This window comes from Bos grunniens, chromosome 28 (genome assembly GCF_055505025.1).
Source record: "Bos grunniens cultivar Pamir isolate PY7600 chromosome 28, Bosgru_T2T1.0, whole genome shotgun sequence".
NCBI lineage: Eukaryota > Metazoa > Chordata > Mammalia > Artiodactyla > Bovidae > Bos > Bos grunniens.
The window spans coordinates 19,973,449-20,100,945 of NC_141192.1; the positions used below are offsets into that span (position 1 = coordinate 19,973,449).

At 52.0% G+C, this 127,497-nt stretch overlaps 1 protein-coding gene across 1 annotated transcript; it reads right to left on the reverse strand.

The window, feature by feature from the left end:
• Positions 1-2,652: 2,652 nt before the first annotated feature.
• COL13A1 (collagen type XIII alpha 1 chain) lies at positions 2,653-85,908 on the reverse strand. The gene is made up of 36 exons (XM_086381542.1): positions 85,888-85,908; positions 83,280-83,315; positions 80,491-80,517; positions 77,762-77,812; positions 70,560-70,595; positions 69,772-69,798; positions 69,152-69,178; positions 65,616-65,642; positions 64,790-64,816; positions 62,887-62,943; positions 57,842-57,949; positions 54,968-54,994; positions 54,212-54,247; positions 45,189-45,233; positions 43,660-43,686; positions 40,527-40,580; positions 39,449-39,535; positions 38,609-38,662; positions 37,454-37,498; positions 37,011-37,079; positions 35,436-35,459; positions 33,970-34,032; positions 32,840-32,884; positions 32,316-32,468; positions 31,679-31,777; positions 30,314-30,358; positions 26,208-26,249; positions 25,213-25,239; positions 24,211-24,291; positions 20,260-20,295; positions 18,087-18,140; positions 16,734-16,787; positions 14,525-14,560; positions 8,802-8,888; positions 4,801-4,839; positions 2,653-3,105 (listed from the first exon to the last, which is right to left on the reverse strand). Exons 2-36 carry the CDS (start codon positions 83,292-83,294, stop codon positions 3,103-3,105), a joined length of 1,734 nt encoding a protein of 577 aa, XP_086237668.1. The 5' UTR covers positions 83,295-83,315; positions 85,888-85,908; the 3' UTR covers positions 2,653-3,102.
• Positions 85,909-127,497: the final 41,589 nt, after the last annotated feature.

Genomic DNA, 127,497 nt, shown 5'->3' on the forward strand with positions numbered 1-127,497 from the left:
GACCTTGGTGAGAATCCTTCCTTGGACCTAGAGGACCTGTTATACCATCACTCAGGAGGGGGCTGACTCAGTCTTTCGTCTAGCTGGGTGTTTGCAAGTCTCCAGGCAGACAGTGCCAAAGCAAATGGTACCAAATGAAACCAGGCTGATGATTTTTTTTCTCTTACCACCAAGCCCCTGGAGGTGAAACTTGAGAGGTTCTTCCCCGCCTCTCCCGGGCTCTCCTGCCCCCGCCTCTGACTTGTTTTCCTTGACTCTGACTTATAAACTTTTCTTTACACATCTCTCTATTTTATTATCTATATTCTTGCCAGTGACTCTGAATCCTTGGTGATATCAGCTGAGGTGTAAGAAGTAAATGAGGGCTTCCCCGGTGGCTCAGTCAGTAAAGAAACCACCTGCAATGCAGGAGACCTGGGTTTGATCCCTGGGTTGGGAAACCCCCTGGAGAAGGGCATGACAAACCACTCCAGCCTTCTTGCATGGAGAATTCCATTAACAGAGGGGCCTGGCAGGCTACAGACTATGGGGTTGCAAAGAGTCGCACACGACTGGGCGACTAAGCACAGCACAGCACAGCAAGAAGTAAATGAACAAAAGATGAGGATGGAAACAAAGTAAGGTTTGGGTTTGCCCAGAGTTTTTCAGGGTGTTCAGCTAACACAGTATTTCAACTTCCGGAACTTTCCAGGGTATGTTTGACCCTATTTCAAAATCACTAGTGGGTTTTGATTGCTCCAGTGAGACCCTGAAGTGGAATGAGGCAGTGAGTCTGGAAAAGCCAGGTTACACTCTGATTCCTTAGGACCTCGGGTGAGGGGTGAGGAAGCAAAATAAACGGTGAAGAGGGTGGCATTGCAGGAAGCACAAGTCAGGAGAGCCAGGACAAGAGCATGTCTCCAGGAGGAGAGGACGGACAAAGCTGTGCTGTGACTTACAGGCACCTTTGACTGTGCAGACGCTTTCCTTCAGAAAAATACAAAAAATGATCAAGGTGCTACTGTACAGCATAGGGACCTCTGCTCAGTGTTACATGGCGGCCCGGATGGGACGGGAGTTTGGAGGAGAATGGATGCATGTGTACGTACGGCTGAGTCCCCTTGCTGTCCACCTGAAACTGTCACAGCATTGTTAAGCAGCTGTACTCCAAAACAAAACAAAAATTTTTTTAAATTACATTTTATGACTGCTCTGGTAGAAAGATAAATATAATCCTGGCTGGATGCATGGTTATATATTCAGTTTTTTTCTTTTGGATTTAAAAGAAATGAAAATATTAAGATATTGTCTTAACCTCTGAAAGCCCCCCAAAGGCCCAGGCTTGTGTTCACTGTGCCTGGTGGGGCAGCTGGCTCTGGGTGGGGTCTGGGGAGTGGGCTTAGGCATTATCAGGGAAGTGTGGCATCCTGGGACCCCCTCAGTAGGAAAAGTAACTTGTGCCAGCTGGCAGCTGGGGCCTGGGTCCTTCATGCTTCTGCCGCCTGGTGAGGGGCAGATGACCACAGAGAGCAGCTCTAATTCAACAGCTTCACTTTTCAAACAAGGAAGCCAAGACTCGGGGGAGGAAGGTGTCTGACGTCTAAATTATCTGAGTGGACATTTGGTAAGAACACCAGTAAGGAAGGTCCCTGGGGTTTGGACAGCATGTGGTCCCATGCAGACAAGAGAGTCTGTGAGTGCAACCTCACCCCACAACGCGGCAGGGGCCCCGCGAATGTGAAGCTCACTAACTTAGACTTCCTGTGACTACATGTGGACAGGGGCTCTGCTCCAGTGTGCTTTTGTGCTGTCTATGATGAAAGGATATATGTATATAAAGACAAAGTATGAACAAAATGGGGAAGGGTATTTAAATTACTCAAGTACTTTGGTATGTTCAAGCCCTTCAGAAGCACCAATTATGTTGTAATACCTAATAGTAAACCTGTGTGCTACCCCATAGGTAATATTTGCCTAGTCATTAAAATAGGTTTGTTTTATTTATAAGCAGTGAGACCTTTATAAACAGTGTATTAAGAACAGTACAGAAAGCAGTAAAATTCTATTTCTTAAAAAAAAAAAAAAACCAGAATGCCAATATCTTAACCAGATTTGTTTCTGAATGTCCTTTGTTGGAGCAAAAAGATCATTGGGGCAAACTTTTCAGCTGTTAGTTGTGAGTGGACCTTGCAAATTTACAGCAAATGAATGGCCACCATCAACAATAGCTGGTATTAATGATTGCAGCTCAAAAGGAAGGAAAACAAACCAAAAATCAAAAGTACTAGCACTTAGCCCTTTGTAACCCTGGGGGTTTGAAGGGTTTCAGCACAATTGAACCTCACCCTTGTACATGGAGCTGTCAAGAACGTGGGGTGCATTACCAAAGACGTCGCTTAATACAGTCCTGGCCCTTCCTCTGTTGGACTTAAAATGGTTCAAACCATTATATTTCTTTCTTTCTTTTTTTTTTTGGCCACACTGCAAGACGTGTAGAACTTTTTGGACCAGGAATCAAACCCTTGTGCCCTGCAGTGGAAGTGCAGAGTCTTAACCCCTGGGCCACCAGGGAAGTCCTCAAACCATTATATTTGTGAGGACCCCTGCTTCTGGGACTTCCTGATTTAACAAGAAAAGAATGTAATTAATTTAGTGATGAATCAGGATCAAGAATTTCCACGTTTCACTTTTTTTAATAGTGAAAATCCATAAGCGTTTAAAATATTCTGAGACACACCTAGCTTAACAAACACCATGGACCTTCTTGTATCTGTGATGTCACGCACAAACCAGCCAGCACCTGAGTGCTGGTTGGCCCCCTTTGGCACTGGAACACAATAATTTATTAAGCTTCAATACTTAATAAGTGTGCACAAATATCATGCAAACGTACAGCCGTACTCACAAATGAAAAGTGTATTAGAGTCTTAGACGTATGCAAAACATCTTGTAAACAAAAGGGAAGAGGTTGGTATTTTCTGTACAAAATATGCAGGTTTTCCTTTTTTAAAAAATAATCTGTAAGATGCATCATACTTCGGGCATTTTCAAAAAGTGAAAACTGTATAAAAATAAATATTCTATGTACAAACACACACACAGGCCAATCCCAGGTTAGAGGCATCACTGCAAAACAAAAACAAACACAGAACAACACGGGGTTAGTGTCTGTGGGTGTTTATTTCCCTTGTGGGAAGTGAGGTAGGTCTCGTTCTGGGTTGGATGGGAGAGCTTTGGGTAGGGGACGTGGGGGAGCCGGGAACCCCCTCCTCCAAGACCCTGGTGCTGACTGTCAGCATCCAGTGGGAAACTATTTAACACTTTTTCTTTCCAGTCATTCCCCTCATTGGTCACTAGAGGGCACTTTCTCTCTATGCAGCCTTTGGAGGCCTGGCTGTTGAATTAGCAAATCTTCCCAGAATGAATTCATGATGTGAATCAATAGACATCAGGCTCTCTAGCTGCTTCTTGCTTCTCCAGCTGCTTCTTGCTTCTCCCAGACATTGTACCTCTCGAGAGTAGCTTTTCTTCCCCTGCTAAGCTCAATCATTTCTATCTCCTAACCATCCACAGCAACCCTGAAGAAGAAAATCTTTTTCTTAGGGGACACACCTCTTTCCTGCTTCTTGGAGCTTTAACTAGGTCTAGGGGAATTAACCAAGAGGATGAAGTGACAGACAGATTCCTGGGGAGGAATCTCCCTTGAAAGCAGAGCTTTTCCTCTCTCTGGCTAGGGGGTGTTTTAGGTACCTGGGTGAGTAGATGCTCAACCTACAGCTTGGTGTCTTGGTGGTTTCATTGCTTTTACCGAATCTTGTGAGCTAATGAGATGGTGGATACTTAGCCAGAGGAGTGGATTCATCTCACTGTAAGTGAGTGCTGTCACTGGGCAGGACTGGATTAGTTAAGCACAAACTCTTGAACAGGTAAGGATCTCCAGCTCGTTAATGAGAATGAACCAAGATCTCGAGACAGTGGTGGTTGAGGGCTGTTGAAAAGTCTCTGAACAGGAGGAAGGTGAAGGGAAGCCATAGGTGGGACTGCATGGCAGGTGCTGCCTTTTCCAAGACCAAGTTGGGTTTCTGGATTAGGAAACCAATGGCCCTGGTCATGTCGGGGAGCCTTGCACATTGGGGGCCCTGGATGAGTCGGGTGACTATGTTGAGGGCACAGCCCTTTGGTATCAGGTGGCTTTAATGGTGACAAATGCCAAAGGCAAGTGTGAACAAATGAAACCTCCCTGTTGGTAGGAACTGTGGGACTCCAAGAGAGGGTAGGCAGGTCTCAATGTGCAGAAGCATGAAACTCTGACTATTTAAGTTCAAGAGGAAGGGTTGAATGACGAGCTGGCAGGTCTCTGTGAGGAGGTATAGAATCCATATGACTTTATCCTTAAAGCAACTGAGATTTCCTACATCTGGATAAACGTCATCATCTGGCTTAAATGGCCTCTTATGAACACTATGAGACTAGCTAATGATAACTGATTTTGAAACATGGTTTAGAATTCCTTGTAGAAGAAGTATGGTATAAATTAACCTCAAGAAGCATAAAGATGTCATCTGTCCAGGAACATGGAAATTCCATACACTGGGTTTGCTGATGCCCTAAAAACCATTTTTAAATGTTCTCAAATGCATGCAGTGAGTGGAATGTTTAACGGGCACCCTGATTTTGGGACTGTTCCTTTTTGGACCCATGTCTTGCTGCCTCATCTGCAGGAAGGCCTGGAAGGGAAATCGTGCATGCTTTATCCCACGGCAGAAAATGGAGCCCACGTACAACTCTGCCCTGAGGCCCTGGAACCCTGGGAAAGCTTACCTTGTTCCAGCAGCCCTGGACTGGCAAGCCATCTTCACCCTGCAGTGAGGAAGAAAGGCAGACGGCTCAGACTCACCGGGATGGCCCAACAAGCAGCAGGATAAGGGGAACAAGGGCGCGGCCCACCTGATATTGTCTGTTTCTCTTCTCTACCCCAGGGCCTAGCCTCGGAAGGAGGCAGGAAGCAAGCCCGCCTGTCTGCTTGCAGGCCGAGCTCACGTGTAGTGACAGCTCAAAGCTGAGATGGGCTGTCCTATCGCCTGTGGGCCCGTGAGCAGAGGCGACCTGAGCGTGGTGGAGAGGACAGTCCGGAGGCCTGCTGGTCTCCTCTCTGGCTGTACTGGGTGTGCAGTGCCTGTGGGCAAGCCACTCAGCACCTGGAGGCTTCAGTTTCCTCCTCCATAAAACCTGGGGAAGGTGCAGCTCTATGGAACGAACACACCCCACTCTCTCATTCTCTGATTTCTCTCTCTTCCTTAGCAGCTGGGGGCGGACATCCAGGCAGCTCCCATCTGTTGATCAATAAGGAGGAGGAGGGTTGATTTCGCAGGCTTTCACTGTGGGGCTGAGGTGCCTTCAGCAAGGAGGCGGAGCTCCCAGCACAGCCTTTGCTGTCTCTGGGGACTTGGGGGGCTGCGCAGTGGTAGGATGAGAACTCACCAGGGGCCACTTGTCCCCTCTGCTGGTGCACCCGCTGAGCATCTGAAGCCTCAGGACATCCTGAGTCTCCTCCGCCCGGCTGTCCTGGCTGCTCTGGTGCGCCCTGGGGGAAACTAGAAACCCCTGAGGAGCAGGCAGGGAGGATGAGGCTGAACCAGGGCAGCGATCTGGTTCTCAGTCTGAGTCTATTAGAACTGCAGCCCAGGTTCTAGAACTCCAGGTTCCAGGGCAGAGAAGGAGATGCACACAGGGTTTCAGGAGACCCGAGCAAGTGGTCAGCCCCCGAGGGGCTGGAATGGGAGCCCCCTATGCCTGAACCTACTCATCCACCCATGACAGGCGCGGAAACTGCTCACCTGGAGCCCAGCAGACAGCTGGCCCTGCACGGGTGCTGAAGAAGTCTAGTTACCTTGTACTAAAAATCCTGATCAATAGCGCCGCCTCTCCCCCACCCCCGCCCCTGCCGCCCACTGCCCCACGCCCACAGTAACACAATGCAGGAGACGGCAAACAGCAACAACGCCAAACAAGAAAGGGAAGGTACGTAAACTTCCACAGCAAAATTAAGACAAATGATACATTATTGGAGAAAATGCCAATTGCATTAAAGGTCAAATCAAGGTGACTTTCACCATCCCTTCTGGGTTGGGGAGGTTCTGCAGGGGAAGGTGGTGCATCCCAGGGTTCCATGAAGACCTGGGTCCCGTTTCCCAGCCCGCCATCGCGCAACACTTCCCATGGACTCTGGGAGGGACAGGCGCCTCCGCGGGCCACAGCGGCTTCCCATTGGCACGTGGACGGTGGCAGGGGGGACAGAGGAGGGCTGGGCAGGCAGGGAGGGGGTGCAGTGGCAGTGTGTGGGTGAAGAGCAGGGTGAGGAGCCAGGGCTGCAGCCGGCAGAACTCAGATTTCGGGATCCTGGAAAAGGCTGTGGTAGAAGGGATGACTGGTTGATGATCAGTGGAGGTGCCGTGGAGGGCGTGGGAGATTCCATGGCTGAGAAAGGTGCCTGTGAGGTGCATGCTGCATGCTGAGGATTCAGGAGACCGGGCGGGGGACAGGAAGCAGCCACTCTATCAGCTTAATCTGCCTCTCCTGGTCCCTGAAAGTCCCTTCAAGGGGCTCTGTGGTCACCTGTCAGGGTCACATAGCATCTCTTCTTACAGCTTTTTCTCCTCTGTCCCAAGATAATTCCTGTGTGACCCTGGAGTGGGGATGTGAGGCTGGGAATTCTCATCTGACAATTACTGGTATGAAAATAGCTCCACGAGCTCCAAACCTCCTCGGGAAATTTAGGGGGGGCAGGAAGCTTGTGAGCAAACTGCCGTGGAGTGAAGGGCCATCTTCTGCTTCCCCCATAGTGCGCTGAAAGGATTGCTGTAGAAGCCTAGAAGGTCCCTTCCTGGAGAGGGACTGGACCTTGGGGAACCAGAACTGTAGCCACTTAGGCAGGTCTTATGCTTGGGAGTGGGTCCCCGATGTCTCCCTTCCTCCCTGTCTCCTCCCTTCCCTTCCTTAACCACATTCTCAACCTTTCCATGTTCTTTTAGACTTTTTGGTGGCAAACCACTGAAAGATAGGGGAAAAAAAGAGGAAACCAAGGGAGGGTCTTGCAGCATCTTCTGGGATTCAAGCAGAAAAGGATGAACCCTCTAGGATCTAGAATCCTGATTTTGGACTATCCTTTCGTACTGGGGTGTCACCTGGACAGTGATCCCAGGTCTGTGCTGGAAGGTCAGGCAGAGTACCCCCTCCTCTAACTTTGGTTCTAGAACTCCTCATTCTTCCCTGTGTTTATAAGGGTGTCCATCTGTCCTCTGCTAAATAGTGAGATGTTGGTGTGGAGAGGGACATGGGGCCAACTTGGGCATCTCATTCAAATGTTCATCCAACTAACTGCAGTGTGTGAAGGCAGAGAAGTCACAGTCCTGAGAGCTAATGCAGAGACTCTACTTCCCTGGCTTCCTTTCTGGTGGCAGTTTTGTCTAGAAGCTGTTCTGAAAGGAGGGTCCGATGCAGCTAAAGCTGGCATTGGGTGGGCAGGACCAGCTCACATTAAGGTGATGGGCTTTTGAAGCAGCTGCAAGAGGAAGAAAAAGAAGCTTCCTGGCAGACTTTGCATGCAAGAGGGGGCTGTGCAGGAGCCCCTGAGGGCCAGCCAAGGCAGGGTGACCCTTGGTGTCCACAGAGTGAAGAGGTGGGAAGCGGAGGCCAGATGGAGGGAGCAGGAGTGTGGAGGGCAGTTGGAGAGGCACACAGGCACAAACCACACACGTGGGGAAGGCCATACTGGCCATGCAGGCAAGGGAGGGTGATGCCATACCAATGGGCACGGGGCATCCAGTCCGTCCAGCCCTGGTAACCCCGGCTCCCCTTTCTCTCCTTTAAAACCTCGGTGTCCCTGTTCACAAAACCAACCACGATGATTATTTCGGTCAAGGCTGGCCAGCTCCGCCTGTGGCGTGGAGAGGCCCAGTCTTATCCTGGCCAGGATGCAGGACCCTTAGGGCATCTACAGGTAAACCTCAAACCCCAGTTGATTCCCGCCTTCCCAATTCAGCCTTTGTGCTCTCTCTGGATCCAGGAATGTTGAGCTTGGCGACGTGTCCTTCCAGCCCCCTCTCTATTTAGAGACGCACTTGGCGTCAACACACACGAGCTTCAACTTAATGCATCATAATTTCAGGACCTTCCAATGGGTTGAGGGACACTTGAGAAGCCCAGCAGATGTGCCATGAATCATTCCTCATTGGCTGTTTTGGGAAGGCTTCCTGGGGGTGTGTGTCTACTGACCTTGGTCTGCAGTTTTGCAGGTTTTGGCCGGATGGCTGGTGGGCATTGAGAGGCTGTATATAAAAGCCCCTCTCTGGCCTCGTTCTGCCCCGTTTGGGGCAAAGGTGACCCTCAGGAGATGCTAGCCCTGGCGTCCTGCATCCTGACCAAGTGGGAATTCAGATGACTTGGACTGCTGGCCACAGAGGTGGCCCCAAAACAAAGAAGGCAAACAGGGGTGGTTCACAAATGCTACCCTGGCTTCCAAAGCCATCCCGGAGCTAAGAGCCGAGGCCTGCTCCCAAATCCCTTTCCATGTGGTGTCTCCATTTCCACACATCAATTGTTCAGCATCTTCAAAGGGAAGGGATTTAGTGGGAATTGCTTGCAGCTGTGGTTTTAAGGCAACACCAACAGCAGGCAGAATTTCATCGGCCACATGAACAGACCAGTTTTGGTGGTGTCAATGGAGTCATTCGGTTTTCATCTTAGTTTATTTGCCTTCTTTGTTTCCAGCTTGCAAACCTCCAGGAAAAACCAGAAAAACCAAGTGATAGATGGAAACATACCAATGGACAGGGGGCATCTAATCCAGGCGCTCCTTGGTCTCCCTTATCCCCCTTAGGCCCTCTAGAGCCTTTCTTCCCCCTCTCCCCCTGTAAATAATGGTTTAGTCCAAGAAAAAAAAAAAACATCAAAACTTTAGGATCATTCATGTGTTAAGGTTAGAGACAGAATAAAAAAAAAGAGGGGAAAATAGATTCTCTCAATTAGGATAGTCTCCTCAACAGGATTAGGGATCAGTGTCCACCCCACCCCACAAAGAACCTGAGTATTTGGCTAAGGCAGGTGTGTGTGGGTCAGTAGGGCTGAGAGCCAGAGGTGGGAGGAAGTGCAGATGGGTGATACTAATTCTGAGCCCGGAATGCATCTATATAATGGACAGGGGGACCCATTTCCTTCTCTTTGAGGGTTCATTTTTTTAAGGGATCTGGAACTTCCCTGGAGGTCGAGTGGTTAAGACTCCCATCTTCCAATGCAAGGGGTGTGGGTTTGATTCCTGGTCGGGGAACTAAGATCCAATGTGCCACACAGCCAAAAATAAATAAAGATCATCATAGATCACTCATATTAGAGAAAAAGGGTCTGCCCTAACAGCTTTTGTCCCAGTTGGGTCCATCCCTTTGACATTCTCTTAGGAGGCAGGGTGATTTTGTTCAGAGCCCTGGTGTGTGTGTGTGTGTGTGTGTGTGTGTGAACCTGGCATGCAGGCACGTGCGACACACATGGTAGTACATGAGCTTGTGTGTGTGTACAAGTGCATGTGTGTATGTTGTGTGTCTAGGTTCTCAGCTGGGTCCTCCCGTTCTCTGGCCCATCCTGGTCTGAGGTCATGGGCAGCTACTTGTATACGGATATGTTGACTCAAGGAATTCATTTGTTTCTGAAAAGCTTCAGCAAACATCATCTTTCTAAACTGAACCCTATTTTACATGTGTCAAGGTCACTCTACATTTAAAGAAGGGCTGTGGGAAACTCTGTGTAATGAATTTGAGTTGGGGTTTTATATGTGGGATTTCCTTATGAGGGACCAAGCATGCCCCTGGGAAGTCTCCCTGGAGCTCTCCTCTATTGAAGGCCGGTTGTCTCAGGCTTGGGGGCTTCCACTGTGTCTCGGGGTGGGTAGCCTAATGGTCAGAGAGAAGGCTTGCAGCTGAACGGGATTTGCCTCTTCTCAGCCGCGAGACTTTGGGAGCTTACTTAACCTCTCTGAGCCTCAGTTTCTTCATCTGTAAAGTGTGGATAATAGCACCTCCCTCAGAACATTGTTGCGAGGTCTTTGTGCACATTTAGTGCTTAATACTGGCATATAGGGATAAAGGGCTTCCCTCATAGCTCAGTTGGTAAAGAATCTGCCTGCAATGCAGGAGACCCAGGTTTGATCCCTGTGTTAGGATGTTCCCCTGGAGGAGGAAATGGCAACCCACTCCAGTAGTCTTGCCTAGAGAATCCCATAGACAGAGGAGCCTGGCAGGCTACAGTCAATGGGGTCGCAAGAATCCAAGAGTTGGACACGACTTAGTGACTAAACCACCATAGCAATAAAGAACTCGCCTGCCAATGCAGGAGGCGTAAGAGATGCAGGCTCAATCCCTGGGTCGGGAAGTTCCCCTGGAGGAGGAAATGGCAACCCACTCCAGTATTCTTGCCTGGAGAATCCCATGGACAGAGGAGCATGGCAGACTATAGTCCATGGGGTTGCAAAGAGTTGGACACAACTGAGGCGACTTAGCACACACGCATGCACTGGCCTATAGTATGTGCTCAGTCATGACAGCAGCTTCATAATAAGAGCAGTAACAGTCGTCACTTCTTGTCAGCCACTGTAGGAGCCAAGGCTGCCGTCGGAGGCTGGGCCTCCTGTCTACAGCGTTCCAGCAGTGGAAGGCTACAGGGTTCCTTAGAGGGAGGCAATGGATAAGAATACTTAAGATGTTTCTCCAGGCCTTTGAAAATTACCCACATTTCTTGATTTCAGAGGTTACCTGCAATTGCCAACACATCCTTCTAAGTGAGTTTTCTAAAATGCAAATGCCTACTTAGTGTGTTTAAGAGGAAATGTGTCTATGCATCTTAGGTGTCATGGCATTGGCTCTAAGATATGCCCACCGATGAGGAAATCATGGGACAGTTAACCTGCAGACAGTGGACAAGCGAAACCACTTGCTATTTGGATGAAGAAGCCCTGTGGGAAACTTTCTCGGGAAGGTGCCCCTTATACTCTGGGTGAGGCCAGCACAAAAGTGAGCACAGTTCCTTAAGTTCAGAGGGTGAGCACAGCTCCAGGGAGTGGGACTCTGCAGGTCCTGATGATGGGCCTGTGGGGGGCAGAGGGTTAGCCGAGGTCCCTTCAGGATGGGAAACTTGCACTCTGGGCTGTCAGGTTCTAAGGGCACAGGAAGTGGTCTTATTGGGTCATCAGAGTTGTAACTTCACCTACATCCTCGCTGCTCCCTTTCCCCAAAGAGGACCCCTCTGCTTTGGTGCAGAGGGGTGTCAAATTGGTATGGGAGGGGGGCAGGCAGAATCAAGTAGCAGGGTGTTCTTAAAAAATGAACAACACTGCTTTTAGAGGAAATAAACTGAAGCTGGAGGACTGGAAGGGAAAGGATGAGGCTATGGGATTATTATAATGGGTGAACCTATCTAGAGGGAGAAATATTCAGGGAGGAAAGGGAGGAAGAAGCAGGCCCAGGCCAAGAGAGAGCAGATGGGGGAGAGGAAGGAGGCAAGGGGACCTGGGGAAGCAAGATGCAAAAACGCATGTGCACCCACATGCATGCACGCAAGCATGTACATACATGCACACACATGCACTCTCCCATACACACACACCTGCACACACACACACACACACACACACATTGCAGACGGCACCTCTCGGAGAGTGACAGAAGCTGCATGAATGCTCCCAGACCTTTCAGTTGGCTGGTTTGCAGGAAGCTCCACAGTGAAACCCAATTTTCCTGATGCCCTGATTGCCAAATTCACACCACCCTTTACCCTGTGATGAATTTTTTCATCCTAAACGTGGCTCTCGGGCTAAATTCACAGAGCTGTTAAGGGACAAGGAGAATGCCCCTGGTGACAAGGACAGACTCTTTCCCCTGGCATGTGTGTCCCCTAAGAAAACCGCCTGTCTTGGCCTCTGGGCCTTGCCCACCACCATGAGGACCGTCCTCCTTCCATGAGCAGGAAGGAGGCCCCAAGACCATTCTCTGGTGGGACTTGGAGTAGCTTGTTCTTAAGGCTGTGTCTTGGGTCACTCGGAGATAGGATAACAGACCTGGGGCACCCATCCGAGCCTCTCTGATGGGGTGCCCCAGGTGTGACGTGAAGCAGAGTTTGGGAGCCCCCTTCCATAGCCAGTGGGCATGAAGGACTTTGAACATCTCCAGCTTCACCTCCACAAGCAGTAATGAAACTTCCAACCTGAGCATCACCTAAGCACTTCTGGCCTTTTCCCTAGACCAAAGTGTCAGCCTTCTGAGTTTCCAGGTGCCAGAAAAAACTGGTCATGGCACAGAGCTGACTCTGCTTGGACCTTTCTTCATTTTGGAGGCTTTTATCACCAAGCACTCATCTCTCCCCTCAAAAGCCCCATTAAGGCCAGTGGTGTGAAGAGGTCTGAAAGAGGAGGCAAGCTGTCGGGGGTACTCTTCTAGGACATTCTGGCTCCTGAGAGTCAGATCTCTTGGACGGAAGAATTATCTGGCCCTTGATTTGGAGACCTGCCCTTTGGAAGAAGTCTACTGGTTTTTTATGAGGCACTCCAAGGAAGGTTCGTGTAACTTGCCTGTTTTCTGGACTTGATTTTTACTAAGTGACATATTGCTAATTTATATGTGGGACAGGGGAGAAGTATATAAAACCTTAGAATAGGATCTGGAGAAGAAATATTTTCCCACTGAATCATGGGGCCTCAGTGGCTCATTCAATGACCTCGGTTCTTTAAGCATCAGAGCCACCAGCCTCCCACCTTCTCTCCATCTGTGACAAGGGCATTGAAAAATTTTATTTATCGGCTTCACTGCATGATGTGTGGAATCTTAGCTCCCCAACTCGAGCTCCCTGCATTGGAAGGGCAGAGTTTTAACCACTGGACTCCCAGGGAAGTCCTGACAAGGGCATTTTCTTGCCTCGCTTCTGCCTCTAGAGCCACACAGTCACCACCACTGGAAAGATTGGTTTTGTAGCTTTCAAATGGCCCAGTGCCTCAAGCCAACTGAAAAGTCTTAAGAAAGAGGCTTAACAAGTATTAATTGAACATAACAAAGAAAACCAGAACACTCCAGAAATAAATTAGAAAGGAGGTTAGTATGCCAACTGAGAGGTGGAATGATCAATTATTTTAGTGGCCTGAACTCTCGGATGCCAGTGTTGGAGGTGGGCTTTCCAGGCCGCCGTAACTGGCTGGCCCATTTCTGGAAGTGGGTCTGTTTATTCCAGTGGTTTATTCTGAGCCTCTCTGATGGGGTGTCCCAGGTGTGATGTGAGGCAAAGTTTAGGAGCCCCCTTGCATAGCCAGTGGGCGTGAGGGGCTTTGAACATCTCCAGCTTCACCTCCACAAGCAACAGCGAAGCAACGATGGGCTTTTCATGGACAGTCTGACAGGGTAGTTTTGCCTTTCCTTTCCTGTTCATAGAATACATGGGATAAATGGATTGCTTCTGACCAGCTGTCAGAAAGGAAACTTTAGGAATATGGAACTGTTCAGTAAATCCATCTTAAATGGAAGAGACTGGTGCTGATGCCAGATATAAATGTACCGATTCTGGCATGTTCTATTCATGAACGCTCTATTATCAGTGTTCAAAGACGAGGCAGAAGACCAGGCTTCTGCAAGTCCCGTGCTCTGTGTCTAACTCTTGTGGGGACTCAGAACGTCTTATCATAGTTTGGAGCATGTTTCTCTTGTTCTTCCTACTCTTCTTCTACCTCTAAGATCCTGGAATATTATTCCCACTAGAAGATGCTCTTGGCCTTCTAGGGGATGTGCACCCCACTGAGAACCACCGTGACGAGGCAGCCAACAAGACGTTCTAGAAAGGAAGCAAAGGCCAGCCCTTGGTGAGATGTTGTGCGATGACTGCTCCTGGGCACCAGTGTGCCATGAGGCTGTCAGGTGGCTGTGGGTGCCGCGGACACTCAGGACTGTGTCCTGGTGAAGATGGCAGAAACCAAAGGAGGAGCAGGGTCCTGAAAGCCGTGACTCATGTCATAGTCCTGCCGACTCTTTCCAAGAGAAACAATGGCTGGGATCCTTTTAAAAGGCTTGCCTGTGTACAACAGTTGTCTGCTTGTTCTTGGAGCTGGGATTTATTTTCTCTCTCACCAGTGACCTGGGATGCCTGGTAAAACTGGGTGTCAGAAGACGAGGACTCGGCAATGATGGATGTAAAAATCTCGTTTAGGGGCCCATTATCAGGGCAACCTAGAGAGAGCTGGGCTTGTGACTCCTGTCACTGAATGGCAATGCTAATCTGATGGCCGCCCTGGGACTCAGCCTCCCCTTTCCTCGTGGAAAAATACGTGCTACAATTTCAGGATTAGGTCCCTAGGCTCCCTGAGTGCCACGGATTAAGCCCCTCACTAGAAAGTCTTTTAATTTAGAATGATTTATCAGGAAAAACTGTATTTCCACATTGAGTCAGGAATCCCCAGTTGGTCATTCCACCTCGCCATGAAGACATTAGTGATCAGAGCCAAAGTGTGAGGACTCAGACTGACCCGGTTTCCTTTGTCCCCGGGTGGTCCGTGTAAACCCTGCAATAAATCAGAGAAACAAAAACATGTTAAGGAGAAAACACAGGATGGCCACACAGTCCTTCCTTCCAGGCTTAAAAACCTCTTTGCTGCTGCTGCTAAGTCGCTTCAGTCATGTCCAACTCTGTGTGACCCCATGGACTGCAGCCCACCAGGCTCCCCGTCCCTGGGATTCTCCAGGCAATAGTACTGGAGTGGGTTGCCATCGCCTTCTCCAATGCATGAAAGTGAAAAGTGAAAGTGAAGTCACTCAGTCGTGTCCGACTCTTCGCGACCCCACGGACTGCAGCCTACCAGGCTCCTCCGCCCGTGGGATTTTCCAGGCAAGAGTACTGGAGTGGGTTGCCATTGCCTTCTCCACATAAAGCTCTTTACTTTATGTGCCTAATTCATCAGAGACAGGTTTCATGAGCCCCATTTTAAGGAAGGGGGACAAAGGAGAATACCTGCTCAAGGAACTTGACCTAGAGACAGATAATGAGTTATGGGTAAAGTCAGACACAGTTCTGGTTTCTCACTCTGCAGCCAACACCCTGGCCTGGGGTCGGGTTCTTCTAGATGGGAGCAAAGACTGCTCCTGGATAGGCAGGTGTTTGCATGGCTTTCCCACCTGCCTCTTCTTTTTTTTTTTTAATTGGAGGATAATTACTTAACAATAATTGTGTTTGTTTCTGCCATCCATTAACATGAATCAGCCATAGATATATATGTGTCCCCTCCCTCTTGAACCTCCCTTCCACCTCCTACCCCATCCCATCCCTCTGGGTTGTCAGAGTACTGACCAGATTTGAGTTCCTAGATCCCACTTGCCTCTTGCTATAAAAATGACTCCAAAACTCCTGAGCCCCTCTTTTCAAGGTGCAAGTTGTTCTCTATTATTTTTTCCTTCAATTTTTTTTATTGTGGTAAAATATGGCCCTACTGTTAAAGAACCTGGCTTTCAATGCAGGATACATAAGAGATGTAGGTTCGATTCCTGGGTCAGGAAGATCCCCTGGAGGAGGGCATGGTAGCCCACTCCAGTATTCATGCCTGGAGAATCCCACGGACAGAGGAGCCTGGCAGGCTACAGTCCATGGGGTCGCACAGAGTTGGACATGACTGAAGCGACTTAGCACACAGCACAAAATTTCCCTTCTTAACCATTTTCAGCATTCAGTTCAGTGGTATTAAGTACACTCATATTTTTGTGTAACTGCCACTACTTTCCATCTTCAAAACTCTTTTTACCTTGCAAAACTAAAACTCTATATCATTAGACAGTAACTACTCATTCCACCTTTCACTCAGCGCTCTACTTTCTGTCACTATGGTTTTGACTACTATAAATACCTCATATAAGTGAAGTCATACAGTATTTGTCTTTCTGTGACTGGCTTATCTCACTTAAATGTCCCCAGGGTTCACCGTAGTGTAGAATGTCAGAGTTTCCTTCCTAAGACTGGAAAATACGCTACTGCACACATATACCACGTTTTGATTATTCATTCATGTATCTACAGACACTTTGGTTGCTTCACATTTTTAGCTATTGCAAACAATGTTGCTGTGACTAAACCTCTCTACAAGACTGCTTTCAATTCTTTTCCTCCTTGTCTTCTGCTGGAGAGGGATGTAAAGCAAAGACTGGCTGGAGGTGTCGAAGCACTGCCGAGTATGGAACCCAATTAGTGTACGACCTTCAAGTGGGTGGGAAACCAAAGTCCTGCCCCTCCCAGGCAGCCGACTTCTATAACCCAGCAAGGAGAAGTCCATTGCAAATGGGAAGCTGCCTGTCTTGGGAGATGTCTCCCTGCCGTCTAGTGATCTGGACGTGGCTCTGTCCCTGCATGAGGGCAGGGGCCATGGCACAGTCACCTGTGAGACCCTCACTGCATCGAACACAGAGGCCTTCAGGGAAGGGGCTCAGCCATGTGTGCCAGATGGTCCGCACTGGTGAGGACCTGGTTCCCTATCAGGGGCCATGGGCCCCGGGGTTTGCCTGGAGCAGAGCCCAGCAGGGGAGTGCTAGAGAGTGGGCTGGTGGCAGTTGGCTGTTTCATCTGTCACAGAGATGAGAATTCTCCTCGCTTGGCCCTGGATTTTTTGCTCCAGGCCCTGGGTATTCTGTTTTGACAGTGCTTCTGTGGTGGGGGACCCGGGCGGGTGGAGCCTCTGACCCCACGAGACTTACAGGAAGCCCAGCTGCTCCCGTTGGTCCTGTCATCCCAGGGTCACCTTTGCTGCCCTGAAACCAGAGAAAGAACACATGAGCCTTCCCTGACACGGTAACCTTCCGACAGCCACTTTCTGTTTTCATACGAAACCTGGGCAACCTCTCCAGTCTCCTCAAAGAGCCTCCCAGGAAGTAAGGGCTGGTTGGAAGGTGGGGTGACTGCATGGACTACACGCCCTGAGGAGGGGGCTTGGGAGCTCCTCTCACCCTTCTTCCACAGATCCTGGCCTCTGTGGACCGTGTGTTTGTTAGGGCAGGGGTACTGGCTGGCCAGAGGCAGAAGCAGGGAAGGACAGCAAGGAGCAGGAAATGGGCATGGGCAAGGCAGACAGGGAGAGAGAGGGAGAGGGGCAATGGGGAGAGAAAGAGAGCTCTGATTTCTCTCCGAAGCTGCAGGTGTCACCCCTCAGAGCAGCCACCCTGGTTCTCCAAGTGGCTGCAGAGCTCGGGGAAGCCCACATCTGTCTCCAGAAGCTCGCTCCCCCACCCCACCCTCCCCACGTTGTGTGGTCTGAGAACCAAAGAGACAAAGCCTCTCCTGTGGGGAGAGTCAGCAGGGTGGGCTTTCTGCTCTTACAGGTGTAAAGCCCAGCAGATGCCCACTCACAGGTCCAGTGCCCATGCCAGCCCTCCAGTGATGCCAGGCCCTGAGAGTGTGGAAACCAGGCCTGGTTGGGAGGAGTGGGGAGCTTTCCTCCCCCAACCCCTGCACAAGCCCACTGCACTGGTTGCAGGAGAGTGACCCACGAGAGCCGGTCTGATGCGCAGGTCTCCTGGCTTCTTGACATCCCCAGGATTTCTAACACCACCTGGCACCATGTTCTGTGCTGTTTCCCTAAGTTACTGCAGAGTTCAGGCATGTCTGGTGACAGCAGGGTCTGGGGCCTCGCCAGTCACCTGTGACCGAAGCCAGGTGACCAGAAACTGAGGGGAGGAAGCTCTCCAAGTCTCTGTTCACTTGTAGTTACAAAATGAGCACCCCAGGACCTCCCTGGCAGGGGTAGTAGTTAGGACTCAGAGCTTCTACTGTAGAGGGCATGGGTTCGATCCCTGGTTGGGGAACTAAGAACCCACAAGCTGAGTGGCACGGCCAGAAAATAAATGAGCACCCCAGGCCTGCTGCACCCCCACAGGCTGGGAGGATCATCAAGAGAAGACATGCATGAGGCGCTGGCTGGGTCTAGGAGGAACAGATGGGGGCTGAGACGGCTGGGCTGACACGGTGGCCCTGTGGGTCGCAGGAACCAGGACTGAGGGCCTGAGGCAGAGGAGGGGCTGAGGGGCCCCTGGTCTACCTCGCTGGGCACTCACCCTCTCTCCCTTTGGTCCCGCTGGGCCTGGAACTCCGATTGGTCCTGGAGTACCCTGGGGAGGTGAGAAAATGTGGAGGTGAGGGCCCTGATGCTAAGGGGAGCCCAGGATCCCCGCCCGATGCCTGGAGATGAGCAAGGTCCAGAGGCCCAGTTTTCAGGGTTGGCGAGGCCCGGCTCGTGCAGGGTGGTCATTGGACTGGGCCGCGTTCCTGTTTGGTTTTGGGGGCCTCGGGGAGAGAGCTCTCCCCCCTGCCTCAGAGCCAGATTTGAGGAAGGAAACCCTTTCGCTTCACAGCCAAGCTTGCCAAGGCTGAAAACGGCAGGAGAACGGTTGCTTAGTTTGCTCCCAGAAGCGCTCGGGAGGGAGTTGACGCCATCCCAGGGGTGGGGAGGCTGGGGGCTGGCACGCCTTTGCTGACGCAGCTCCACATGCAGCGGGAGGGTCTTCATGCCACAGAGACCGATGCAGATGCACACACAGAGGCAGGCGTGGGAGGGTCATTCAGCCATCGTCCACCCCCACCCCGCCCCCACTGCGGGCCCTGGCCTTCAGCCTCTGGCCGGGCCTTCTGTCCCCATCCCAGGCCCTGAGGGACAGGCTGGATTGGAGAGTAGATTAGTGGATGTCTGCTGACGCTGGCCTGCCGTGGAGGTGTGACCTACGTGCCCCTGACTTGGGGCTGACTTGAGGTGTGCCCCACAGGGCAGTGGGGGTGATCAGAGCTGTGTTGCTTAGAAACAGAGTGGGGCTTGCTAGGGCATAATTAAACATCTCCAGGTTCCTGATTTACAGCACTGCTAGGCGAAACCTATAATTCAGAGCTTCCTATTGCTCAGCCTCAGTGATTGTATTTCTTGCTCAGGACATGAGGACTGGGCCTGGGCCTATGGGCGGTTCCTGGTGGTGCTGGGATGTAGCTGTGACAGGTTGGGTGGGAGCAAGTGGGCAAAGGCTGATTTACTTTAAGTGGAAAAAAGAGACATATGATATTCGCGGTGGCCCCTTTGAGGGAGGAGGGAAAGATGTGGATGTCTGTGGCAGAGTGTCAGAATAGCACTCTGAAGTCACTGGTCAGCTTCAACTCCTCCCTCAAAGGCCTATAAACTGCGATATTGGAGAAGTTTCTTGGTTTCCCTAAGAGTCCGTTTTCCCACCTGTAAAATGGGAATGAGAACGGGAGTGTCTGCCTCCCAGGCTGCTGCCAGGTTAGAATGGATGAAAACGTGGCATGCGTTTGGTTCTGGGCCTGACACCTAGGAAGTGCCCAATAAATGTTAGTATTGGCAAGACAGGATCACTCTTCCTGTAAACATTTTCCTTTAACTTTCTGTTATTGATTTGATGAGAAAAAAACCTTCAGGTTCAAAGGGGACAGAAAATATAAATGTATACATTGCACTGCTCCCCTCTGTCCAATATGAATGGACTAGGTAGTTGAGAGGAAGTCATGGTTTCTCTGATTTCTGCCACAGATAATCCCTCTAGCTCAGACTGGCCACCTGGGAAAGGTGTGCTGGGTGCAAGGAGGACAGAGAGAGAGGGACTGTGGTGTGAGGCAGATGTGGTGAAGGAATGGATGTCAAAGGCTCTCAGAACACTAAGCTGGGACTTGCCTATGGCTCATCTATGCCCCACCCGCCCTCGCCCGTCAGTGCTGGCCTCACCCACATACATGTGGCTGCACAGGACTAGAAAGCCCTTGTGGGCAGACAGGAGATGGACAGAGCTCACAGGATGAAGACAACACAGCATGACGGGCACATACAGACACTGTTGTGTTTGGTGGGGATGAGTCACGGCCCAAACCCCTAGGGCTTGAGTCCCAGGCTGAACTCAGCATTCCTTTAGGAACAGATTCTTTGCTACTGGAGCAGCCTCCCACCCCACATCCAGTGGTCTTGAAACTCAGATGTGAGGACCCTGTGTGCATATATGAACAGGGAAATGGAGATGAAGGCCTATGGTCTTTGGTCAAGAGGCCTAAATAAGCACTTGTGAACTGAGCACAGATGTCACTTTTTGGTGTCGGTGGTGGGATAAGCCATGATTTATTGAAAAAAAAAAAAAAAAAACAAACACGAGGCCACAGCAAGACAGATGAAAGGGCTTATAGGCCAGGAGTGGGGTGGGGTGGGGGTGGGTGGAGGGGTAATGGAGAAGTGACACTCACCGGTGGCCCAGGCCTGCCGTCCAAACCTGAAGCTCCCTGGACAAAGGGAACAGTTTGACCAGAAGAAGGGGAAGGGAGGAATGGGAGGGAGAAAAAGGGACCAGGGAGGGGAGAGGTGAGTGAAGCAGTGACTCTGGACAGACATAAATGCTGGTCATCAAACAAAATGGGAGAAATAAGCTTGGGAGGACAGGTAATGTATTCACATGAAAACCAACAAAAACATGGAGACACTGAGTGCAGTGTGGCCAACTGCTGAGCAAGCCGGATGGAGATCAGTGCCGACGGCCATCCCAATCCTCTGTGCCCCCTGCTCCCCTTTCTCCTTTCACCCTCTCTCAGAAACCTCTCTCCCAAGAGGCTGCAGTGTTCCAGGGAAAGAGATACAGAAAGTACAATCATGGAGAGGTGTCTGAACCAGAGCGAGTGCATCCTGCTATGGCCAGTCTTACTTGGGGAAGACATGGCAGGTGGGGCCCCGGTAAGGATGGTCTTCCTAGCCTCCTCTGCACACCTGCTGATGTGAGTCCACACTAGGGGACCCAGGCGGCTCAGCTTTGGATTACGACATCCAGTAGATGCTGGCCTACTTCAGCTTCAACTAGGTGGGAGGAATTGGGCCTTGAATGATAATACTCATGCTGCCTGACATTTCCCTGGCACTTTACAGTTGGCAAAGCTTAACACAAACTCAATCCATTCATGTTATCCCAGACAGGGCCTCTTTTATGGGAAAGAGGCTTTAGGAGCAGCTGATTGCTCGTAGGACAGAGGTCTAAGGCCATTTACCCCTTGGAATTAAACTGGCTGGCAGGGGGGATGCTATTAAGACCCACTCACTAGGCAGCATCCAGTGATATGACAGTGGGAATTAGAGCTCTCGCTCCTGCGCTGGGCTATGATGCTGCTCCTTCAACCACCTAGGAGAGCTGATGACGCCGACATGACAGCCAGGGAGAGAGTAGCTAGGACACTCTAGGCTAGTGAAGACTGAGTTCTTGAGAATGGCTTCCAACTGAGCCTCAGAAATGAGCCTAGGCCTCAGGATTTTAAAGGTGGGGGAATACCCCCAGGAAAGAGGGGGGAAGGGAGCTTTTCATCCTGGATGAAGGATATCAGGTGGTAGGATCCTTCAGGGCCTCGCTTCTCAGTCAGGGGGCTTCCCTGGTGGCTTAGATGGTAAAGAATCTGCCTGCAGAGTGGGAGACCGGGTTCAATCCCTGGGTTGGGAAGATCCCCTGGAGAAACAAATGGCTACCCACTCCAGCATTCTTGCCTGAAGAATTCCATGGACAGAAGAGCCTGGTGGGCTATAGTCCATGGGGTTGCAGAGTTGGACATGACCGAGCAACTAACACTTTCACTTTTTCACAGGGCCTTGCTTCTCAGTCCTAGGACCACATAATCCTGGGACTGATCTTGCTTATGGCCTAGAAAGTTGTGGTTCTTAACCCTAGCTACCACGTCAGAATCTCCTGGGGGTGATGTTAAACAATACAGATGCCTGGGCCCACCCCAGCCCAATTCAAACAGAGTCTCCAAGAGGGAGTCCTGGGGAATAGCACACTTGAAATCTCCACGTGATTCCAGTGTACAGCCCGCATGGAGAATCTCTTCTGCAGGGTAAATAGGAAGAACTCAGTAGGATGTGCCTGGAAACACAGGTTGCTGCTGTATGAACTAAAACACGGAGGTGAAGCCTAAAAATAGAACTTGAGCTAAGCATCCATATACCTTGTCTATGCAGTGTGTATATATATATGTATGTAATTTATTTATTTATTTATTTTTTGCTGCATGTGAGCCTTCTCTAATTGTGGTGAGCAGGGGTTATTCTTCATTATGCAGAATGAAGAACATGGTGCATGGGCTTCTCGTTGTGGTGGCTTCTTGTTGCAGAGCATGGGCTCTAAGCTCACAGGCTTCAGTAGTCAAGGCATGTGGGCTCCGCAGTTGCAGTTCCCAAGCTCTAGAGCACAGGCTCAATAGTTGTGGTACATGCTCCAGGGCATGTGGAAGCTTCTGAGACCAGGGATTGAACCTGTGTCCCCTGCACTGGCAGGCGGATTCTTACCCACTATAAGACCAGGGAAATCCCTCTATGCAGGATTAATACTGAGTTATCTTGAGCGGTCTGGAGCAGAGGGCATGAACTGGAGGTTTTGGGGCCGTATGTGGACCACTAACATATTCTATATGTGTTGTAGTATTGCAAATAATTTTGACTTAATATTAGAAAATGAGATATTCCATCAAATGCCAGATGTCTGGCTTCCTTAGAAAAGTTAGAGTATGCAGAAATTCTGGACCCTCACTCCCCTAAGGCAAGTCAGCTGAACTGAGCAGGGATTGGGCCTTTTAAGAAGAGACACACGGTTTCCAGGAACCATAATCCCCACTGCTCCTTACTGTCCCTCTGAAGTCCATGTTAATTGTCTTTTATGAATATTGTTTGCTCTGCTGTTTTCCTAAGCCAGCAAAAGTACTTCTCTGTTCCCTTGTCTCTATCAAAAGCTGAAAAATTAAAGACAGTTGGATCCTTTGTCTTCCCTCTGGCGCTTTCTTTGTTTATATTACCTGTTTGGTCTTCATGTCAACCTCTGACTGAATTCCCCAATGTTTACTAGGGTCGTTGGGGCCAGGAAAGTGAACAAGGAGAGGTTTGTGGTTGAGTAGGGGACTGGAAGTCTCTCTAATAGTAAAAAACACTTAATCATTCTGGACACAGCTTAAGACATGGGAAAAGTGTCTGCTAAAGTCATCAGTTACTGTAGTCTGTCAGGCGAAATCAGCTCCTTAAATATTCCCACATTTGATGCAGTAATGAGGTGTAATCATACCTTTTGCTCTTGCTGTTTGGTCACTGTGATTACATTAACCAGACCTTTTAGCCCTGCCAAGCTGGGGCAACTGGGCTTCCTATCGTTCCCCTGCTTTTTTACGGTTTCCTGGAGTGGGAGCTGGCCTTGTGCTCGGGAGAGAGGAAGCCCCAGTAGCTGGGAAAAGCTCTCTTTGCAAGGCTGTGGCCTCAGTAGAGGCTCAGCTTCTGGCCCAGCTGGGCCATTGACTTCATCTGTGAATTCAAGTGACTCACTTTTTTCTCCAGACCCATTAATAAAATGATTACAGGGAATCCTAAAGTTTCCTTCCAGATCTTGAAAAACAAACAATGTGTGCCAACCTCACTGGGGTGTGAGGGAGGGTGGAGCCCAGGGCTCTGGGGAGGGTGGTGACGTGTGCTTCCCTGGAGACAGGTAAGGCAGTGACCAGGCCAGTGGGGTTCCCACTGGAGCTTGGGGCACAGGAATTCACTGAGCCCAGGCCCCACATCTGGAGATGCAGAGGCCTGCCGAGCAGCCCCCACCCTGACCTGGGGCCTTTAGCTGAGATTAGAGAGCTCAGAGAACCGAGACGTGAGTGATCTTAGCCTGCTGGGACAGGAAGATCTGACTTTTTGCAAGCTTTTTGCTGTGGCCAGTGCTTAAGAGCAGAGAGCAGGGGCTCTTTGGAGTCTGCCTGGGAAAGCAGGAGAGAGATGGAGAACACTCCACTGTCCCAGCACTCTCAAGTCCTCTAAGCTCGGCCCCGGTAAAGGGAGATTTTTATTGCCTCAAACGAGCATAATTAGGACTGAGCACAATAAGGCTGTTCTTGGGCTCCCTCTGGTTCTCCAGCTGGGTACTCCTTGGGGTGGGGGTGGGGACTTATCTTATTCAAATCCACAATCCTCCAGAACCTAGGCCAGGCCCAGCCCAGAGGAGGCCCTCAGCAAGAGAATTCGAGCCCACAGTCTAGTCCAGGTGGGAAAGCAAAACCCCATGGAGCTCCGGGATGCTCACAACTTTTGAACCTCGAGTTTTCCAGTGGTCTTTCCAGGGGCCCTGCTCAGCACCTCCTCAGGACCACCAGGCTGGGCTCCTCACACCAGTGCGTAGGGTCCACGATACTTACGGGTAATCCCAGAGGACCTCGGTCTCCTTTTTCTCCCTGGACGCCCTTTTCTCCTTTTGCTCCATCTAGTCCTGCTTCCCCCTGCAGGGAAGGGAGATGGGCGAGATCACAGAAGAGCATGGCCCAGACAACTCACCCTCGCATTCTAGGGTTCTGGAGACAGGGGTGGATGGTGGGGAGGGGGACAGACAGAGGAGGGAGGAGGTGGAGGTGGCTGATCCAGGGGTGGCTGGCTGGGGACTCCAGGAATCACTGAATTCTTAGCCTGGCTCCGCTCATGTTAGAATCCCTTGTGTCTCTGTAGTAACTTTGAGGTCCCCAAAGGGAAAGGGGATGGCAAGAGAGGAGACAAACCCACATCAGCTCCAGGTCAGGCATTGGCATAGATGACTATTTGCATAACAGAAAAACTGGGACGCTGGGGATCCTGGCTGGCAAATGCCTGAAATGCCGCCACTGGATCCCTGAGTCTCCCAGACTAATCAGGGAAAGAAACTGTCCCCCGAAGAATGTCAGTGCAGGAGACACAGGCTTCCCCATGCCAGCAGTTTGCAGCCTCTTGTATCCATTTGCGATGTTGGGGGAGGGGGTTGGGAGAATCCCAGGCCAGAGTCCAATGGGCTTGGTTCCAGGAAGGGGTCCCATGTTCTGCCGCCCTGTCTCCCACCTATACTTCAGGGTGAGTGAAGGGTCTTGGGTAGGTTACATGGAAAAAGGATCTCATCATTTGCTAAGAATCTAACCTGTCACTCTATAGGGTGGATTGATGGATGGGAAAATTCTAAATCCAAAGCCTGTCCAGCATCAGTGATGGATGTTAATGGGACCGCAGGACTTTATTCTGTCCTAATTCTATCCCATTGGCTAAAGTGTCACATAATTCTATCTAGGGAAGGGGTCAGCTGGTCTGCCTCTGAAGCACTTCCTCGCTTTTCTGTCTTTACCGACAGGGCTCCTTCCTCCACCCCCTCACCCAGCACCTGCCATGTGACATCATCTTACCTTTGGTCCAGGAACGCCTTGGAGCCCCTGCATTTGGAATCAAAACAAGGCACCTCAGAACTGCATTTCTGGTTAAGTCAATCTCGTTGTCCACAAGTTGGACCGCAAAAGGGCAAGGGCATAGGGTATAAAGCCTGGCCTGGGATCCCCACTTCGGGGAGATAGAAGGGAATGCTAAAGGGGATCTGCTGGGGCTTTCTGGAGTGAGGCCTGAGCCAGGCTTCCCCAGCCAGGTACTAACTGAGAATCGCTCCGTGGCCCCCACAGCTGACTCCTGAGAAAATACTCAGTGTCATGAAAGGAAGATTCAGAGGGAAACAAGTAAAAGTGAAATAAATTGATATGTGCAAAATGCTTAGCATTGTATCAGGCACATCGTAAGTTTCAATAAATGTTGGTGACTGCCATTATTGCTACTGCTACTACTTGTACCAGTGGCAATGGGGTGACCCATCCTCATGGGGACTGTGAACCCCACAGAGGCAGGGACCAGCATCTATTGGTCCGGGGGGAGGCTTAGGGATCCTCTAGGTATAATGCAGAGGGGTCCCTTTAAAGGTGCCTTATCATCTGTAACTATGGAAGGGCCAACCTAGTGGAGTCAGTTTTAAATGGGTCACTTTCTATTTTAATCCTGCTGGCTGGTTAGTCAGAATAGAAGGAGAAGAACAGAAGTCCGATAGCAAAGGAACGGAGTGACTCTGACTTCTGCAAGGAAGGACCAGACCCCATGACCAGACCTCGGGGCTGTCAAGCCCGTCAACTCTTTCCAGGAAGCCAGGCAACACCCAGGCTCCTTGGTGTCACAGAGATGATGCCTGTTTAAGGTGGGAGGGAAGAGGAGCATGGAGGGGACACGTGGATGTGAAAATCCCTCCGTGGAAATAGACCATGGTTGACCTAAGGCTGAGGCTAAGCCCAGTGACTGCCATGGAGAGGGGACGTTAGGGGCCTAGTCACAGTGAACTGAAACACAGACAAGCCTTCCAACTCACCGGAGGTCCAGGAGGCCCCTCTGGCCCTGGTGGCCCAGGAACCTGGAAGCCAAAGGGAAACGATTAGCCCACCCCCTGTTATACTCTCAGTGGCCCTGCCTTTGCCATAGTCTGGGGTGTGGCTGGAGTTGCAAGGGGGAAGACAGAACCACCAGCACACAGCCTCCCAAACGAAGGCTTAGAACAGGTCAGAAACTCACAACAACTCATTTCCCTACACACAAAAAAACCTAATGCCTCAAAATGTCTATTCTTCTAGACATTTTTGAAAAACCAGAAAATCTGGCAGCCCCAGGCTCTTGTTCTTCAGTTCAGTTCAGTTCAGTCACTCAGTCATGTCCAATTCTTTGCTACCCCATGGACTGCAGCACACCAGGTCTCCCTGTCCATCACCAACTCCTGAAGCTTACTCAAACTCACGTCCTTTGAGTCAGTGATGCCATCCAGCCATCTTATCCTCTGCTGTCCCCTTCTCCTCCTGCCTTCAATCTTTCCCAGCATCAGGGTCTTTTCAAATGAGTCAGTTTTTCGCATCAGGTGGCCAAAGTATTGGAGTTTCAGCTTTAGCATCAGTCCTTCCAATGAATATTCAGGACTGATTTCCTTTAGGATGAACTGGTTGGATCTTCTTGCAGTCCAAGGGACTCTCAGTCTTCTCCAACACCACAGTTCAAAAGCACCAATTCTTCGGTGCTCAGCTTTCTTTATAGTCCAACTCTCAGATCCATACATGACCACTAGAAAAACCATAGCCTTGACTAGACAGACCTTTGTTGACAAAGTAATGTCTCTGCTTTTTAATATGCTAGGTTGGTCATCAGAGAAGGCAATGGCACCCCACTCCAGTACTCTTGCCTGGAAAATCCCATGGATGGAGGAGCCTGGTGGGCTCCAGTCCATGGGGTCGCCAAGAGTCGGACACGACTGAGCGACTTCACTTTCACTTTTCACTTTCATGCATTGGAAAAGGAAATGGCAACCCACTCCAGTGTTCTTGCCTGGAGAATCCCAGGGACAGTGGAGCCTGATGGGCTGCCGTCATGGGGTCGCACAGAGTTGGACACGACTGAAGCGACTTAGCAGCAGGTTGGTCATAACTTTTCTTCCGAGAAGTAAGCATCTTTTAATTTTATGGCTGCAGTCACCATCTGCAGTGATTTTGCAGCCCCCCAAAATAAAGTCTGACACTGTTTCCCCATCCATCTGTCATGAAGTGATGGGACTGGATGCCATGATCTTAGTTTTCTGAATGTTGAGCTTTAAGCCAACTCTTTCATTTCCCTCTTTTACTTTCGTCAAGAGGCTCTTTATCCTCTGCCATAAGGATGGTGTCATCTGCATATCTGAGATTATTGATATTTCTCCCGGCAATCTTGATTCCAGCTTGTGCTTCATCCAGGCCAGCGTTTCTCATGATGTACTCTGCATATAAGTTAAATAAACAGGGTGACATCATACAGCCTTGATGTACTTCTTTCCTTATTTGGAAGCAGTCTGTTGTTTCATGTCCAGTTCTAACTGTTGCTTCCTGACCTGCATACAGATTTCTCAAGAGGCAGGTCAGGTGCTTTGGTATTCCCATCTCTTGAAGAATTTTCCACAGTTTGTGGTGATCCACACAATCAAAGGCTTTGGCAGAGTCAATAAAGCAGAAATAGATGTTTTTCTGGAGCTCTCTTGTTTTTTCAATAATCTAACGGATGTTGGCAATTTGATCTCTGGTTCCTCTGCCTTTTCTAAAACTAGCTTGAACATCTGGAAGTTCACGGTTCACATACCATTGAACCTGTTCTTGTTCTCGCATGGCAACAATTACCTGAAGCTCAAGGAGAGCTTTCCCCACTGGGTGGGGCTTCAGTTCTTTGGTTTACCCTAGTCCTCACCACTCCCTACTGGATTTTGCTATTGTTTTTTTTTTTTTTTTGGCTGTGCCACGCAGCATGTGCGATCTCCCTGACTAGGGAGTATACCTCTGTCTGCCTCCCGCACTGCAAGTGCAGAGTCTTAACCACTGCACCACCAGGGAAGTCCCTCTCTATTGTTTTGAACCCAGACCTTTTGTATTCATTTGTTCATGCTTGGTCCTGGCTGGGGTTTGAGTTTGAGACCTTTAGCTTAAAGAAACAGAGATTGGTTATCTGGAATGGAAGGAGACTGAGATGCTTCTCAAGAATATTCCTAAAGCTCCCCAGGTTGGTAACAGACAGCAGGGGGAATATGGGTCTCTATTTCCTTTGAAGGTAGGTTAAAGTAGAAGAGATTTGGACTGGAGAGTGAAGATGAAGGAACCCTGGGAGGTCTTCCTCTCAGAGGAGGATGCTGTGACCGGTAGGTTCTGTCTCCGGTGAAGATGGACATCCATTTGTCCATGGTCAGTTACCCAAGAGGCTGGGAGGAGACCTGCCTGCTCTTTTCTGAGTGGGTCCCCCACTTCAGCTTCTGGACTCTCCTTGGACACCTCACCTTTCCAGGGACAGAATCCCCTGGAGTGTGGCCAGGATGGGGACTCCCTGCCAGGTGACCACAAAGGGAGCCCCTGCACTTGGCAGACAGGGAACTCCTGTTGTCCCTTGGCCATGTGGAGCTTTTAGCTTCACAATACTATAGTCACCTTGTAGGGAATGCAATCTTTGCAAACTCTACCTTCTTAAAAAAAAAATGTTTACTACTTTTTTTTCTTAGTATAAACAAGTAAATCATATATCCTGATGGGAGTACAGTTTATACAAATCATGCATATACTAAAATTCATAGACCTGTACACACATCCCTGAAAAGTCAATTTTACTATGTGATAATTTAAAGTATTAAAAATTTTAAAGGAATACAAATTCATTAACATAGTAAATTAAAAAGAATGTATACTTATGGCTGATTCATGTTGAAGTTTGACAGAAAACAACAAAATTCTGTAAAGCAATTATCTTTCAGTTAAAAAATAAATTAAAAAAATAAATTAATTGAAAAAGAGAATTGAAAGAAGGAAAAAGCATAAATATCTCTGAGTAATGCTAATATTTTGCTTTATTTTCTTCTACACTCTCTTGATAAATAAAATGTATTTAAATGTGTATCTATACTTATGATGATATTATATATATATATATATATATGTATATATTCAGCTCTTCACTGAATGGAATAAAAATGAGTTCCTACTAGCCGGGGCTTGGAGCAGGACTTGGCATAAGAAAAACTCTCCAACATGGGGACTATTATTACCATTAGTATTGTTGCGGTAAGTTATTTAATCATTTCCTCCTTGTTAGAAATGCAGGCTGTTTCCAATTTGTACTTTAAATACATCTGGAAGGAACATTTTTGCATATTATGTGTTTCCTGAATTTCAGAGCATTTCCTTAGGAGGCTATCCAAATAAATAACACACGTGTTCTATAATCAAGTCTGGGTTACTAAATGCTGGTGGGGCTTGGTGACACTGAAGGGTGACTGAGGCGACTTCTCTGGGGACTGAGAAGGTTTGGGGGTCTCTGCAGTGGTGTTGGGGTGGCGCAGGTTCTCCCAACAAATAGCCTCTCCCTCACGCATCCTTGATTTCTCTTGCTTTCCTGGCTCTTTCCTTGAGCCTGATCCCTTCCTGTCTTATGAGAAGGTGGCTTCCATCCTACCTCTCACTCCACAGCTCTCTCCTTTCCCCTTCACCACCACACTTCTCATACGAATACTGTCTCTCTCTGGAAACCCTACCTCTGGAGCTTCTGGGCAAACTCCTACAGACGCTGCTCCAAAGACCCATCCTCCGGGGTGCTCACCCGACTCTCTGAGCTGCTGCCATTCTAGTGCCCATAAATGGAGATTGTTTGCTGCACAGGGGCGGTCTGTTTACTTCCTGTCTCCAGGCTCTAGCACTGGGAATGGAGCCTGGCAGGTGCCATGTGAATGCCACTGAGGGACTTGACCAGTGGAGCGAACTTCACAAGGATCCTGAAGTGCTCAGGAAATCTTGTTTCCTGCCCTCTTCCTGTGCCAGGCAGTCGTGAGTTTCATTCTAGAGCACGGCAATGCTGTGCCCACTGGAGGCTGTGGTGTGATGAGGTTCCTGTCACAAGCCCCGTGACACAAGCTGCAGAGCAGGCACAACCTACCTCCATTCCTGGGTCACCCTTCTCCCCTGGTTCTCCTTTCTCTCCCTGTGGACACAAAACAACACGGCGTGGATGCCAGCACTCGGGGAGTCCGGGATAGTCACCCTCAAATCTGTGACGAACCAGACTGGGACTAGGCTGTGTCCAGGTGTCTGCAAGGATCACCTGGGAAGCTATGGCGGGTAACGGGCCTGAGGATAAATACCGGGACCGGGGGCCTGTGACCACCGGCTTCCTGAATCTGAGGTTCTATTAACAGCACGTGGGAGGAGAGGCTGATATTCTGCATGGATCCGACAGGGTAGAGACACTAGCATAGACCTGGGACTTGTTTCTAACCAACAGAATACGGCCTGTGGCAAAGGCGATGGTCTGTCTCTCTTGTGATTATGTTATAAGCTTAGGTACAAATTATACAGATGTTATACAACTGATAGGTTAAGACTGTGTTACAGGTATGTCTCACACACACACACACACACCCCTCTGTCTTGCTTGCGTGCACTGACACACTCCTGCTGGCCTTGGCCTTGAAGAAGCAAGCTATTGTAATGTGATCTGCCTGCTATGAGAAAGGCTGTGTGGTCGGGACATGTAGGTGACCTGTAGGAGCTGGGGGACTCAGTCCTACTATAGAAAGGACTGAATTATGCCAACAGCAGTGAGCTCAGAAGAGGACCCCAGCGCTAAATGGGAATGCAGCTGATGGCAACCTGACTGCAGCCTTGAGAAGCGCTGGGCGGAGGCCCTGTGCCTGGACTCCTGACCCATGGAAACTGCCTTAACACATGTGTGTTGTTTTAAGCCACTGAGTTTGTGGGGACTTGCTATGCAGCTACCGAAAGCAAACATGGCTCCAGAAGCAGAGCCAGGCCCACAGCGTGTTGATGGGGGACGCTCACACCACATAGGGAGCACTCCCTCCAGTTTGGAAGGGACATGGCAGGAGGCCACCAGCTGCCTGCCTGTCCCAGTTGAGTGGGCAGTCAGTGGCCTCTGAGGGCCCCTGCACTGGGTCAGAGGTGGGACTGGTTGACCTCCGAGATTCTTTCTACTTCTAAGAGGAGAATTCCTCCAAGTCCAAGGTTCTGGCACCTTTGAACTCTGTTGGCCCCTGGAGAGGGAGGCCATCATGTTGTGAGCAGAGGGAGCTGGAACCCCTGTTGACACCCATCTGCCCCTCAGGGAGCAGCTGCTCATCCAGTGGACCCTCCCGTCCCCAGGCTGGGATGGCAGATGAGGTCAGTGCAGCCTCATCACACCAGGCACCTGCTGGGCAGGTGACCGCAGTCAGGACACCCCACTTGCTTGCCCTCGTCAGCAGAGGTCTGCTGACAACCGTGATGCTCAGTCCCTTCGCCTTACTATAAATCCTGGGAGCCCGATTGGGCCAGGAAGTCCAGTCGCTCCGGGTCTCCCTTGGTCACCTGGTTCTCCTTTCTCCCCAGTTGGGCCGTCTAGACCCTATGGATTGACAAAGATCTCTGTTAATCAAGGGCCAGGTTGTCACACTGAGGTCTGCGGACAAGCTGCGGCCTGCACGTGGGACCCCCTTCCCCCGAGAGCCTATGTCTAGGGTGCCGTCCATTTCTCAGAAGGAAGCTGTGAGGCCCAAAGAAGGTTCCTAGGTCAAACCTAGCTGGCCTGGGCAAGGTTCCTTGTTTGTACCTCTCCTGGGTCTAGGGCTTCTGTATGCTGTCCCAAGAGACAGTTTTACACCCACAACTTTATCTTCCCAACAACCCAGGGAGGTATCCAGGGATGGCATTATCATCCCCATTTTACAGATGAGGAAACTGAGGCTCTGCCAGGCTCAGTGACTTTCCTGCAAATGGGAGGTGACAGAGCAGGACCCAGGTCTCTTGAGGCAGGAAACTAGCTTTCATAAAGTAAGGCTGGAGGAGAAAGCAGGTGAGCCCCTGTGCCCGGCTCCCAACCCTGTTTCCAGCTGCACCTGGCACAGTACACAGCTGTATCATGCTAGATGGGCCCTGGCGCTCACCGGTGGTCCCGGCTGCCCCGTCTCCCCTTTCTCCCCCTTCTCTCCTGGGCTCCCCGGGAGGCCGTCTTCTCCCTTCATTCCTGCAGGCCCAGGCTTTCCTGGGGGGCCTTGGGGACCAGGAGGGCCCACATCTCCTGGTTTGCCTCGAGGTCCCTCGAGAAAAGATCAACAACACATATTAGATACACTCATGGAGGATCGAGGGGAAGAACATGAAAGAAAGGGGTGCTGGGGCCCCAGAGGACTTGGCTCTTTGGTGCTTTATGGGACCAGGCAGAGAGTCTGTGCAGTTGCCTGTGGCAATCTGAGGGGCCTTGGCCACCAGCCCTGGCCCATCCCAGCGTGGGTCTGCCTGGCTCCTCCTGGGGCCAGTAGTGGGCATCGGGGGGCTTCTGCAGGCGGGTCCCCCCTCCTCTCTCCTCCCTTCCTCACAAGGTGTACACCCGGGCTCCCTCCAGAGCCTTCTGTACCCTCACCACCAGGGCAAAGACTATCTTTAGAGGTTTGTCTGGGCGTGTCCTTACCTTTTCCCCATCGAGTCCGGGAGGGCCTGGCAGTCCAATCTCCCCCTGCAGCCAGAACAACCCAAGGTCACTCTCGGACCAGAGGAGAACAGTATCTCTTATTAACATAGCACTTGCTGCATCAGGTGTCCTCAGCACAGGTGGAAGGTATGTACTTTTATTGACTCTGTTTTACAGGCGAGGACCCCAGTGCAGAGTTGTGAGCCCAAGGCCTGTGGTTAATACACAGTGGATCCCGGTTTGATTCCTAGGTAGGGAAGATCCCCTGGAGAAGGATAGTTTACCCACTCCAGTATTCTTGGGCTTCCCTCATGGCTCAGATGGTAAAGAATCCACCTGCTATGTGGGAGACCTGGGTTCAATCCCTGGGTTGGGAAGATCCCCTGGAGAAGGGCGTGGCAACCCACTCCAGGATTCTTGCCTGGAGAATCCCCATGGACAGAGGAGCCTGGCCGGCTATAGTCCATGGGGTCGCAAAGAGTCGGACATGACTGAGTGACTAAGCACAGCACAGCAAATAACCAGCTGCACCACCAAAGCAAGCTGAGAGGAAAGAGCAGCAAATTCCTCCTGGTAGATCAGGTAAGGCTTCAGGGAGGAGGTGGCAGCCTTCGAGGTGGGATTGAAATATGAGGACTTTGAAAGGTACGGGAGACAAGAAGGGACTTTAGGGCAGAAGGCCTCATGAGTAGAAGACAGAAGGACAAATGAGCATGACTTTCTGAGAAAAGCCACAGGGATGAGGGCAGAGGATAAAAGGACGCAGGAATGGAGGGAGGCATGAGGCTGGAGAGGGGCTCAAGTGCTACGTGCTCTGATGGTGGGTTGGGTCCCTGCTGTGGGTCCAGCTAGGGCAGGAGCTTGTCTGGACCCAGGCCTCGCCGAAACAGAGGGGCCTGTGAATTACAGGAGCCTGAGACAGACATTGAGGGGAGAATTGCAGAGTTGAGGGTGTGGGAGGGATGGTGGGCAGGCGGCGCCTTGGAGCTTGGGGAGAATTACAGGCTGGAGTGGCGTGGTGGCCCTGGGAACATGAGAAAGACACAGATAGGGGCAGCCGGGGGTCCCGTGCTCAGAGATGCACGCGGGGCTTCTGCAGGGTCTCATCTGCCTTGTCAAGACAGTGTTACCTTCTCGCCTGGGATCCCTGGAGCTCCGGGTGGGCCGATCTGCCCAGGAAGACCAGGGGGCCCCTAGGAAAGGAAAGAGAGACCCGTGGGAGAATGTTACGACTGAGGAGGGATGGCCTATCTCCAGGGAGGTGTATGTGGAGTCTGATTATTTCCAAACATTTCATCAGCAGTAGGAAGACTTTTTTTTTTTGCAAAGAAAATAACAAGGAGACTCCACAGTGTAAGGCAGGTAAGCTCTGAGTGTGTTTAGGCTAAAGACAGGGGTGGGGATCCTAAAGCCACACCTATCAGCCTCTTCTTCCCCTTCCCACTACACCCTGGGGGATCCTTGGGTTCCTAGAAGACAAATCTGATCTTCCCTGACAGTGATTTTAAAATGTCTCTGGGAAACAACCCAAATGTCCATCAGCAGGTGAATGTCTGGTACATTCACACAGTGGAATACTATACGGCAGTGAAAAAGAACCAAGCACTGCCCAGGCCATGCCAGAAAAGAAACTCTGACACGTGATGCGGAGCAAAAGAAGCCAGATGCAGATGCTGACATACTGTTTGACTCCATTCACAAGAAACTCCAGAACTGAAGACAGATCTAAGCTGTGGTGACAGAAAGCAGATCAGTGGGGTAAGTGTGAGATTGACTCTTGAGTCTCATGAAGGAATTTTCTGGAGTGATTGAGGTGGTGGATACAAGGCTATATACATTTATCAAAACTCAACAAATTCTATACCTAAAGTGGGTACATTTTATTGTATGTACAGTTAATTCAAGGTTGATTTTAAAAATTAAAAAAAATTTTTCCATGAAAGTTTTGTTTCAAATAGCTATTTCAAATAATATATTTTAATGTTTGCAAATGAAGCTCACTGATTCCAGAACCATTTGGTTAATACCAATCTCTGGGATTGAGGCATCGTATGACTGGTGCTTAATTCTGGATTTGTATCATCTCTAAATGTGTTCTCTGGCATATGGCCACTAAAAAATATTGAATGACATAAAATGTGAGTAGTTTAAGAATTTCTTGATCTCTCCTCTTTTCTCTGACCTGGAAGTTAAAGCAGGTGGTGATCATTTTAACTGCAGATATTCACTGAGGGCCTATCACTGGTGGTCACCCATGCAGGATCCAGGCTTAGAATACACTGGTTTTCCAGATGCAAATAATGAAATTGATTTCCAGGAAAGGTGGAGGATTGCTGCTGATTTTTTAGGATTATACTTTATTAGTGAAAGGTTGGGTAAAAGGAGAAACATAGAAATATCTTCCTCCATACCACTATTTTTTCGATGCCGCTGCAGAGAGAACCCAGCATTTATCTTTTGACAAGAGCACCCTGCTGAGTTGGTGAAGAGCCACTCCCTAAACTTCTGGAGGGGAGACCTCCAGGCTTGTCTTTCATGTTGCCCACTCCCAGCCCTCAGCCCAGCACCCGGTGGGAATCAAGGGACGAGGACTCACCATCAAGGCCAGTGTCCGGATCTCCTAAAAATCAACCACATGATCAGTTGAAGAGCAAATCAAGAGCCATCTGGAAGGTCCCTCAAAACAGTCCTTGAAGTGTGGGCGCTGGGCCCCTTGAAGGAGCACCACAGAGGTAGACCCTCTCGAGGACTCTGTGCCTCCCATACTCACCCCACCCTCACCTCTCCCAGAGGGTCATAATCACTGGACAGAGAGCACCCCACGAGCACCAAATGCTGTCCACAACAGAGTCAGACATGCCTTAAAGGGGACTGCAAGCTGTCCCTTTACCAGAGAGGGAAGAAAGAAGCATGTCTTCTTTCAAATTACTGACCGGGACCCTCCCTTCATCTCCCCTCTTCTTCTAAGACCCAGATTTAAGGCTCTGATGTACCTCCCTTTAAAAAGATGTACCTCCCTTTAAACACAGTAGAGAAAAACACGGAGCTACTTGAAAATAAATTAGAGGGACAATTCTTGGCATTAAAAAAAATCTGTATACCTTGAAAATGGATTCACATAGATACAAGGATTCCTTCAAAGGAGCGGTTCTCAATCTGGGGTGATTTTGTCCCCCTGGGGACATTCGGCAGTGTGCAGAGACATACTTTGTTTTTTTATAGCTGGGAGGCAATGACATAGGTGCCATCTATTGGAATCTAGCGGGTTGAAACCCGGAATGCTGCTGAACATCCTCTGGCACACGGGACAGCCTTCCCACAACCAAGATTGCTGCTGCTACTAAGTCGCTTCAGTCGTGTCCGACTCTGTGCGACCCCGTAGACGGCAGCCCACCAGGCTTCCCCATCCCTGGGATTCTCCAGGCAAGAACACTGGAGTGGGTTGCCATTTCCTTCTCCAATGCATGAAAGGGAAAAGTGAAAGTGAAGTTGCTTAGTCGTGTCTGACTCTTCATGACCTCATGGACTGCAGCCTACCAGGCTACTCCGCCCATGAGATTTTCCAGGCAAGAGTACTGGAGTGGGGTGCCATTGCCATTGCCTTGCCAACCAAGATTAACCAGCCCCAAATGTCAGTAATGCCCCACTTAAAAAAAAACATTTATGGCATGAGGGATCTTAGTTCCCCAACCAAGGACTGAACCCAGGCTCCCTACAGCAGAAGCATGGAGTCTCAACCACTGGACCACCAGGGAAGCCCCAAGAACCCCACTTTTAAAGGAGGGCACCGTATGAATCTGAACTATTACATTGACACAAAGGTAGATGGGTTCCAGGAAGACAAGTACTGCCAAGTGAAGGGGGGAGTTTGTGTGCCAAAGAAATGGGAGTCCCAGAACCCCAAGTGGGCCAGCACCCCACAGGTGCCAGGATGCTCCACTTACGACTCTCAGTGACCCAGAGCTGGGCCACTTGGATTTCAAATGAAGGGGCTGTGTGTCTGGGGGATAATGGGGGGTGCCAAAGGAGAGAAGACAAGGGAGCTCCCTGGAAGCTCTGCCTAGTGGCCAGGCCTTGGAGTGTTAGAGCTCAGATCGCCCAGCAGGCCTGGGGCCCAGCATCAAGGCCCACAGGTAACCCCAGATCTCTGTCTCTGGGTGGCCCCACTTACCTGGAGAGCCTCGTTGATGTTGCTGTTGTAGTCCACCATCTCTCCTTTCCCAGTTTCGCCCTTGGAGCCCTAGGAGACAAATGACACCTGTACCCAGAGCCTGGACCAGCGGGGACCTCAGGACAGGCACCTCCTCTTCCTGCCAAATGGGATCAGAGCTGACACTGGCTGCACAGGTGGATCCAGAGCTGCTGGCGGTGGCTCCTGGGGCTCCAGACACGCCCAGAGGATGCTCCGGGAATCCAGAACTAGTGGAGAACCCTAGACTAGACAGACCTGGGGGACGCTGAGTCTGATTGTGGCTGCAATGTCAGACATCCTAGCCAGACAACCCAGCCGACCAGACTGCTCTTCCCGGAGAGCCCCAGACAAGCCACTTCACACCATGACCCCAGGGAGCTGGGATGGGGTGCCCTGATTCTCTGGGTGAGAGATGCACGTACCTTGGGGCCAGTAGGTCCCTGTTCTCCAGCTGGTCCAGGCTCCCCCTGTTGCAGGACAAAATTGAAGTGAAATAGGCATAAAGTGGGCACAGAGAATCTGATGTCCCCAGATGGTCTGTGTGTTGAGGCCCTGGAGGGGCCAGGAGGCTCAGCTCAGCCCAGGCCAGAAGGGCGCAGGGCTCCAGCTCATGCAGGGTCCTCCCTTTGGGAAGTGCTTCCACCAGCCAGCATGCCTCTCTCCCTCTGAGCTCCCTTCAGCTTCACGCTGGAAGGTCTTATTTCTGTCCTGCGTTAGCTGTTGGTGATTCTATCCTTGTTTTTCTGGGCACCTCTCTTTAGCCCCCTAAGTCAGCCACCTCCTTGGGTACAGAGACCAGACTCTCTGCCCCTCTGTTCCCATCCCGCTCAAGGAGCAAGGGTTCAAACTTTGTGCCGATTGCCTGGGTGGTCGCCAATCGCCGTGGAGAGCCCCAGCGGTTCCTGTCTGCTGGTGGAAGACCCAAACTGTGGGAGGAAACGTGGGGGGCCAGGGTGAGGGATTAGAAACAGCCTGCCTCCTGGAGCAGGTTGGGTGGGGGAGGATTTGTACTTGTTGGAAACAGGACAGAACCGTGGGGAATAAATGAAAGGTGGTGTAAGTTGTGAAAAGCGAAGCACAGTTCCATACTTGAGCTGGGAAAATGTGAACACTGAACACAGCTTTAAAAAGGAAGACAGAAAGTAAAAACAAAGGGAAAACAAACCCTTTAATATAATTCAACTTCTGCTGACCCTTCAGTTGGTCAGCTCAGGGAGCGTCACCTCCAGATAGCAGCCGGCACCTCCCCGCACCCACAGTCTTGCAGTGCCCACAACAACACCATGCTGACCTGTGCCCAGAAGGAGCTGGAGAGAATGGAGCCCGCCTTTACCAGCGGTTGGAAAATAGTAGATGCGGGGACTCTGGGTCACTGCATTCCCCAGGCCTCCCTGTGCCTGGCCGCCATCTCAGAGGAAGTTCCCCAAAGCCCAAGGTGACCACAAGAGATGGCAGGCAGGAGTCATGGCTGTCAGCCCTGTGTCTGGGGACTCAGTGGCAGGGACGGCCAAGACTCTCTCTCCCTCTGAGCTCCCAAGCTGACCCTCATCCTGCTCTTAGATCGAGGCCCTCTGTACCTTGTCTCCTTGCTCTCCTGGGGGGCCTGGCTGGCCATCTGCTCCAGCTTCCCCCTGGGCAACAGGAGAGAGATGGGATGAGGACACACAGGGGGCAAGATATGGTCCAGCCATTCATGTTGTAGCAAGTGTCTCTGGGCTCTGTCTCTTTGCTCGTATCTACTAACTCCCCCTATTCCACCTGTCTGACTTCCCCACCCTTGGGCCCTGCCCAGGCCCACCTCCTCCAAGCAGCCCTCCTGATCTATTCCTTTCTCCCTCTGAGTTCTGTGCTGCCAGGCCCTCCTCGGTTCTTAGTCAACACACGTGTCCAGCTTGTTGAGGCTCCTAACTATGGACCCTCATGAACTTCCGGCTGTAGGAGGCAGGTCATTTTGGAGCCTGGAACACTTACTCACCTCACCAGGTTCTGCCTGGGAGGCAGAGGCGAGTGGGAAGGGCCTAGGTATGTGGGGAGGGGTCCCCAGGAGGCCTAGGACCGGAGGAGCAGGGAGAGGCAGGAGTCTCTGTGGCCGATTCAGTGTCCAGGCTACGGGCCTTTCTGATTATCCAAAGACCTGGCAGCCACTGGTCCTTGACTCAGTTACATCACAGCCATTTGAGTCAATGGCTCCTACTTCCATCTGCCCCAGAGAGGGTATCTCTTTTGGAGGGTCAAGGTCACTGCTTGGAAGTAGGAGCTCAGTCCCAGGAGCTCGGACCTTCTAGAATCCACTGGAACAACCACACATTTAGGGGAGGAGAGAAGGCAAGGTGCCCGGGATACAGAGTGCCCCAAATGGACTAGGGATAAGGACCACAGGCACTTGGATTGAGCACTGATCCCAGGGAAATACTCACCTTTGGCCCTGGGGGTCCAGGAGGCCCTGGGAGACCGGGCTCCCCTCTGCCTCCTTCAATGGAGTTGCCAGCATCGCCTTTTTCTCCCTGGGGGTGGAAGGTAGAGTTACCATCACTAACTTCGAGGGAGGTGGTTGGTCTCTGTCTTTTCTCCCCTCATAGTTCAAAGGACTGAAGACAGCAGCCTGCCCCTTGGTCTGTGCTGAATGTTGGGGAACTGTGGGCTCCAGCATGGCTGGGGACCAGAGGCTTTCAGAAGCCTGGCTATGGGATGTGAGGAGAGAATGGAACTGGTTACTAAAGTGGAACAGGTGTAAGCTAGAACAAGAACCCCATCAGGACCAGAATCGAGGTTTCTCAAAGTGTGTTTCAGGGAGCACTCCTTCAGCAGGTTGGGAATCTTCAGAATGTGACAAAAAGGGGTCCGGTGGCCAAGCAATGTCAGAAAGGCAAAATGAAATGAAGCTTTCCAGGCTCCTTCACCACGGGGTGCCGGGAGCCTCTTGGACAGGCCAAGGTGCTTATGACTCTCTGAGGAGCCTGCTTTATTTATTTAAAAAGTTTTTTATTGGTGTATGGCTGACTTGTATCAGTTCAGGTATACAGTAAAGTGACTCAGTTATATATACATACACATGTACTTATGTACATACATCCACTCTTTTTCAGATTCTTTCCCCATATAGGCCATTACAGAGCATTGAGTAGAATTCTGAGGGTGCTGTTGTATACAGCCAAACTTATTTGACTTCTTTTTATTTTTTTTAATGGAATGTCTATGGAGCTCACGTACTGTAGACTACATTTTCAGACCTGGTGGAGAGAAATCAGACCAAGTCATAGCTAGTAAATTCTTTGAATTTGGGGCTTTCTGGGGACAGTCAGGACCTCCCATGCAGTTTCCCGTGCTTCTGTCCCCCAAGACAGAATCCGGCTGTGTTCCCACTGCTTTTCCCCAATCTGGGAGGGACCCCTGTAATGCTGGGGCCCGTGTGAATGTGCAGGGTGGGAAATGTGGGTGGGGATGGATGCTGGACCTCTACACAGAACCCACCATTCAGAGCTGGTTGCTACCCACCTTCTGCCCCAAGAGGCCGAGTGGCCCGGGGGACCCGGCAGCCCCCTTCTCACCCTGTGGAGGAAATGCAGACAGTTTGGGTTAGGAACTATTTCTCTAGTATGTTGGCGAAGACACCAGCCCTCCAACGTAGGGTCTTGACTTTCTTCTCTCCTGCCTCCCTGCCCTTACCTGGGCTGTTCGCTGAAGGACTCACTTCCTGCTGGACCCTATCCGGGACCTGACTCCTTCCTTGGGACACTTCCCACTGGTATCATTGTCCTCCCAGTCCTGTGTGGGCAGGGCCCTTGGCACTTATGGAGGGAGAGGAGCCAAGAGCATTGAGTCCCTTTAGGGGGGTCTCCTAGGGAGATATGAGCCATTCAGAATGCCAATATTTGGCATTATTTTTTAAAAACTGCTTTGCTGTTTTTCATGTTTGTAACGTCTAGCAATTAGATGCTCCTGGTCTTTAGGGAGAACTTTCTGCCCACCTCCCTGCCTCTAGGGAGGACAAAACCCATCATACCAGAACTTCTCCTTTGGAGGAATATTTTGAGAAGTGTACCTCAGGTTGAATTGTGTCTCATGAGATTCATATGCTGGAGTCCTAACTCCAAGTATCTCAGAATGTGACCTTACTTGGCAATTGGACCACTAGAGATGTGATTAGCTAAATTATGAGGTCACCCTGGAGTTGGGTGGGCCCCTAATCCAGTATGATCGGTGTCCTTATAAAGAAAAGGGAACTTTGAACACAGACATGCATACGGGGAGAACACCATGTGAAGACAAAGGCAGAGACTGGGGTGATGCTTCAACAAGCCGAGGAAGACCAGGAATGCCAGCAAACTACTGGGAACTAGGAGAGAGGCACGGGACACCCCACAGAAGGGTGTCCAGCCCTGCTGACACCTGATCTCGGACTTGCGGCCTCAGCACCGTGGGCCAATCAATGTTCACTGTTGAAGCCACCCAGTCAGCGGTCCTGTTAGGGCAGCCCTAGTAAACAAGCAAAAGTCACTCAGTTGTGTCTGACTCTTTGTGACCCCATGGACTATACAGTCCACGGAATTCTCCAGGCCAAAATATTGGAGTGGGTAGCCATTCCCTTCTCTGGGGGATCTTCCCAACCCAGGGATCGAACCCAGGTCTCCCACATTGCAGGTGGATTCTTGACCATCTTTATCATCTGAGCCACCAGGGAAGACCAAGAATACTGGAGTGCGTAGCTTATCCCTTCTCCAGTGGATCTTCCTGACCCAGGGATCGAACCGGGGTCTCCTGTTTTGCAGGCGGATTCTTTACCAGCTGAGCTACCAGGGAAGCCCAGTAAACAAGTACCCTTCTCTATTCTACCACCAAAGAATACTTTTTCTTGCCCTTCACTTAGGTCCCAGAGCCCCGCTCTCATTGCAGAGATGAAGGGTCTCCGTGACTGTGGACGACCCCCTCAGGGCAGCACCCAGCTCTCCTGATGCTCCTCCTTCTGTGTCACAAAGACTTCACTTGGATTCACAGCGTCCTGTATCAGGAGGGCCCCTCGAGAGTGCCCCTCCAGGCCAGCATGAGAAGCTCCACTGCTATAGTCCGATGGTGGTTCTCATATGTAATAATATACACTGAGGGCCCTGGGCTCATAGTTCATTCAGATGCCTCAACAAACTTTTCAGCGGTCAACACAAAGGGTGTTGCATCAGGTCTTTAGGTGTCATCCCCTTGCCACCTGCCCTGGGGTAGAAATGTGAATGACAAGAGGAGGGCATGGCAGCCCACTCCAGTATTCTTGCCTGGAGAATCCCCATGGACAGAGCAGCCTGGCGGGCTGCTATCCATGGGGTTGCAAAGAGCTGGACATGACTGAGCTACTAAGCACACACACAAGGGAGGGGAGGAGGGCCAGGTAAAAGCCCCAGTGATGAGGGGGACATGAATCCTAAGGCCCCAGCTCGCCCTGTGGCGCCTGCGGCTTTAGTGGGGGCATACCCCTGTCTGAGGCGGGGGTGGTCTAAGGGGAAGGGTGTGGGGCTGCCCTGCTGAGGTCCTGGGGGATGGGAGCAGGGGCAGGGAGGACCTCCCTTCCTTCTGCTGGGCTTTCCTCTTGGGCACCCAATGGCTTTCAGGGAGAAAGGCTGTGCCCTCGAGTGTGAATTTCCGAAGATTTGCAGGCCATCCTGGCCAGCACTCCCTTCTCCCTGGGCACACGTGCACCCACCGCACACCGCAAGCAGCATGACAGCCATGGGGGTGGGGGTGGGAACGGCGGGGGGACCAGGAGAGGCCGGGATGGAGGGAGCACACACTCAGAGACACAGTGTCCTACCCTCTGCCCCCTCTTTCCCGGCAAACCTGGGGGCCCCGGCTTCCCTGTTGCTCCTGGGTCTCCCTTTGGGGTAAGAAGAAAAAGTCACTGATAAGAGGATGGGGTGGGAGTGGTGAGGGGCGTGAGGGGCAGTAATCATAGACGAGTGTTTCCAGAATACTTGCCCCCTAAGACGCACCTCTTAAAAAAAGATTGTCCTCGTCAGAAAGTTTGAAAATGCTGCAGAAGTTCCTTTGGTTTTGTTTAGTCGCTCAGTCCTGTCCAACTCTTTGCGACCGCATGGACCGCTGCATGCCAGACTACCCTATCCTTCACTATCTCTCGGAATTTGCTCAAATTCATGTCCATTGAGTCAGTGATGCTATCTAATCAGCTCATTCTCTGCAGCCCCCAAAAGGGTTTCCCAATGTATATTTAGCACAGTAAAGGCTCTGAGAAGGCCTGCAGGAAAGAAGCTTTTGTAACAGTTTCAAACTCCATTATTTCTCAAATGTCTTTGGCCATGGAAACTTTTCTCATGTTACACCTCTTATTGGACTGGATGAGAGACAAAGCCCTGCAGGTGTAGGGGACCATGTCGCTGCCCGCTGCAGCTGGTGGGAATGTAAACCAGACTGTTGCCGGGGCCAGGATCCAGGCAGGGGGACGCGAGGCATCTGCAGCGCATTCCTGACCAGCAAGCCCCTCTGTGGTGGGCTCTCCTCTGCTCAGTCAGGTCCCCAGCTCTGGACCAGCCTCGGGGGACACGGAGCAAAACAACAGCAGCCCCTCCCCCCTCCACCCCACGCCTGATGCTCCGGGCTGCCTGGAACATTTCCTCTGTATCAGTACCTTGGCTCCTGGGATCCCAGGTTCACCCTGTGTGAGAGAAAAGAAGACTCTGGTAAAGAATGTGAGAGAGCCAGATGAGTGAGGCCAGGAGCAGAGAAGTGAAGCCATTTGGGGGCAGAAGTGTCTGGTCAGCTCAGGGCTTTCCTCTGCCTCGGACTTGGGCCCCTCCTAGACTGTTCCTTATTCTTCCCCGAGGTGAGACGATGGCAGGTGAGAGGCAGGCAGCCCAGGAGGAGGGAGAGGAAGGAAGGGGCATTTGCTTTGGATGCCGTGTCCCTGTAAATGTCCTGGAGGAGATCCACATTATTTCTGCTTTGGGAGTGTTCCTGCCCACCGGCTGAATTCTGGAGAGTAAAGCAAAGCACTAGACTCCTTTCACATTGGCAGGCTGGTGGGACCTTCAGCTGAGAATGGTAAACCTTTGCCAGTCACTTGCGTGGCTTAGTTAAACATCTGTTGTTCAAGCTGAGCATCTGGCATACATATTGCTTCAAGGGCAATGGTTCTGAATTCTGTCTGCTCCTGCCTTGGTCCAATGGCCACCCACTGAGCCCCTGAAACCCCAACTCTGTCCTCTCTCCACCCCTCCCATCATGCCCCTCAGGTCTTGAGTTACAAGGTCCATTGACCTTCATCCTGGCCACAGTGGTTCCAGGAGCCCCCTGGCAAGACAAGGAAAGGCATGGGGACGTTCTCACCTGGCGGGGGGAGGGGGGACGGTGCACAGAAGAAGTGGCCAGACATGAGACGTGGAGACGTTGGGCTGCCGCCCAGGTACACCGGGAAGGGGGTTGCTGAGCTTGGCTCAGACAGAGTGGCCTGAGAAAGACCCTCTATGCTCAGCCAGGTTCCCTGGGCTTCTAGACCCTCCTGGGAGACTCAAAGGGCACCATGGCAGGCAGCCCCTGGCTGGGCTAGATGAGGGGCGTCCCTGGGTGGAATGGGTGGAATACGAAAGGAGGAGGAGATGGAGGAGAAAGGGGGGGAAGGAGAGCCACGGGGAAGTGAACAGCAGCAGGTGGCTGAGTTTACTAAGCTCACTGGCCTCTGAGGCTGCCTGTGGGACTCTCCCTAAGGGAGCCCTCTAGTTCTAAGTCCCAGTGGACTGGGGAGCAGCTGGGAGTGAACCCTACTTCCTTACCAGCTCCAGACCACCAACTTTGAGGTAAATAAGCTGCCAAGCACAGCACTTAGTAAATTTCAAGCGAATGTCATTTTTAGGGGATCCTGATTCCCACATGGGTCTCAGGACTGCAGCCAGAGCTGAGGGTACCTGAAAAGTTCTTTTTATGACCCACTGATGCCCAGGAGGAGGCCTGGGCAGGCTGGGAGGCTGCTGGTGAGTGATGGTTCATGGGCTGAAAAGGAACACCCCTGCCTGAACAACAGGCCAGGCAGCAAGGGGAGAGGATGAGAAGAAATGTGCACCCCATCTCTGTTTTTATGGGAGGACAGGATGCAGGAGGAGGAGGCGGTAGGGGAGGGCACTGCGGCTGGGGAGCTGCTGGGGAGTGGGGGGAGCTGCATACCTTTGTTCCATGTTTGCCTGGCATCCCTGGCATTCCCCGTTCTCCCTGCAGGAAGGAACAAGAGAAACGATGAGAATAGGACCAGATTCAGGGCCCAAGGGCTCGGCCCTGAAGCATGGCCTTCGAGGGTGTCAGCGAGAGGGGTTGCTCCGGAAGCTTGGAATAACCGTTCAAATCATGTCTGCCAGGGATGGCTGCACCCCATCCTCTTTGAGCCAGATCTCTAAATTCTGCAAAAGGCCCAGAAATTTTAGCTTCCAATGCAGGAGCCCTCCCTCACCCCGACCCCACCAGGACCTCTGAGCCACAGGCAGGGGTGGTGAAGCTGGACTCAGAAGCGACTGCAACAGACAAGATTGCATCCCAGGCACTAAATTCTGGAAAATCCCTCTTGTAGGAAAGAGCAGAGAAAGGCTCAGCCATCTATTGCGTTTGTGTCTGGCACTGAGTGAAGCCGTCACATCTATCCTCTGTTCAATCTCTAGGAGTCCCCTCCAGTCAGTGTGGGAATGGATGTTATTCCTGTCCCACAGGTGAGCTCTGGAAGGCCAGGTATGATAGTCAAGGTCATGCAGAGCAGAAATTTGAACACAGGTCTTTTGTCTGCCAAAGCCCAGGTAGCCATTTCTCTCAGCCAACCCCAAGCATCAGATGCTTTTATTGCTTGGCCACCCCAAGAATCCGTTGCTTCCATTAAACACCTTCTGCAGGCCAAAGCCCTCTATTCTGGAGGGCCCTCAGGTCTGTGCCCCATAGGGGTGAGGGGTCAGTGCTCAGTCCAGGGCTGTCTTCAACCACTGGCACCGGAGAAAAAGGCTGAGCCCGGCTGGCCTGTGACCACAGTTCTGCTCTATGGCCAGCAGAGGGCGCCACAGGACTTCGTCAGAATTCTGGTAACTGCAGCTACAGCGCATAAGCTGAAGTCCCCAGTTTCCATTCCAAACAACTCAACTGGATTGACTCAGCCCAGAGGGACACCAGACAGAGTTCCCTGGGGTGGTGGTGGGTACAGGTGGGAGGTCAGCTTGCGCAGCCCTGGCTACTCAGACATCTCCCGTTTGAACCTCGTTCTTTCTCTTCCCATCTTTCTGTCAGCTTTCCTCCCGTGCTTCTGCCCTCACCTTTCCCACCTCCAGTGAGAGAGCTGAGCTGGGGTGTCTGTGTGACCTCGGATAGGTTACTTTCTCTCTCTGGCTTCAGGATCCTGCAAAATGAGGACTAGACACCTCCTACTCACTCCTGCTCTGGGTGTGTTGGCAGCCCCAGAGCAAGGTTCCGTGGGGGAAGGGATGTTAGCTGTGGGTAAAACTGTGGTTCTACAGGGGGCTCAGGGGGTCTCCTCCTGCCCCAGAGCACAGCCTGGGGTGCCTCAGCAGGGGAGGAGGCTGGGGTCTGCCCACGCTCCATCTCTGGGTTTCTGTCCCCAGTCTCCACACAGGCTGTGCAGATCAAAACCTGGAGTGAGGGTGTCTGATGTCATTGAGGTTGTCTTCAGACCCTGAAGGTTTGTCTGTGAAGATACAACCGCACTCTCCAGGGAAATCTGGGCCCCTCAGAGGAGGCAGTCTCCTCGTTAGGATGGCTGACCTTTTGCCCCTCCCCTCCCTCTGGGTCAAGTCTCTTAATTCTGCAAGTGACCCAGACTCCCTTGATCCCCATCTCAGGGCCTCCCTCACCCCCACCTCTATGCTGGGCAGGAAGCCAGGGTGCCCCTGGCTGACCCCACCCCGCGGGCTCATTCCACTCTCATCAGTCTCCTTCTCCAGGGTTTGTCTCCCGGGGCTCACCCCAGCCTGACCTCTGAACCAGGGTCTGGACTCAGCTTGCACCAGAAAACACTGATTCTGGATGATGGGAGAGGTGAGAGCGGGCTGAGAGTCATTATCAAGGACTCCAGGGTGGCTGTGAGCAAGGGCATCCGTCTGCAGGGTGATGGGGGGTGTGGAGTGGGGAGTGTTTCCAGGGCCATTGTTAAAGGGAGGACAGTGACACGTGTGTGTTCGCAGAGCTTTTCCTCTTGGCGTGTCTTTGTAAGAGCACACCTAGAGGCTCCTTCGTTCCCGTTTTCCTACATGAAAGTTTTTTGTTTGTTTGTTTAAAAGGTTTAAGTTTGGAATTGTGCTGAATTTAGATCCACTAACTCACTAACATCTCAGCTGGGGAGAGAGCTCTCATAGTTTGCCAAAACCCAAAGGCCCCAATTTATCTCCTGCACTTCTTGTCCTCCGAGCAGGGATCCTGGAGGCTCCCCCAGGCGGGCTGGGGAAGTGGGTGCTCCAAGCATTACAAAGGGTCTTGCCCCAGATGCCCGGAGCAAGGGTGGTGGCTGATGCTGTGGAGCCAGGCCTGCGAAAGGCTGGCTCTTCTAACCTTGGTTCCCAGAATCAAGGATGCTGGATGGCTGGCCTGCAAGGGGTGGATTCCGGTCTTGGTGGCTAAGAAAGTGCTGGGTGAGCTCACGTGGGTAGACAGGGGGCTGCCCTGAATGACCCTTAAGGCCGTCCCAGCCCCCACTTTTAGGACGCCACTGACTCCTGCTGCCCCTGCCTGGAATGCCTGCCAAGCATCAATAGGTTCTGTATTCTGGTTCTGTTTCCAGGTGGGAGGACCCATCCTTTGCCCAGATGATGGGATGGAAGCAAGCTCCTTGGAGCACAAACCAGTCGTGTTCTGCTCTCTTAATTGGTGATTTACTGTTTGTTGAACAAACAGGGCAGGGACTTGGCAAAGGAGGCAAGAGGTGGGGGGCTTCCAGGTCAGTTCCCCAGCCGAGCAAAGGTCAGGCCAGAGAAGCAGGGGGAGATGAACGGACCTCCCTAACGTGAGGCTCCTGCTGTGGGTTGCGGTCGGGGTGGGGGTGGGGTGGGGACCTGGGCCTGAGCAGCTCCACACAGACGCTTTGTTCTCTGCAGGGGAGAAGTGTGGGGAGCGGAGGACTGGGGGGAGGCCAGCAGGTGACTCAGGCCTTAAGTCTGGACCAGGGCCCTTTCCTGGGCTGGAAAAGCCGGGTGAGGAGAGCTAATGTCCTTCTCTCCCCTGAAGAGTTCCCAGGGCTCCCTTCCGGGAGAAGGGCAGCTCAGCTCCCTCTTCTCGCCACCGCTGGAGCCAGCTCCAGACTGGAGAGGCCTGGGGCCACGGAAACGCCAGGTCGTCCGGTAATTAGGGCCGGCAGGAAGTGATCCAGGGAATTACCGGGGTCAGGCGCCCCATCGAAGGCCAGGGCTTTGGAAGGGCGGCTGGGTTGTAATCTCGATTTGAGATCGGTTGATTTTGTAGTTAGTTCCAAAAAGAAAAGTCAGCTCTAATTAATCTGGGGACTTGGGAGTGTAGGAGAAACAGGGGGCAGAGAGCACAGGCTGGGGGCTGGAGGCAGGTGGAGCAGGAGGGCTGTCAGCCCCCACGAGGCCTCAGATGTGGGGCCCATGTCTCAGCTCCCTGATCTGCTTTAACTGAAATGGCCTGGATGCCCCCCCAGGAATTCCTGGCTTTGAAAGCAAGTGCTGTCCCCCGTCTGCCTCTATAGCTTCCATCTGCAGGGCATGCTCTGCTGCACGTCAGCATGGCATGGAGCCTAGGGTTGCCCAGGTCCTCTGGGAGTCAGGGGATGCAGGGAAGTTTTAGGTTTCTCCGCTGGGGTGCACAGCTCAGACGGCCTTCTCCTGGCTTTATTGGAGGTCGCAGGACCAGGTCAGCTCCCTGGGGAAGCATTCGGGTAGAATCAGTGCCAATGGGCAAAGTACTCCCCTTCTTTGGTTCTTTGAATAAAATACACCAAGTACCCCCAAGTTCTCTGCTTTAGATGTTCACAGAGAGACTGGGAGACTTGGAGGAGGGCCTGAATCCAGCCACAACCTTCTCACAAGAAGGAAAACAGGCCAGCTCCCTCCTTCTTTCCTTCTAGTGGAGGAGATGGGAGTAGGCAGTGGTGGTGTGATATTGGAAATTATAGGTCCCCTGGGCTCATAAAACCCAGGTAGTAAAGTCATCCAGAACAAGACTTTGGGGCCAGAAAGACCTGGCTTCACTGCTTTGTAGCTGTGGCTCTAGGGGGATTCACCTCTGTGAACCTCGGTTTGCTCATCTGTAAATTGGGGATAAGAATAAAACCTACCTGAAAGGGCGGTTATGAGGATCTGATGAGATGATGCAAGCAAAGTGCCCCTATACAGCCTGGCACGAAAAGGCCCAGAAAGGTAGATATAATAATTCTAGTTATCATTCTTCAGATATGATATGTCCACCCACGTGATGCTTTGCTCTGACTGGCAGGTCAGAATGATTCTGCCTTTTTGTAGAAGGACTGAGGTAGGGTGAGCAGATGGGCGGGGTGGGTGCCCTTCTGCTCCTCATACCCTCAATCCAGCGCCCTAGCCAGCCGACCACAGGGCCCATCAGATCTCCTTCCCTGGGAGTCCCTCTTTCCCTGGAGCCCCACAGCCTCCAGGAGGTGCAACCTCAGTTATAAGCTGACTAAACACGAGGTTCTCACATCCTGCCTGCACTGGTCTGAAGACACACAGCCCGGAGCCGGCAGGATGGGAATGTGTGCTCGGCTCTGGTCCTTCGTGCAAACCCCAAGGCTTAACACCCAGACTGCCACATGTGTCAAAGGCACCCCGCTACTGCCAAGATGGACGGGCCAGTTCTGACGTGCTTGGAGATAAGCTCTCACCAGGTTCTGTGATCCATACACAGTCTGACAATACTCATCAATCCTCTTGAAAGAGAGCCAAGGTTGCGATGCTTTAAACACACATTTTGTGTCTTGCAACACATTGAAAGTAGATTGGTGCCATAAATTTGGATCAAATAGGTACCACATGGGCGCACAATGCTCACAGTGTCTAAGCCATGGGGCTGGGTGCGAGTGGGGCTGCGGCAGCACACGGCCCGCTGGCTACACCGGGCTGCGATCTCCGGGAGCCGGTGGAGATGCTGCCCTGCCAGCCTTGGCCGGCCTTTGAGAGGATGCCAGGCTGGGACCAGCTGCTGGGGCGGGTGGTGGTGGTAGTGGTGGTGGATGGAACTAATCAACAGCAAACTTCACAGGACCAGAAGCGCCTCTGCTGAGAGTTAAATTCCCTTACTGAAAGGCCTCCCCGCGTACGTGTCAAGTCGCCAGGACAGAGTAACGGAAGCAGACGTGGGGGTCCGTCGTTACCCTGTGGGCCCCCACCCTGAACACACGGGGCATCCCGTGGCCTCTGTCCCAGTTCCATGTCCCCATTGGGTGGCACAGGGTGCTGGGTGGGAGCAAACTCTCATCTTCCCAGCATCTGTGACCAAGCTGCCCTTCGTGTGGGTCCCTCCTTCTAGGCCTCTTTCTAGGCAGAGAGCAGAGAGGGAAAGAGAGAAAAGAGATTTGGTGGACAAAAGAAAAGAGCCAGAGGGTTACCCCTCCACATTCCAGAGAAACCACAGGGGAGGGTGGTCTGCACAGTTGGCTTAGCCTGGGGTGACACCGCCCCTCCCTTCTGCACTAGGGCAAGAAGACTGGCTCCTGGGTTCAGACTCATGAGACCTAGATTCCAATCCCAGCATGATTATCACTAGCTGTGCAATGTTGGGGCTTCCCTGGTAGCTCAGACAGTAAAGAATCTGCCTGCAATGCAGGAGACCTGCGTTCAATCCCTGGGTCGGGAAGATCCCCCTGGAGAAGGGAATGGCAACCCACTCTAGTATTCTTGCCTGGAGCATTCCATGGACAGTGGAGCCTGGCAGACTACAGTCCACGGGGCCGCAAAGAGTCGGACACGACTGAGTGACGAACACTTGACTTGTGCAACGCTGGGCAGAGTATTGACCTCTCTGAGCTTCTCATCTCTTGACAGTGGGGATAACGCATCAAATTACTGGGCCAAGGTGAGATGAGATGAGTGAGAGACAGAGCGAAAGGACTTTGGCTGAACCAGCGATGTGAAGTAACTGCTGCCCTTGTCCTTGGGCAAGATTCTTCATCCAAGAATTGAAAAATGGGATGAAACACTTTAAGGAGAAAAGTAATATCTCATGAAAAAAGGACTCTTCATCTAAGAATTCTGATGGGAAGAATACTTCTGCCTGGGTATGGTGATCACTGGGGCTCAGGCAGTGGGAACAGGCACTCGTAGCCTCCTGAGTATCGCCTGACCTTGAGGAATGACCCCCAAGCTCTTGGGGGTGGGCTCTGCTGCTGGCCATTGGTCGCCAGTGCACACCCTCTGGCCTCTGTTAGACTAGGAGGCTGTGGCTTCAGTGATGACAGGACAAGGGTCCCAGCAGAGTGAGGGCCAGCAGAGAGACGAGAGTTCTAGGGCCACTTGGTGGCTCCGGAGCACCTACTGAGAAGTCTCAAGGACAGGCTGGGAGAAAAGGAGGTGGCAGGAGCCTTCCAGAAACGCAGAGAAGCCGGCAGCCTCACAGCTCCCACTGGATTCCATGAGAAGAGGCTGTTGTGAAAGGGAAGGGGCAGGTCAACAGAGAAAGAAAGCGTGGGGAACATGAACTGAGCATGAAGGAGAAGGGCCTTCTCGGAACCCCAGGAGACCTAAGAGCAGTAATGCTTCTGACAAGCCCTGGATGTGGATGCAGAAAGGCCTGGACATAGACTCGAGGGGTCTGACTCATAAAGCCAGGGTGGGGTGGGAGGCTGCTCCTCTCTAGCGAGGATGGAGCCAGCTCTGTTCTTAGGAAGCTGCTGCTTCCCTGAGCAGGAAGGGATTTCAATCCAGTCTCCCATCGGATATAGAAGCTTCTCTTAACACATGACAGACCCATAGTTTTCCAGCCTCTCCTTAAATGCTTCTGGTGACGGGGAGCTCCCTCCTTCTCAAGGTACCCATCAGCACTTGCTTTATCCTTAGTCAGGCAAAAGAAGTGCATCTGTGCTTTCTCCAGCAGCCCTGAGCCTCCTCTAGCAGCCCCAAGCCTTCTCTCTCCAGAGCAGGCTTCCCCAGGATCAGAGGCTGCCCCTCTGTCAGTAGGACCACGCTAATTTCCTCTGCAAATTCCACACAGTCAGGGCTGAAAGATTCCTCCCACAAACTTCATACAGAATGGCCACAATCATGGAAACAGGCCTTGTACCATCATGACACCCTAGCCCCAAGTTGACGCCTCTCTATCCTCAGGGCAACAGACTGCCCCCGCCAACCTCCTTTCTGAATGAACCAGATTTCCAGTTGGCAGGGGAATGCAGATGCCTGCCATGGTAGGGATGCCAACCGTGAGCATCCCCATGACCCCAGGGGGAACTGCTGCCCTGAAGTTTCTTCACAGCTTGAAAGAGCTGGTCTGGCTGCTAATGGGAAAGCCGACCCTGTGCTGCAGCGGGAGGCAGTAAATTTTGTGAGTCTGCATGAGGGGATGGAAGCAACCTCGGGGGCTGTAATTTCCACTTCCTGACACAGTACAAACTTCGCAGTTTATGCAGAACTAATGAAAGATCTCTCAGGTGTTGCAATGTCACCCACCAAGCACCCATAAAACAATGCAGTGAAGGCCCCTGTCGGATTACAGAGCTACAGAGCCTGTGGAATGTGCTTCTCCAGAGCTGATTCTTCCCTTTCCAGAATCCTCCCCTTCCTCGTCCTGCCTTTCTCTCCTGTCTCTTTTCTTCCCCTGGAAGGCGCCAGAGCCTCCCAGCTGGGGCCTGGAGGGTGGGATGGGCTCCTTATGATGCATGGCATCATGGGAAGGGCCGTGACCTGGACTTGAATTCCTGCTTTGCCGCTTATGAGCCACTTAGGTTGTACCTCAGTTTCCTCATCTGTTAAATAGGAGAAGAAGAGTACCAGCCTCCTAGGATTAGAAATAATGCAGGTCCCATTGAAGGCCAGCCGGGCACACAGGAGACATTCAGTAAGTGGTGTATAGTGTTAAAATTATTTTTACATTATTAAAGTTATTGTGATGACCATCTCTGGGCCTTGGCTCAATTGTTTCCCTGTCTAAAATGCCATTTCCCTTGAAATCTGCTGCTTGAAGGAGCACAGTGGTAGATTAAAGATGGTCACAAAGGCTTTGCCACCCTCCCACAGTAAGAATAAGGGGCTGAGTCCTCCCACCCCACTGACTTGAATGCTGAGTTACTTGCTTTGACCAACAGGACCTCAGAAAATGTGATGCAAGAGATGCTTTTTGAAAAGCACTTGTGCACTAGGACTCGCCTGTTTTGAAGGCTGACCTGGGCCTGCCGTGCTGTGAGGAAATCCATCCGCCCTACACTAGGGGCTGGGAGGCCATGTGGAGGAGAACAGAGGAGCCCAGGCCGCAGCTAGCGCCAGCCCCAGGCATGTGGACGAGGCTGTCTTGGCCCCCCGGCCTCTCCAGCCATCATCCCATGTGACTGCATGAGTGAGCCCCGAGGAGACAGCTGGCCAAGCCACAGAATCCTGAGAAAGAATTGTTTTAAGACAGTAAGTTTGGGATGGTTCATTACATGGCAATAGATAACTGATACACTTACCCATTCACCAGGATTGAACTCAGAGGCTGTCCTCTCTCAGACGACTTCCCGAGATCCTCCCAACCTAGAATGAATTTCCCTGAACCCCCTACCCCAATACTGACACGGTGCTTTGGGATGGTAGTGGTTAGTGCAATTGCCTTCACTAGGGTTATTTGCATAGGAACCCTGTCTCTTTGGCCTGTGAGTGGCCAAACAGCAGAGTTGGGATCATCCATATCCCCTACCATACCCAGAAGCTCTGCCTGGTCTCCACTTACTAGGCTCTCAGGGGGCAGGTGAGAACCTGGTCTGCCTCTGTGCGGACACGGCCAGTTGGGTTGGCAGGGGACACATTCCTGGCCTGAGGTCCAGCAGGGCCACTGACTTGCCCAAGGCCCTTCCTTCTCTGAGCCTCCTGCTTCCTCAGTGGAGACACAAACCCCCTGATCATTTAAATTCAAGAGTTTTGAGGCCCCTTCTGATGTGTGTGCAAAAGCATGTACGGACCAAGTCCAGACCCTGTGTACACTGTGGTGAAGCCCTACATGGATTGTCACCTGGTGGAGAGCGGGTCCTCCTTTCCCCTCCTTCTTACCTTCCGGCCGTGGTAGCCCTGGATCCCTGGGTCTCCCTGAGGGGAACCAAGATAAGGCCATTAGAGGGGTTTTCTTGCTTCACCCTCCTCCTCCTCGTTACCATCCCTCTTCTTTCCAATGACTCCAAAACCTCTGACCTCCACCTCCAGCCAACCTTGGAACAATAGCAGGGACTGTTTGACTTTTCAGAACCAGTCCTTGTCTTTGCAGAGGCTGAGGGAGGAGGGAAGGGTCGACTTGGCAGGGGTACAGGACCCCTGAGGGTCAGTTCTGGTTCTACCACGGGCTCCCTGTGGCACCTGGACAAGTCATGTCCCCCAGGACTTCAGCTTCTGCATTTGTGAAATGACTGGCTGGATCAGTGCTTTGCAACTTCTCTTTCCTAAAGCCACAGGGACTCCAGCTTCAAAGGGAGACTCGACACTGTGGGCTTCCAGATAAGGTTTCGAAAGGAACTGGATGGCCCCGAAGGTCCTTTCCAGTTCTGGCCCCTTAGGAGCCACTGTTTTACTGGGATGTTGTGACAATGTCCTGGGACCTGAGTTCCCAACTCGGACCATGATCTGTTTGGAGAGCAGGGCCGCATCTTCCATACCAGCCACAGCACTTGCTTGGCCTGAGCCCACGAAAGTGCAATCCTTGTGGAAGCCGATCAATTCCCTTTCAGCCCCTTACTCAGTACCTGTCAGCGCGCCACCCCTACCCACCAGGGCACTTTCCCACCCACTCGATGCATCACCCAGAAGGACCCTCACCTTCGGTCCAGGAGGCCCAGGTAAGCCCTGCAGAAGCAAGAAGAAAGGTGAGTGGAGATGGATTCCACTGGCAAATGGTGAGGGCTAAACACACTTAGATGGTGCAGTTGGTAAAGAATCTGTCTGCCAGTGCAGGAGATGTAAGAGACTCGGGTTTGATCCCTGGGTCGGGAAGATCCCCTGGAGTAGGAAATGGCAACCACTCAAGTATTCTTGCCTGGGAAATCCCATGGACTGAGGAATCTGGCAGCTATAGTCCATGGGGTTGCAAAGAGTCGGGCACGACTGAGCAGGGATGCATACAAACACGTTTACAGTGGAGGTTGTAACGGGTTCTGGATGCGCTGGAGAACAGATCAAGAGGGTCCTCAAAGGGCATCTGAAACCTGCTCAGGGCACATGGGGACAACAGGCTCATGTCCCTCTGTGGAGCCACATGGGCGCCTCGGGCATCTCTGGTGTGCTGGCCTGCTGTAAAATAGGTCAATGGCATCATGCGAAATTGATAGTGTGTTTGGTCCAGGTCCCCACCCACCCACCTCCTAACTAGAGCCGCTCCCTGGAAAGCTGACCTTGCCCAGCAGAGCTTGGGTTTTGCCTCTGGCCCTGCCAGCTTGCAGGGGAGCCCTCTGTCTCCATTCCCCACCCCGGGGGGCTGTGACCACAGGAGCCAGCTGGGGGAAGTGGTGCAAGCCCTGCAGGAGCCCAAGGGAGAGGAAAGGGAAGGCAGGCTCCAGCGTGGTCTCGGGCGTGGGTCTGCCTGGCAAACACTGGCTGGAGAAAACCATGATGCCTGAGTCTGGCCTATTTCAATTGGTTTCAAAACACGCATTCTGGTTTTTTTTTTTTCTTTATAAACAACCTAACAAAGAAAACAGCCTGGCTTGGGTTCAGTGATCGGGAGCCCAGTGTGTATGGGTGAGGGCCGTCAGGAAAGAAGTGGATTTTGAGCACTTTTTAAAATTTTGGTTTATTTTCTTGGCTTGGTTTGTTTGGTTCAGTTCTCTAAATTCCACTTCCTTTTAGGTTTTCTGCTTTTCCATCCATCAATCCATGGAAGTGAGACTAACTTCCCTCCCCAGGGTTCTGGGGAGAAATCATGGAAATATTTAAAATCCGTTACGGGGATCAAGCTGAGCAGGAGAGCTGGCTCTCCCAGAAAGGTAGGTTTTCACACTGCCATGCTGCCTTCTGGTCAAGCTGGCTGCTTGACCCAGCCTAGGGGGACTCTACATGGAACCTTAGCCTTGGAAGCCGGGGTAGCCGAGGGCCCAGGTGTGAAGCCAAGTGACCTGGAATGTGGTCATACTCATTGTGGGCTACTTGACAGGGGCACCCCTGACCCAGTAATTCCACTTTTGGGAATCTATTGCAATGAAAGCATTGGAGATATGCACACACATTTATGTTTAAGGATGTATATTACAGAAGGCAATGGCACCCCACTCCAGTACTCTTGCCTGGAGAATCCCATGGATGGAGGAGCCTGGTAGGCTGCAGTCCATGGGGTCGTGAAGAGTTGGACGCAACTGAGCGACTTCATTTTCACTTTTCACTTTCATGCATTGGAGAAGGAAATGGCAACCCACTCCAGTGTTCTTGCCTGGAGAATCCCAGGGACAGCAGAGCCCGGTGGGCTGCCATCTATGGGGTCGCACAGAGTCGGACACGACTGAAACGACTTAGTAGCAGTAGCAGCATTTCAGAAGGGAACCCATTAACTACATTGTAAAGAGACCCAGCAGTCCTAAAATCTGTATCATGGGAGACTCCTGATGTAAGAAAGGGCATGGTGTACGAGATTAAGTGAAAAGAGTAACAGGATACCAAGTGTTAAGTTATTCAAAACGTCACCGACCTGAAAAACATTTATGTGCCGAGAAGTCTAAGGAGAAAAATGGAAAGGACTCTCCCCAGCGTTAATGATGGGGAAGCCTGGATATGGGAAAGCAGACAGTTTAAAACTTTTTCTTCGTCTATGTTCCAAATTTTTCACAATGGATATATGATGCTTTTGTCATAAGAAAGAAAAACACTTAAACAAAAAAAGCCACGTGGAAAAAACATTATCAAACAGACTGTGTCCCTCTGCCTCTAATAACTGCTGACGTTGGTCTTAGCTCTGGGTAGAGATGCATTTTCTCTAAAGAAGAAGTCCAGGGTTTTCTGAGTTACTCTGCCTTGGTGCTTTCTTGCATGAAATAGGGCTGAGAAAGAGTTGGGGCTTGGCTAGAGCTTGCAAGCAGATGACCCGGTGGACACTGGGACTGACCTATTGCCTGAGTGTGGTCTTGCCCAGAGGGGTGTCTGTTGGCTTCCCTGGGCCCCTCCTGGCAGTGGTCCAATCCCCAGGCTCGAGGCAGGGTCCTTTTGCCTGACCGGGTGTGTAACTTGGTTGGAAGGTGGCCTGGGAGTGGGAAATCCACACACACCAGCAAAGGCGTGTCTGTTAGGCCATCAGATGCCCCCTTGCTATCTCCTTTAGGACACTTTGTCCCAACTCGAGTTTTCCTAAGCCCAGGGGGCAGGGGACATCCATCAGAGTGGTCCCGGGAACTTTCTCTCCAAGCTCCTCTCTCCTGAGGCTGGGAGAGACAGGCCTGCTCAGGGTTTCCCCCCTGGGAGGCAGTGGCTGAAGTGGAACACATGATCCCATTACGTGTTTTCAGAACCAGAGAGCAACTGGTGAGCATGACAGGATGGGCAGCTCCCACAGGGATGGGGCCAGCCACGTCCCGCAGCCTTGCCAATGTGCTTCTGCCCTTTCAGCGGGGGCCCAGAGTCCCATCGGTTACCCAGTTCCCAAATTTCCAGAGAATTCAGGGGGTGAATCTTGAAGGAGAGGAGCTGGTGGGAAGCAGGAGGGGTACTTACTGGTGGCCCCATGGGCCCTGGCAGTCCTGGGTGCCCCAGAGGTCCACTCGGTCCGGGAGGGCCTGGTGGCCCTGGTGGGCCTTGGATGCCAGCCTGGCCCTGTTCACCCTGAGGTTGGTGGAAACAAGTGTCAGAGAGAGAGCCCTGGGCTGCAGAACCGTCCCGCCCCAGTGCCATGCACCCGGTGAGGCCCTGCCGTGGGTTCTGGGGGAGGCGGCGTGGTGTGAGGTGACGGTGTGGTGGTGGTGACGCATGCAGAGGCCGGTGGCAGTGAGGAGGTGGCCAAGACATTAGGCCTCCAGAGGAGAGGCTTCCAGAGACGATTTGCTGCGTGGGCTGTTGGTCCCCAGGGCAGAGCCCCGCTGCGGTGGCAGAGGCGGAGGAGCGGGTGAGTGCCCCCCGGCCCAGCCGAAGTCCTGTTCCCAGGTTGGTCGGATGACCAGGGTCCAGCCGAGGTGGCCGGCGGCCTCGGCCTGCCTCGACGCCTCCCTGCGTGTGACGAGCCCACCATCTCCGCGCCCTGGCCTCCCAGCCGTCAGATGAGAACAGCCTTTCCTTGTTTCCTGTCACATTTTGCCGTCTTTGATTATTTGGCCCAGAGGATCAACTGAGTCCTTAGGTCAGAGGCCACAGAATTTTGCTTAGCTCACCAAACAATTGGGCAAGAGATTTTATGTAAAAAAAAAAATATATATATATATATATATATATATATATATATATACATGGCTTGGTAGCTTCTGCTGAAGAAAATGGAGCCTGGGCCAGCTAGACCCACATTCCTCGGGGGCCGCCATCAGCTGGGCTCTCCGGGTCCCTCAGGCCCCACCTGTCCAAACCATTCTGTGTGCAGCCTGCTTTATCACTTGTGTGATCTGTGCCTGACCTCAGAGGACAGTTGAGTTTGCAGCCCTTTGTCTGGTTGAGTTTTGAAGGTGTAAAGTGCTTCGTGCCTTTCTGGAGTCGCTATTACTATTCTTTTTCCTTATCCTGAAGCCTTTGTCACCCCACCCCATGCAGGTGCCCAGGGTGGACCCAGAGCCCAGGGAGGCAGGGGTGGGATCGTGAGGAGGAGGAGACAGCCTGGTCCACGTGACCCAGCTCTCGGGGCTGGGGGCCAGCCCGTGTCATCCGCAATCTGTGCAGACCAGTGTCGTTAGGTTGCTTTCTCCACGACCTCTCTGGGGAGGTTCTGGGTTCAGCTCTCGCTGAGGGGTCCAGCCCTGCAGACAGATTCGAGTAGAACAGTCCGGCAGGTGTGAGTGCTCCAGGCTGGGATGCAGGAGACCCAGGTGGCCAGACTGCACGCCAGCCCGCCCTTCTCAGTGTGATCTCAGTAATCCTTTATGACACTGTACATAGAAAAGGGGCCTGATGATGCTTGCTGCAAACCCCATATTATAAATAGGAGTGCATGACCTCAGAATGGGAACTCAGATTTTAGCAGCATCCGCTTGAACCATCTCTCCAATGGGATATCCTAGGACAGAGGCCACCAGCAATGCCACTCTTGGCCTGAGCTACATCCTGCCACACCCTCTAAGAATCCACTTAAGGGCTCGGAGAGTCCATGGTGGAGAAGGCAGCTGCAGAGATGGGTCACAAGTCCCATTTTACAGAAGAGAAAATGGAGGCTCAGAGAAGTTGAGCACCCTGACTAAGGTCACACGGACAATTTGGGGGAACTGGAATCAAAACCCAGAACTCTAGACTTTTCTATTCATTCCAAATAAGCCCCCAGCAAGAATTGCTCACCATCCAAATTTCTGCACTTTGGCAATGACCTTCAATGCCATCTGCTAAACACATCATTTTTTTCAACTAATGTTAAACCCAATGTTTAAACATCTTACAGAGCCTGTGAAATCAATATTGGTTTATTGATTGGAAACGGACAAGCCTTTTTGTGTCCCACGGTGGCTGACAGAATAAAAACCTTATTCTCAAGGCAGAATCTGCAGCAGGAAAGACAGGGGTCCCTATTCTCTCTCTACTTCAGAAATCAGGTCAGGGCAGCACAGAAAGCTCTGGTGTATCCTCCTCCTGCTCTTGAAAAGGGAGGCAGTAGCATGCCTTGGCCCCGCTCAGTTTCTTCTGTAAGGTAGAGATGAGAATGCCAGTTCCACTCCTGGTGGCCCGTGTGGGATTACATGGGATAATCCGTGTAGAATTCTCACAACAGAGCTTGGAGCCCAGCAAGGGCTCAACACACAGCAGTCAGTGCAACTAGGGCCAGGAAGTGGGTGAGGGGGGCCGAGGCAAATGGCCACTCTGAGAGCAGGGACTCAGCTCTCCTGAAATGGAGTCTGACATGGGTAGGGGTGGCTGAGAGTGGGGTGGGCCTGGTGCTTCTCTGAGCTGCCAGTGAGCCCCCTGAATAACCAGGCGTTGGGTAAGCGCTCAGAGCACATGGAGGCTCTCAAGGATCTGGCTGGTGTAACGGGATACGGAGGCTTGGGTAGCACACGTGTCACGTGTCCCTCTGTATTTTTAGCCATTAATTGGAGTGATTTTTCAGCCTTGTTCAATCAGATGCCTGAACATTCAGGCCCCTGGGCTCCTGAGTCAGGCCAGATGGTGGCTCCAGGCCCTGCTGTCAGGCTTTCAGAGAGCATCTCAGAGCCCTGCCACTTCCAGCACTCCTGCGAACTTGGGGGTTACCTCTGACCCCCAGTGTGAGCAAGGCTAGGGGTGCGGGTGGCAGCCATGGAATTCCTGGCCTGGCATCAAGCTGCAATGCCTTTGCCTAGATCCCTGGGTCTGTGGTCTCTTGCTCTTTGTTCTTTGTGATCTGGTCCTATCCCAGCCTCCTTGGCTTAGTAAGGCAGGAAGAAGGAAGCAGTTGCTCACAATGATTACACCTGTTGGTTGTGGGCTACATTTCCTCTGCAAATTCCCTTGCTTCTCAAACTCAGGTTACAAGTGATCAGATGCTAAGCAATCTGCATTTCTAAATATAAAGGGTGTAGGTCCAACTGAGAGAGCCCTGGGTGTGGGGTCTGAAGACTCGACTGCCAGTTCCCACTCTCTCTTGCTGTTTGTGCCACCTTGGGTACAAATTCACCTCTCTGAGCCTCAATTTAACTTCAGCGCTTAAACTGCCAGGAAGTATTTCCAGTGCTCTGCATACACAATAACCCTATACAGTAGGAACCATCATTATTCTCATTTTACAGATGAGAAAACAGAGGCACAGAAAGGTGAAGTAATTCGCCCCAAATTGCATAACTAGTAAGAGTTGGAGAATGTGGGTGTTCTGCAGTTTACTGGCTGTGTGACCTCAGGCAACTTACTTAACATCTCTGAGCCTGATTTGCTCATCTGTGAAACAAGGATGATCATGCCTAACTCATACAACCATTGTGAGAATGTAAACGAAAGCAGGCTGGAAAACGCATGGCCTGGTGCCTGGCACACAGTGGCGGCTGCTTTGCTGGCTGTTGTGAGCAGTAACAGTGAGACAGTGGTTGAAGCTGCTGGGCCTGGGTGTTGTGCATTTCCACGTGTATGGCATTTGTAGGTCCGTCTTTGTCTAATTTAATGCAATGGGAGTGCAGTGAGATTCTGCTTTTGCCAACAGCCCCGGTGGCTCAGATGGTAAAGAATCTGCCTGTAATGCAGGAGACCCAGGTTTGATCCCTGGGTCAGGAAGATCCCCTGGAGAAGGGAATGGCCACCCACTCCAGTATTCTTGCCTGGGAAATCCCATGGGCGGAGGAGCCTGGTGGGCTACAGTCCATGGGGTCGCAAAGAGTCAGACATGACTGAGCGACTTTCACTGTCACAGCCCCAGCTGGTTCGTCAGGGCCCAGAGACTTGCCAGCCCCTGGGAAGCCCCGTGTGGTCTGGCCAAGGGAGGTGTCTACCTGGAAGGTCCGCCTTTTAATGACTGGGGGTGGAGCCAGCCGCACTGAATTGAGGAGAGGCAGCAGCTGAGGAGAAAGATGAGTTGGAAGGCCAGAGGGCAGAGGCCAAAGATCGCAGGTGTTCAGGAGGGTCGAAAGTCCGCCAGGAAGGCAGGGTGGCCGAGAGGGAGGGAGGAAAGGAAGAGAGAAGAGAGATTAGCGGGTGTGAGGCACTGGAGGGAGGGCATGGACGGGCCGCTCGAGGCTTGTGGGTGCAGTGCTGAGCTTGCCCTTGGAAGGCACCCCATCCGTGGAAGGAGGCAAGCCCTCGGGGTGTTGGCAGCAGCACTCCCCAGTGGGGAGGGGCCTCCCCAGCCAGGCCTGCCCTCCATAGCCAAGCCGGGCCACAGAGGCCTCCCGACATACGGCCCAACGTTGCACTGCCAGGCCCACGGTCCCTGGTCGTGGACAGAGGCTGCAGGGCTAAGGGGAACAGACTCTGAGGCTCTGATTTGGGAGCCACAGGATCAGCCTAAATTGGTACTTGAAGCCAGGCTGGTGGGCAGCCACCCCTGGGTTCTTTTTTCAGCTGGACGAGAAGGGCTGGTGTCAGCGAATCTGGGGAAGATGGTCAAGGGCAGAGCCGAGCCCGGCTCCTGGGGGCTGAGCAGGAGGGTGTGACCAGTGTGGGCACCAGCTAAGTGTTACTGAGGTCTCACCCAGGGGCTTGGAACATCGAGGCTGGACAAAGACGTCTCTGGCATGTTCAAGCACTTTTTTGTGGGGGTGGGGCGGGGAGAGGCAATCATGTTAGCTAACGCAATTTTCATTTCTGAAAATTCTAGCTGTTTCCAGTCTCTCTATCCAGTGGAGTTGAGCACCCCACAGCTTTAGGAAGAGGTTAGAACCCATGTGAAAACAGAGGGCATATAATCCACCTCTTGTTTCTGAAAGCATTGTAGCTCGCACAAGGTGGCTGGGAGGAGCATTAGGAAGCAAGGGCTGCTTGGGCTGAGGATGCACCCAGCCAGGGACCCGGAGCCCAGTCACGGCCTTTCTGGGTCATTGCCACCTTAGTGGGTATCTGCTACGCGAGGAGCCCCAACCTTCTCACTGGGGCCTGGGGATGTGCAACGTTGGGCTCTGTGTCCATGGAGCCTCTCACCAGAGGGGCCCAGAGACCTTCCAGAACCTACAAACCTTCAGAATAATTATCTGGTTGGAGCGCAGAGCTGCTAGAGAGCCACTTAGGTGCTCCTGGGGTGGGGTTAGGGGTAGGGGGTTGGGGGGAGACAGGGCAACGGGAAGAGTGAGTGCCAGGCTCAGATACCAGTTCCCAGTCCCAGGGCACCCCAGACACCCCCTGTCCACCCGGCCTACCCCTCTCTCCCTGGGGATGCTGCAGGCTGGCACAGAGGCTCAGACCACCTCGATCATGTATCTCATGGGCTGGGAGGCCTGCCACCCCCCTCAGGCCTGTGGACCCCTCAGAAAGGCAACAGCCCCACTACCCGAGAAACACCCTGCTTTCCTACCCACTTCCAGATGAATGGAAGGTGCCAGCTGCCTTGCCCTGCCCATCAGCTGGATCCCCAACTCCACTCTCACCCAGCCTGACTTGTTACACCCTGGCGCAGTCATAACCTGGGTTTCTCTGCAGCCTGTGGCCAAGGCGTGCTGGAGCCTGCCATCCCTGCTGGCTCCCTCTTCCTGGGTTGGGCTCAAGGGCAGAGTCCCTCCCTTCTCCCTGCCCCACGCTCAGAGCTAAGGACACACTGTCAAAGCGGCTGCAGTTGTGTTGTCTTTGCTGTTGGGGGATGCTGTCTTTCTTTCGGGTAACATAACAATCCTGTGAGCCCATCGTTTCAAATAAACACAGCTGACCTTCTATTATTGTATCGGGATCAGGCTGGCCGGAACACCAGGGCCCCTGACTCCCTGGAGCACATGCCGCCGCCAAGCTGGCTCTGTCTGCACTGCCGCCGGTTTGCCTGAGCCCCCTACTCAGCCCTGGCCTCACCCCTACCCCAGCCGCTCACATTCAAGGCTGCACCCTGCCCCCAGCCTCTCTCTGGCCTGGGAACCAGAGGTCAGCACCTAGCAAGGCCCTCCTGGGGCCTTTTGGAGCCAGGTTGGTTGACTCAGGGTCTGACTAGTCTTTCTCTCCACTCCCTCAAGACCCCTGCCTGGCAGGGGTGGATGGCCAGGGTGGCCACACTGTGTGTGTTGGGGGGCACAAGGCTGCCCGCGACAGGGGGATGGACACCTAAAGATGCCTGTCATGCCGGTCCCCGCTGCCCGGGGCTGAGAGTGGTGAGGGCAATCCACAAAATGAGGGGTGTCCCAGCTCACTGGGGCTCTTGCACCTTCATTGCCCCCCGCCCCTCCTCAGCCCTGCCCCCGAGTGGCTCTCAACGTTAGTTAGTGCACACATCTGAGGGCCCTCAACAGGACTACAGCAGGCTTTGGGCTCCGTATCCTGGTGTGCAGCAAGGGAACGGAGGAACTGGATTGGGGGTGGGGAAGACCAGGACACTAGCCCTGAGAGCCCCACCGCACTTGGAGCGGCTGCCTTGACTCTTAGGCAAAACAAAGACTTCACTCTTGCACTGACAGTCAGCTTCCAACCATCTCCCAGCATGCAGGTCTGGGTCATCTGAAGCAATGACTAACCCAAAAGTCCCTGTGATTTGGCCAGGGCAGGCAGACAGCTGGGCAGCTGGCCAGACAGACAGACACACAGAAACGCCGGGTAGGGAGCCAGACCAAACTCACACAAGTTGCACAGCCTTATGTTGAAGGCTACTTGCTGAGGAGCGCACAGCCAGGCACTTGGAGCTCCAGATACACGCATGCTGGGGGCTCCCAGCCCCAGCCAGCGCGGGGGTAGATACACAGAGACACATAGCTCTGCACAAACACACACACGCTGATCACCAGGCACAACCCTGGGGCCGGCCAGACGCACTGCCCCCATCATGGCGCTGCTCTGTCTGCTGAGTGCAGAGGATCTGTGTGCGCCTGGCCCCAAGCACTGTAGGGAAGAGGAGGCTAAGTTGGGGGCTGTGCCCCAGGGATGGATCAGTTTTCAGGGTTCACTTACCCGGTGTGGGTACTCGCCACACTGACCCTGGGGAAGAGAGGGAAGGAGAGGAGGTGTTAGACACTTGTTGGGAGGTGGACCCTGGGGGGCAACCTCAGGACCCGGGGACACACCACACACACGCACACACACCACCCGCCTCTGGGCTCTGTCTGATTCCCTCCCTCATGCCTGCTTGGCAGCGGGGAAGAAACCCCCAGGGCCTGCCTTCATGTGGCCCCAAGGAGCCAAGGGCAGGACTCTGCCACCATACATCGTGTGCCATGACAGTGGAGTCAGGGGTTGTGCTCCATGCCTGGCTGGGAGTATCTTCCGGAAAGGTCCATCCTCTGGGTGGGCCCTAAACAGGAGTCCCTGGATGGGAATAGCGGACACCGAGGCAAGGGCAACAGAGCCCTCAGACATGCCTTCTTTGAGCTGGGGTGCCAGGTCCCTGCACCATTCATTTGGGAGCAAGCCCAGCAGAGCCCCCATCAGAAATTCAAGGAGACAGAGCACATAGAAGGCTGGGAAGAGGGCCAAGTCAGGAGTTTACAAAACGGACCCCCTGAAATCCTAGAGGCTCATGGGAGGTGGTCAGAAATACTATGCAGGTGGCAGGTGGGATGTGTAGAGAAAGAGGCTGAGAAGGGCCAGGCTCCAGGCTGTCCCCTTCCCTCAAGAAAAGACCCCCACCCAGGGCAGCCTCCCTTCTCTCTCATACACTGAGTGCCACAGCGGGTTCCCTGCTTCTGTTGATAAAAACTGAAGTTTGAAAATAACCCTTTCAACCTGTTGGAAGACTGCTTCTTGAGATGAAAATTCTAGAAAACCCCCATCGGCTTACCTTTTCTCCCTTTTGTCCTTGAGGTCCCTACAAAGAGATGGAAATGAGAGAGTCAGAAACCGAGGCTCAGGACTCAGGGCCCGAAGCCTCTCTGCTGGAAAGCCCTGGGGTGAGATACCAACCGGCTGTCCCCAGGGACCCACCAGACCCTTAGGGACGGAAACACGCACAGGTGAGTGGAACAAAGAAGACGGGTGGAATCAGTCATGCGGCCCTGCATGGGGTTGCGCAAGAAACTTTTTGAAAGGCCTGAGTCCCAAAGGCCGGGCTTAGCCACCCATGTCTGGTCTTCCTGTGCCCGAGACAGTCCAGCTGTTGTGGCCCAGCTTCTTCATCCACCCGCAGACATGACTAGGTGTGCCCTGCTCCCCGCACTTGACTATGATGAAGAACAGGTGTCATCTTTCATTTATCCCTGCACCTGCCAGCATCTTGTGGGCTGGCCACAGAGGAGGCTGCGTGAGCGTGCGTGACAGGGCTCTGCTACTGCCAGACGCCCTGCACTCTCAGGCCATCTCCTCTCAGAACCGAAAGCACATTCTAACTCCTACCCTCCGCAGCCTCAGCATCAAACCCACTGAGCCAGAAGGGCTTCTGGGGACATGGGGGCTGGGGCAGTGTTCCAGACATCAGGAACTTTGGAGGAAATTTTGGCCAAAGAGAAGAAGCAGGAATTTCATCTCTGTGTTCTGGATTCCTTGGAGGAATGTAAGGGCCTCAGAGCTCCCCTCCGGGGGATCTGGTCAAAAGCTCACAGGGCTGAGAAATGAGCCTGGGTTCAGGATGGACCCCAGTTCTCTGAGGAGAATGCAGCATCCGGCTAGCTCTCTTAGGGGCCTGACCTGAGGCCAGGGCTGAGGAGGCCTCACGCTTGGCTGGTGTGGAGCGGAGAGGGAGAGGGAAGGCGCCCCTTGTTTTGAAGACTCCCTGGGGGGCAGGCTTTGGGACATGCTGAGCTCACGCCCACGCTGGCCTGAGAGGAAGGTGCTGGCATCGCTCCTTCTCCGGGATGAGGTGATGGAGACGAGGCCCTGTGGCTCAGTGAGCAGTGGCAGCACTGGGACTGTGAAGGTCCAGCTGCGTCCACTCTGCTGCGTGCTCTGAACTGAGTTGGAACCCCGGGGGGCAGGGCTTCCGAACTTGGCTGGAGTCACAGGCAGAGCCCCTGGGGCTCTGAGGTTCCTTCCAGCCACCATCCTAGGGCCTGTGAGGGCCTGTCTGCCAGGCCAGTCTCTGTAGGGCTTGGAGACCTCAGGATGGGGGACAGATCCATCTGGGTGGATGAAAGGCCTCCTTTTGTCCCTGACTTGCTAACTGGGCCAATTACCAAACTGAGAGGTTCCCAGGAGGTTGTGGGAACGGACAAGTGGTCATTGGGACAAACCACTGGCATCCCAGCCCATGCGGTGGACCAGGTGTTTAGTATCAAGTTCAACAGACTGTGATGCATCTGGAAGGGGACTGAACTGAGGGGACCAGGCCACCTTCCCTGGGGACAGAGAGAGGAGTATGATGAGAGAGGGAGGTCCAGGGACTCAGCAAAATAACCCGAAGGTTTGGGACTGCAGACACATGGAGGATTGAGTCTGGACATCCCAAATGGTGGCCCATGGGACAATCACGGTCCCCGGGGATATTCTGCTGAACCCACACACTTTTATTTCAATTAACTGCCAATACTGAAGAGCATGGAGAGTACGACAAAAATCTGAGTTTCGAGTTTCTTTTAAGTATTTCAAGGCCGAGCAACACCTGGCACCAACGAGCTCTTGAGGCTGCCCCCTTAGGACAGGTCGGGGTCAGGGCAGTGTGCCGCTGGCGGTGTTTCCTCTGGGCCAGGCACTGTTTGAAACGCTTGATGCGAATTAACTCCTCGCACCTTACGACAGCCCTGTGAGTGGTGGGACAAGACGTGAATTCAGAGTCCTGGTTCTCCTTTACACCACTGGTGGGACCCTGATCCTGTCTACACCTTACATCAGGTTCTCAGGGCTACTAGGAGGTGGGTGGGGCAGAGGTGACCCCCTTTTGACAGGTGAGGACACAGGTTAAGCGGGGTGGGGGGGGTGTGTGGTAAGCCCTAGCCCTCAAGCTGGACGCCAGACGGATGGTAAACCATCCGGGAAGGGAGGAGAGTGGGAGATGGTCAGCTGATCAGCAGGCCAAGATAATGACACTAGATGGCATGTGGAATTAATAGCTTGGGGTCCCTGTGCCAAGCCAAACAGGAGCCTAATGGCTCTGTGGCCTGTTGGATTTTGATGGATGACCATGAGGCAGAAGGGGGATCTATCACACCGATGTGGGTTCGTGGTAGAAGTGATGGCCTCACCCTTCCCCCCCACACTCAAATCTGTTCTGACTCCAGAACAGACAGGGAAGATTCATGGGTGGTTAACTGGGGTGGGGCAGAGGGAGGGCAGGAGGAGGAGCCCCTTAGAAGGGTCCTTTTCTTTCTAAACAAAGAACCCTGGTAGCAAAAGGAGGCATGGTGGAGGGTAAGATCCTACCATGTGGGTCTCAATCCCATTCTATTACTTATGAGCTGTGTAGCCTTGAGCACTATACTCAACCACCCTGAGCCTCTATCTCCCCTTCTATAGAGTGGAGGACAATAAGCTGTTATTATGAGGATTAGGGCACAGTGCCCAGATGATGACCATCATCATTACTTCTGGGGTTGCATGGACTGTGTTAAGGCTCTGCAGAAGGTGGGAAGGAGCAGGAGGAAGGTGGGGACAGTGGTGTGTTTCCCCAGGCCTGCTGTCTGCCTGGCTGGGGCAGGAGCGCCTGGAGCCCTGGGCAGCCTGGAGCAGGGAACACTAGAATGTCAGGCTCAGGGCTTCCCTGGTGGCTCAGCAGTAAAGAATCTGCCTGTCCATGCAGGAGACACGGGTTTGATCCCTGATCCTGGAGGATCTCATGTGCTGTGCGGCAACGAAGCCCGTGTGCTACACCTATTAAGCCTGTGCTCTAGAGCCCAGGAGCTGCATCTACTGAGCTCACACGCAGCAACTGCAGAAGCCTGTGAGCCCTAGAGCCCACACGTGGCAACAAGAGAAGCCACTGCATGGAGAAGCCCGCACACCGCAACCAGAGAGTAGTCCCAGCTCGCCACAACTAGAGAAAAGCCTGTTCAGCAACGAAGGCTCAGCACAGCCAAAAATAAATAAATAAAATTATTTTTTAAAAAAGAAAATCAGGCTCAGGACATAGTGCTGGATGGACACCCCTCGCTCCCAGTGTGAGTGCTGAGCATGAGTGATGGTTTGGGGACACCAGCTGCCAGTTCTGTGTAACACTGGCCAAGCAAGGACGCTCTCTGGACCTCTCTTTCCTCATTCCTCAGGTGGAGAAGCCCCCTGCCCACCTCTCCTCCCTGTGCCGAGTAAGTGGGATGCGTGGCACCCAGCTGGGGAGTGACCCTGGGGCAGACACTCCCTCGGCTGGGTAGGGTTTGTTAGCCCAGGAGGGCCAGTCCGACCCCTCCACCCACCCTTGAGAGAAGGCTTAGGGTTAGGGTGATCTGGTCTTACCATCTCCCCCTTTGGTCCCGGCCGGCCCTGGAAGGAGAAGAGCAAGTGAGCTGTTTGCAATCAGGACCCCCTCCCCCACAGCTGCCCCTCTCATGAACATCTGTGTCTGCGACCATGTCAAAAGGGTTGAAATGAACAGAGAGGCGCTCTGGACGGGCAGCAGCCTCCCCATGGACTTGGGCATGTGTGGGGGCTCAAACAGGATGGGAGACCCTGAGGAGAACACAGGAGGCACCCTGAGGTGCTGGGGTGAGGGTTCGGGGGGTGAGGGTGTGAGCTAGAGTCCAGGCTCCTTTCAGAATAGCAGATTGAGCTCTCCAGCCCTCTTCTCTCCCCGCCTCACTCCTTTCCAGCTCCTTCAGGAGGCCCGGAATCAGCAAATTCTAGATGCTGAGGGTACAGTTTGGCCACGGACTTGTACCCAAGGGGGTTGGGACAACTCGTTCTAATGGCCCTTCTTCCCCTTCTCATTGGCAATGACTGTACACCCCAAGAACATTCATTTTTATCTAAAGTGCCTTCTAAGGAGTCAGGGTCTCGTAGAAGGACTAAAAGACCCCAGGTTAGTGATCTGGACTAAGCGAGGGGGAGGAGCCCACAGTGTGAAAGGGGCCACTCACCGGTTTGCCGTCGAGCCCAATGGGACCCTGAAAGATAAACAGGCCAGATGTGAAGACTGAGCATCACAGGCGTTCTGGCAGACAGGCAGCCTGGGGGTGGTTAAGGACACAGGCTCTGGACTCTAACAAGGTAGGGTTCATGTCTCTGCTTCACCACTGGCTGTTATGAAACAGGTAAGCCTTGGCTTCCCATTCTAAAATGGGGAATAAAATAATCTCCCACATGGGGTTTTTGTGAGGCGTAAATGAAATGCCACCTGCCCCATGCCTGGCACCTGACGGGTGGCAGTTACCTTGGTACCAAAATCCTTCTCACCCTAGAGGAAAGTGGACGGCGTGTTCCTGGAAAGCAGGGCCAGCCAGTCCTGAGGCCTGCAGGAAAGGCCTGCCTCCTATCCTGCTTTCAGAATCTCTCGTAGGCCTTAGGAGGGGCTCCCCGGACATTCAGATGGCCAGCCGACTGCCCCACACCCCAGGCAGATTAACCCTCAAAGCCAGGTTGGAGGTGGCTTCCCCAAGATGCATCATCTTCCCCAGAGTCCACGGGCCAGCGGGCTTCCTAGCCTGTGACCTTGCAGCCTGTCTGGCCTGCCGCACCTCTAGCTCCACGTTGATGTCCCAGTCCTTTTCTGCACTGTGAGTCGAGCACCAGGCTACTCTCCTTGGCGGCTTTCTGTGAAAGCCAGTGGGAGGGGGTCCTTGCTGACGGGCCAGCCCTGCCTGAAGTTCATCACCCAGCCAGGACCGGGGGTCTCCGCAGACACAACTCACCAGTCCTCTCCACTTACCGGAAATCCTGGAAAACCCCGGGTGCCCGGCTGACCCTGAAAAGAGTGGGAGAGGAGTGAGGATGGGCAAGGAGGCGAGGAAGCAAACCTTAGTCCCTGGTTCACCTGGGCTCCCAGAGGGTCCACGGTTTCCCTCCCATTCCGCTGTGATCATCCCTGGGAGACGCAGCCTGGGAGGCAGTTTGGGGAAAGCTGGACACGGACCATCATAGGAAATCTCCAGGGACGGGGGGTGGGAAAGGGGACAGCGGGTGGTCAGCCTCCTTTGGGTCTTTCTGGGAAGTAGCACCCTGAGCTTCTCCTTGCCCACCTGGATGCTCTGAACCCCTACGTGGGAACAGGGTGGGGAGCAAGGATACTGGGGACTCTGTATCTACAGTACCTACAGCACACTGAACTCCTTGACTGTGATTGTCCAAGTCCTCTTCATTTACACAGTTGGTGCTCATGGCCACCTATCTAAGGATGGTTTGGGTATCAGAACTGACCTTCGGAATGTGTTTTCAGGCCAGAACAGGTCAGATTGTCCACTGTCCAGTGTCCCTTCACCCTGGCTAATGGGGCTCTCCTGGTTGGACAATGTCTGGATACCTCCCATCTTTGTGGGATGCAGAGCCATCATGCCCATTTCCCCCAGGGGGCAAAGTACACAGATCGGTATTCAGGTTGGAAATTTGAGGCAGGTTCATTGGCCACAGTCCAGTGGTTTATGATCCAGATTCAGGACAAAGGAGAAGAGTGGAGGTGAGAAGAAGCCTGAGGCTGTGCAAATCCAGGGCTGGGGTGGGGTGACCAGGAGGTCCAAGGTGATAGAGAGTTGAGAAACCTGGATCCCATCACTCTCCATTTGAAGAACTAGCCAGGGTTCTCTTTTGCTCACATATCTTCCAAGGTCAGCCTCGATCTCATCCCGATGTACCACTTTAGCTCCTTTCGTGCCTCACCTTCCCACCTACTCTCTGCTTGGGCACCCTGGCTGACCTGCCTGTCCCTGGACACACCACATCCTTCACATGACTAGCTCTAAGCTTGGAGTCTCCTGTTGGCTGCGATGGCCTCAGTCTCTTCCCAAGTCTGGGGTTTTGAGTCAGGCAGACTGAGTTCTAATCCTGTCCCCACCACCAAGGGCTGTGTGACTTGGAGCAAGCCGCTTATCTTCCTCATGCCTCAGTTTCCTCATCTGTAGAATGGGACTAGCTATATAAACTCACAGGGTCATTCAATTACATCTTCAGAGCCTATTGAGATGGTAGCTGCCATCATCACGGTAAACTGAACTGAAATTTGTTAAACTGAACTGAGCCTAAGGCCACCACAACACAGTAAGGTTGCTTTTGATCTGATACGTCTCAGGGTCAATGGAGGTTTGTCCTCGCCAAGCAGTAGATTCAAATCAGACCCTATATCTAGAGGAGGATTTCTCTGGGTCCATCTGCTGTAAACATGAAACCTCTCTGGGCTGCTTGGGTCCTCCTTGAAGCTGTGGACTTGAGTGTCCAGAGGCCTCTGCTCAGGGGACATGCCCAGGGGACAAGGCTGGGTGGTCCCTGTGGGCAGAATCCACGCACTGGTCAGGCGGGTAGCACACTGGAGCATGCCCCGGGCCTGGGATGGGCTTGTGGAAAGCATCCAAAGGGACAAGAGGGTGGAGATGCCACTCATGTAGCAGAAGGGCCCAGGCTTCTCTCCTCTCAAGGATAAGTGATGCTAAGAATAGCACAAAGGAGAAAACCCGGAAACCTCCCCGTGTAAACTTTCAGTTACGCTGAACACTGAGAGGCCCAAAGAAACGGTCAGGAGGAAAGGATTCCAAGAAACATCTTCAGTCCCGCTCCGAATAATATTTACATGGTGGGGATAATCACATGGTTTGCTAATTACAGAGCCGTCCCTGGTAGCAGGGTGCGTCTCTCCAACCCAGAGCCAAGTTTGGGGCTAACCAAGGCTTTTTCAGGAGATCTTGGGAGGGATGTTGTCATTGACCAACTGGAAACTGGGACTCCACTTCCTTGAGAGGTAGGGTATTGGGGAGGCACATGGAGAGGCTTGAAACTCTATCTAGATCTATCTAATTTCTATCTAGATCTTCACATCTGTGCTGAAGGTGGACATCTCTGCCAATGGTTATTGACTGGCTGTATTTATTTGGGAACTGCCTGTGTGCATTCTTTACCAAAAACTCCTACTGCATGGTTTATCTTTTTCCTACTGATTTGAGTAAAGCTCTTTGACAAGAATAATAACTGAGAGTCATATGTGTTGCAAATATTCTTTCCAATTTGGCATTTGTCTTTTTTATGATATACTTTCTGCCATATGGAAACTCTACATCTATGTCAACAAATATATCAATATTTTCCTATGGCTTCTAGGTTTTAGGTCATGTTTTGAAAGACCTTCCTCAGTTCAGAAATATAAATGTTTGCTCATGTTTTGTCCTCTAATTTTATGGCTGCACATTTTATATCTAAGTATTTTGTTCATTTGAAATTTATTCTGATTTCTAAGCTGTTTGTAGTTGTCTCAGTATCATTTCCTGAACAATCTATCTTCTTTTTCTATTGGGAAGTGAAGTCTTTATCATGGACCAAATTTCAAGATGTATTTAGCTTTATTTCTGTTCTGTTTGTTGTTTTAATTGCTCTGTTTCTACAATATGTTTTACTATCTAGTAGAAGAACTACACCTCTCCTTCCTATGCCCCTTTCTCTATTTTTCAAAAAGTTTCTGAAATTCTTACAAGATTTTTTTCCAAATGAAATGGAATATTGTTTCACTGAACTCCTAACTAACCCCCAAATTCACTGGTATTAGAATCATGTTAAAATTATGGATGATAGATTTATTTGTAGATTAATTTGCTGATTAATATTATGTCCTTCTATACAAGAACAAGGGCTTCCCTGGTGGATCAGATAGTATAAAATCTGCCTGCAAAGCTGGAGACCTGGGTTTGATCCCTGGGTCAGGAAGATCCCCTGGAGAAGGAAATGGCAACCCGCTCTAGTATTATTGCCTGGGAAATCCTAGAGGAGCCTTGCAGGCTACAGTCCATGGGGTTGCAAAAGAGCTGGACATGACTTAGGGACTAAACAACACCAATATAAGAACAAGGGAAATAAGCTTTACATTGCTTTCTAAAATCTCTTCAAGGCCAGGGAAGAGAGGGAGCCAGGTGGATCCCTATGTCTACTTCTCCCTTCCTTTCTCCTGCCTGTATGTGCGTAGGGTAAAGCCACATAGACAAACCAAAGTTTCTGGATGGTGAGAAGCTTCCGTCCTGGCTGACCTCTCAAAGAGGGCCAGTCATGAATCTGTCCAGAGCCTGCCTCATTCCACCTCCCCGCCCCAAGTCAGTGCTGACTATCTTCAACAGGACTCTGTGCTAGTAAACACTTACTCATGCTGGGGAGAATAGGGAAGAGAGCCCTGCTTTGTGCAGCATTCGCCGATTTCTGGAAATCTGTGATTCTGTAAATACTCTCATCACAGCCCATTTTAAGCCTTCCAGCCAGCCCCACACCTGCAGCCTCTTCTAAACATGCTCAGTGCTGGAGCAGGAAGGATCAGGGGAGCTCTGTAAACTGCAAGTCTGGCTTAGCAGAACATAACCCCAGGGATAAAGTCCTAACTCCTGGACGTCATGTCCTTCACAATTGGGTCCTCGCTCACCTCGACAACCTTCTCACCATCCTTGCTCTTGCTTCGTTCTAGAAGAAACTTTCCTGGGACTTCCCTGGTGATCCAGTGGTTAAGAATCCACCTTACAATGCAGGGGACTTGGTTCCAATCCTTTGTTGAGGAACTAAGATTCCATATGCCACGGAGCAACCAAGCCTACGTGCTACAACTACGGAGCCCATGTGCCCCAATTAGAGTCTGTGTGCTGCAATGAAAGACTCTGCGTGGCGCAACTAAGACTCAACACAGCCAAATAAATAATTTTTTAAAAAGAACTTTGCCCGTTTCTCCAGTAGTTTACAGGAATTGCACCTGCCTTGGAAGTTCTGCTCCTCCTTGATCACAGTTTAGTTACCTCTTCCTCCTGGAAGTCTTCCCTGCCTGCCTTCACCCCAGGTCAGGTGCCTCTCTCCGTGTCCCTAATTGTTCCCAGCTAAGCACTGACCATCTGGACTATAATCACTATAGGGTGGTTTCTCTCTGCAAAAGGGTAAGCGGGCTGCAGTCAGGTTTTCATCGTCTACACAGGATCTAGGATGCAGTCGGTGCCTGACAAGTATTAATGGAATGAATAAATGAAGACACATCCAGCAGGTGTCTCACCCTGGCTGTAGGCTGTCTCCTTGCGAGTGAGGGCTGGAACTTTGGATAGCTCTTCCTTGCCTCTGAAGAAAAGCTAGGGGCCGTGGGAAGGAACAAGCTTTCCTAGCCTGGCTGATGACCTCTCCAGTGCCTGCCGGGCCAGCCAGCGTCTCGAGTCCCAGCCTCCATCTCAGCTTAATGGGGCCCGTTGTTCTGGCATTTTGAACCATCCTTCACCAAAGTGCGTGGAGGTCCCCTCTTTGCAAAGACCATTTCTAAAGCTCCAAGAGAGGGGGCAGGTGGCCCCTAGAGCAGCAAGGCTGGTTCTCATTAGCAGCGTATATTCAAGGCCCTTCCTGGCTGAGTGGAAAGCCATATGTTCCCCATCATCGCCGGTCACAGAGGGCTTGTCCACTTGACCTCTGCCCCTTGACTGCATTGGTCCCTTGGTCTTCTGGGGTCCCCTACTCTCACTAGCTCCAGGGGGCTTGCTGGGAGGAGCTGCAGGGGCTGCCCTGGTGTCTAGTGAGGACTCAGTGGGGGTGGGCCCAGCCATCTCTGTGGTGGTCACACACACAGGCCAAAGTCAGAGGGCCCTGGGCTTGGTCAAGCCTTCTGGTGCCATAAAGCCTCTTTAACACCAACTCAGCACTCACAGGGAGGGCTTTCTCCTCAAGGTAAATATCCTTTTTAAACAGTTGAAACTAAAACATGAAAGAGGGTGTTGGGGAAACAACGTTGGCATTGGAATGAGGCTGACTGGGCCCAAACCAAGCTCCAGCGCTGAGGAGCCAGGTGACCACAGGCCAACTCTGCTCCTTTCTTTCCCTCTCTGGGAAATGGGCTGGCAGGGCCTGCCTCACAGCTTGCCTGGGAGCTGAAGGAGACCAGCGCATGCATGGTCTTTCAGTTTAGGACCCAGCATGTCTCCAGGTGTCCATGAGAGGGAAGCAGTCACTATTACCAGAAATAGAAAGTACTTCTCACCGCTGGAACCAAGTCCAGCGTGGTGGTTATATTTATGTAAGCGGAGCCAGAAGCAGGGCGGAAGGTGGGGGGTGGGGGGGGTGGCTAAAGCAGACCCTGCCCTCTGACCGTATTCTCTGAATGTGGGGTCTTTTCAACCACCTCTATGCTGCCTGCTGAAAGCTGCAGCTAAGAGGGTGTGAGAGGACCAGCCTGATCCATACGAATGGAGCGCCGTGTCACATGGGGAGGCAGGCAGAGATGGTGGCCAAGGGGTACGGCCCATATTCCGTGTTACTCCCCTGTCCTCCTAACAGGCCCACCCCAGGCTTGGTCCTTGCCTTTGGAACCTAGGGCACTGTCTTTCTCTGTGACTTTCCCCTCTCCTGACTTGCCCTCCAGCTGCATACCACCTTTGTCAGGAATACCCAATACCTGAGGGGGCTTACAGTCCATTGGGGCAGCAGCCACGTGAGCCCAGAAACACAGGTGGTGGGAACTCTGTGGCCGGGTGGTCTGCTACAGCAGCAGAGGTCAGAGGGCAGACTCTGAGCACACAGCCCGGCTGAGTGTCATATCCTAGCAAGGCCCCACTCACGTGTATGACCTTCAGCAAGTCACTCAGCTTCTCTGGGCCTCGATTTTCTCATCTATAAAATGGGTGTGCTCATAGTACCTCCCTGTGAGGTTCTCGTAAGGGTTAAGTGAGCTGCTATGTGTAACGGTCTCAGGATACTGCCATAGAGTAAGTGCAAAGTGTCAGTCTTCAGCACTATTGTGTGGTCTGAGCCATGGAAACCTTGTTGAAGCCTGTCTGTGCAGCCCAGGACCCTTCAATCCCTGCCTCCAGCCCAGGCCCCCAACTGGCCAGCCCTGCCAGCCCCACTCTATCCTTTGGCTTCCCCTGCTAAAATTCCTGGGCTCTCCCCCTCTGCTCCCAGCTCTCACCATAGCCCCTCCCTGACTGTCCCAGGGTCTCCTCCCTTGGACAGAGCTTAGCAATTTGCTCTCTGACCCCTCTCCTTAGTCTGTGGGTAGAAGATTCCTGCTTGCCATTGAACACAGGGAGATAAGTTAGAAGGCTTCATCCACCCACTGGGTGAGGCTCTGGGAGTCTGAGGCTAGGCCTCCACATCCCTTCCTCCCTCCCATGCATGGTCAGTTAGCAAAAGAGCCCAGGAGAGCATGGAGACAGCAGCCCATTGCTATGGGGGGAGCCTTGGGGCCAGGGGTCCTGGGTTCTAATCCTTCTCTATCTGCGGGATCCCAGCCAAGCCCCTTCCCCTCCCTGTGCCTCAGTTTCCCCTTCTGCCCTGATAATTGGAGATTTGATTGAAGCCCCGTGGGTTGGACACTTTGAGAAAAACAGTCAGTCCTCCTTCCCACCGTCACGGCATCTTCCTGCAATCACCCGAGCCCCCCTTTTGGTCCCTAAGGAACTGTACTGCAGCGGAAGCTTCTCTTGATTTTCCCAAGCCCCCGTCCGCTGGGCAGAGGGTACTGGGACCCAGCACCGAGCACAAAAAAAGAGCCTTTGTGGGCGAGTGGTGGGCAGGCTTTGCCAAGACCAGGAGTGGGAGCTTGGGTCAGGGAACCAGGCCTCTGGGGTAGCTGCTCCCTGGGCATCTGGAAACAAGGCTTGTCCCCTGGAAAGCTGGAGCACCGGGCCTCCCCACCCCAAGAAGAGCCAGCACTTCCTCCCTCTGCCTGTAAACAGCAGGGCTGCCTCACAGCGGCTGTCATTTCGTGGCTAGAGGGTTGGCTCTCAGGAACCTTCCCAAGAGGGTGTAACTGAGGCAGATTTACTTTCTTTAACATTGACAGCAGCACTGAGGCCTGGCTGGGTTGACCGCATCCCATGTGGTGGACATCACACCAGAGGCACAGCCAGGACTTGTGTACCCCCTCGCCACCCAGCCCGTCTCATTAACTCACCCATCCATCCATCCCAAAGAAGGGCAAAAACCACTTACAGGGGGGCCTCGGGGACCAATGATGGACATGCCGGCATCTCCTGGGGCGCCCTGTGTGGGAGAGAAAGAGGCAGGAGGGGAGAGGGAGGGGACGGGAGAGGGGAAGAACAGAAAGGGGAAGAACAGAAAGGAGAAGGTGGCAGGTGGGGAAGGCAGAGAGGGAGGGGGGGACCCCAAGACCCAGAGACCGTAGGACAAGGAGGCAGAGGATGTGGAGGAAGATGAAGGACTCACAGGAGAGGAGATGAAAAGAGGATGCATGGAACATTCCAGAAGGATCAAGAAGGGCAGTGGGGAAGCAGGAGGAATGGAGAGAAGAGATATGAGTGAGAGCACATGATTGTGGACCAGAGAAAGAGGGCGGTGGGCCCCCAGGCCGGGAAGTGGGGAGAAGAGGATGTCGTGTGGTGATGGGGAAGACGGAGGTGCAGGGGGTGGGGGGAGAGAGGGAAGGAGGGAGACTCAGCTCAGCCATGGCTGCTCAGGCCCTAGAGGCGTCCCCACAGGGCCCTGCTCAGGATGCTCCCCAGCCTGCCCCAGCCCCAGCCAAATTTCACACCCCCTAAGCCTTCTTCCCCAGTCCCCAGTGCCCACGTGGCTGCACACCTGTAACTGCCAGAAAGCAGCCCACCCCTGGGTGGAGCTGCTGTAAACAGAGGTGGGGACAAGACACACACTTGCTGTGTGGGCCCAGCAGGCCTGAGCCTGGAGGTTAGAGCTGCTTTGGCCTCCTAGTCCTGGTGTGGAGTGACCACAGAGGGTTAAGTCTGCGGCAGAGTTTTCAGCCCGGAGAGGATGGTGGATGCTGGGCTGGGGGCTCAAAGTGCCACGTGTTCCAGCTGCCTGGATAAGCTTGTGTGTGTGTGTGTGTGTGTGTGTGTGTGTGTGTGTGTGTGTGTGTTGGAGCTTGGGGAAGTATGACAGAAGGAGGATGAAGGGTGTATGAACACAAGTGGGGATGAGAGGCGATGTTCTGGCAGAAGGATTCTGACGGTGCCCGGCTGGAGGATGGCAGGATGCTACTTCCCTCCAGGAGTCCAGGAAATGCCCAGGCCTCACCTGCAGGTCTTGCTCTGCCTCACAGAACCTCTCTGAGCCCACATATCTCCTCTGTGAACAGGATGCTGAGAGAAACTCTGCTGCCCTTACAGGGCAAGGGACGGAAATGCATTTGTAAAATGTCATGCCTCACACGCAGGTGAAGAGTGAATTCAAATTAAGTAGCTGTTTATTCCATTGCAATTATATCATAATTTTTATACAAGGCAACATAGTGTGATGGGTAGGAGCCAAAACACTTGGGTTTGAAGCCCAGCTCTGCTCCGTGCTGGCTGACCTTGGGCTACTTAACTTCTCTCTGCCTCAGTTTCCTTACCTGTAATGCAGAGATAATAGCGCCTGTCTCATGAAAATTTCATGAGATAATGGTGTAAAATGCTTAAAAGAATGCCTGGTCTTCGAAGGGGCTAACAAGTGTCTGCTATTATCCTTATACTGTGATTGTGTCCCTGTCTTTCTCCTGGGTGGTTTAACCGCCCGTGAGAGTGAGACCCAGTCTTTGTTATACTTGGAGGACGGCAGAGCACAGTGGTTAGGGACCCGAGTCTGACCTGGAGTCAGGCACCCTGGGAATCCTCTCCAGCCCTGTCACTTAAAAAAGTTTTTTTTTTTAATTTTTAAATTGTTCGGCCATGCCATGAGGCATGTGGGATCTTAGTTCCCAGACTAGGGATTGACCCTGGGCCCCTGCAGTGGAAGCGCCAAGTCTTAACTGCCAGGGAAGTCCCCAGCTCCGCCACTTTCTGTGGTGTGACTTCAGGTATGTGACCCTGCCTCTCTGTGCTTCAGTTCCCTCTCATGTAAATGAGACTACCAAGCCTCCCTGGAAGGGCTACCTCACTGTTACCTGGGATGTTACTGTTACAGAGTAAACCGCTTAGAACAGCGCCTGACACCGTTCGCGCTTAATATATGGTTGTTGCTGTCCTTACTGTTGTCATTTTTATTTCGGAGGTGGGGAGACTTGCAGAAATACACACTGTGGTGTCCAAGCGAGGAAGTGTGGAGCTGGGACCAGGAGTCCGCTTCTAGCCCTCTGCCATCTCTAATCCTGTGGGACCTCGGGCAAGCCTCACACCCACTCTGGGCCTCATCTGGAGAGCCAGCTGGTTAGCTACACTGCTCTATAATCCCTCAGAGCCCACCCGGTTCCAGGACAGGACTGTTTCTTCGGCGTCTAGCTTCCTGGGAGACTCCACTCTATCACCCCGGGAGTCTGTCTGGGCATTTGCTGGGGGACTGTCTCGGGGGGAGCAGCATAAAGAGAGTGTCTCGGCCTGAGGGGGCAGTGGTGGGCTGCAGGTGGGGATAGGACCAGCCACATACAACGGCAGCTGGTGCTCTCCTCACCTCTGGGAAGGGTGACTATCTAAGGCCAAAATCAGTGCCAGGAGGCCACGTGCAGCCCCCACGGGCAGCGGAGACCCCTCAGCCATGGGAGTGGGACCTCAGTCAGGGAAGTGGGACCTCAGCCCACGACTCCTGCCTGATGGGGTGGAGGCTGTTAGGAGACCCGGCCGTGAGAGGCTGCGAGGGCAGAGCAGGCTGGGCTGGCATCCTCCACTGGGGCCTGTGCACCAGGAGGAGGGCTGGAATGGGGGGCTTCCAAAAGCACCCCCATGAGTCCAGGGGGTGGAGGCACTGGTGAGGAGGGGAAAGCGTTGACTCACCTTCTCGCCTGGTTGGCCCTTTCCTCCCTGGGGCGATCACATGCAACATGGGGTGCAGGGAAGAGAGAGGGCGGGAGGGAGAGAAAAAAGAAAGGATGAGAGAGAGACACACGCACAAGAATTTGTGTTAATGGCATGATGACCAAACACAAGAAATCACCGTGAAATAAGAAACAAAACAAAACACAGATGCTAACACTCGACAGGTCCCAAGTCTGACAAGCGTAGCTCATGAAAGGCTGTTGTCTCAGCCCAAAGGCTGGCCCCAGCCAGATAACTAAGAAGGAAATAGTGGCAGGGACCTTAAGAAGCCCTCCTGACATCTGTGTGTGTGTGTGTACGTGACAGAGAGAGACAGAAAGAAGGAGAGCCCACCCAGGCCAGAAACATGTCTGGGGATCTGTGGCCCCAGCAGCCTGGGTCTTTTGAGGAGGGAGTGGGCATGGGAGAGACTTTTTCAAGGACTGTGAGGTGAGGTGGAGTCCAGTCCTTTTGAAGGTCTAGCCGAACACCAAGCACGAAACTGCCAAGCTAGACGCAACAGGAGTCGTTAGGAGTGGCCAGGCAAGATGCAAAGAGGAACACAGACAGAAGGACACACATCTGGGAGGATGCATCCGGGATGCAGAGGGAAGTGGGTCATGGCCAAGGACCCCTGGACCCATGGTGACCAATCCACCCTCATTCATAGCAGCCAGGGGCGCCACCTCTGGTGAATCACGAGAACATCTCAGGCATTTCACACGCGTTGCCCACCCCAGTACTTCTCAGGTGGCCCACGCCAGGACGCCTACTGGGCAGCCAAATGGGTCCATTGTCACATTTAAAACAGCACAAGCAGCGTAAAAGCACCAAGGTGGTTTGAAAATAGCTTTGTGTAGACGGAAATGGGGAGACCTCCTGTCGCTCTTTCTCCTGCCCCACCCCCTGCCCCGCTGTGGTCAGATCAAGGCTTGGATGGACACTTCCTGGGGGGACACATGCATAGGGCCCAAGAAGGACGGCATGAGGGGGCAGTCCTGGAGGGGCTGCTTTGCACTCTGCAGGCTTCCCGGCAGGCTGGCGGCTGCACACAGGGTAGAGACTCCTGAAGCTTACCTGTCAGGAGGAAGGACTTGGGTGTCTTGGGTACCAGACCCAACTCCACCCCAATCCTGGGTAAACTGAGTCTCAACGTGCTCATAGACAAACAGGATCTCAGAGGGCTGCAGTGGAGAATGAACCTGGCCCAGGCTTTCCCAAAGTGAGCCCCTGAGAAGGCTGGCTGAATGTCATCCCCCTACTCTACAAAGGACACACTGACAGCGTGGGGGACTCAGGGTTTGGGCTTAGAGAGCTGGAGCCTAGAGAAAGGGTGAGGCAGGAATGCCACAGTGCTGTGATCTGGGAAGTGGTGGGAGAACCGCCCAACGGGGTGGCCCAGGGCTCCCAGTCTCCCTGTCTTGACAGTTCTTGCGTGGCCCAAGGGAGCTCAAAGCTCTGTGACATGGAACCCTTGTCCTGAACCTCTGAAATGTCCCAGAACCTAGGCCTAGAACTGTGGCTTCACCCTAAGGATCAGACCCTCCTTAGACTGTGATGCCCATGGAGGGGATTTGGGAGGTGGGAGGCAGGATTCCATTATTAGGGTTAGGAGCACAGATGTAGAGTCAGGCTGCCTGGATTAAAATAAGCCAGTTCTTGGACCTGTGACCTTGGGACAGACACTTAACATCCGAGCCTCAGTTTTCTCATCTGAACAATGGGGGTGGACATCGTGCCTGCCTCATGTAGTTCTGGGGAGGACCGAATGAGCTGACGCGTGGAAGGCCCTGAGCACGAGACAGCACTTTCAAGTGTTAGCTGTGATCTGGTGCCTCTGCGCTCTGGGCTCACACCAGGCCAGCCCATGCACACAGGATGCCAGACCCAGGCCTAAGGCCAACCCAGGCCAAGAGGTGATGTAAACAAGGCAAAGCATGTGAGTGACATGGAGAGATGGCATGGGGTTGGTAGGGGGCACTGGAAACCAGGGTGGAGGTTGAGGCTGGCAGTTGGTGGGGACTCAGAGGTCAGACGGGGAGAGGAGCTGGGGCCATGTCCTAGACTTGGGGGGGCGGGGAGGCCGGTGTGTGGTCATCACTGCCTTAGGCGGCCACCAGGTGCTGCCTTTCCAAGCACCAGGAAAAACCGTGGTGCTGGGCCCTCAAAGCCTAGTGCTAACCTTCCCATTTGTGACACAAGCTCCCTATCATGTCTTCTGTTTCACCATCTTATTTTTTTCAGCAGGAAACGAAGGTTTTAACCCCCACCTTCCTGGTGAGGATTGGAGGCACTGCCTGGAAGGAAGCCCTGTCTTCATCAGTAGCCTCTGTCTAGGGAAGATGCCTCCAGACACTGGCTACACTGTAGTTTCTGTAGGACCCTGCCATCTTTCACTGCTCTTGCTGGAGGATGGTTGCAGGAACAGCTATAAATCTGAGGGTGTGCTGCCTGTCTCGGCGGGGGGAGAGGTTAGGGCGTAGAGTGATGGGAGTTCTTCGTAGTGATTGGCAAAGAGCCTTTATTCGTGCCATTTTTGGATTTTTCCTTTGCCATGGCAATTCTCTGGAGAGTTAAGCCATTTTGCAAGATCTGAAGGGTTGGAATAAACCATTCCCCTCTTCCTCGAGTGTCCTTTCTGCAGCAGCCTTGGGTGAGGAGAAGCGAGAGGTCCGAGTGCCTCCTAGGGGGTGGGGTGGTCTGTAGGCCATGCCAGCACAGGGAAGCAAGCAACGGCTGCCCCATCGGGCAGAGATGCTCCAACTCACCACACGTCCAGGCATCCCAATGGCACCTTTGTCCCCCTGATGAAGGAGGCAGAAACAATTAGAGGTGGCCAGAGCCAGGCCAGCATGTGAGGGGCCCCATGGCTAGCTACACACCCAAGATCTGGTTTGCCTGGGTGCTTGGGACGATTCCCAGGCATCGTGGGTGAACTTGCCCCTTGAGCCCCACAGACTGGTCGCATCCTTGTCACGCTCAGCTTCAAGGCAGGGAGAGTGAATGGCAGCTCCCATCTGACAGAAGGGTGAATCATTACCCTTGCTCTGTCTCTGTCAGAGCTGGGGGACAGTGCTCATGGTCCCCAGCTCCTCCCCAAGCCCTGTGTCTGCAAAGACTACCAATACAGTCCTGCCCCTCCTCGCCACCAACCCGGCACCAACAGTGCGCCATGCGGCTTCAGCCGCATCAAGAGTTTCAGCTGCTCGGACGGAACTGCTCTGTTTTGCAGCCAGGGGTTATATCTCCTCATTCTGGAAATCTGCTTTTAAGTTTTATTCTTCCCTCTTTTGGTAGAGAATATTTTTTTGCAATCATATATGTGCAGACTCATAAAATCTGGGGTAGGGCTTGGGGTTTGCTGGGAGCCTGGAAGGATGGAAAGCCACAGGAGCTGAAAATCAGATGGTGTTTGTCCCGGTAGTAAAGAGCTGGGTTTGTGGGTTCATCTGAAGGGTGGGCACTTCTGGAGCGATTCTGTGTCTGCTGACGCCACTTAGGCAAATGCCGTGAGGGATAATTAGCATCCTAAGATGTACATGGACACACCAGGGAGTCGCAACCACCTCTGAATTAGGCTCCTGTTACACACACACTGTCAAGACTGAAGGTGTCTTCAGTAAAGTGTTCAGACTTTGGCAAAGAGTGGCAGGGTTGCAGCAAGGGTTATGAGCATGGATCATAACCACGATCCATGAGCTCCCTGAAGCTCCCTGAGAGGATGTCAAGAGACGATGGCTCTGGGAATCTAACTCTGGGTGCCTGTCACCTGGTGAGTGCCGTGCAGACTTCGTCTACAGGTACTGAGCCCAGCAAGGTTCCGGGGAAGCGACTGTTATAAACATGTGTGTACTTCACACTTTTGCACTTCACAACAAGCATCAGCAGATCTTTTCGTTGGTCACTCCCAGAGTAGCTGTGACCCTTCCCAGTGAGGATGCCAGGCCCACTGGTCATCGCTTGTGACATCCCAATGGCTCACTTGCTCTTGTGCTTTTGAATGATCTTGCAGGATGTGTGTTTTGGTTTCATTTCTTTTTTTTTTTTTTTAAACTAATGGTCTTTGCAGTCCTGGCCATAAAATGCTTGGTTTAGGGACGGGCATGGAGTGGCCGGAGACTGGAAATTCTTGTGTGGCGGCCCCTGCTCTGCGAATTGCCCCCAAATGCTTTTTAAAGGTGGACGTTGTCAGAAAAAAAAAAACAAAGTCTGCCCACGTTCCCCCAGCCATCTGACTTTTCCCCCTCCTTGGATTTCATGGGACAGATTGCCCTGTCCTTCTTTGCTCCAGGGTTCATACTTGCTGGGACAGTTTTCATTTTCAAAGCTAAACATTCTCCCACATGTATTTCATTAAGAGAGTCCTTGCTAGATTTGAATTCTAGAAGTTACTGGTGTAGTCAAGAGGTTATAGTACAATTCACATTGAAAAGAGGAGTAACTGGGATAGAAAGATGCACAGGAGGCTCTGGAATCCAATTGATGTGGCCTTCGGGGCAGGGAGAGAGGGCAGCCTGGTGCCAGCCCTGGCTCCCCCTAAATGCCCACCTTGGCCCTCTGGCTGGCTAGAGCATCTCTCCTGAGCCAACAGCCATCTGAGGGCCCATGGTATCCAGTACTCCATGCATCGATGCCCCAGGCTACACTCTACAGGGCAATGTCTTTGAAGACTTTAAAGATGGGTCTCATATACCCAGTATGGATCACAGAAAATAGCAGTGTGGGATGCTGTGTGATAACATGGGGCCTTCAACAGGTCTACAAATGAGGCTTGGACAATCGAGCCAGCTGTTTTCCCTCTCTATTTCCTCATCTATAAAATGGGCGTAATAGTACCCCTTTTATTGAGTTGGTGAACGAATCAAATGTATAAAGAGCATTTAGCTTGGTGCCTGGCATGTATTAAGGTCTCAGTGAGAGATGGTTATGAGTACTATTTCTACTTTTGTCCCAAAGCCCCCGTGGTTACTGGACCCAGCTTCTCTAGCACTCAGAAATGGTAACTCGAGGGGGAAATAAAGTGTTTGAGTCTACTCTTACCAGGGGACAAAGCAGGGACAGTGGCCTTTAATGACGCTGGTAGGCAGGATAACCAGTAAGCCAGGGGGCTGCCTTCCCATCCAGCCCCCCTTTACGGGGCCATCAGTCTGAAGTCAGGTGCAGCCCTGCAGGGGCTGCATGCTGTCATTGGCCTGCCTGGGACCCCAGGAAAGGTACCCAGGTGCTTCACTCTCAGCCGTAGGTGAGAGATGCTGAAGAGAGGCCTCCCATCCAGACACACCTGGTGGAAAGTGGCCACCCACCCTCTCCTGTCCTTGAAGTGAGGAACAGCCTGTGAGAGAAAGGCAAAGGGAAAAAGAAACGAAAGGTACTTACGGGGAGGCCGGGTCTTCCAGCAGGACCCTGAAATTAAGGAGGAAGAGTGAAGTTTAGGAAGGTCAGGGTATTGCAGTGTCTGAAAGTTCCAACTAGCTGTGTGAACTTGGAGTCCCTTGTGCTCTATGAGCCTCTGTTATTTTATAAATAAAATGAAGACAGGGTCTTAATCACTAAGCTTCCTTTCAGTTGTAGCATGCATTCAGTCACTCATTCATTCGTTCAGGAAAGCTGTTAGCAGAGGCCTTCTGTGTTCCAGGCCCAGGGCCTGTGCAGGGGACAGAAGACAAGAATGCCTCTTCATAACTCTCCCTCAAGGGCCATCGGAGCTCTGGGCCTCAGGAGCACATCCCCTCTCTCTGAGCCTCTGTGTCTCAGGGTTCCCACTCATGTGGTCTGGCCCTGGCCTGGGAAAGGGCCTGAGGGCCTGGGGCTTGGCCCTCCCTGTCCTACCACACAGGAGAAGCCAGACACTGTCTCTGATGGAGCCAGTCTGCCTGGGACACTTCTGGTGGACCTGCCCCACCTGCGCCAATGGACCATGACCAGGGAACAGAGGGTGGGAGCCTCCCTGGGGGGACCTCTTCCCCTCCGTTGGGATGGTGAGGGGAGCAGTGGGACTTCCTTCCTTTGATGCCTCTAACTGGCTTCAGGCCACTCTCTCTACAGTGAGTTGGCGCTGAGGGTGAGCAGGAGGCTGGACCCCACCCCATGTGGCTCTGGGAGCCTGTCTTCACTGAGCACAACCATGTCTGTCTCAAACCCTTTACATGAATAATTCTAGGACTCTTGCCTAGCACAATTCTGGGTGTAGGCTAAAGACTCCCTATGATGGATCTAAAATCCCATTGAAGAGAGGAAAACATTCAACAAAGTATTGATCATAATCGTTATTCTCAGAGTAATATGCACAGGCGTGGGCGCAGGAACGAAGGAGCTTCTGAAAAACTCATATATTTTTCCTTCTGGCCTCCAACTTCCAGATAGATCTGATACAAGAGGGTGGTGGAGAAACTGCTCTAGGAGCTGCCTGGTGTGATGTCATGGGGCGCCCTGCAGAGGGTGGGGAGGACTACCTGGAGACAGCTTCTGGAGCCGAGCCCCCACCCTGGCATGGCTGAGGCCTGGGGTCAGGAGAGACAGGGTCGTGGTAAGGGAGAAGCAAGCTTCAGTTAAGAGCAGGGCTCTGGTGTCGGCCGGCCTGGCTGTCACTTACTAGTCTGTGACTTCAGGCAAGTCGCTTGGCCTCCCTGTACCTCAGTTTCCTCATCTTGTAAATGGAGAACAATCTCTACCTCTTGGGATCGAATGAGCTGATGTATGTAGAGCACGTGGCACAGGGCTGGCAGGGAGCCAGCGCTGAGGACCACAGTCATTAGAAGGGAAGAGGACTGGCTGGCAGGCGTGTGCAGCTGGGCCCACTCTGCTTTCAGAGGCACAGCCATCAGGTGTGTTTCCTCCTTCCAGACATCCCACTCTTCCCAGAAACCCATGGCAACACCAGGAGTAGGTCTCAGGGTGTCCATCTGGAGACAAGTCCCTCTGCCCCAGGGCTGCTGAGCAAATGCAGGCAGTGCCAGAAATAAGGCCCCCTTCCTGGGGCCTTGTTTCTGAGGATGTCCGTGAGGCGGGGTGGGGAGCAGTGACACCCCCACAGAGAACCAAGCTCAGGGGATGCTGGTTAGTGGCTGCAGAGGTAGAGGGTCAGTGTCCACTCCTCCTCTCTGCTGAGTTTTACCCCCGGGGCACTAAAAGGTAAGCTCCAGGGCAGGCAGGGCACGTTCTGTTTTGCTCCTGGTTGTGTCCCCATTGCCTCAAGGAGTGCTGAGCTTTTAGTAGGTCCTTAATTCATGCTTGTGAACAAATGAACCTGGAAACGCAGCCACCTTCTTTCCCAGCCCCACAAAGACAGCCTGGGGCCGCCCTGGTGTCCTCCTTGATCCAGAGCTGTAGCCCTGAGCCAGTCCCTCTTCACGCCGCTTCTAAATGCCATCAGGGAGTGCGCCCACAAGGGGCGGCCACCTCCCTTGGTCCCAGGAGGCAGGCGCATCTGTGGAGGGTTCCCAGCCTCACACAGGGGCTCTGACCCGGAGACGCACAGAGGGGCTCTGTCCAACTGCTCGTGTGCTGGCCACTGATATCACCTGCACTCAGGGGAAGTTCTCTAGGGTCTTGGCACCAGGTAAAGAAGTGCTTCACCTAACTCTCCCTGATCCCTGACTCTCACAACAGCTCTGCTTTCCCGTTTTCTCTGTCCGCCAGGAAGCTCCAAGCTGAACCTGTGACTTGGCTGCACAGGATGCTGTGGGGTCATCAGCTTGGATGCCCCTTGTTTCCTTGCCTCTGCTCTCCACACACCTACCCACTGTTTCCTTATCTAGTTTATGAGTCACTCCCAAATGTTTCTTGGATTAATGTGGGATAGAAATAAAATGAAGTAGTAAATTAATGAATAAAAATGCAAAGACTAATAATTTCCTCCTGAAAATCTTTGGGGATCATCTAGGGAAGCCTTCTCTTTCTAGAGTTTAAATGAGTTAATATATTTTACATGGAAAAATATATACATAATTATACACACATGTAGGTATGTATAATATGTATACATATACACACATATGTATGTATACATATACACCATACATATAAGAAAGAAAGATGGCACTAAGTCGTGTCCGACTCTTGTGACCCTATGGATTGTAGCCTGCCAGGCTCCTCTGTCCTGGGATTCTCCAGGCAAGAATATTGGAGTGGGTTGCCATTTCCTTCTCCAGGCCATACATATAATTATGTATATATTCCTTACATCTGGATGAGGCAGGTACTATTACTATTCTCATCCTATAGATGAGGAAACTGAGGCACAGAGAGGTAAAGTAATTTGTCCAAGGTCACACAGCTAGAAGTGGCAGAAGCAGGATTCAGACCCATGCAGCTTGGCTCCAGAGTCCATGCTTGTAATCACTTTATTACACTGCTTCCATAAAAATACAACAGTGTCTAACACATAGTTAAGTGTTAGCTAGTATTCCAGCAAGCATCACTTTCAACCAAGGCTAGCAGCTGAACATCCTGTATTTCCTCAAGTAAGAGACACATATACTTCCCTTGGTCATCTGTTTCAGTCTCACAGTTGGCGTCATTAAGACACTCTCTCTTAAACCTAGAGCCAGAATGGCCAACAACTGTCAGCTAGTGTGGACTCCAGCAGACTGGTAGTGACTGAGTAAAGCACTCTGTTAAGATGCCTCCTAATTCATTAGCAATGTCTGTCATGGGTAGCGGGGGTGCAGCAGTGGTGGGCACCTATTTTTGACCGCCCAGATGATCCCCGCTGCTACTTAAATCCATCCTCCACGGTTGAGTTCTCTAGATGCTGACTGTCCGTGTGTCCACAGGAACCGGAGTTACCCCAGGAGGCGCACTGAGAAACACTCAGAGGGCGGCAGACCGGCCTTGTGATCAACTGCCATCTCCCTCTCCCTGCCCCGGGCTGGTAGCATTCTTCCTTTATGGGAAGCAGAGAGAGCAGGCAAGGGGGTGATTTCCACCCTGGTAGGCTTCCAATTTCCTCTTCATCTTGTGGTTTCAGGCAGGGTTGGGTGAAGACTCAGGCCTCTTCTGTGTCAGGTTGAGAATTCAGGAGAGCTACCTGGGCCCCTGTCCCTCACTCCATGGGACTGGGGGCTGGGTGGGCAGGCACTGGGAGGAGAGGATCATATCCACCCATGCATGCATACGATTTAAGTCGCTTCAGTTGTGTCCGACTCTTTGAGATCTCATGGACTGTAGCCCACTAGGCTCTGTGCATGGAATTCTCCAGGCAAGAATACTGGAGTGGGTTGCCATGTCCTTCTCCAGGGGACCTTCCTGACCCAGGGATCCAACCCATGTTTCTTATGTCTCTTGCACTGGCAGGCGGGTTCTTTACCACTAGTGCCTCCTGGGAAGCCCACCCAACCACCTCCCAATTTGCTCCCACCCTGCAGAGCCCCCAGCAGTGACAGCACCTCCCTGGCTGGGGACCATTGTGGGATAAGGCCTGCAGAAGCTCTCAGGACACTGCATTCCTGGGGAGCACAGCCCCCAAGTCAGGCAGGGACCCAGTACTGATTCAGGTTAGCTGGGGAGCCTGGCTGTGGGGACCAGGTATAATGGGGGAGGTCCCTGGAGTGGGGGAGGTGAGGACTCTTTCTGGCTTTGTCAGAAAAGAAAGGGGAAAGCAGCCCATTTCCAGCAGGTGGTCCATCGAAGTTTCCTATGCAGAGTTTATTTTGGAAGATTGATGATAGGAATTGAGGTCTGACATCCAAAACACGCACGATAAATCAACCCTCCTCCTCTCAGGGAATGACAAGATTTTCCTCTCTCTCTAAGTGAGCAACGAGCAAGCTGGGCGGTATCGTCAGCCTGGGTTCAATGTGCCTTTCAGAACGCGGATGGAACGGAACATCATGGTCTCATTACAAACAGGGTGGCTGCTCTCCACGGTTCAGATCAAGACAACAGCTATGGAAATGACTTCTCCGAGGAAGGGCTGGTGATAGGCTTTCAGGATCCTTGAGAAAGATCTGATGCAGAGGGCTCGGCCCTTTCAACTCCAATCCCCAGCTCCTCGGGGCGTGATCTCTGGGTCTTTTGTTGGGGTATCAAATGCTGTCCTCAGAAGACACGCTCCTGTTCTCTGGATCCATTACTTCAGGGAGACAGTCTCCTTGGGCTCTTCTCAGGTTCTCTGGAAATGGCTCGGCTCCCCCGCCCTGCCTTGGACTCTAGGGCAATGCGAGGGGAAGGAGACCGACTGGCTGCCTCGACATTGTGTTGTTTCCCAGTCTAACTTGCTGACATCACCTCTTACATAAAAATACCACCACCAACAGCCACCACCTGCCTGAAGTGACTTGGCCAGATGGAGCTGCCCACACAGTGGGGCGAAGACCATGTCCTAGGAGCGGTCCACACTCACTGACCTGTTTACTGAAAGGGCAGGAGATCTTTCAAGGACCCGGACCTGAGTAGAGATGACCTCTTTCTTCTTATACCTGGTGCTCCTTTGACTCCACTTGCTTCTTTGGAGGACAAAGGAGCAGGCTAACAATGGGGCAAGCCAGCCTTTCAGATTATATTCGGGGACAGGCTTCCCCTGGGCACAACCTCTGTTTGGCCCTGGGGGGCGCAGAAGTGGATGGGAAACAAAGTGACGGCCATGTCAACCCTCTGGGGGACCCTGCAGACTTCAGTGCAGAGTATAAGGGGCTCAGACCCCCGACCCCGGGCCCGGTTACCAGCAGAGAGCAAGGTCTTTTGGACATTGGAGACCAGACTTCACAGGAGTACTTACAGGAGGCCCTGAAAGAGAGAGAGAAAATGCCAGGGTCAGTGTCACCGCCATAAGGGCTGCCTTAGAAGGAGTGTCCAAGAATTCTTCAGCCGTGGGGTTTCCAGCTGGTCTCCGAAGTTTGCATTTTCCTGGCCCACTTTCACCCATCTAATCTCTTCCCCCTTTATTTCACCTCTGTATTTTTATCACTGGATGAGAAATCCAGAGGTCTGGGCCCCAGGTGCAGCTGGGCTGTGGCCCTAACTTCCAGTCCATACCCCAGCTAGAAAACAGGCTCTGAGGGATCCACTCCAGTTTGGGCTCTTGGTGGCACTGCTAAATGTGGGGTGCTGGGCACCAAGGCACTTTGACAAGGGTCAGAGGGTGACAGAACCTGGAGATCACGCTCATCAGCACGCCTGCTGTCTCTCCATGCTCCCACGAAACGCAACGGGAAACAGGCAGGAGCCAAAGGAGGTTTTTCCCTGAGGTCCCCCCTGATGGCTATCAGGCCTGCCCTGGTTTCTGGTAAGCTCTGAGTCAGGCTTTCTGCCCTCCCAGGTCCACTGCCCACTCCCTCTTTCTCACCGCGCACCTCTGTGCCCCGGCCCCACCCTCCCTTCAGCCTCCCTCCTTTCTTTCCTCCTCCTTGTGGCCACCTCCCGCCTCCTCCCTCCCACAGGCCTCAGCAAAAGCCCTATCTCATTACCAAGAGCCAAGAATTACAAATTCAAATGTTCCTTACAAATTCAAGTGTTCCGCAAAAGGGGCAGGAGGATGGGTAGGGAGGTAAGGGAGAGAAAAAAGCAGCAGCCGAGAGATTGAGAACTGAAAGGCATCTCTGCAAACACGATTCACCAAAGCCCAGGGCCCGTGGGATTCCTGGGGCGTCTGCCTAGCCCCTAGTGACCTGGCCACGTTAACACAGCTGCGACTCCTGTCGCTTCTTTTATGCTTGGCCAATAAAGACTCCTTATATTTCCCCTGGCTCCTCGTGTTCCCAAAGCCAGCTTCCTTCTCTCTGCCTTCATCTGCCTGCTTCTCCATCCTCAGAGGAAACAGCCTCTTTCATCCTGGCCTCTGTCAAGCCATCACATTAAGGGAAACAGAGAGGGGTAGTTCCCGGGTGAGGAGGCCCCAGGCAGGCCGGCAGTGAGGCTTTCAAACAGCAAGAAGGAGGGAGGTCGAGGGAGGAGGGGGACATCTGGGATCTATTAGATGGAGGGGCAGGGGAACGTCACCCAGAATCTGAAAATATCCTGAGTGCACCAGCAAGAGGGGCCCAGCCCAGCTGGGAAGCCCGTGCCTCCTGGCCCGGGGAAGTGTCCTCGTGAGAAACAGGCTGGTGACAAAGTTCAGCCCACGGCAATGTGGGAATGGTTTTAGCCACATGGAGAGCAGATGCCCTGTGCCCGCTCCCAGTGCACAGGCTTCGGGGGCGGCGTCCCTGGTGACACAGCAGAGCCCCGGTGATGGCCCTGTCTGCTGTTAGCGGCCTCAGCCATGCATCTGTCACCAGATGCAGCCGGTGAGCCAACCTGAGACTTGGCACTTAGGTCCCACCCAGAGGAGAGGCTTGCTGGGTCCTCCCAAGTAATATAAATTCTACTGCTCATTTCACTGGTGGCTCAGATGGTAAAGCGTCTGTCTGCAATGCTGGAGACCTGGGTTCGATCCCTGGGTCAGGAAGACCCCCTGGAGAAGGCAATGGCACCCCACTCCAGTACTCTTGCCTGGAAAATTCCATGGATGGAGGAGCCTGGTGGGCTACAGTCCATGGGGTGGCGAAGAGTCGGACACGACTGAGCTACTTCACTTCACTGCTGATTTCAAGGATTTTTATATCACCACCACCACCGCCGCGCCTACTGCTGTGGTCCTTACGACATGCTGGGCCCAATTCTAAGTGTTTTCCACTACAGAGTAGATTCTGTTATACCTATCTTGTAGATAAGAAAACTGAGGCACAGCACAAACCCCCCAAGGTCAAGCTGCTAGTAACCGGTGGAGCTCCTGTCTCCTCGTCCACGCCTCTCACTCAAAAAGCAACCCATATATACCTATGGCCCATTCGTGTTGTTGTATGGCAGAAACCAACACACTATTGTAAAGCAATTATCCTTCAATTAAAGTCAAAAGGAAAAAGCCATCCACCTCACCCCCAAATCGCCCACAGACCTCTTCAGTCCTCTCCCCCAGATGCCACTGTGTTCAGCCTCTGGCTCCTCTCTCTGGACTCCACCCTCTCATCTCTCTTTTATGGGTCGCTTTTCTGATGCGAGAGAATGTGGTTCTGTCAAGCTCTACCAGGCTAGCGTTCCCCCACTTGCCACTCACACAGACTTCAGGATGGAAAAAGCCTGTGTTTTTCAATTGATTCTGTGCCTTTGGAAGGGGAAGAGGGATAGCTACTGCTGCTAAGTTGCTTCAGTCGTGTCTGACTCTGTGCGACCCCATAGACGGCAGCCCACCAGGCTCCCCCGTCCCTGGGATTCTCCAGGCAAGAACACTGGAGTGGGTTGCCATTTCCTTCTCCAATGCATGAAAGTGAAAAGTGAAAGTGAAGTCGCTCAGTCGTGTCTGACTCTTCACGATTCCATGGACTGCAGCCCACCAGGCTCCTCCATCCATGGGATTTTCCATGGGATTTTCCAGGCAAGAGTACTGGAGTGGGGTGCCATTGCCTTCTCCGGAAGAGGAATAGAGGACTTACCACAAAAGACCCTATCGTTAACAGTTTTTCCTTGTTAAGGATAATCCTCCAGGGTCCCCCTGGAAAATCTGTGGGCCCCTTGGGAAATCTACCTGCAGTCCCACCCCTGCTAGCTTCCATCAGAGCTCTGGATTTCAGAGAGCACGCTTCAACTAGCACCATGCTCAATGCCCAGCAGCTCGCAAGCAGCTTGGGAGCTGATGCTTCATGAAATCAGCCGTGCCTCAATGCCACTGGTGGCTCTCCCAGGTGGGTCACTTGGCCATGTTCAGTCACATGGCCATTAGTTGACTGGTCACCCTGGCCAAGCACCGTAAGAGTCACCCCAAGGCGTGGCCAAGTCCCCATTGTACAGATGAAGAAACAGAACCCAGGGAGGGGAGTGGTCATGCAGGGTCACCACGTAGATGGGTGTCAGGGATGGGTCCAGAACCCAGGTCTCCTGACTCCCCAGCTGGGAGTCTTCCTAACAGGCCACACTGCCTCTCATGGCCTGTGTAGTCTATTTTCTCACCCACCACCTCAGTGAGGCCACACTTGCCCTTCCTAGGGATTGGCTGATCTCCTCCAACCAAGACAGTCATGTTCCTCCTGAAGGGACATGTAGGGATGGACTCCAGTAAAGAATCCTGGGTTGTGTTCTGTGTCACACCTTTATTTCAACCATTTTTAGCATGCTCATTTATTCACTCAGCAAACATTTAACAAAAGCCTGCAGTGTATCCTAAGCTGTGCTTGGCTATGGCTCTACAAAGATGAATAAGGCACAGTCCTTGCATGTGAGGAAGGAAAACTTCATTTTTTAATCACCTAATATCTGCCAGGCCTGATGTGCTAGTGACACAAGATGAATAACTCATTTCCTCCTGTTGAGAAATCAAGTTTCCTATGTCAGAGAGCTGGAGAGATTCCAGAGAAGAGAACTAAAATGAACAAAAGGATTTAAGGGAGATAGGCTGTAGGAGGATTCACTCACTCACTCAATCAACATTTACTGAGTGGCTATGATGTGGCAGACATACTGCTAAACACAGCCCTTATAACAGCATGTTCAATCCTTATAACAACCACATGAGTTTGGCATTATCCCCATTTCACAGATGAAGAACCTGAGGCTTCAAGGTTAAGCAACCTGCCTAAGGTGGTCTCCCTGTCTTAAATGGCAGCATCTGTTATTTTTTAGGCTTAATTTCCATGTAACAGAGCCTGGATTTGAACCTGGTCTCTCTTTCCTGGAAGCCTGTGCCTTCCAGACTGGAGGTCATAAGGGCTGGAAGGGGCAGCCTTCTAATTTGGGCAGGTAAGGCCCCTCCCCCTCCCTTCCTCACTAGCCCTCCCCTCCTACCAGCCCTCCCCCGCCTCCCAAAACATAGAGGGCTCTGTCCCATCCAGACCTTGGATCCAATCCTGATCCTGAATAGAGAAGAAAAGGGCCACAGAGTGTGCCCGAGTTCAACATCATATGAGCTGTGATCTGATCCTGTTTGACTGCTGGGCTCCTAGCAGCTGGGGTCCTAGCCCCAACCCATGCCGCCTGGTGCTTGGTGCCAGGCTGCCTGCAGCTGACCACCTGCCACTTGTCTCCACCACGTGCTGACTCACCCATCCTGCCAGGACAGATGCTCTGCATCCCAGGCTCTCCTAGGACCTGGGTGACTAACTACAGTGCCTGTCTTGCTCTGTCTGCTAGAACAGGGATTCTTAATTGGGGTGGATCTTGACCCTTAGGGAACAGATGGCAATATCTGAAGACATTTTTGACTGTTACTACTGGGAGGCCACTTCTGGTTTCTAATGGATAGAGGCCAGGGGTACCATTAAACACCCTACAATGTACAGGGAAGTTTCCTATGATAAACCATTATCCGACTCCGAATCTCAAAAGCGTCAAGAGTGAGGAATCCAGCATGGACTAACAGAAGAAGTCCTGTCTCCAGGTTTCCCACATGCCTGTAGTCCTGCCTGTGCTCCTAGGTTGAGGCCCTGGTCCTCACTCTACCTATGGTTTGCCAACTTTGAGGATCTTCTATATGTTAGCCCATTCTCCCTCCACTCAAGACTTTGCTAGGACAAATGACAAGTCATTTATTGAGCAATTATTCTGTGCCTGACACTATGCAAACAATTTTACATACCTCCCAATGAATGAGCAAAGTAGCTACTATTATTATTATTCCCATTCCACAGATAGAAAAGCTGAGGCTCTGAGGGTATGTATTCATGGTCACAGAGTCATGCATTCCTGAGCTGGTCCTCAACGTGCTGGACTGCAGAACACTACTGTGGCATGAACACAGCCTGGCACGGCCTCTCAGGACCATGAGGCTCCCAAGAAGCCACACACATGGAGCGGAAATGACGGAGCAACCTCAGCATTAAGGAGTGCTGAAAGACAGAAACACGAGTAGCTCAAAAACTACCGAGAGAACTTGGTCAGTGACAGGTGTGATGGCCTATTAAGGGAAACTGAAATGAGGCAGCCTCTGCCCTTGGAGACTGATGTCAGAGAAAACAGGAAGCCCTTCTCCTGTGCAACCCCACAGTGGGGATACTGGCTTTACAGGGATGGTCCCTGCAAACTTCTGAGCAAAGCATCTGGATTTGGTGCCCTGGAAGCATGTCTGACGAACCATGCTTAGTGAACTGATGCTAAGAACCCTGTGTCTTAGCTCACTGAGCTTCACCACAACCCAGCTCTCATTTTACAGATCTGGAAACTGAGGCTTAGAAAGGACGTAAGTTACCTATGGTTCACGGCTGGCAAGGGATCCTGAGTTCCAGTCTAGTGCCCTTCCTGGAGCAGCCCACCACTGGCAGAGCTTTGAGAGGTGGCAGGCTTTACAGTTTTTAGAAAAAAATATATAAGTACTCAGATGGTGTCTTGTGAGGGCCGGTCATGCTCATCTCATCCCAGCTCTGCGTTCAGTGATGTCACATTGGCAGCTAGAAATCAACCACAGTAGGAGTATTCACACCACAGAAATTGGCAAAAGCTACAAAGCAGCCTCACCCTGACCCAAGAGCCAACTGTTAACCATGTTCCAGCACACTGTGCCTCTGATCTGTCCTATGATGATGTCAGCCACAAGGCATCTCCAGACCTTTCCAGCTCAGGTTGATGATGAGCAACAGGTCCTGAGAGGAGTGAGCTAAAACCACACATACCACACTCTCTATTCCTGCACTCGTGGCAGACATTGCTAATCAATCACAGCAAGTCTTCCCCCAGCGAGCCTTGAAAGGCTTCATAATTTTTTCCAATGTGGCTACTATTAATCAGCAGAAGCTGGCACGTGAGATGAAATCCATTAGTCATCTTGGAACTAGAGCCATCTGGCGGGTGAGACACAGGAAATCAAGTAGGGAAACATGGGGATTATTTTCTGACTAATCAGGGAGGGCTGGGCTAGCCTTGAGGGGCAGCGGAGTAGAGAGGCTGGGTACCCTGGACTCCCCAGCCATACCTCATGCCAGGGGTAGGAACTAACATCAGTTGCAGCCCTTTCTCCATCCAATTATCAAGACTGGCAGAGGGACTGGGAGATGTGAGCAGAAAAGGGACAGGAGCCAGTAAGATCCCCTCCAGTTTGGTTCATGTCCTGGTCCCAGGAGGTCCCCAGATGACCTACTGCTGCTACATCTGGAGCCACCGGAGGGCAACTTGAGTGGCCATCTTCCTGCAGACACCATGACGGGGCCTGGGGCCAGCTCTGATGGCTCCTGGACCCTTCTGCCCTTGGCAACAGCCCCCCTTCCCCACGGAGGTTGTCCCCGTTTCTTGACCTTGCTCCCCATCTTCTTTGGGAAGGGCCTGGGGACAGGCGGAGGCGGTGGGGTGGGGGAGGCACATAGTTCTGGATGTGTGTGGGAGGGGTGCCTGGGGAGCAGAGTCTCCTTGTCTCCCTAACATTCGTGCTCCCTTCCTCCTTCCTACAGAACCCCGATTTTATTCTAGTCTCCATCCACTCTTCACACAGCCCCGTGTCTCCAGGGAAGCCAATCCCTGGACTGGCTGGGAATGGGTGAGGGTAAGTGTCTGGGGTCAAGAACCCTCCAGAAGATGGCTCTGGTTGCGGGGTTGGTCAGTCTGTACAGTCAAAGAGGAAGCCCACAGCCAAGCATGCTGAGGGGTGGGACATCTTCCACCACTGCAGCTCCCACCCCCACGTACCCAGTGATGCGGAAGCAGCCCTGCGGCTCCAGGAAGTGGCCCCGAGGGCTGCGGGCTGGCAGGAGGCCACAGACAAGCAGGAGGAGGCTGGGTGTGGGGACCTGGCTTCAGGGGCTCTACCCAGGGGACAGAGGGCAGCATCAGCCCCTGCAGAATGGACAATGGCTCCGACCAAAGATGTCCACAGGCCACATCTGCGTCCTCTCCCCAGCACCATGACAGCTGTAATCCTGGGAGGATGAGAGAGCAAGGGCTGGTGTCCTGAACTGACCAAGCGATGAGCCTCAAAGGCTAAGTATTAAGCAGGACATGGCTGAGTTCTCTGGGTTATTTCTCTCACCCTCAGCAGAGGAAGGGGCTTGAGAGCAAAACTGAGTGCAGTATGAGGAGGGGGAAGACAACTGCATCTTCGTATACATGAGGGGTGTCCCCTGCATGCTCACAGGATGAGTGTTTATCATTATAAATACCTGCTCAGCACCGGCCGCCTATGGGCTGCTGTGCTGGACACCATGAAAGTCAGACACTGTCCCTGTTCCTGGGGGCTCCTCTAGCTCAGGAGGTGCCCCCCCACCCCCAAGTAACACCTGGACACTCTGTCTCTCCACTTGAGCATCTGACAACTCCTTCCTGCAGACAGAAACCAGGGGCCCCCCAGAGTCAGACTGCGGCTCTCCCCCTGATTTCAGGTGCTGGACCCTGACTTTCATCCAGATTAGAATCAGGTTTGCTTCAGGTCTTGGAGGGATGCTGTCCTCTCTCCCTTGAGGCCCCCACCTACCTGGGTCCCTACTCCCCAGTGAGCTCCTGCCTGGGGTGCCATGTGCCTGGACTTGGCTGTCCATAGACACATAGCCCTCTGTCCACTCAAGGCTCCTGTTTTACCTTTCCTTATTTGACCCACAAAACAGCCCTGAAAGGTTGCAGCAGGTACCAGTGGCCCCATTTTATGGGCGGGGGTCTGGGGTTCAGGCAGGAGAAGTGTTGCCCAGCGAACTTGGGTCTCCCCCTCTGGCTCCAGCCCCTGGGCAGCCCGCTCACCTGCAGACTTGCGCCAATGACCACTGACTGTCCGGGGAGGGGCAGTGGTCTTAACAAGACCCTTGACTGCCTCTCTCCTCCTATCCCCCTGCACTTGAGCCCTGAACTGGGGCTTTCTTAGTCCCTTTGCTTGTCATGTTGGTCCTGCGGGAGGACAAGCCTCCGATGCATCACCCCTCTGACCCCAGACCTTCTTCCTGTCGCCGGATCTGGCCACAGTATCCGATGTTCCTGTGACAGGCCCTGCTCTGGGCAGCTCAAACATCACAGCTCTGCTGGCCAGGCCCCACCAGGCAACTGCTGGAGGAGGGGAGGGTTGGGTCGGTGAGGATTCGAGACCCTGGTCAGACCCACAATGGGACATTACCCGCTCCCCTCCCCGGAGACCCAGGAGAGGCCATGGGTTTCTTGGGTTTTGTCTTTACAACAAGGCCTGTAGCTTCCAAGGATGAACTTTTTTTATATTAAAGTCACAGTTATTGACAACCCTTTATGGGGCTGGTATCCTGAGTTTTGTCTCACCATGGTTATAAATACTAATATTTTAGTAAGGACTCAGCAACCTCCATCAAGAGCCAAGCATGTTTTACATCATCTCATCTACTCTTCACGACAGCCCTGCAAAGTGACACTACTATTATCCATAGCCATCAGAGGAGGAAACTGAGGCAGAGAGGTCACATCAGTGGCTTATGGTCATAGAGCCAGAGCCAGGGCAGCTCTGCCATGTGCTTAGTGGCAGAGCTGTGCATTACATCACAGATTAGCCTCCACAACCCTGACAAGCAGTTTCAGCTCTCATTGCTCCATTTTACAGATGGGTCTCTTGAGGCACAGAGAAGTTAAGTAATTTATCTCAGGTCACACAGCTGTTAAGAGGCTGGCATTTGGAATCAGTTATACCTTAAAGCTCTCCTTTTTGACCCCTATATTTATCGCTTAAGTGAAAGCAAATAAAAGTTAGTAAGACTTTGGTGGTGGGGCGAGAAAGATAGACTGCTGAGAATGAAAATCTGTAATAAGTCCTTTCTAGTCCCTTTGATGGAGAAGGAAATGGCTACCCACTCCAGTATTCTTGGCTGGGAAATCCCATGGACAGAGAAATCTGGCGGGCTACAGTCCATGAGGTCTCAAAAGAGTTGGACACGACTGAGAGACTAAACAACAACAGTCCCTCTGAGGATTGCATGGTCATTCAGACCACTCTCATCTCTCTTAAAGTTGGGTCCTCAAGCACCCCCACTCAAGGCTGATTGTTAACCTCACCGAGACACTGCCTGTCTGAGCAGCAACTACAGGCAGCCACACACATACTCGGTCTCATAACTTCATTGTTACTTTATTTAGCAGCAGAGGGACAGAACCTTGACAACTTGCACTTTCCACTTATCCAACTGGGCTCCTGCCCAGAATCATGGGTAAGAGCATGGGCTCTGGAGCCAAACGGTCACAGGTTCAAATTCCAACTTTGCTACTTGCTAGCTGTGTGACCTTCAGCAAGTTGCATAACCTCTCTGAGTCCCAGTGTCTTTTCCTATAAAATGGGGGTAATGATATTATCTGTGTGCCTAGTTGCTCAGTCATGTCTGACTCTTTGTGACTCCACGGACTATAGTTTGCCAGGCTCCTCTGTCCACAGGATTTTCCATGCAAGAGTATTGGAATGGGTAGCCATTCCATTCTCCAGGGGATCTTCCTGACTCAGAGATGGACCTTCATTGGCAGGTAGATTCTTTACCGTCTGAGCCACCAGGGAAGCCCAATCATATTATCTACATTGTTGGATTTCAAGGAGTAAAGGAAAGAATACAGATAAAAATTTAACACTATTCCTGGCTTAGAGTAAGCATATATAGTAAATGATAGCTATGATAATTACTATGGTTATGAACTTGGAAAAAATGACCTCCTATCCCAGAAGGGTATGATGCCTTCCTCCATTCCAACCACAAGTATGGCTAACACAGAGAACTCTTCCCATGTTCCAGGCACTGTTCTTTTGTTTTATGGACATGACCGTATTCAGCTCTTAAAGGCATTATAAGATGGATACCTTTGTGAGCCTCATTTTGCAGATGAGAACACTGAGGCATAGAGAGGTAGTATCTCCTGTGTGGGGTCACGACTGGTGACCCAGGACCCAGGCTGTTAATTTCCATGCTGCTCTGCCTCCCAGATGAGCCCCTGAAGCCCTGGAAACTGCAAAGAACAAACAGGCAGGGGTCAGGGTAAGCTGAGATAAGCAGAGCAGGATGGATGGGGCTGGGCCACCATGTGAATGAAATAGTATGAAGTCACCAGTGTTGAACCCTCGGGATGAATTACGCATTTTCTTGCTTCCTTGGACACTTCCAGGTTGGGGTCAGAAGAAGAAGTCCTGAGTGAGGAAATCTCAGTATAGGTCTTGCTGATGGAGATTGCAGGCCCAACTCAGCAGACTGAGGCCAAAGGCAGGCATTGTTCTCTGGCCGCCAGTTTCCTGAGTGGCCTCCGGCACAGGGCAGAGGGGCTGGGCTGCTGGAGCACAGATGGGGGCAGCGAGGCCAGGGAATGGGGAGAGGTTTTCTATCAAGACATTCCCTGTGGTGTCAGGGTGGCAACCAGTCAGGGCTGGGGTGTCCATCAGATTCTGCTGGCTCTGACCTGTATTTTGATAAGGATCGAGAGCCCCACTTGAACTTATCACCCTTCTCTAACTCTGGCAAGAGGCCATGAGATCCTCCCACAAGCTCTGGACAGCTCTCCCAAGGAGAGTTACTTCCTGCCCCGCCCCCATCCCTCACCTTGGGTCTTTCCCAAGAAGTCAGCAGTTGTGCAAGCAATGCTCCTTCGTCACATCCAAAGGCACACAGAGTTCTCCAGCAGAGGTCACAGCATGTACATCGCAGCTCCACGGCATCTCCTCCAGGCAGTTGGCTTTGATTTACTACAACCCCAGAGTCCTACGCACAATTCTCTCAAAGTTCTTAAAATATTTGGTTAGCTATTGTTCTCATTTCTATGCAAGGATGCCATTTACATGTTTTTCTTTTTTGTCTTTTCTGTTAGACTCTAAGATTTCTGATGGGTGCAACCTTCAATCATTAGTCACTATTCTAAGAGAAGTTGAGGAAGATTAGATGCTGCCAACTCCAGAGCCTATGAGAAGCCAGATAGGTAATGAATGAATGAAGAAAGCCAGGTGTAGCCCAACAGGGAGTGGTAGAGACTGTGGCAAAGTGCCAAAGGCTTGCTTGTGCGCCTAAGATACAGTCACTGCCTATCAGTTCCAACTAAGTACTGCCAGGAGGGAATGCAGACACACCACTGTCAAATCTTGAAAATAAGCAAGAAAAGTTCCAATTGGATAATTCATGTAAAATCTTCTGATTTCTAAATGCTGATACTAATTTAAATAATTTTTTTTTAAACTACTACTCTGCAAGCTAAACAAAGCTGCATTTGGTCTTCAAGCTGCTAATTCACAATTCATAACCTCTGGAAACCTTCCAGACCTGATGTGTTCCAATCCCACAGCCCAGAATATGTGCTCATATTGCTGAGAACATGAATGGGTGGATGAGTGAGTCAATTGGCTGTCACTGAGCTAGAAGTCTGTGAAGAAACAGTGTCCTAATAGTATTTGCAAACCGAGCTTATGTTTGAGAGTCAGCTTTAATCAAGTGTGGAATTGTCTAGCTATACCAACTTCAAGCATGTTTACACTCATCCGCCTTTGCCTCCCTTCTCTTGCTGGGTGTGGAAGCCCAGAACTGGAGACTAGTACTGAACAAGTCCTAAGCCTCAGGGTGCCAGGTGAGTTAGAAAGCTGAGCTTTACTCAGGTTTGGAGGTAAAGCAGGGTTGTGTTGAACAGTGATTGAGATTAATTAACAATTAGTGAGATGCTTAATTGCCCTGTGTATCTACTTTTCTTAAATCTTACTTTAAATTGAACACAATTAAAAATATACACTGTGATGAATAATTAATAAATGTTAATGTTTGGTCAAAATTCAGAGTGTTTAACTTATAAAAATAGCATAACCAAGTGAAAAATCTGCTTGTCTCTCTCTCTCAATTAACCATGTCCCAAGCACCTGTGCTACCTGCCTACGAGGTCATGGTTAAGGTGAGCATGTTTAACTTCGGGTCATTTGTTGTTGTTAGTTGGTAAGTCATGCCCAACTCTTTGTGACCCATGGACTGTAGCTCACCAGGCTCCTCTCTCCATGAGATTTTCCAGGCAAGAACACTGGAGTGGGTTGCCATTTCCTCCTCCAGGGGATCTCCCCGACCCAGGGATCGAACCCTTGTCTCTTACATCTCCTGCATTGGCAGGCAGATTCTTTACCACTGAACCACCAGGGAAGTTCCTGTGGGCCATTTAGCTATAACGAAATGTATAGTCTCAGGGACAGCAGGCTGGCATTCTGGCATGGGCCTCTTCCATACCACCTGCCTGGATGGTACAACAAACCTTCTGAACAGGATAACAGCTAGTGGGTGGCAGGTAGACTGGGCACTTCCTACTCACTATCTCTAATCCCCATAACAACAGTATATTTGCACACATTCTAATTTACCAGGTGAAAATTCCAGGGCTCAGTAAGGTTAAATAGATTTTCCAAGGTCAAATAGCTAATAAATGATGGAGGTAGGATTCTCTCCTGGGCCCATCAGACTGCAGAGTCCATTCTCTTTCCACACCAGCACACTCCCTAAGGAACTGGGCACACCCACTCTTCCTTACATGGAACAAAGTTGTTTAGTACCCAAGATTCTGCAGGGATGCACTGGCAGGGTTGAGGTGAAAGTCCAGATGTCAAACTCCTATTTGTAGTACCAGACTACTCTGGGATAGAAAAGACCTGGGATACAGACCACTACTGATCTATCCAGGGCCCAGGGCAGACATAACTAATCTATCTCTATGCTGCTTCTCATACTTTTGGCAGCCACGACCAGTCAATCACAGCTGGCTCCCGTGAACAAACATATTTGCCATCCTTGGCCGGGAAAGAACTCTCATAAATGGAGGATGTAGAAGCTCTAACCAGAGTCTTGTGGCAAGCAGAGATAGATGGAAACCACTATCTTTTGAACTGAAAGAGCCTAAACATGTGATAGGAGAAGAGGCAGAAGGAAGGAGAAAGGATGAAGCTGGGCTCTGTCTGTGGTCTTATATCCCAACCCAGACAGGCTGGGGGGCCAGCCTGGTTTGCACAGTGAGCTGGGTGACCTCATGGGTCTGTGTTGGGGCCGCGGGATGGCTGTGGTGAAGAGGGGCCGAGGAACTGGATACATCTGAGCTGAGAAGAGTGAAAACACTTTGGATCTCGCATTTGGCTTTGCTTTCTAAAAAGAGTTTGGTTTGTTTTTCTGGCATTTATTTATTGTTAAAACAGCTCTTTAGGAACATTAAAGGACATTTTGTGAAAGAAAAGCATCACCCCCCGAGCCCCCTGCTCGCACACAACTGTTTCCATTTTCCCTTCTTCCCTCTGATCCTCCTTCACATGCATACCTAGGCAGGGCTGAAACCAGCCAGCACGCAATAGGGAATTCCTGCTTCTTTCACTCAACACGACAAGGTAATCACATTCCCACATTCCTGCCGCCTTCCAAAAGACATCTTTTAAATGACTACACAATATACCGTGATTGGCCTAGAGTTGCTGGCTACTAGATCTGGAAATCTCTGTTTTTTATATTTTATGTTACAACTAATATCTTTGTGCATTTAGCATTTTTGATAATTTTTCTTAGGCTAAGGAAGCAAGACTACTGGGTTGATAGGAAACCTTGTGTGAATACCACTCTGACTTTCTGCCCTTGCTTTTGACCTCACATGTGTATAAACTCTTGAGAGTTTTCAAAGTGCTGTCCCTCAGCTGGGAGGTGGGGACGCCTATTCCAGGCCCCCCAGTGGAAAAGAGGCCTCGATGGAGTTCCTGCATGTTTATAAGCCCTGCCTGCAGGTTTGGGGGTTGCACGTGGAGAGGGGGTGAGATGTGGAGCCCACAGGAAATGGGGACATGGTATCAAGGGGAGGGTGAAGCCTCTCTGGTGGCCACCAGTGTCCCCTCCTTATGGAATGTCGCTTCCCGACAGGAGGCCCTGCCTGACTTTTTAATTAAGAGAAGATGCTGTTTAGAGGGGGCGGTGGTGGGGGGTGGGAGTGGGGGGAGGCGGGGCCTGGGAGCCCAGGCTGTCTTATCAGGTGCTGATTCCCAGGGAAAAACAGCAGAGAAGTCTTTACCCACCATACACAGCCCCTCCACCCCGCCCCTGCAGCTGGGCAGCCTGAGGCCAGGGTTTCCATGGGGTGGGGTAGGGGGGCAGGCGGGCGTGAGAGCTCTCTTGGAAGGAAAGGCTGGGTGGTCTCCAAAGCTCTGGTCCCCTTCTGCCTGAGGCACCAGGAAAGCACAATAAACACAGGCTAAGCAGCTTCAGCCCCAGCTCAGCCCCATTCCCTGGCCCAGCCCCAGCCTGGCCCCAGCCCGGCCCTGTCCAGCTTCAGCTGCTGAGTCCACATTGGCTGAGAGCATCACTTCATTCCCCGAGAGAAGTCTGACAGTTTCACCCATCTAGTCCTCACTCCTCTCCCACTCAGCCCACTGGGGGCTCCAGGATTGGCTGGGTATGACTGGAGGCCACGACCTCACCTCCAGCCCACTGTTTCGGCCTGTGGTTCCACAGAGCTGCAGGGCTGCTGCCCCACACCCAGGGCTGGAGACCACCCTGGGCTCACACCAGCCCAGGAGAGTCCTAGCCAGCCCATAGTCAATGGTTACTTATGGAGCCCTCGCTTTCTGTGTCAGGCACCGTCCTGAGCTGGTGCTGGGGGTACAGAGGCGAACAAGACAGAGTCCTGGGATGAGACCTTGGGCAAGTCAATTTCTGACTTCAGTGTCCGCCTGGATGCACGGGGGCACTGTGAGAATTAAGTGAGATCATATATGCGAAGTGCTTAAACGAGTACCCAATATACAGCAAGTGGTATGTAAATGTTAGATTTTTACATTGTTATTATTCTTTCTAGTTGCAAGCGATAAGCAAACAAAAATCAGAAATAAATGAGAAAAATCCAGGCATTGGTAACTGCTGTAGAGAAGTTAAAATATGGTAACGTAATGAAGAGAGGATGGAATTCGAGAAAATGTGAAAATGCTTTAGCTTAGGTGGTGGAGGAAGGCCTTTCTGAGGAGATGAAACTGAAGTTGGAACTTCAAAAATGGGAAGGAGCCAGTGTGAGAGCGTCCAAATGATGATTATTTTAGATAAGCTACGTAGCAAGTGCAAAGGCCCTGGGGTGGGAACAAACTTGGGTGTCTAGGAAACAGAAAAAAAGGCCTTTGTAGTTAGGGCTGCCATGTCTAATTTGGTAGCCTTTAGTCACCTGTGGCCATTAAAATTAAATTAAATAAAGAACTCAGTTCTCAGTCTCACTAACCACATTTCAAGTATTCTATAGTCACGTGTAGCTGACGGCGACTGTATTGGATAGCACAGGTGTAAAATGTTTTCATCATTGTGGAAAATTCTATTAAGCGTCTCTGCCCTAGAGCTTTGGGAGGGAAAAAAAAAAAGAGATGGTGACATGAGATGAGGCAGGAAAGACAAGCAGGGGCCAGACCCCAGAGGACCTTGGAGGTCAGAGGGAGGTGCTTGGTGTTTGTCCTAAGTGCTCTGGGAAATCTTTAAGGTGTCCAGATTTCGGATTAGGGGTAGGGAGGCGCACCTGCTGATTCTCCCACTTCTGTGAACCTGAGGAATCCTCCAAGTCAGAGCTGAAGGGGAACAGACATGCTTGCTGAATCTGCCCGACCTCTAAGTTCTACACAGGAACAGTGCAGAGACTCCCTGGGAACTGGCCTTCCCCCGGGGGATGCGTGGCTCCCCCAGTGAAGGCAGAGGTGCTGCCGGCATGCAGCCCTCACTGTCAGTGCTTTGCATGAACTGCCTTGGCTGAACAGAATCCCTTTGTCCAAGGCCCCTCACGGTGGGCCTGCCCCCGAGCCCACTGAAGGGCCATCCCAGCGCCAGAGCTTCCTGGGGTGGGCTGGGCCTTCCTTGAGACTGCACTGCAGCTCAGCTTCTCCATTTGCCCACTCCTGCTTCCTCCCTTTCCCTTCCCTTGTTTCAAAATCAGCTTCCCAGGGCACCCCATCGGCCTCAGCCCCTGAGCATCATATCATAGGAGCACAGCTGGTCCTTTCGCCCATTGGTGGGAGACAGTGGAGGAGTCAGCGCACAGTCGCTATGACGACAGCACTAAGTCAAGTACAGCCATGATCAGAAGGCAGCCACCTCGGAGTGAGGGTGGCCACCGGAGGGTCCCCAAAGGGTCCCCAGATGGGACATGTCCTGAAGGGTGAGGGATGATATTCACGGAGTGCCCTCCTGTGCCGTGCAGTTTACGCACGTGGCCCTAGGGCCCCTCCCCAGGCCTCTAAGAGCGGCACTATAGCTCTCATCCTTCTGGGAGTAAAGCCCGGCCTTTGTGACACTCCACAGTGAGCCAGGTTTCCCACGGCTTCCAGATGCCAGGACTGGGATGTGAACCCCAGTCTTGCTGATTCTGGAATCTACTCTTTTTGCTGTACTGCGCCGGGCAATGCAAACTTAGAAAGTCCTGAACTCAAGGATGTCATGAGTCAAAGCACACATTCGTGTTAGGCAATGTGGACACTTGGGGCTCATCTCGCCTTTGCTGTAATCAAGAACAAACGTGAGCCTCTTCCCTCTACTTCCACTTCACCCAGAGAGACTTTATGGTATAGCTGCAGCTACCATCTAAAGTCTTTGTCACTACTTTCCCAGGCTCTACAAATACTCCTTTGATGTGCTAACAGCCCCTAATGGAGACAGTGGTTAATAAATTATTCAGTGGAGGCCAGAATGGTCAATCCAGCTACTCTCCTGACCTCTGAGCTCCGTTGGGAGCTGGCTGGGGGATGAAGGCATATCCCAGGCACTGGGGCAGAACAATCTGGGGAAGCTGAAATCCCCTGAAGGCAGTGCACAGTGGGCAAGGCCTGGAAAGAATCCAGGAACATTGTGACTTCAGCAGATGGAAAAAAAGAACCACCACCCATAAAAGAGTCACTTGGGGATGAGAGTGGTGACTGACCCTGGGGACAGGTTGAGGCTGCCTGGGAAGATGTCAGAAGACACCATCCTTATCACCAGGCCCTGGACATGACACCAGACTACACAGTTGGCTTCTGAAGAAACAGGCCCTCCCATGCTACTATGGTCAGAACGGCTGCAGGACTGGGGCCAGGGTTGGTGGGAGGGGGGCTAGGGCTAAGCCAGGATCAAAAAGAGATGTGCAAAAAAGAGAAACAATATCCTCTCCTCTTATTCGGAAAAAATTAGAATAGAAACCTGCAATCGTGAGGCAATAATGCCACAACTCTTCCCAAAGATGGGGCAGAAGGGCTGCCTAGCTCAGTCCCCATCCGTGGTCTCCTTGGGGGGATGGAGAGAAATGGTGAGTTAGCGTTGTGACCCCAGTCCTCCTGAGCACCTGGTCAGGCGACCAGGGCATCTCTGCCAGCCCCCAGCTGCCCTCCTGGAGAAAGCAGGAAAGAGATTCAAGGGGAGCAAACACCCTTCTTCTCTCTGGTGGGACCAGGAACAGTGCTAAAGCCTGCATATGACTTTCTGCATGCTTAGGGTCAGGAAACTGTTCCTTGTAGGCACTGCAATTTAAGAACTTTTTAACATCTGGAACTCCAATACTTTGGCCACCTCATGCGAAGAGTTGACTCATTAGAAAAGACCCTGATGCTGGGAGGGGTTGGGGGCAGGAGGAGAAGGGGATGACAGAGGATGAGATGGCTGGATGGCATCACCGTCTCGATGAACATGAGTTTGAGTGAACTCCGGGAGTTGGTGATGGACAGGGAAGCCTGGCCTGCTGCGATTCATGGGCTTGCAAAGAGTTGGACATGAGTGAGCAACTGAACTGAACTGAACTGAACATTCTAAGACATTTTAAAATTGGTGTGGGGACTTCCCTGATGGTCCAGTAGTTAAGAATCTGTGCTCCCAATGCAGAGGGCATGGGTTCGATCCCTGGTTGGGGAACTAAGATCCCATATGCCGCATGGCACAACTGAAAGAAAAAATAATAATAATAATTGGTTTTAACATTTCTCTTTTGTTTTTTTTTTTTTTGGCGGGGAGTGGGGGAGCAGAAATCTTAATTCCCCAACCTGAGATCGAACCTAGGCTGTTGACAATGAAACACAGAATCCTAACCACTGGACTGCCAGCCAGGAAACTTCTCTTTGTTTTTGGCAAAGTTGTTAAGGCAGTTTGAGTCCATCTGAGCTGGAGGAGAATAAGGAGACGATCTGTCGGCATGGCTCAGGCAGAGGAGGGTAAAGGGACCTTGGGCGGCTGGGGACAAAGGCAATACAGGGTACCCCTTGGGGATGGTGTTGCAGGAGCAAATGTCATCTGGATGTAGTAGCCCTTGACTGGACAGACGTCAGCACTGCCCATGACGTGTAGGGACAAGGTGAGCTGAGGAGGAGGACACTGGAGGCGATAGAGGAGCCTTTCTTGCCTTAAGCTCCCCCCTGGTGCTGGCTCTTTCTTCTGAGGGAGATGCTTCATTCGGTTTTTATAAGAAGAAGAGGATTCCCTTCTGCTCCAATGAAACACCCTTGTCCATCTGCCTCCAGAAAGATACAACGGGAGTTTGGGGCAGGGGAGACAGGTGAGTCAGATGCCAGCCAAGTGAAACAGAAAATCAGCTCACAACTGGTGGGCTTTTCCCTCTTTTCACTGCGGGGTTTTGCTTACACTCCCAGCGCTTTTTTTTTTTTTTGGCTGCACTGCACTCTTGTTGCTGTGCAAAGGCTTTCCCTAGTTGCGGAGCATGGGCTCTGGAGCACACAGGCTCAGGAGCTGCAGGGCATAGGCCTCTCTAGTTGTGACTGGCATGTGGGATCTTAGTTCCCTGACTAGGAACTGAATCAGTGTCCTCTGCATTGGAAGGCAGAGTCTCAACCACTGGGCCACCAGAGAAGTCCCTCCAGCATTTCCTATAACACTGGGAGCCACTGTATATGAGATTTGGTAGGACAGACCAGGGTTCAAATGCCAGTGACTCTCAGTAGCTAGCGAGCCCCCACAAGTTTCTTTTAATTTCTCGGGGCCTCAGTCTCCTTATTTACAAGTGGAGCTGATAGTAGCAATTTGCAATAGTTGGGACGGCAGGACATATGGAGGCAAGTGTCTCGCTGAATAAGCATTCGCTAAACAGCAGCTTTGTTTCTTGTTGCTTGGCCATCACATGCATTCAAGATGTCTGTTACAGGGTGGTTTTAGTTCAGTTCAGGCCACAGTTCGCTCACATGTTGTCAGGAACCTCAGCTGTACAGCTTCGTGATACTCTTTTGCCATCTATCCATCTTCTTGGCAACCTCTGCATTTGTCCTGCCCCCTCCCCCAGAGCCCCTTGCTTCAGCTGTTCCCAAGGGCTCCCTCACCTCCTGACTTAAAGAATTTGAGCAAATGATCCTAGAATCCATTGGGCCTACTCTTAGAACCCAGACAGGCTAGAAGGGGGAAAGAGGGTGGAGCCAGGGGGCTAGAAGGGCTGTGCTTCTCATCTGAGTTCCAAACACACTGGTGCTCAGAAGGCGCTCCCATTCCTGTAGGTCAGGATGCAGCCCCTGCAGGGGGAGGACCCCCTCCCCAGCAACAACCCCCACCCCCACCCCCACTGAGGACTTTGAACTTTCTTTAAGTTCTTGGCTGGTTTTGTGGGGCCTGCCTGGTCGCTTTTACAGGTCACAGACGGGGAGGGTGGAGAGTGATTCGGGGCCTCTCCCCTGCCTTGGCTGGAGCACCCATCCCTCCCTCTCAGGGCTCCTAATCCCCTGCCTGCAAACGCCTGTCCTCCAGGGCTGAGATGCTGCAGAGCCTGAGGCTTATATACAGACCCATTATTTATTGGGAGGCTTAGGGCCAGGATGAGGTCGGAGCCACATTCTCTGCTGTCCTGGCTCTTCTCACCTGGGTTGTAAGCAGGGAGAGAAGGAGAGAGAGGGAGGCACAGGCACAGGATGGAGGAAGGGGCACTTGTGTGTTGGGGACCTACTGTGTGCCCGGTCCTGGGCGACTTCATTGAGCAGATCATAGTAGGTCACTTTTACCTGAAGTGCGTGCATGTGTGAGCAATGCAGACGTGTGTGTTTGGAGATAGGATGGTCAACAGCACAGCTCTTGAGTCAGGCCTGGGTCCAGCCTCCAGCCCTGACTCTCTTGGGATGATTTCATACACACACACTCCTCCACCTCTCAGAGCCTTAGTTTTCTCATTTGTAAAATGGGGATAAGACCATCTACTTCCTGGCGTTCTGAAGGAGCTGGAGTCAAGCCCCAAGCATGGGTCATTGTACACTGTTGGGCATACAGGAGATGGTAGCTGTTAGGAGAAGGAGGGAGAGGCTAGGACATAGGGTTGAGAGAGAGTGGAGACAATAGGAAAGGGGTGAGGAGGAGTGTCTGAGCAAGAGAATCCATCTGCTCGCCTGGGATTTGCCTGGTTTCAGTCTTGAGGTAGCTCCCTGCAGGTGAGCCCCTAAGAAGACCAGCAGCTCCCTCTGAGAAGCCCCAGCTAAGACTGATGGAGCAGGAATCAGCGTTCCAGGCAGCAGAGCTGCAGCCACTGCTCCCACCCCAAATGACTGCTCCCACCCCAAATGACTGCTCCCACCCCAAATGACTGCACAAATGACTACACAGAGGAGGGACACCTGGGGGTGGGGGTGGGGAATTTGGTCCCTTCTGGGGCTCCTTGCTGAGATTCAAAAAAAGCACCCTGTGTCTTTAAGGAGGCGCCTGTTGGGAGCGCAGGAGGGAGGAAGGTTAAGATGATTAGCTGGTGCTAACAAATTTAGGATGTGGAAGGAGTCTTTTTTTGGCTGTCCATCAAAGGAAGGATTGAATGTCCCTGAGGTTGGAGAGAGCAGAAGGAGGGGAGGAGAGGGCTGGGGGAGGGGAGCAAGAGGGTGTTGTGCTGACCGGCTGAGCCTTCTCCCTGGACAGGCTTTTCCCCCAGCAACTGGGGGTGTGCGGGAGTTGGGCAGGCTTGCAGGGCCATGCGCTGTCTGTCCAGACACTGGCCTTCCCATCTGCCTGTCTGTCATTGCCCCTCCCCCCTAGCCCCAACCCCAGCTCAGGTTATGTTCAAGCAGCTGGGCTGAAAAGTGATCCTGGAGGAAGAAGGCCCTTCCTGTTGATTAGGAACCAGGACACTCTTCCCCAACCCCCCTCAAACATGACCAGACCCCCACCTCATCGAGGCTCCTTGTCCCGGGGCCACCCCAGCCCCTTGTCATCAAGGGCTGGACCACCCTTCATCTCAGTTCCCCTGTAACCAAAGGAAACCTGCACGGCCTCCCAGAGAGATCACAAGCCACTCACAAAAGCCTTCATAAAAGGTTATTTCCGGCACGAGCTGGAAGGAGGAGGGTATGGGAAGCATGCCACATCCAGGAATGCTTCATTCAGAACCAACTGGGCATGGGCTCCGGGCCAGGTCCTGTGGCGGGGACTGGGGAAACAGATAGCAAGGCTCCGTTCCTGTCCCTGGCTTAGCTCCTGTCCCCAGGAACGTGCGGTCCAGCAGGGGAAAGAGAGGAGAACAAAACAGCGAGCCAAAGGACACTTACAGACCCACAGTCCCCAACCCTTTTGGTACCAGGGACCGATTTCATGGAAGACAATTCTTCCAGAAACTGGAAGCAGGGAGATTGTTTGGGGATGATTCAGGCACATTGCATTTATTGTCCACTTTATTTCTAATCTAATGCTGCCACTGATCTGACAGCAGGTATTGGTCCATGGCCCAGAGGTTGGAGACCCCTAGTATAGACAGCAGCGGTGTTCAGAAGTCAGTGGACAGAAGGATGACCTGGAATCCCTATCTAAACCCTCAGAGGTCCTGATGCTGTAGGTCTGGTGTGGGCTCTGGGCACCTATCTGCATATTGAAGCAGAGTGGGTGATAATTGTGGAGGTGGATGTCAGAGTCAACGTGGAAGAAGGCTGAAATGGAAGGAGCAGGGATAACACTGAGAAAGCAAGTGGGTGCAGGAAGCAGAAAAAGTTTTCCAGACTAAGTGGCCTAAAGCTGATTCCTGCTGGGGAAGGTGGGCAAGGCTGAGGGACAGGAAGGGGTGAAGGAGGCTTGCAGGTTGGGGAATGCCTTGGTTGGTGTGGCTGGAACGTAGAAAAAGACCAGGCTGAGCAAGAAGCAAAATCTTGGGAGCATCTCAGGGGGGTTTAATGTCTTCAGCAATGGAGATGCCGATTGGGTTTGCAGTTTTGAGAAACTGCTGCGAGGTGGAGAGGAGGGAGAAGGGACCAAAATGGAAGAGAAGCAATTGGTAGCAAGCTTCGGCAAGGATCAGGAGGAGGACTAATGGGGAGAGTAAGTCCTCCCCCCATAGAGTGGGGTGGGGGCAGACAATGCCAAGGAGGCTGAGTCCCAGGTATAGGTCAAGATGCCTGCTGCCTCGGGGGCCAGGAGGTGTGGGGGTGGGTGAGGGACAGGGTGGAAGCAGTGATGATGATCAAGTTTCTGGTCTTGGTAGTCAGGGGTGAGATTTGCTTCTCCCTGAGGCTTGAGGACACAAGAGAAATGAGCTGGTTCAAGAGGAAAATGGGGAATGTCATTCTGGACCCAGTAACTCCAGGTAGAGAAGGAGGTGTACTTGAAACAGAAGTGAGGCCCAGGCAGGCGGGACACAGTTACAAGCTTCCCTCGGATCACTGACCTTACAACTCCAGAGTCTCTGGCATTTGAGTACAGGGCCTGTGACCCATGCCCTCTGCACCAGCCATGCTGAGTTGTCCGTCACTTCCTTTGCACACACAGCTTTCCATACCCCACGTGTTAGCATGTGCTGCTCCCAGCCTGGGCTGTCCTCTTCCCCTCCCAAAATCAAGCCCTACATCTCCTTTAAGACTGAGATCCAATGATACCCTCAGGGTTTGCTAGTCTCCCCCCCCTTTTTTTTGCTTCTGAATCTCCTTGGGTGCATTTTACATTCTGCACTTCATTTGTGGGCATCTGTCCTGGAGGATGGGGCTTACCTAGTGTCTCATACAGTAAAGAATCTGCCTGCAATGCAGGAGACTCAGGTTCAACCCGTGGGTCAGGAAGATCCTCTGGAGAAGGGAATGGCTACCCACTCCGGTGTTCTTGCCTAGAAAATCACATGGACAGAGGAGCCTGGCAGGCTACATGGGGTCACAAAGAGTCAGACACGACTGAGTGACTAACATATAACAACAACTCCTGGAGGATAAGGACCATTTCTTGTTCCAGTCTGTGACCCACTGAAAACCAGTCACAGAGCCTGGCCCAGAGCAAAGGATCAACACCCCTGTACTGATAAATAAACCCAGGTTTCTTGATGCTAGGTACTTGAGTGAACTCTAGTACCTTTTTAGTGGATGGCAGCTCCTCTCTGGTAGATGCAGAAGGATGGTGAGAAAGTACGTGGAAATGAACAGACTGTCACCAACCCTGTCTCCACTTTCACCATCACAGTGAACCCTGGTTGACATTTACTCTGCCCGAGAGGTGCTGTGTCAGGTTGCTCAACATTCATTATTTCATTTAATCCTCATCAAAATCCACAGGGTAAGTCTCCTCATCATCCTCATTTTATAGATCAAAGCTGTCCAGCAGGGCATTCAGCAATGATGGAAATGATTCTGCGATGTGCAACACAGTTGCCACATAAGCACTTGAAATAAGGTTGGGCCTAGGAGATGGATTTTAAACTTTATTTAATTTTAATTAATGGAAGTGTAATTGGAAGAAAAGATATGACAAACCTAGACAGCATATTAAAAAGCAGAGACATTACTTTGCTGACAAAGGTCCATATAGTCAAAGCCATGGTTTTTCCAGAAGTCATGTCCAGATGTGAGAGTTGGACTGTAAAGAAGGTTCAGTGTCAAAGAATTGATGCTTTTGAACTATGGTGTTAGAGAAGACTCTCAAAAGTCCCTTGGACTGCAAGGAGATCAAACCAGTCAATTCTAAAGGAAATCAGTCCTGAATATTCATTGGAAGGACTGATGCTGAAGCTGAAACTCCAATATTTTGGCCACCTGATGTGAAGAGCTGACTCATTAGAAAAGACCCTAATGCTGGGAAGATTGAGGACAGGAGGAGAAGGAGCCAACAGAGGATGAGATGGTTGGATGGCATCACTGACTCAATGGACTTAAGTTTGAGCAAACTCAGGGAGATAGTGGAAGACAGTGAAGCCTGGCAGTCCATGGGGTCACAAAGAGTCAGACACAACTGATCGGCTGAACGACAAATCACACATGGCTACTGGCAGTCGTAATCGACATTTCAGTGTAAATGAAGACAGACTGAAGAGATTATGAAACTTGCCCAAGTGACAAAGGGAAGGAGGGATAAAGGCAAGACTTGCAACTGGGGTTGTCTGGCCCCAAACCCATGCTTTGAGCCACCAGGCTTTAACTCCATTTCCTTTTCTCACCCCCCCAGACTGTGGGTGTGATGGGGAGGAGTTTAGCATCATCACACGAGCCCCCACGCAGGCTGGTGACCTCTGTGACCACCGGTTGAATCCCCTGACAGTTTATGCAGCATGACTGCCCTGTGTGAGACCCAGGGTTTCCCCAGGCCCCTCCTCTCCTGCTGTGACAGTGAGTGCTGGAGGAGATGATCCCACATCCTCCCACATCCTACGAGCCACGATTTCTTTGCAGGAGGCCTTTGGTCCCAGGCTCTGCAGCTGGAGAATATAAACAGTTTACTCTCACTGCGTTTCTGCAGCCCAGGCAACAGGGAAGATTTAACCTAGATTGTATCTGGCACTGACTTCCAACGTTTGCAGACCTGGGGCCTGTGAGGGCCACTGCTCTGGTGTAAATGCCACTGGCCAATCACTGTGGGCTTTGTCTGAACCCCCAGCATCTGGGTACCCTCTGCCTGCTGTGGCTGCTGAAGACAAGGGTGTAGAGACTGTGGGGCCAGCATTCGGCGTAGGGATAAAAGAGTGCCCAAAGGAGCATGGGCAGATGAGTGCTCAGGAGGTGGGGGAGAGGGAGAGAGTCCTTAGAGATGCAGTGACCTCAGGGGGCAGGTGTACAGAATACGAATGTCACGTGAGGGTTGGGTGTGAGAACACCGGGTTCTTGTCCCTGCTCTGTACAGAAGTCAGTCTGAACTTTTCAAAGAACCAGTATGATTAGGTCACAGCTCTGCTCAATACCCTTCTGTGGCTCCCCATTGCTCTCAAGATAAAGGCAAAAACCTTAATATGAACTTCGTCTCATGTCACTCTCTCCCCACAAGCTCCCTGCTCTGGCCACACAGCTCCTGTTCCTCATTCCCGCCCGCCTCCTTCCCATCTCAGGATCCTTGCACATGCTGGTTCCCTTGCCCGGAATGAAATGTTCTCCCTCCCCTCTTTGCTTGGTTAATTTCTACTCCTCAAGGGTCACTTCCTCAGGGGAACCTTCCTGGACCTTCTTACCCTGAGAACTCTCCCCAGTTTGTCATGGAAGCCTATACTCTGGTAGGAGTGGTCACCCCTGCAATCGCACATCTGCTAGTGGGATTCATGGAGGTGCTTCCCTCACTAGACTGTAATTTCTGGGACTTGCTTTGCACGCCCTGGGGTCCCCAGCACCCTGCTAGGTCCTAGCGTGGAACAGGTGCTCTATGACACGAGTTGAATGCACGCATGCATGAATGAACAAAAGGATGCTACTGTGATTGTGTGCAAGGCAATTCTGTTCTCTGGGCTTGACACCTTAAAAATGATGGTTTGCAGAGTATGGACTCCATGCCAGGTGCTGGGAAGGGCACAGAGCTGGCTGTGCAGAGGGGAGATGGATATTTTAAAAGGCCATGATGACACAGTGGGATAAGGGTATGCTTGGAAGACCAGCAGGCTGTGAGGAAGCTTTTAGCAGAGGCATTTGGTGTGGAGAGGGGCTGGGAACCAGGGAGGACTCCCTGGATCAGAATTACAACTAAGGTCCAATCCGAAGGGTAAGAGAGAGTTAACAGGCAAAGATGAAGAAAGTGTTCTCAGCAGAGGGCAGAGGAAGGGATGGGGGAGAACCCTCCTGAGACTGCAAGGCGGGCAGGGGACGAGATGGACTCAGGTGGGGCCAAGTTGGACTCTGACATGAAGGCAGTGGTGCCCCTGGGGTTTCTGGCAGGGACGACAGAGGACTGTCCTCCTGGGTAAAAGGAGAGGGCTGAATGGGGCAGAGTGTGGGGTCCCTCCAGCCCTGGGGCTCGGGGGGTTCGGAGCTAGATGAGGAAAGTTCCCTACTGCATTGCCAGCACAAGCCTCGAGGGACTGGTTTCCTCTGTGACGTCAACTTAAAGGTCACTCAGATCCCAGGTTTCCTCTCCAGAGCCATATAGGGCTCTGTATTTTGTCCTTTCCCCTGGATCCCTTTGGGATCCTGTGACATTCCCAGCCTGGAGCACCTCGAGGGGTAACCGGTCCCTGAGCTCCCGAGTTATTGTGAGAAGCAGGACTTCCTGAATTTGTCCTAAATTTACCTTGCTCAAGTTTCAAAGGGGGCCCCTCATCCTAGCCAGGCGGGAGTCAGTGGAGAAGGAAGTGCACCGGGAGCCGTGTGGTGGGAAGGGGAACTCAGGACATCTTTACTCTGGGGGCCCTTTGCATCACACCAGCCAACAAGCTGTGTTCCACAACTATACAGAAAGGCCCGTCTCTCCCTCCTCCCAAACCCAGCCCCTCTCTGCACCTGATAAACCCGGGCATGGACTGATGAACTGGAAGTGAAACCAGGCCATTCAACCAACTCCTCACTCCAGTCAACAGATGCCACAGCTGGGGGTGTGAAAATGATAAGATCCTTAAGTAGCCGGCGCCTTCAACGCCACTGACTGTCCCTCCAGTCTCTTCTTCCAGGTCTGCTGCCGTGCCTCCAGGAACCCGGCACTTAGGGCTTCAGCCACGCTCCAGCCCCACGCCCTGCACAACCCAGTGCTCCAGCTGAAAAGCTGTGTGTCCTGCCTTGCTTCTCCGTCTCCCCTCAGTGCAGACGGCCCAGCAGCAAGGCCTGCCAATGTCAACTCCAAAACACAGCCCAGGCCTCTCCTCTTCTCCTATATCCTCTGTTACCACCGCCTCTCACCTGGACCCCACAGTAGGCTCTTCTCTCCCTACCTGAATAGTACATGAAGTGTGCGGCTTCATGAATAGTACATGAAGTGTGCGGCTCCCCCTCTAAAACTTTTGGTTCACCAGTGATGAAATTTACAAACCCCACAGGCCAGAGCTGTGCCCTTCTGGAGGCATGACCTCCTTCCTTTTCACCAGCTCCACCAGGTGGCTCCACCCTTTCTCTTCAGACACTGAGCTCATTTTTACCTCAGGGCCTTTGCACGTGCTATTCCTACTGACTGGAGTGCTCACACCCCATCCTCTGAACTAATTAATCAATCAATTGGGGATCTTCCTGATCCCCAATTAATCAATCAATTGGGGATCCTGAGAGTGACTCAGTGCAGATCTGAAGACTTTATGAAGGTTGTATAAAAGTGCCTGGTGCTCTGCGTATAGCAGGGCCTCAGTGGAGATTTCTGTATTTGCTGTGGATAACAGACAGATGTTCAAACATAGTCCTTTGGAAGGACTGGTCTCAGGGCAGTGGTGTTTCAGAAACTCAGGAGGAGAGGCAATATGGGCAGTCAAAAGAGTCCCAGGTGGGGCTTCAGGAGAGCTGAAGAGCAGCATGTAGTAGGCACCTCCTGCTGCCAGGCACTGTGCCCAAAGATTTACCTACATCTCCTTAGTGCCCACAACAGTACAATGAGACAGATGCTTCATTATCCCCATTTTACAGATGAGAAAGCTGAGGCTCAGAGAGGTTAAGTCACTTGCCCGTTGTAACACAGTCAAATCCTGGAACTCAGCCAGCACACAATCCTGTCAGATGCCTCCACACACGGCTGAAGAAGCCTCTTGCTCTGTGTTTTAGACTCTGTCTATAAAGCCAAAGTTCAAACTAAAACCTGTCTTGGCCTGTCCAGCTCTGACACAAGTTGGGGAGGGACAAGAGCAAGACATGTGGCCCTGGCAACATGAGGAAGGGGCTGATTGGATGCCCTGGAGTAGGAACACACCCTGCCTGCCCAGGACTTAGTGGGTAGAGTGCCTAAGGGTAGCCAGTCCACAGGGCCCTGGTCTCCTGTGCTGCTGGATGACAAAGACCAGATTGCATGGGAATACAGAAGGGCTGGGGGACCTTGGAGCTTCCCAAGACTAAGAGAGTGACTTATATCACAGGGGATGTTATGGTGGGCAAATGCTGTGAGTAAGCTAGCCCTACTACAGCTGTTAGAATGAGCATCAGAAATGGGCCCAAGCCTGAGCTTCCTTTGGACAATAAAAATAACATTCCTTCTCTGTATCTTCCTTTTCTTTCTTCAGAATCTTTGAGTCTGTTGTTCTACAGAAACATGATCCTACTGCCCTGGCTGTCCACCCTACAGGGGGCTGGGCAGACAGGATGCGGAAGAAGTGAGAGTCAAGGCTGATGTCTAACTCTCAAAGGACTTACTGCCCACCACAGAACCAAGAAGGGTGAGTGAGACATGCCCAGGGGAGGATTCGAGAAGACTGGACCTGACTTCATCCCTGGAAATAGTCGTGCGGGGGGGTGGTGGCTTCAGGGGCCAATCAGCTTTAGGGACATGACATCATCATTTATTCTGGCAGGAAGGACAGACTGTCAAATGGACAGATGAATCCGGAACTAGCTGCCCATCTTGGTGGGAGCTCCTGGCCTCAGGATGCATCACAGTGTTGGCCAACACTGGCCACTGGGCTATTTACATTCCTCTGTCTTGCCTCAGTTTCCGTAAAAGTCCACCCTTCCTGTGGCCCCAGGAGTGCCTCTGGGGACTCATTTGGAGGACAAGACACTGAGAACCTGGCCATGCCCATCTAACTGTGCAGGTTGAGGCAAGTTCCTTTTTTCCCCTTCAGTTCAGTTCAGTCACTTAGTCATGTCCGACTCTTTGCGACCCCATGACCCACAGCACGCCAGCCCTCCCTGTCCATCACCAACTCCCGGAGTTCACTCAAACTCATGTTCATCGAGTCGGTGATGCCATCCAGCCATCTCATCCTCTGTCGTCCCCTTTTCTTCCTGCCCCCAATCCCTCCCAACATCAGAGTCTTTTCCAATGAGTCAACTCTTCATATGAGGTGGCCAAAGTACTGGAGTTATTTTTCCCAATTATAAAAATAAGCAGATTGGAGGACAGTGGTGTATTCTGTATCCTGCTTCTAGAGCATCCAGGTATCTGGAGGGGTCACCAGTGGGACACCCCAGTCCCACCTGCGGGGCTCTGCTCCTATGTTCAGTTCAGTCGCTCAGTCGTGTCCAAGTCTTCGAGACCCCATGAATTGCAGAACGCCAGGCCTCCCTTTCCATCACCAACTCCCGGAGTTCACTCAGACTCACATCCATCGAGTCAGTGATGCCATCCAGCCATCTCATCCTCTGTCGTCCCCTTCTCCTCTCGCCCACAATCCCTCCCAGTATCAGTCTTTTCCAATGAGTCAACTCTTCACATGAGGTGGCCAAAGTACTGGACTTTCAGCTTTAGCATCATTCCTTCCAAAGAAATCCCAGGACTGATCTCCTTCAGAATGGACTGGTTGGATCTCCTTGTAGTCCAAGGGACTCTCAAGAGTCTTCTCCAACATCACAGTTCAAAAGCATCAATTCTTCAGCGCTCAGCCTTCTTCACAGTCCAACTCTCACATCCATACATGACCACAGGAAAAACCATAGCCTTGACTAGACGGACCCTTGTTGGCAAAGTAATGTCTCTGCTTTTGAATATGCTATCTAGGTTGGTCATAACTTTCCTTCCAAGGAGTAAGCATCTTTTAATTTCATGGCTGCAGTCACCATCTGCAGTGATTTTGGAGCCCCCAAAAATAAAGTCTGACACTGTTTCCACTATTTCCCCTTGTATTTCCCATGAAGCGATGGGACCAGATGCCATGATCTTCGTTTTCTGAATGTTGAGCTTTAAGCCAACTTTTTCACTCTCCTCTTTCACTTTCATCAAGAGGCTTTTTAGTTCCTCTTCACTTTTTGCCATAAGGGTGGTGTCATCTGCATATCTGAGATTATTGATATTTCTCCCGGCAATCTTGATTCCAGCTTGTGTTTCTTCCAGTCCAGCGTTTCTCATGATGTACTCTGCATAGAAGTTAAATAAGCAGGGTGACAATATACAGCCTTGATGTATTTTCCTATTTGGAACCAGTCTGTTGTTCCATGTCCAGTTCTAACTGTTGCTTCCTGACCTGCATACAGATTTCTCAAGAGGCAGGTCAGGTGCTCTGGTATTCCCATCTCTTTCAGAATTTTCCACAGTTTATTGTGATTCACACAGTCAAAGGCTTTGGCATAGTCAATAAAGCACAAATAGATGCTTTTTCCATGATCCAGCGGATGTTGGCAATTTGATCTCTGGTTCCTCTGCCTTTTCTAAAACCAGCTTGAACATCAAGAAGTTCACGGTTCACGTATTGCTGAAGCCTGGCTTGGAGAATTTTGAGCATTATTTTACTAGCATGTGAGATGAGTGCAATTGTGCGGTAGTTTGAGAATTCTTTGGCATTGCCTTTCTTTGGGATTGGGATGAAAACTGACCTTTTCCAGTCCTGTGGCCACTGCTGAGTTTTCCATATTTGCTGGCATATTGAGTGCAGCACTTTCACAGCATCATCTTTCAGGATTTGAAATGGCTCAACTGGAATTCCATCACCTCCACTAGCTTTGTTCATAGTGATGCTTTCTAAGGCCCATTTGACTTCACATTCCAGGATGTCTGGCTCTAGGTGAGTGATCACACCCTCGTGATTATCTGGGTTGTGAAGATCTTTTTTGTACAGTTCTTCTGTGTATTCTTGCCACCTCTTCTTAATATCTTCTGCTTCTGTTAGGTCCATACCATTTCTGTCCTTTATAGAGCCCATCTTTGCGTGACATGTTCCCTTGGTATCTCTGATTTTCTTGAAGAGATCCCTAGTCTTTCCCATTCTGGTTACGTGACAGGTAAAGTTTGCATCTGGGCTTCCCAGGTGGTTCAGTGGTAAAGGACCTGCCTGCCAATGCAGGAGATGCAAGAGACACAGGTTCGACCTCTGGGTTGGAAAGATCCCCTGGAGTAGGGCATGGCAACCCACTCCAGTATTTTTGCTGAGATAATCGTATGGACAGAGGAACTTGCTGGACTAGAATCCATGGGGTTGCACAGAGCACTCATGACTGAGCATGCACACAAAGTTTGCATTGCTCAGAAGCTTCCCTTCAAAGAAAGGGTGGGACCCTGCCTCCCCCTAAAGGTAGCCTCTGATGTCCATTTGGTGTTGCGGTCTGGATCCGGCCACTGTAAGGAGGAGACGTGCCCCCTTCCATCCCTCCGCACCTGGTCAGGATCCAGGGTTAAGGTTGATCTCTCCCCACACCTTAAAGGCTCCTCACTCTCCTCTCTGAATGCACAGCTTGCCTTCCTGCTCCTTCCTCAGCCAAGCTGGGGAGCACTTGGCAGAAGCCAGGATTATAATTGTAAGAGTTGGGAGCCAGATTCTTCTAGAGTTGTACAGACTTTCCAGAGCAAGAGCACATGACTTCAAAAGAATAACATGATATAGATTTTTAAAAAATATCTCTGTGAACTGCCAGTGTTATTTCCCAGAGTCAGTGTACATTCAGTCCAGTGAGTCATCTGCCCCTTCCTCATCCCCACTCCTTGAGGTTAAAAACAGAACATCATGCTCCTGTCAACACCTCCAAGTTCCAATCAGCAAAGAGCAGAGCAGGGGGTGATGCAGTCAGGTGCTGGGAACTAGAGCCACATGGAGACCCGCCGATCAGAACCAACGCCGGTGCACTGCTGAATGGGTGAAGCCACAGCAATGTCCCTGCGGCCACAGTGTGCAAACTCATGAGCACCTGAGGGAGAGGAAAGTCTCATTCCAGGAGGGCTGACACCAGCTTTTAAGTCTGAAGGGCGATGAAGGGGACATTCTGGGCCCCAAAGCCCTGGGGCACCCCTAGGTGTCCAGGAGGGAGTCTGGAGGTATGGCCAGGGGAGCCCCCTCCAGGCCAACATGCCAGGAACCCACTGCCCCCTGCCCTGTTCACGCTGCCCCCGGAAGCCCAGGCCTCCCTGACCATGTGCCCGGCTACCCTGTGACAGCGCCTATAGCTATGTGGGGAGCTGGCATCCACTCAGCCCCCTGTACCTGCTGGGGGTGCTCCTGCATCTCCACGCCAGGGTTCACGCATTTCCTCCCCTACTTGGGCTGGCTGAAGTGGCAGACCCCTCTGCTGGAGCCCCCTGCTGGTGCTTGACCCCCACGAACCACCCCCGCCCCCGGCCCAGGGTCTCCACTGGGCAGAGGTATCCATGTGCCAAGGAATGTGGTGACACAGGCACTGGACCCAGCTCCTCTCACTGCACCTCTGCCCACTGGGGACATTTCCCCCTTGCCTTGCCTACCACGTCTGCCATACACAAGCGGATGGCAAAGACGGGGGTGCGGGGGGTGTGGGGGGGCGCGGGGCAGGAAGAAGCGCTGGGTTGAGTTGGTTAAGTGAGCTGGAAAGAATGAGCAGGCAGGCCCAGGGCAGTCTTGCTGCCACTCAGCTACCTGAGGGTCAGACTCTCTGGGGATGCTTGTCTCCTTCCCTTCTCTGCCTGCCCAGCCCCCACCAACCTCTGCCTCACCCCCTCAGGCGGATCTGGGGGCCTCTCCTTCTCCTCACCAAGGAGCCCAGTGCAGCTGGGCTACTGGCTGTCTTCTAACCCCCGGGGTTAGTGACTCAGGACAAACGCCAGCTGTGCAGGCCATCGTCAACAGTGTTGATCCCTGCCTTGCTTGTGGCCCGCCTCACAGAGGTGACCCCAGGACTGCAGTTGGACTGCCCCATGCAGGGGACCCATCTGCCACTGTCTCCAGTAGGCCCACCCCTACTGGAGCCCTCGGACTCTGCAGCAGCCGCTGCTTTGCCTGTTCTTCCCTTTACCTGGACTCCCTTCACCTGAGCTCCTCTGAGCCTCCTGAGGACAGAGCATGGCATCAGTTTGTTGATTGACTGAGTGAAAGTGACAGAGACAGAGGGAGGCAGAGCAAGTCTGCCTTCTGACACTGTTCTGGTTTGTTTGGAGTCAGACTATTTTAAAGATATATATATATATATATTTTTTTATGTGGACCATTTTAAAAGTCTTAATTGAATTTGCTATAACATTGCTTCTGGTTTTTTGTTTTGTTTTGTTTGCAGTATCTTAGCTCCCCAACCAGGGATCAAAGCTGCAACCCTGCATTGGAAGGTGGATTATTAACCACTGGACCACTCGGAAAGACCCTATACTTCTTAGGTTAAAATAATTCTGGTGCCAGCACATGCTAGTTCTGCGACCTTTGTCACATGACATAACCTCTTTGAGCCTCAGTCTTCTCATCTGTAAAGTGGAGATAACAGGAACTGCCACGTTAAGTAATTATGAGAATTAAATGAGATAAAGTGATAAAGAGCTTACACCAGTGCCTGGCACAGAGTAAGTCCTTGATACACATTGTTGCTATCATTATTAATTTATGTCCTCCAGCCTTATCCAATACTACTGCCCTGGACAAGAATTATGGCCATTGCCAAGTCCGCAGTTTGCTCCCAGGAAGTACTCACTCCCGTGGCTGGAGGAAGTCCGTCAGGACATAACTTCTGACAGTTTGTTTTAGGTCCCAACCCTGCCACTTCTTAGCCTTGTATCCTTGACAGATGTGCTCTGAGCTTCAAAGTCCTCATCTGGAAACGTGGTCATGTTGAGAGTCTTAATCTCAGAGAGAGGCTGGGAGGATGGAGTGAGGTGTGCAGGGTACGAAGCAGGCAGTCAGACAAGCTGCTGTCAGAGACCATCCAAGCTGACTTGACGGTGGACAGGAATCTGCTGGGGAGCAGCTGAGAGGCTGGTGGGGCTGAGAAGGAGTGGGGGCACCAGCCAGGGAGTGGGCGGCTGGGTGGCTCTAGGAAGAGCTGAGGGCTGTGTCCACATGTCAAGGTGTCTGACCTCCTAGTCTCTTATGCGGGCCACGGCCCTTCCCGTTTACTTCTCCTTTCCAGCAGAGCGGCACCGGCATTCTTTCAGCACCACTGCATTGGAAGCTTCACTTGGGGTCCTCCAGGACAGAGCGGGCAGAGGAGGACCCTCCACTGTGTGGGGGGCAGGGAGCCCCTGTGTCTCTGGCACACGTTGGGCCAGAGCTCACCCTGGGAGAGGCGACAACTCCCAGGGCACAAAGTCTCCAGCAAGGCGCACCCTTGCCCTCGCTGCCCTGAGCAGTGGCTTTAGCGGCCAGACAGCTGCCAGTACAGGTAAGGTCATAGAATCAGAGCTTCCTTCTCCCACCCCCGGGAGCCCTCCCAGGACTTCAGCACTTCCACAGAAACATCCTGCATTCTTACCCCTCCCCCGCCAACCCCGGCCAGCTTATCCAAAATAGAGCCCTGGCCTTCCCTGACAGTGGTTGAAACTCTGTGCTTCCACTGCCGAGGGTACGGGTTCAATCCCTGGTCAGGGAACTAAGATCCCACATGCTTCATGGAGTGGCCAAAAAATAAAAAACCAAAAAGCAAAATAGAGCCCTACCTCTTTCCTCTCCACCCTACTCCCTTCTGTTCTGCCTTGTCCCTGAGTGCAAATGGGCCGGCATTGGAAGCCTTGGACTCTGTCTTCTAGCTGTAGACCTTGGACAGTCTCTGAACATCTCTGATCCTGTCTCCTCATCATTGAACTAGGGATTACCACAGCCCGACAGCCCAAAATGCTTGGTGGGAATATAAGTAATACTGTCCTAAGCTTGAGGTATAATGCCATCTGTTAGCAGAAATACATGCCAGGGTCGTCACTGGTTACCCGGGCTCACGAGTTCAGCATGGCCTCGACCCCTGCTTTGCCTGCGCCTAACCAGAGGCCTACACTTGCCATTCTGCCTCTGCAGTCTCACCACCTCTCAACCTGTACCTCCTGATGTTCCGTGTCTTCTCTCAGCAGGACTGGTGTTGCCTCTTCCTGGCTCCTCAGCACTAACTCTCCTCCCCCTGCAGCTCCGTTCAGCTGGCTCATGTCACACCATATCTGAGAAACCTACCATGCATCTTCAGCATGTCAGCCAACTCCCTCCATAGCCCATCTCCCCCATCCGGCCTTCTCGTCCTTTTCTCTTCCTCCATCCCTCCACACGAGCTTGCTATAGTCATTCTAGATTATTCCTCCCTTCCCACAGTGGGAAACACTGTCTCTACACTTGTATTACACGGTTTCTGTCACTCACCGTGTTCTTATAAAGGTTTTCATTTACTGACATCTCACTGGTCTTGCGAGGCCTGCCTCACATGCCACTTCTTCCAGGAAGCCTTTCCGGATTCCTCTCTTCAAAAGCATCACTCCCTCACTTTCCAAATGTGATGCTTATGCCTCTGTGGGCACTTACCTAACCCTGGACAAAGTGAGGTCCCCGTTTACCCTCAGTGGGCCAGTGTCCCCTCACTGATGCGGCCCACAGGCAGCCTGTTCACCTGATGCCAGCCCCTGTATGCCAGCTAATTTATTGCCCTACGTACTTTCCAAGGTAGTGTACTATAAAATTTTTAAATGTTTTATTTTTTGTGGTTTTCATGTATCGTTTGTGTTTAAAGTATTATAAACCTATTACAGTACAGTACTGTATAGCCGATTGTGTTAGTTGGGTACCTAAGCTAACTGTGCTTCACTTACGAACAAACTGGATTTAGGAACGTGCTCTTACGACATAACTCGTTCGTATGTGCGGGACTTAAGTGTAGCACTACTCAATACCCCAGGAGTCTCCACTCTGCTACTGACAAATATTTAGGTTTTCTTTCCCTTTGGGCAGCGGCACACACAGTGCCGAGGTGGACCCCTTTTCCTCTTGTACGCACGTGTGAGTGTTTCTCTAGGGTGTGGCAAGAGCGGGGCGGCTTTCTACACTTGACCAGATACGGTTAAATTGTTCTTCACGGGTGTCCACCTCTCTTCACAAGTGAGGAAACTGAGGCCCAGAGACAGGGCAGTGGCCTGCTTGGAGCTCTCAGGGTCCAGGACCTGTTCCCAGTCCAGGGCCCTTCTGGGCGCAGCACACTGCCTGTCCGGAACCCCCATTTCCTTATTTTTATTTCTCTACAAATCTCCGCGACCACCCGGGTGGGCGTTATCAGAGCCCATCTAGAAGAAACACATTATCAGCATCCTCCAGGCGGCC

Excerpts from the sequence above, each read along its gene's own strand:
- COL13A1 (XM_086381542.1), bottom strand. Across the intron at positions 70,596-77,761 it reads TTGGTCCCCGAGGCCCCCCT|GGTCAGCCGGGCACCCGGGG; the intron begins GTAAGTGGTTTT and ends CACTCTTTTCAG. Across the intron at positions 34,033-35,435 it reads TCCGGACACTGGCCTTGATG|GGGCCCCCTGGTCTTCCTGG; the intron begins GTGAGTCCTCGT and ends TTCCTTTCCTAG.